General features: G+C 38.0%; 8 protein-coding genes across 14 annotated transcripts in view; 3 read left to right on the forward strand and 5 right to left on the reverse strand.

Moving 5' to 3' along the window:
* The first annotated feature begins 1,740 nt into the window (after positions 1-1,740).
* Positions 1,741-56,337, forward strand: LOC115437662 (myomegalin-like). 6 transcript variants are annotated; one of them, XM_030160967.1, is made up of 49 exons: positions 1,741-1,903; positions 5,352-5,398; positions 5,514-5,581; positions 11,528-11,638; positions 17,363-17,439; positions 21,751-21,874; positions 21,958-22,115; positions 22,209-22,365; positions 24,225-24,278; positions 32,109-32,246; positions 32,345-32,464; positions 32,547-32,639; positions 32,757-32,981; positions 33,065-33,223; positions 33,319-33,420; positions 33,673-33,810; positions 34,015-34,194; positions 34,369-34,563; positions 34,659-34,841; positions 34,922-35,038; positions 35,124-35,189; positions 35,296-35,402; positions 35,491-35,633; positions 38,112-38,233; positions 38,346-38,533; positions 38,642-38,978; positions 39,987-40,188; positions 40,292-40,408; positions 40,528-40,793; positions 40,887-41,101; positions 41,227-41,344; positions 42,003-42,120; positions 42,233-42,287; positions 43,803-44,050; positions 44,712-44,801; positions 44,912-45,073; positions 45,209-45,466; positions 46,189-46,320; positions 46,409-46,525; positions 46,623-46,812; positions 46,927-47,048; positions 47,936-48,166; positions 48,312-48,413; positions 48,642-48,859; positions 48,940-49,083; positions 49,182-49,320; positions 50,078-50,124; positions 50,398-50,452; positions 53,259-56,337. In XM_030160967.1, exons 1-49 carry the CDS (start codon positions 1,824-1,826, stop codon positions 53,396-53,398), a joined length of 6,975 nt encoding a protein of 2,324 aa, XP_030016827.1. In that variant the 5' UTR covers positions 1,741-1,823; the 3' UTR covers positions 53,399-56,337. The 6 variants fall into 6 exon arrangements, with proteins under 6 accessions (XP_030016827.1, XP_030016824.1, XP_030016822.1 ...); XM_030160962.1 differs by lacking the exons at positions 1,741-1,903; positions 5,352-5,398; positions 5,514-5,581; ... (4 more) ...; positions 22,209-22,365; positions 24,225-24,278 and adding an exon at positions 28,859-30,997; XM_030160963.1 differs by lacking the exons at positions 1,741-1,903; positions 5,352-5,398; positions 5,514-5,581; ... (4 more) ...; positions 22,209-22,365; positions 24,225-24,278 and adding an exon at positions 28,859-30,997 and having other exon boundaries at positions 35,494-35,633.
* Positions 56,338-56,577: 240 nt separating this feature from the next.
* Positions 56,578-64,256, reverse strand: prkab2 (protein kinase, AMP-activated, beta 2 non-catalytic subunit). 2 transcript variants are annotated; one of them, XM_030160969.1, is made up of 8 exons: positions 64,147-64,256; positions 61,556-61,738; positions 61,305-61,462; positions 61,085-61,178; positions 60,010-60,124; positions 59,636-59,769; positions 59,452-59,520; positions 56,578-58,278 (listed from the first exon to the last, which is right to left on the reverse strand). In XM_030160969.1, exons 2-8 carry the CDS (start codon positions 61,712-61,714, stop codon positions 58,201-58,203), a joined length of 807 nt encoding a protein of 268 aa, XP_030016829.1. In that variant the 5' UTR covers positions 61,715-61,738; positions 64,147-64,256; the 3' UTR covers positions 56,578-58,200. The 2 variants fall into 2 exon arrangements, with proteins under 2 accessions (XP_030016829.1, XP_030016828.1); XM_030160968.1 differs by having other exon boundaries at positions 56,578-58,307; positions 59,404-59,520.
* Positions 64,257-67,268: 3,012 nt separating this feature from the next.
* On the reverse strand, positions 67,269-74,846 carry LOC115437917 (calcium-binding mitochondrial carrier protein SCaMC-1-like). The gene is made up of 10 exons (XM_030161306.1): positions 74,413-74,846; positions 74,121-74,247; positions 73,862-73,949; positions 73,632-73,743; positions 71,892-72,050; positions 71,638-71,790; positions 71,416-71,523; positions 71,120-71,287; positions 70,701-70,851; positions 67,269-67,851 (listed from the first exon to the last, which is right to left on the reverse strand). Exons 1-10 carry the CDS (start codon positions 74,590-74,592, stop codon positions 67,670-67,672), a joined length of 1,428 nt encoding a protein of 475 aa, XP_030017166.1. The 5' UTR covers positions 74,593-74,846; the 3' UTR covers positions 67,269-67,669.
* A 6,565-nt stretch (positions 74,847-81,411) lies between these two features.
* On the forward strand, positions 81,412-88,289 carry LOC115437115 (protein FAM102B-like). The gene is made up of 11 exons (XM_030160236.1): positions 81,412-81,704; positions 83,001-83,121; positions 83,357-83,386; positions 83,858-83,974; positions 84,402-84,448; positions 85,374-85,477; positions 85,660-85,755; positions 85,925-86,132; positions 86,387-86,523; positions 87,065-87,128; positions 87,365-88,289. Exons 1-11 carry the CDS (start codon positions 81,559-81,561, stop codon positions 87,405-87,407), a joined length of 1,113 nt encoding a protein of 370 aa, XP_030016096.1. The 5' UTR covers positions 81,412-81,558; the 3' UTR covers positions 87,408-88,289.
* A 305-nt stretch (positions 88,290-88,594) lies between these two features.
* prpf38b (pre-mRNA processing factor 38B) lies at positions 88,595-94,570 on the forward strand. Its single transcript, XM_030160235.1, has 6 exons — positions 88,595-89,017; positions 89,468-89,536; positions 89,776-89,927; positions 90,527-90,587; positions 91,813-92,048; positions 93,190-94,570. Exons 1-6 carry the CDS (start codon positions 88,808-88,810, stop codon positions 93,863-93,865), a joined length of 1,404 nt encoding a protein of 467 aa, XP_030016095.1. The 5' UTR covers positions 88,595-88,807; the 3' UTR covers positions 93,866-94,570.
* Positions 94,571-94,963: 393 nt separating this feature from the next.
* On the reverse strand, positions 94,964-119,725 carry LOC115437357 (uncharacterized). The gene is made up of 34 exons (XM_030160585.1): positions 119,668-119,725; positions 118,978-119,244; positions 118,585-118,842; positions 118,239-118,502; positions 117,888-118,148; positions 116,587-116,844; positions 116,235-116,498; positions 115,403-115,666; positions 115,026-115,295; positions 114,053-114,310; positions 113,675-113,932; positions 113,312-113,569; positions 112,814-113,074; positions 111,707-111,964; positions 110,717-110,977; positions 108,458-108,736; positions 107,188-107,445; positions 106,837-107,103; positions 106,289-106,552; positions 105,944-106,207; positions 105,259-105,516; positions 104,906-105,166; positions 104,524-104,781; positions 104,135-104,395; positions 102,818-103,075; positions 102,437-102,700; positions 102,092-102,355; positions 101,325-101,594; positions 100,368-100,628; positions 99,830-100,090; positions 99,415-99,705; positions 97,537-97,776; positions 97,401-97,451; positions 94,964-95,771 (listed from the first exon to the last, which is right to left on the reverse strand). The coding sequence occupies exons 1-34, from the start codon at positions 119,723-119,725 to the stop codon at positions 95,473-95,475; spliced, it is 8,547 nt and encodes a 2,848-aa protein (XP_030016445.1). The 3' UTR covers positions 94,964-95,472.
* A 1,717-nt stretch (positions 119,726-121,442) lies between these two features.
* Positions 121,443-127,961, reverse strand: LOC115437358 (fibronectin type III domain-containing protein 7-like). Its single transcript, XM_030160586.1, has 9 exons — positions 127,832-127,961; positions 127,474-127,740; positions 124,740-125,000; positions 124,401-124,503; positions 123,945-124,141; positions 123,297-123,557; positions 122,921-123,181; positions 122,522-122,782; positions 121,443-121,759 (listed from the first exon to the last, which is right to left on the reverse strand). Exons 1-9 carry the CDS (start codon positions 127,959-127,961, stop codon positions 121,443-121,445), a joined length of 2,058 nt encoding a protein of 685 aa, XP_030016446.1.
* Positions 127,962-138,149: 10,188 nt separating this feature from the next.
* LOC115437605 (fibronectin type III domain-containing protein 7-like) overlaps positions 138,150-144,179 on the reverse strand; it is a 9,179-nt gene continuing 3,149 nt past the window's right edge. Inside the window, exons 8-14 of the mRNA XM_030160892.1 lie at positions 142,757-143,014; positions 141,434-141,691; positions 140,556-140,810; positions 139,715-139,978; positions 139,593-139,622; positions 139,464-139,492; positions 138,150-138,946 (exon numbers count right to left, since the gene is read on the reverse strand). Of these exons, the coding sequence (XP_030016752.1) occupies positions 138,944-138,946; positions 139,464-139,492; positions 139,593-139,622; positions 139,715-139,978; positions 140,556-140,810; positions 141,434-141,691; positions 142,757-143,014 (1,097 nt within the window). The 3' untranslated portion in view covers positions 138,150-138,943. The remainder of the gene's footprint in view (positions 138,947-139,463; positions 139,493-139,592; positions 139,623-139,714; positions 139,979-140,555; positions 140,811-141,433; positions 141,692-142,756; positions 143,015-144,179) is intronic.

Here is a 144,179-nt window from a genome sequence, read left to right on the forward strand (position 1 = left end):
GCTACAACTACTACTACCAGTACTACTACTACCACTACTACTACCACTACTACTACTACTACTACTACCACTACTACTACTACAACTACTACTACCAGTACTACTACTACCACTACCACTACTACTACTACTACTACTACTACTACTACTACTACTACCACCACTACTACTACTACTACTACTACTACTACCAGTACTACTACTACCACTACTACTACTACTACTACTACCAGTACTACTACTACCACTACTACTACTACTACTACTACTACCACTACTACTACTACTACCACTACTACTACCACTACTACTACTACTACTACTACCAGTACTACTACTACTACTACTACTACTACTACTACTACCACTACTACTACTACTACCACTACTACTACTACTACTACTACTACCACTACTACTCCTACTCCTACTATTACTACTACCACTACTACTACTACAACTACTACTACCAGTACTACTACTACTACTACTACTACCACTACTACTACTACTACTACTACTACCAGTACTACTACCACTACAACTACTACTACCACTACTACTCCTACTCCTACTATTACTACTACCACTACTACTACTACAACTACTACTACCAGTACTACTACTACCAGTACTACTACTACTACTACCACTACTACTACTACTACTACTACTACTACCACCACCACCACTACTACTACTACTACTACTACCACTACTACTACTACTATGACTACCACTACTACTACCACTACAACTACTACTACTACCACAACAACTACTACTACTACTACTACCACAACAACTACTACTACTACAACTACTACTACTACTACTACTACTACTACTACTATTACTACCACTACTACTACTACTACTATGACTACCACTACTACTACCACTACAACTACTACTACTACCAATACTACTACTACTACTACTACCACCACTACAACTACTACTACTACTACCACCACCACAACAATAACAACCACTACTACTACTACTACTACTACTACTACTACTACTATTACTACTACAGCTACTATTAATAATAGTACTACTACTACTACTACTACTACTACTACTACTACTACTACTACTACTAGTAGTAGTAGTAATAGTAGTAGTAGTAGTAGTAGTAGCAGCAGCCTTTAGAGATGCCTAAAGATGCCTTTTGGCCACTCAAGGACACCGTACATTGCCAATGAAAGCAATATCAATAAAACGAAAAAAACAACAACAAAAACAACAACAAAAAAACAGTGTATACATAAACTATAAAATATAGCAAAATTTATACACTTGTACACTACAATACAATCAACAAAAGTGATGTTAAAATGATTAAGTGGAAAAAAGCTTTGTTAAATTGGTTATCAAACGTCTAAATATTCATTGCAATTCGAAGATCAAGAAGTCAGTTACCTAAATACGGTAGAATTCGTGCTACATGAGGACTAATATATTCTGTCAGAGTAAGAACCAGAACAGTAGTTACATTATACTTCGCAGTGTGTTTATTTTATCCTTATTGAAGAACTTTCTCTTTTCATTTAAATCAGTGTGTGCCCAGAGTTATTTCATGTTATTTCCTATCCATCCTTTGTGCTCATGTCTTGTGGTGGGCTCTGCTCTATGGGATGGGGCCTCTTTCTTTCTTTTTTTTTTTTTGTCCTGCACGCGCAGCCTCACACGCCCCCTCCACAGCCGAACGGTGTGCGGTGCGTCAGCCGCGCGCAGAACGTATTCGTGTGCGTTTGTGACGGGACTGAAAATGCATAATGGACGGGTGATCTGAAAGCAGCGGCTCAACGGCATGGATGCCCGCTGACGGACGGAACAGCCATATGGATTGGAGCTCATCGACGCCGCCGGAGCAAATATGGGGAGAGTGTGAGAGGTGAGGCTGCGTTTATCCATCTGTAGTGTGTGTGTGTGTGTGTGTGTGTGTGTGTGTGAGGGGACACCGCAGAGGAACACTGGCGCTCATTGGACACTACAACAATACACATCTTTAGCATCTTTACCGTGGTTGGAGCTAATCAAAGCATCCCTCTCGGTTTTACTGCCTTTGTTTACCTGCGAGCTCTTATTTCTAGTCTCTATAATAAAACTGTGGCACATCCTTAGATCAAACCAAGGCCTTTTTGCTCACACAGGACGTGGCAGCATCACTGTATCGTTACATTTATTACGGATGGATCAAGCTATTGAGGCCACAGGCGGTAGATTTGGACTTGAAGATCACCATAGCATCAACATGTCTGTCTTTTCTACCTTTAGTACCTTTGTAACACTATTTTTGATTACCTACATGAATGCAGATTGTCTTTATGAGGCTATTTTTGCCTACAGAGTAAAAAAAAAAAAAAAAACTGCAATACATTATCAAATATTTAAAGGGTCCTCTGGTGGGTTTGGGAGACACTCAGCACTCCCAGAAATAATGAATTGTGATCATGATGGACACCTTATAATGTCTATAAATGAAGCTGTAGTGACACTTTTAGTAAATCTGAGTAATATCTGCCTCCACAAGAATCAATGTCTCCTCCATGCTGTGTGTCATACTGAATGTAGGTTACTGCAACACAGAAACCCTCCCACTGGAAAATCGTACCTAGAAAAGGGTTACAACTGATAGGAAAAGAGTGGGGAAATGGGTAATGTTTGATAGTCTTTTGTCCACAGACATGCAGTATGTACACTATTTTATCCACCTGGCGAACCTTTAAACCTCTGGCATGCGGCAACTGTTCCACATTTTCCAATCCAGCAGCTGTCAGAGGAATTCACCATGTGGAGACTGGGAATGGGAGCAGTAGCAGCTACTATGAAGTATGTTAGTGTAGGGATGTAACCATATGAAAATTTCATATCACGGTTATTGTGACCAAAATTATCACGGTTATCATTATTATCATGGCATTATTGAAATTGTGCTCAAAATGTTCAAAAAGTACTAATGCACACACTGAAATAATTTAACCAAGTTGTATTTAAAAAACAAAACAAATAAAACAATTGGCACAATGTACTTTCTGTTGGCAGAAACATTCAAATATTAACCCTTAGTGGTCTGAGCCTATTTTGGCCATTTTTCAGTACTTTTGATTTTGCCTTTTTATACTATATAAACAAATGTTTACTATACCCATGTTTGGTATCTTTTTTTTCAGCACAACTTCCTCTATATCATCTGTCTATAATTTTTTTTCACTTTAACCTACTATAAAAACATAAAAGGACAAAACACATAAAAAATATATATATAAAATCCGATTTGAAAAATGTATATAATTTATTGCATAAACAACTCACAGATGCTTAACAAACCTTTTCAAAGACTTTAAAAGTGAGTATTGGTTCCATATATTAGGTATATAAAATCAAAATTGTAATAAATTAAAACTATACTCAAATATTTGACATAAAATCATAGCTTTACATAGGGTTTTTTCCCCTAAAAGTGCGGTAATCAAACACGGTTATCTTGATAATTAGAACTTAAATGGTAATACTAACCGTCTGCAATTTTACCGTAGTTTATCATTATACTGGTAATTGTTACATCCCGATGTTAGTGGTGTTTTTAGTAGCCAATCTAGTCACTTTTTCGACACCAATTCAGACGTATATAATTGAAGTATTAAGCCTGACAGTCAAAGACAAAGCAGGCAGATATTTAGCCATGTGAACTCTGACCTCTGGGTACTCCTCCCATCCTTCCAAATCTCCTGTTCCCTGCTGGGACTCCCAGATGACCCCCCTAGTCCCCTACAGAGGTGCAAATTAGATCACACTGTCAGAGTCAAAAGCTTTTAGTGGGGTTTTCATTTCTTAGAGAGCCTTTTTGTGTTTCAGGATTACAAAGACACTTATGTGATATATAGGTGATGGAAGCACTGGATTTCTTTCTGTTTCACACTTTTCCTGTTTGTGGGTTGTTGTTTAAGTGCATAAGGCCATTTATTTTGAACATTACAGAGACAAGAAATATTCAGTTTAGCAAATTAATCGGTAGAGATAGGATGGTATGTATCCTGTGTTCTGATAGTGGCTGATGGTTCACATTACACTACATGTTCCACAACATATTTGATCAAAATATTAAAAATTGTACTTATAATTACCTACTTTTTTAACCCGTAAAGACCCAAACAGCCATTGTCGACCAAAACCATCTACTGATCTAAAGTGTTTAATATTTGTAGATCCACTAATTCTATCAATCCATGTAAGTAATTGGTGTAAAATACAGTTTATCATCTTTTCATGATCATCAGATATGACCCATTTGCATGTTCAGGGGCTCTATAGTGAACATGGAAACACTGTCATATTCAACAACAGTGATTCACCAGTAAAACTCATGAAGTTGAATCAATGTCAGTGGATGAAGATGTTGTATTTATGTACAGTTGATATAATTTGTTGAAAAAGTCCCTTTTCTTAGTTTTTCTCTGTTTGACCCAATAATGTATGCATTATCATGAGTGTCTAAATTAAGTATAGGAAATTAAATATAGGAAAATACATGATTTACAGTGAAAAAGGAAAAATATATAGGATAATATTATAATAAATGTTGATAGATCACTTAAGAAAGGTTAAATAGAGATACTGGGTCTTTATGTGTTAATGTTTAGTTCCAGATTAGTTTACATGGTCGGTTCATTCAGTTTCATATTTATTACTATGACTTAGATGTACAGTATCTCACTCTCTAATTAAGTCAATAATAGTACATTTACATTAGTGTTGATGTTTAATTTGCTATCAGCTTTTTTCTAGTAAAAACTATTGCAATTATATTGGCCTTTAAAAATCCTCCATTTGTTTACCTCTAAAAGAGAAGTAAATTTGTTTACCCTGTCATTAATGGATATATAATGTAAATAAATACATTTGAGGTGTAAGGCTTGTTTTAGGGATAGGTATGTTGTAATTAAGGGTAAAAAAATAGACTCCAGGAATTGATTCTATTTTACTTACAGCTGTCCAGGTTTTAGCTGAATAATTTACCTAACAGCTTCATTTATTCTTAATTGTTTATTGTTTTATTGTTTTTTTATTGCCTGCTGTTGTCTTCATGGCCAGTGTGTTACCTATCCTTCTTTGTTGAGATTAATTAGGTCTTTAGATTTTATTGTTTACTGAATTCCCTTTTTGTTGTTTCTTTTCACTATTGTTTCTTATTGTTTTCAGTTTTCTTGTAAATGAGTCCCCAGTATAATAAGGGATTAAATAAAGTTTGAAATAAAATGAAGGCAGTGTCTGATAAATACAGTACAATGTGTGTGTGTGTTGTAAGTGCTGACAGTGTGTTTTTCTGTTTCTCTACGCAGTGCTGTGGAAGAGACATCTTCATCTAAGATCACAGGTCACATGACAGGTGAATACAGTCATTATATAGACTACTACTGTTTAATTACTGAATTCAGTTAATGCAGAAATTAGACAAAAAATGTAATCTAAATCTTTACGTTTTCTTGTTCTCTTGCGGTTAGATTTGTGTAGTGATGAATCAGACAACTCTCTCCCTCTCCAGCTTCACACACTCAAGCAGTTTGAGCAGGTAAGAGCTTTTATTGACTTCACTGACAAACTGTCCTTCACTGTGATGAAATCCTACTCTGCAGTGCCGTCCCGTGGCTTCACATCTTACTACATGATGTAATGAGCTGCTCTGATTTCATCTGGGCTCTGTGGGATCAGATCACAGAATGGGTGTTAAATGTTATAAATGTATTGTGAGATCAGCGGTCATTACTTTTTTACAGTACATGTTTTTAGAATAGAACAGAACACCTGCAGCTGAGGATGTCTGATGGAAAACACCTCCATCTCTCCTGGTGTCTAAACGCTGCCTGCAGCTACAGCGTGGCCTAGTTTAGGTCACATGAGTCCCTGCTGCTCTATTATTTGGCTTCAGAGCAGTCTGGTTTTACAAGAGGGCTCACTGTTGTGTACAGAAGGACTCACTGGACCAAAATCTATTAAATTAACTTGAATGTCCTTGGCCAGAACAGTTAAGATTTTTTATTTTTTTTTTTTTTTTTGAGGTTAATCATTGCATTGACAGCATCTAGAAGCATTAGAATACTAAACTGGGGTAAGGAGGTGACAAATTATAATATTGTGTATTATTATTATTATTATTATTATTATTATTATTATTATTATTATTATTATTATTATTATTATTATTATTATTATTATATTCTGATCAAGAAATACAGATACAGATCTCTCACATTGTTATGTGAATTGAATTTCCCTCAGGATTAATAAAGTATCTATCTATCTATCTATCTATCTATCTATCTATCTATCTATCTATCTATCTATCTATCTATCTATCTATCTATCTATCTATCTATCTATCTATCTATCTATCTATCTATCTATCTATCTATCTATCTATCTACACCTAAAGCTTTAATTAATGGCTGTATCTCATTTGTTAACAGAAGTCCACAATCTCAGTGTTAAATACAGTTGTCTTACTGGTGTGATGTTTGCCATGTTTAACTTGTAGGCATAAGCAAACAAGACACACCAGTAAGTTTTAATGTCATTAGCTGTGTGTGCAGTTTTGTAGGCGCCATTCTGTTAAATTCTTAACATTTCTGGGTATGTATAAAGCTGCCAGTCACGATCATCACTGGATTACTTCCCAGTTGGAAGTCTTTGTCATATTCCCCTAAAATGATCATTTGTGGTTCTACATGTAGTTGCATTATGCAGCTATTGAGGTAAAACAGCTGATTTTATGCAGCATTCCCATTGGTTAAATAGCCCACTAAGGCTACATTCAGACTGCAGGCAAATGTGTCCCAAATCCAATTTTTTTTGCCCATATATGACCTGTATCCAATCTGTTAAAGACGGTTTGAACAGCCTAAATCCAATTATTTCAAATCCAACCCGGGCCACTTCTATATGTGGTCCTAAATCCGATATGTATCTGATATTTTGCATTGCGACTTCAGTCTGAACATCCAGGTCACATTTATTCAACCTTTACGTCATTGAAATGCAACAAATGTCACAATTCTGCGTCCCAGAAGGAGGAGCAGCAGGAAAAACATATTTACTTCTGTGTACACAGTGCATGCCTACGTCAGGACCTCTTTTGTGCATGTGGGTCACTTCAGGGTTGCATTCAGTTCATACTCAGAACTGATAGAAGTTGCATTTAATGTGTGATATGAACGAGCACACAAAAAGTCGGGTTTCACCAAAAAGTCCGAATTGCGCATTAAGACCTGCTGTCTAAACGTAGCCTAACAGTGAAGACAAGACTCAAATCAGTGCAAGAAACATTAACAGTATGAAGCTCAGGGGTGTCAAACTCATTTTAGTTCAGGGGCCACATGCAGCTTAATATGATCTAAAGCAGGCCGGACCAGTAAAATAATATAAATAATAGCATAAGAACTGATAAATAATGTCAACTCCAAAGTTTTTTCTATGTTTTTGAGTGAAAAAAGTCAAAATCTGTCAGGAATATGTTTACATCTATGAACTGTACTTGAACATAACATGAACAAATATGAGCAACCTGAAAATTCTGAAGAAAAATAAGTGCAATTTTAACAATATTACGCCTTAGTTTATCATTTATACATGTGCGTCACAACTTACAGATCACAGTGGATCTACAAATACACAAAACTTTTAGTAACAGGCAAAATATTGGTAAAATTCCACATACTTTTATTTAGACATTTCAGGTAGTTCGTATGTGTTCAGGTTTTTCACATTTTTTGTAAAAGGCTAGTCTGTAAATGTCAACATTTTTGTGTAATTTAACTTTTTTTTTTTTTTTTACAATAAAACCAAGAAAAAAGTTTGTGGTTTTCATTATTTATAGTTTATTCTGATAGTATTTTACTGGTCTGACCCACTTTAGATTAAATCGACCTAAAATGATTTGAACATCCTTGATTCTTAATATCTTCAGTGTAATTTTTGCATTTCACAAATTCATCCCACGGGCCGGATTGGACCCTTTGGCGGGCTGGTTTTGGCCTCCTGGCCGCATGTTTGACACCTGTCATGTAGCTGTTTAATGTGACTCTGACACTGCCAGTGTTTAACATCCTTTATGTCTGTTCTGTCTTTTCAGTCCATTGTCTATTTATTAACTAGCCTCATCCAATGTTTTTTCTCTTCGTTAAATGCCACTGATGATCACCCTGTGAAATACACAAAGCATAGAATATCAGTGCAATGACACACATCTGCTGCACTATTTTTGACACATCTCACACCTGCTCACCTCAGTGTGGTTTTATGTGACATTAGATCAGACTTAAACACAAGTCACGCACTAAAACTGTCATTACAAACCAACCACCAGTGAAGGTGGTTATTCTGGTGTTGCTGCTGCAACGTGTTAAAATGGAAGGTGTCGCTAAGTTCCTAATAGCAGCCAAATCAGGGATGTGTCACTTTTACGCCCAACAATAAACATACCCCAGCTCACGCGAATAGACTACTAATGCACGCATATGAACTCAGATTCACTGACTTGTTTGTCCGACTTTGATCTGAAATTAGGTTTGTGTGAGAACGTGGCTTAGTTGTGCATTGCATCATACGTGGGTTTGTTTAAAAACACACACCATGTACATGATGTCATCCCTAATGTTACATGGAGACTCGGCTTGGCGCCTCGCCTATCTTTACACTGAATTATTTAGCAACAGCATGTAACACAACACTTTAATGGCCACGCTCACTGAATGCATCGACTGAAGATGATGTAACTGCATGTGTTTATAACAGTCACTTCATTATGGAAGTCGTTTGATTTCAGCCACTGTTGTTTATTATGAGATTGAAAAAGACAAGACTTTACATCCTCTCTGTTGGTCTTCACTTCGTTCTTTTTACTCTTCTCTCTGAGGGACATTCAGGGATTCACCGCTCTGTCAGATTCAGGACACCTCTCTATTAATAGCGCTGTGGCTCAGAGATCCCAGGTCTCCAGTTTCATCCAACTTCTTTCCCCTCACCTGTCCGTCCCACTCCCAGCAGCCTTGCAGACTCTGTTTTTCACGTTGGTCAGACTTTGCTGAAGGAGATAGTAATTGTAGGGATAAATCTATGACTATAATTTGACTGGGACAGAGAATTGTGGGTATTTTATATCAGAGCTAGACAGTGGCTTGTTGCAGGATGGGACTTCTGTCGAGGGCCACAAAAATGTATTTACACACGCACATTTTGACACATTTCATGTTTAGCAAAAACCTGCAACTCTCAAGATGTGGATATTGTACTTTGGTAAACTGTGGTTTTGATAAGATTTTGATGAATTATTTGTCTTCAGTAAATATTTTGATTGTGAAGAAAGAAAGTAAGAACAAACTAAAGTAAAAGAAAGAAAGTTTATTAGTGAATCTTTCCATTTTGACTACTTTGGAACACAAAATGTTCTGCACAAATGATCTGTGACAGTTGCTAGCAACAGCCTACATGCACATCGAACAGGCAAAAAAAATAAATTAGCATTTAATTGGAGGTGGGGTTTTTTTTTTTTTTCATTTCCACTGTCATTAAAGCTCATTTTTGGTTTTTATCAGCTTTTTTAGCTCCAAAATGTTGCAGGTTAGTGGTTGCTTGTCTGTTATTTGATACTAACTAGTAATACTTTATCAGAAACAATGGGCTTCATGAACAGCCTCACTACTTCCTGAACTTCAGGAATTACTGCAGTAATGAATAACTTCATTACTGGACACGCTGATTAATCCAGGTGTGCCTGACTACAGTAGTCACAACAAGAAGTTGTAGACACACCTGGATTAATCAGTGTGTTCAATAATGAAAAACAGAAAATAAAGGAGCTGCCTGAAGTTCAGGAAGTAGTGGGGCTGTGTATATAGCCCAATAACATTTTATTTATTTATTTTTTTATATAACCTTTACTTAACCAAGAAAAAAGATCCCACTGAAATTAAGAACCTCTTTTCCAAGGGAGTCCTGGCCAAGAGGCAGCATGAAATAAAACATACAGTTACAACATACACTAATTTACAGGACAAGTCAAACTATGAAAAACAAGTGCAAGTCATTGAGTTAGTCTCTAGCACTTTGAGTTTGGATTTAAAAGCATTCAAGGAGATCAATTCAGTCAGTTTCCAGTCTTTTAGCAACATATTCCATGTGCAAGGAGCAGAGAAGACAAATGCCCTTTTACCCAGCTCTGTACGGGTGAATGGCACAAAAAGGAACCAATGCTCATTTGATAAAAGACAATTTTCTGCTACAATACGGACATTTATAGAACAGAGGTATGATTGATGTGCTGTTGCATAGAATCAACGTATGAATGAAAATGATGAGTATAGCAATGCCAAGTGCCTACTTTTAACTCAGCCTTTGATTCAATGTGGTAGAAATACAGCACATATGTACTGATGTCTGTCTTGGACTGATGTCAAGTATGGTGGTTTTTGAAACCCTTTTATTTACAATGTTATCATGATAATGCTAGTTACGTGTGGTTTTTAACAGAATGACTATTCATAAATGCCATAAGTTGGCATGAGAGGAGCACTTAGCAAAATTTAAAAAGTTAGCTTTAAAATAAACTAAATATTATATGAAATGTGCAAAACTGTGCAACTGTGCATAAAAATTATAGATAACTTAGATGCAGTACAGATTAAAGGCTAATGAATCATGATTATAAAAGCTAAGAGGTTGAGCACACAGTTTCAGCTGTTCTCTCTTTAGGGATGAAACTCCACACTCAAAATATAGTCTATTATAAATAAATGACTATACTGGCCAAGTGAAGTTTAATTTAACACAGAAATAAAGTAGACAAAATGAAAAAGTATGGAGGACTGTGTATCTGACCCCTGTCCTTTCTCTTTTGTGTTCTTGTTTGTTCCTTTCGGTGCTCCTGTTTTGCAGAGGGGTGAGATTCCCCTTCATATCACAAGTGCTTGCTAGCCTGATGCCCTCCCCCCTCCTTCCTCCCTTCTCCCCTCGTCTCCTCTTCCACCCATCTCCCCTGGCAGTCTGGGATTCCAGGGATGTCTCTTCCCGTAAAATAAGCTCCTGTCCGTCCCCTTTGCAGACCAGAACACACCATGGAGCTGACATGGCTGCATCTCTGACTGCCCGGGCTGCAGAGTATCCCTCTGCACTGCAAACGCCCCAATAGACTCTAGTGTGTGTGTGTTTGTGTGAATGTGTTAGTTGTAGTGTGTGTGTGCGTGTGTGTGGTTTTGTAGATCACCCTTTAGAAGGTGCGATGCCACTTTGTATATAATTGTTTTCTGTTGCCACATTATGCTTTACTGGAGAAGGAGGTAGCATGTCTAATGGTTACCGAACTCTGACAGAGGGACATGCATTGATGGGTGCTGTCCTTTCAAATGGACTCCGTATCTCCACATGATACGGACCGGACTCTTCATATCTGACCTAAAACGGACATGTCAAGCTGTGTCGGTGGTCTTTGACGGTCATGTCTAACGGTTACCGTACTTTATCACAGCACCTGAATGACCTGAAAAAGGAGAACTTCAGCCTCAAGCTCCGCATCTACTTCCTGGAGGAGAGGATACAGCAGAAGTATGAGGAGAGCAGTGAAGATGTCTACCGCACGGTGAGTAATGCAGCTCTAATCTCATATCCGGATATGAATGGGAGCATGATGGATGGGTGATGAATGAGCTGATGAATGGCTGAGTGGTGTGATGAGGTACTCTGCAGAGGCCAAGGGTTAGTTTACCAAAGAAATACACAAAAAACATTAAAACAAATTGATTTTTACTGGAGAGGAGATGATGGAATGAGGTATTTTTTTGTCTTTATCTGATATCAGCTGACTGTTCTCACCACAGTTTATGTTAGACTGAAGAGATGCTTTACTGAGCTACTTCCACTGTTTGTTGACCCAGCTGTCGCACTGATCTGGATGAGGTGGTGTGACCTGCTATGTATTTGTTTTACCAAGTGCTTGTGTTTAGATGTGGCGGCCAAGTGGAGAGCTGCGCATTAACTGGCTCTTATCGTCTTATGCTGTAATTCAGAGATTCAAAGAGATGTCATAGGTGTCCTGTATGGAGCTGCGTACCCCATCAGTGTCACAGGATCACACAAGACTTATGCATTTCTAGTAATAATATGTGTGTTGAAAAATTGTTTTGAGTGGTTAAATGCCAGGATGCTGAAGCATAAAGCTAAAACAGTCACCTTAGGTTGTGTGTAGAAAGGCTAAGGGCCTGACATATAAGAATAAAGATGTACAATCGTGGATAAAGTTATTAGACCACCCTTGTTTTCTTCAATTTCTTGTTCATTTTAATGCCTGGTACAACTAAAGGTACATTTGTTGAACAAATATAATGATAAGAACAATAATAGCTCATAACAGTTTAATTTCAGAGCTGATATCTATCTATTTTCCATGTTTTCTTGATAATAACCAAAATCCTTTCAGTTCGTACATCAATATCTATGGCATTGTACTGACAAAAACAGTGCTTTTAGGCATTCCATGTTTTCTTTTCTGTCTGTTTTAGTCACATGATACATACAGGAGTTAGTACTTGATTGAATAACCATTGTTTTTGATGACTTTTGATGGTCTAATAATTTTTTCCGTGACTGTATATACAATAATATCTATGTTTGTTTGATTTTCCATTTATTAAAATGTAAATTGGAAAAACTGGCTGAAAGTATTGGAAGTATTGCTTAAGTTTAGAACCACTATGGGTGTTGTTCATCATATCAAAAATCTTTGAACGAGCCCTAGTCTTGAAATATTCTTGAGGAAAACAGAATCATCAGTTTGGTGATGATAGAACATTTTCCAAACTGCTGGCGTCTGCAAAAGCTAAGAGATAATAATCACTACATCTACATTTTTTGTTAGAGGTTCAGTTCAAAATGTATTAATTACTTATAGTTTGATGGTCAGTGATTCATTTATTGATTCAAGTATTTGTGAGTTTGACTCAGATGTTCCATTTCATACTTAATCTGGTTTGTTTTAAAGTGTGAGGGGTTAGAATCATATGTGAATAATGTGATTTTAATGTGAAAATTTGGAGTTGGAAGTACAGGGATGACATTGACCAGTTAATTCCTTCTTCAAACTTAATTTGCCACAGTCAGCCCCTACATTGTACTAGTATTAGTTTAGATCTTAGAGCTTTAGACTTAGATTAAGCACATTTACTGTCACCCAACAAGTGCACTCATTACTGTCAACACTTTCTTGATGATTTATTGTAATTCTTAGAGCAAAAATGCTCCAAATAGCCAGATCCAGCTTATTCAAGTTTAGGATTTTTTTCTTTTTTGTCTTTTAATAAATATTTTGCTAAGCTATTTTTTAGGACATGACCCTCTATGGGAACATTTAATGGGCTTTTCTAAACTTTCTCCGAAGCAACAAACTCTAAAAAATACACTTGTCTGTATGAATATGTCATTTTGCACTCTGTCTCCTGTCTGGGAAGTTTGCGTTTGTACCAAAAGGTGACCTGGATCAGCTGTTGTCTGTTTGCATAAGCCAGCTGCTGTTCCAACTCAGCTTGTTCTTCCTGCCTTCATCCAAATCCCAGCTGATCATCATCAGCTCTTTGATATTAGAAAACCCAATGTATATTTGATCCAGCTGGACCAGACCTGACAGTCCTGACACTTATCCTCCACAATTACTGCATACCAGCAGTGATTGAGTAAAGTGACCCTATGTCATATAAACCTCCAACTACATGCAAATCCTGTGTGTCTAAACGTACAGCTCACCTCCAGAGATGTTTAAGAGAAAACACTTTGGTGTGAGCAGACTTTAATCAGTCTAATCTCTTTTTCATTGCAGACTAAAGCTTAATTCTGTAGTTGTTATCTCATCTCAGTTGAGATTCACTAGTATTAGCGTGCTGTCTCCTGAAGTATTTCAGTGTAATACAGTACAGAGTAGGTGTGTTTCTCCTGAGTACATAGCGATCACAGTGTGTGTGCCAGAGCCCGAGAGCATCTATTTTTAGTGCAGGTTTGAGTGCAATGATTTATTTATCACATGTATTTGTATGAGTGGCCATATGACTCACATCACGTTTCTTTACATGTTTTTGCATGTGTTTCTTCTCTGTATGGTTTCTAAAATTACTTTCTGCTAATTTCAAACATGCAATAATTTCAGTATTACACTTGTAATAATATTTATTTGGGATTAATTTATTATCTTTGCCTTTTGGTAATGAAATTCTATAATGTTGCTGATGTATCATCACCACTATCATCACATTTTAAGACTTATCTGTTTTAGAAAGACAGCTCCTTTTACATTTTTTGTGTTCTTTCATTCATTTCATTTATTGAGTTACACCGTTTACACTTTGCTTGCACTACTATAGAGTTTATTATTAGCGTCTATTAAATATAAATATAAAATAATGTAATAGAGTATGACTCTATTTCATTTTGGTCTTATCCATTGTTTTTACATTTATCCGTAGTACTTTTTGTGATTTTTAATCTTTTTTAAGTTCTGTACCTCTTTGGGTTTTACATAAATAATTATTTACTTTGTTGTTTTCTTTTATATGGTTGTTGTAAAGCACCTTGTAAAGCTGGTTTTGATAAGTACCATACAAATAGTCTATTACTATGTACTAAGTCCTAAGACATTATGGGTCCTGCTAGAATAAAATGTTTAGTATGCTTGAGAGAATAGTCATTCATCTGAGTATAAATGTTAAACGATGTGTGTCTGAACTTTACAGGTGTGTTAATTTAACATGCTATTGTTGTGTGAGTGTTTGAGATGTAGCCGCCGTCCTACGCCTGGTTATAAGCGTCTCTGTTGCTGTGGGTTTACAGGCTAGAATAGCAGGTGCACTGCGATGGGTGTCTATATTTAGAGCTGTTTTCGAGATAGGAAGATGTCTCTCTTACTGTAAACCAAGTTGTTGACACACACAGTATTTCACGATCCCTTAACATGTGATACATTATTCATTATTTGACCATTTAGACATGACGGAACACATGTCTGGATGGATGGATGGATGGATTAGATAGATAGATAGATAGATAGATAGATAGATAGATAGATAGATAGATAGATAGATAGATAGATAGATAGATAGATAGATAGATAGATAGATAGATAGATAGATAGATAGATAGATAGATAGATAGATAGATAGATAGATAGATAGATAGATAGATAGATAGATAAAGCTCTCTGATTGGCTAAACTATGATAATAGACAGGAGAAAGTGAATAATCTGTGAAGATGAACATGAGCCTGCGTGTAGTCATGAAGGTGATAAAACCAACACACAGACTACAGATAAACTGTCCTCTCCCATCTGTCATAGCTCAGAATGGAAAGAATGAGGCCTCTGATTCCCACTGTTTAAAGACTCTGTCCCCCCACCCTCTTTAAAAGCCCTGTTTGGCCCTAAAATGTTCCCTGTGGTCCTCTGCAGGTAAACAAACGTGGAGTTTAGCCTTTGGCCCCTGGGGTACGTTCCTGAGCTGCCCTGAATTCTCCCGGTCTAAATATACCCACCATGACAGCACTATCAGATGTTCTGCACCGAAGATACACAACACCTCAACAGATTCACACAGCAGAGACAGAGATTAGAGCGTGGTGGAGAGATTTAATGACAGAGATAACAGGGCAGAGAATCCACAAAATGGGTGCAGGACATTTGAGGGAGAGGAGGAGGACACTGAGCACATATACAGATAACCTAGTCCACATGTAGGATGGCACAGTTAGCACAGCTTAGATGTTTTGTAAACTGTCTTTATCAGCAGAACTAGGTTGATAGTTGGCTTCTTAACTGAACCTGATTAATTGCTTTGACATTACACACATAATACACACAATCCACATAATATTCAGTTCAGCAGTTATCCAGGTTCTAATTAAGTCACAGGCCTCATTCTGGAAATATCAAAATCTATGTCTTTGTCCTGTTATTATTATATCAGCTTTTATTAATCCACCATGGGTGTTAAAAAAACATCTTGCTACTGCTATCTCCTGTTTGTCACATTTTAATCTGATTTTGTGAACACATTTTGTGCCAACTGTGCACTTTAACAACAAACTCATATAATTAGTTGCCAACACTGGTCTTAGTTTTTGATATTTTTGCAGAAGACTCATGGAGTTCCTTTTAATGTGATCTAAAACTGAATCATCTTATGACAGGAATACATTTAATAAATGTCTGATTCTGGTCTGTAATTGTTTTAACTCCTTCTGTTGTTAATTAGGGATGTACCATTAAATCGACCAGACATTGGTATTGGCTGATATTTTTGATATCGGTCAATATCAGTACCAGCATATAAGATATTTTTTCACTGATTGCAGTGGACGATATTCATCTGTCTGAATCTATGTTCAAAAATACAGTCATGAAAGGCTGAAACACTTTAAAATAGTAACTATTTTATTTATTGTTTTATATTTCATAAAGAAACAGAAAGTAACATTGGTATTGACATCAGCTATCAGTCAAACTATCATTTTAAGTCTTAGTATCAGTATGGACCAATAGTTTTACTATCAGTGTTTGCCATCTCTGTTATTGAGCCCTATGTTTGTAAGTTTATCTGAAATGTGAGTTTAGTTATAATGTTTGCATCTATTTATTTATTTATTTATTTATTTATTTATTTATTTATTTGATTGTCGGTTTGGTCAGAATTTCTCTAGCACATCAGGATTTTGCACAAATCAGTATGTAGCAATTAGCAGCATATTAGTTTTATACATTGTGAATGATCAAGATTCAGATGACTCTCAATACCTGAAAATAGACTGGTGCAAAAGTGATGAAAAACTGAAACCTGTCATTTCCATTGGACCACAGACCACATTCATTGGTGATTGCATATTCCCCTCAAAGGTCAGCTCTCTATAATTAGTAGTTTAGGACTCATTTGTTGTGGTGCAGGGTTTTCTGGGTAACCACAGAGCCACAAATTCTGACCAACTAGTTGACATGGTAAAAGCATATGGATGGATGGGTTCAGGATGCTGCTCAACATTTATTTCTTCAATTTGTACCTTGATTTTTTTTTCCCACCCAATTTAATTTTTCCAGGTAACCTCAAAGGTTTATAAATTAGAATGTTTTTTTTTAATTTATTTGAGAAGTTAACAGCTTTAGTATGTAGTAGATTCCTGCTCTGTGTAAAAGAAGTGTAAGAAAACAGTATCTTGTACATTTGAAGGTCTGCTTCAAAATAGTACCGATACTGTAGTTACAGTGTGTGGTGCGGAGTGACTGATTAAATGATTACCTCTGTGACTGATTCTCTGCCACTTCTAATCTGTTTCAGAACATCGAGCTGAAGGTGGAAGTAGAGAGCTTGAAGCAGGAGCTCCAGGAGAAACAACAGCTTCTGGACAAAGCGCTGTAAGTTCACTGTTGTTTACAGTTCAATCCCTGAGCTTAAAATGAATAAATAATTACTATTTCCTCCCACTTTTAAGCTTAATAGTGTTGTCACAGCAGTTTGTTTTCCTATTCAGGTAGGTAAATGATGCCAAAGACAGCCATGGTGAATGTTTCCTACTGAGTTTCTGCAGTATGTAGAGTTTTTATTGGCACCCACAGCGGTTATTCCAGTGTATTTATCAGAGCTCCAATTCAGGGACACTTGTTTTAACTCCTTTCATTTTATCTGTTGTGCGTATTAGGATCTTATGCAACTTCTGTATGTATTTGTGCACGTCCACCTACTTCTCCTGTAGGCGAGTATGTGTGTCCATCCTAGAGATTAGCTATAATTTTCTACACAGCTCCATCTTAACTGTGGTAACACCTCATATCTCCAACAGCTCATATGTCACACAGCAGCTGGTAGAGATAACACACACATGCTGTCACACACGTACAGTGGGGAAACACAAACCTTCGTACAATAAGTGAACGCTCACTACTTAAAACTGTAATTTTGTACAGTGTTTGTTTAGGATTAATGCAGATGTAATGGTTAATTTCAGTACTTCAGTTCAACGGCATCCAAGATATGCAATAAGAGACTTCTTATATATAGTAAAAAAAATGAACCCAAGATAAAACATGATTAGAAATAAATACACCATAGATGCATAATATAAACAACCAACAAATATTAAAAAAACAAAACAGCACTTTTGAAAAAAAAAGTTATAAATATGAGGAAGTAAACAGCCAATTTTGATTCACAATGTGTGCATTTTTCACATTGATATAATACAAAAACCTGATTAATTTAATTCAGTCTGTATATCGTTCTGATGTTGAGCTAAAACAACATCAGCATAACAGAAAACAGGCTGCTCTTTATTAGCACTAGCATGAAATACATTAAAACCTCCTGCTACTTTTTCTTATTCTTCATGAAAATATACATTTAAAGCAAATGCTGGTTAAAGGTACATCTAAAAAATAGCCACCGTGGCTTTGAGAGGACCAGACATTTACTGAACTCTCCGTTAACTCAAATATTCAGTATTATCATCTGTTATTGTCCAACTGACTCTTTCTGATCATCATTAAATCAACATGGAGGATTGTAGTTGTACCTGATTTTGATATTTGCCTGATTTCCACCACCATCACTTCCATGCTTTAGATGAAGAACAAAACATTAAAGACAGAAATATTAAAAACTGATAATCAGTACATTTATATAGCGCAAACAAAAACACTGGGTTTGTGGTTTTCACACTTAAGTGAACACCATGATTTCTTTTTATATTGCTTTAAATAATTCCTGTTATTGATAAATGAAGATGAATGGGGTGAGTAGGTTTTCTTCCTTGTGACTTGTTGCAGTAAGGGTGGTCCTTCAGCCATCCTCATCCCGTCCTCTTTACATAAAGGACATTTGTCCAAGAGACAGACATTTGCATTACTCAGACTGGTTCAAAATATCTCAGTTATTTGAGCTGTTGCATGTGGTGGACTAAGTTAAAAACGTATGTAGAGAAGGGTCCAGAACAGAACTCATGGCGACAGAGTGGCGTGTGCCATTCTGGGAGCAGGAATTCTGGGATACCACTGTTGACTGACTAAGTGATAAAGACAGATGCCTGCACAGTTGAGTCTGATGGAGAGGAACACGTACAAATGAATGTAGAGCAACAATTCAGACACAAAGAATTTCACATATGAGATATTTGGCCTACATTGTGCTCTCCTTAACCACAAACATCTACTAGTTAAAGGAGTGATATTTTGCTTTTTTAAATGGAATTATGCATTTTAAAACATTTCCCTGTGGTCTACATAAACTGTAAATGCTATGCCTGGGTCTGAATTCTTCATTAATTCAACTCCACAGGTCCATCTTCAACTCCATTTCTGACTAATGACTCCAGAAACGTCGTTTTGAGCGCTGGCCCTTTAAATCCAAATGAGCCACTTCATGCTCCATCCCCTCCAGGTTGTTGGCTGTGCTCTCTGTTCTGTTCAGCCACTTGTGTTCATTAATACAACCAACAACTGAACATTTTAAGTAACTGGCTCAAAGTTTGGACATATTTTCAGTATGGACTACAACCGCTACTGCTGATAAACAATTATGTTGTACTCAGAGAAATGTTTGTTGGAAGTCTTGACCTTATATGTGCGAATGTCGTGACATAACTAGTTATAAAACATAACAAATTAAGAAGAAATTGAAACGGGTTGTAGAAATCCATTCTTTTTTTTGCCAGAATGAATATAAAGATGCCTTTGCTGCACTTGGAGGGTTCAAATTCAAACTTTTTGAAATATTAAAGTCCCCAAATATACAAATAAATGTACCAAAGACAAATAAAAGTGGGTTCAGCAAAATATGACCCCTTTAACATCCACATCAGGACAAACAGACCTCTGTCACAGCCATTCTCAGACTTTGTGAATAGGGTTTTAATGGAGTATGTAGTAACTCTAAGCATGACAGTAAAAGCCTACACCTGTGTGACCACTTATTTAATCAGTGCTATAAGTAGGTGGGTGTCAGTTATCCTATGAGTAGAAAGGTGATGATATCATACTGTTTCCTGGCTCTCCATCATGTCCTAAAGATGACCCACTGACTACATATATATGTGCCAGACGGATTTATTTAGTCTGTGCTCACTTGCTTAGACACTTGCTTAGTCCTAAACTGACCCTCATGTGTACAAGAACAATACCAAAGATGTCACACGTAGCACATAGTTGTATGGAAATAAACATGGAGACTGCCTAAGTCAGTGTTTCCAGTTGATGCCGATGTACAGTGGAGGAAAACAAATTTGTCATGTACCCCTTTTCCACCAAAATGAACCTGGTGCTAGTTTGGTGCTGGTGCTAGAGCCAGTGCTTAACTGGTTCCAACCTGGTGCCTTCAAAGAACTGGTCTGGTCTTCCATAGGCCAAGAGCCAAGCAGAGCCACGTCATTATGTCAGCGTAAAACATGACACTCAGACACTCAGAAGCAAGCGCTGGTCTTATCTTTACAAGCCTATAATGCAATGCAGAGATGAAAAACACAAATATTCCCTGTGTGGCATTTGTGATAAACATAAATATCTGGGTTTCTATAGCACATATGTACAAACATAATGCAGGGATAGTCTGTAAACAGATAATTAGTGAGGCCAGCAAAGCAGTATTGTTATCCAAGTTTATGTGAGGCATAGGAGAACACGGACAAAATAAACTTTATGCATTTCAAATGGCAAGTAAAAAGTAAAAAAAAATGGCTCAAGTAAAAAAAAAAATGCCTTAAAAACTTTACAAAAGGGAAGAAAAATCCAGGTGCTGTTACTGTGAATCTGCCTCCTCGTCCATGGGCAACAACTGTAAAGAACAAAACAAAGAAACCATGCTTTAATTGGACATGTTCTCCCCAATATGGACAATAACCCTGTCTACTGGAACATGGTAGCGTGGAACAGCGAAGAAGATGACTGCTAGATTGCTGACAGATCACTTATGATCCTTGACGTTTGCTTTAAAGTGTCGTTACGAATATTTGGATGATAGACATTCAACAGAAACCCTATTCCTCCATCATTGGGTCTTTCATGTTTGTATTTCAGGGTTTGTACAGGTGCTTGAAATCTTTGAAAATGCTTGAATTTTAATGTTGTGCTTTCAAGGTCTGAAAAGTGCTTGAAAAGTATAAGTGCTTGCAATTATAACTCAAAAAAGAAAATTAACAGGTGTTCTCAGGTCTGTTCCAGGTACATTTTTATCTTAATCTTTGGCTCAGTGCAAGTGTGCCTGAAGAACACCAAGTGGCTTCCCTTTTTTTTAGATAAAACTTTGTGTTCTCCTTTAATTTCTAAATTTATTGCTACCATGAAACATAATTTTAGAACTTTTTAGCATAATACAATGTACATCATTGTGATAAAAAGTGAAAAAAAAAAAAAAATCATGAGTATATGTACTCTTGTAGATATGTTTTTTACCCCAGCGATAAGGTGCTGTGGGGGAAACATTTGAAAATGAGCCTTATAAAAGCTTGAAAAGTGGTTGAATTTGACCTTGAAAAATATGTAGGAAGCCTGATGATTTTGATATGACAGACTTGTACCTGATTTATTACCATATGTGGAAGAGAAAGCAGAAATTAAAAGATTAAACTTCCTGCAATTTGTGTTGTTCACAAAGGAGCAGAAAACATCCGATTTTCAGCTGTAGTCTGAATTTCTAATTTTCTGATTTTCCTATTACTCTGACTTTTCGCTCTTTGACAGCACAACTGCAGAGAGCTTGACCAATCACAATGAAGCAGAGCTGCAGAGACGATGTCAGGAGAGACAGCAGGAAATCGACCAGATGGAGCAAGTGCTTGAAACCAAAATTCAGCTCCTGCAGGAGGTTGGTGCTTTCCTGTACCCAGTCAGAGACACTCAGGTACTTGAACTTTCCAGATATTAACTGTTTCCATATGTGTCCCACAGGAAGCCCAGCTAGCACGCAGTGAAGCTGAACGAATGGCTTCCCTGGCTGGATCACACTCCCACGCCTCCCTCCTCTCCCTAGACACTCCAATGGAGGACATCCCAGAGGACGAGAGGCCTCCGAGCATACTGCCTCCATCCAACACCAACAAGGACAGGTGCAGAGAGGACCTGTACTACTGCAAAACACCACAAAATAACATCTCAACCATCAAACAAATCAACCAAATCCTGCTTCTATCTGTCTTTAGGATCATAGAGGAATTGACTAAAGAACTTTGTTCCAAGGAGGCCCTGATCACAGAGTTAACCGGAGAGAAAACCAGTCTCACGCTCAGAGTGGGAGAGCTGGAGGGGCAGGTCCAGGAGCTGTCTTCCTCCCTGCTGCAGAAGGACAAGGATGTCGAGGTACATAGCCCACATATAGTATTTTTTTTCTTCAGATAACTTACAAAAAATAATCAAAAGTGACAGGAAATGTTGCTGAGGGAGTTGGATAATGATGAATTCCTTGTAAAAATACTTTCACAGTATTACAAGTAAAGGGATTATAGTATGGTATGATTAACTGTAATTGAATTGTACAGTTAGTTTGTGATGTTATTCTTGATTTGACAGTAGACACATTTGCAGGCTACTGTTTATGTTACTGTATAATAATATAAGCAACAAGAGAAAATTGATTCAGGTTATAAACTGATCATAATAGTAGACATCACTTGCTCATTAATATAGTGAGCAAGCATATAAAGGGTAATTTCATATTACCAATTTTTTTTTTTGTTTGTTTGTTTTTACTTGTCTTGTCCAGCATCATAACAGCAGAATTGTGGTCTGGCTGCCTTGTTGAGCTGAACAAATTTTCTTTGCCAAGGGGAACTTCAGAAAGTATATGAGGCTCTGTTTGATATTCCACTGTCTTTATTTTGGGTTTTGTTGAACCACACTTTGATGCCGGGCCTGACAGGAAGGAACAGGAACAGGGGAAGGAGAAGAAAGGGGGAAGAGAGAAGGAGAGAGCGAAGGGGGGAGAAAAAAAAAAGGAAAAGAAGGTGGCAAAGACCCTCACAAGAAAATAAGAACAATAGTAACAATAACAACCATGGTGATAATTATAAGGATAACAATAGCTAGAACAAGAAGTGAGTAAACTGAGCAAAAATAAATAAATAAAACATATTAAATTAAAAATTAAAAAAACATGAAAAAAATATCATAAATAACACCAGTAGCAAATCCACACAACAGCATATTACCAAACTCAGTACATTCATCCTATAACCCATAAGGACCCAGTGTGACATTTGTGTCAGTTCCCAACTTATTTTTTCTCTATATTTAACCTTTCTTAAGTGATTTATCACCAATTATTGTAATATTATCTTCTTTAGTTTTAGTTTTTTTCAGTGTAAATCATGTATTTTCCTATATTTAATTCACTGATCATATGGATGTCAATTAAAGCTCAGGGTAAATTCAAAGGTTATTTTATCAAAAACAGAGAAAACTGAAGAAATAGTGACTTTTTCAGTAAAATCTATCATTAACTGATCATAAACCAAGTGTCTCCATCCACTGTCATTGTTCGAACACCATGGGATTTACTGGTAAATCAATGTTGTAGAGGATGATGGTGTTTCCACGGTAACTACGGAGCCAAATAGGTCATATCTGATGACCATGAAAAGATGACAAACTGTATTTTACACCAATTATTTACATGTATTAGTGGATCAACAGGGACTAAACAGTTTCAGTAGATGATTTTGGTAGATGGTGGATGTTTGGGTCTTTATCGGTTAAATAAGACATACACATTAGCTTATGGTGTGATCCCCATCTGTCATAACCTCTACATCATCACTGGAAATGTCCCAGGCAAACAATCTCTATAAAAGAGTGGAGGGTATATCGGTCAAGCCCTGTTCAGTTTATACCAGCCTTCTAATATTACTACATTCCTCTGGACCACTATGTGTCCCCTGGCCAGACCTCTATTCCAGAAAGAGGCTCCTGAAACAGCATATGTGACATTCCTCAACCTTTTTTTAACAGCTTTTCATGTAGGTCAAATGAACTGCTGCATACAAACCAACACTGAAACAACGACACGTGTGAATGTATTTAACACGTTGACCTGCATGACCAGAAGAAAACCATTTAAGGATGCTTCTGAGTGGATTCACCTGTTCACCTAAAATCTTAGACTGTATTGTTATTCTTTTTTTTCTACTGAAGGTTGATTGTCTGTTTTCTCTATTACACAGTTCTATCAGGAGGAACTCGGTCAAGAACGGCTACGCATCGAACAAGAGATGCAGGTATGTGGTTCATAAAGTTTTTTTATGAAGGCTTAAATTTGGGAATGTCTTTAAGAGAAGCTTCCATGCTGATAAAACAGACTATAATAGATTTCACCACTAAGTGTCAGAGCAGCATCACTGTACTCATTGTCTACATCCAGCTCTTTGTCAGGAAGATTCTGCCTCCTTATGGAGAAGAGTCTCATTACATTTTCACACAAGAACAAGTCACATGTTTGAAACCTTAAAATTATAGATGAAAACACTTAAGCTATAAACCAAGGAGACTGTAAAATAATGAACTGTGCTACAGAAAAAACAGGTTAATGAAAGTGTCACCTAAAGGCATAGTGTTTTTTACAGGATCATATCACATTCAATACAAATACTTCATGTAATACAAGAACAGGACACCGTTTACTTTCTTTAAACGTGGGGTAAGAGATGTTTTCCTGGACCATTTTTTACTATATTTCGTAAAATCCCCTTCACACCTCGATTACAACCAATTAATTAAATGCTCTAACACAAAAATTAAAAAAATTTAGTCACCTGTGGAACAGACAGGACTGAAAAAACACCATCCAATCATTTTAAGCGCCCACTTGAAATGATTGAACAGTGATATGTTTATCAAACTCAAATGCCTTTTGTTCCTCCCCCCTCCCCCTTCTTTGCGTACCCCTCTTTGTGCATGAATCGTGCATTCTCAGAGGTTTGGAGCACTTGTACAGGAAGCGAAGCCAGAGCCAGAGCTTGGCTATATTAGCTATATTAGGATGGAAAGTTCACCGGCAAACTGTTTTGGCACTGACATTAAATCACTAGGGAATGTAACATTAGTCAGATAGGTATGAACTGGGGCTGTTCTGTAAGAGTGGGGGTGATGGAGGAGACTGAATGAGGTATGCATGGATCGGGGCCGGAGCCAGGGCCGGAGCCAGGGCCGGAGCCGGTGAATTGTTGCTGTGCAGCGCTCGTGAACCCTCGGGAACAAGCATTGCGCATGCCAGTACTCTGGAGGCGTGGCTTCAGGGGGATGTCTGAAGAAAGGGGTTTGGACTTCTGAATTGAGTATTTTCAAAATATAGCTTGCTCGAACCATTTTTCTAAGATCTCCAACCCCACCTTTAATAGCTAAGAAATCTATAAACTGTCTAATAGGTAAGTCAATATCTAGTGAAGCATCCTAAAGTGCACCACTGGAGTTCGAGTTGGAAAGAATGATTATAGATATTGCTATTTCTCCCATGTTATTAAATGTAGAAGCGGTGCATCATATAAAACATATTCCAGTAAACCTGCAGTGGATGAGGTATTACAGTATATAAGGTGAAAGTACCGTCTTTTATCTTTAATCTCATCACACTGAGTGCCAGAGGCTCAGTCCATTTACAGGATTTAGCTGCACTAACATCCCCTAGGACACATTTCTCTACTGATGAGAAACTACAAATGGAGAGGGCCCATTATCTTGACACCAGCTCACTCCACTCAGAATAAATGCCACTCATGTTATTAATCTTAGATTTATTCCATAAGTGTGGGTTTCATTACATTTTTTCTTGTTGGTGTTGTGAAATGTTTTTCTTGGGCGAGTCTTCTCACAAGAAGCTTTTTAAACAGAAGTTACGTCTGTTGATGTTTTAACTTGTAAATCAGTTTCGAGTGAAGGATGCAAATGTACTCGCCTCTGTTCAGATTTCGCATTGGATGTACTGTATGTGTGTAGAATTGTTCATATGATGGTTTGTGCTTTGTGTTCAGAGACTGTAAAAGCAAAACATTTCCTCAAGAAGGAAAGTACCGTTTAGGAAGTGCCATTAGTGACATTTTACATTTTATTACTACTGTTACTATGTTGAAATACAGGTTCATGGTTCAGTGTGGAGGACATTTGACTCAGCAAATTCTAAAGGGAAATGATGGTTGATTGTGCTGGTGTGTGTGCAGAGCTAAAAGAAAATAGAACAGATGCAACAAACTGATTTTAGGAGAGACTTTGAAGATTTTTACATTGTCAGCATTGTAAAATTAGACCTGTATTTTCATTACCTTAGCTAGGGAAGTAAAGGAAAGGCCTATGTTTGCTGGTTTGTTTGTGTATCAGCAGGACTTCACAAAAACTACTGCACTCACTGTCATGAAACTTTTTGTCAGCTTAGGACATGGGTCAACAACTAACCCATACAAGTTATTGAATATCCCTGGGGGGCTCAATAGAGTTTGTCTCATTTCATCTCATTATAATTGCCTTGTCATTAAATTCTTTAGCAAATCCATAATAGGGGACAGAAAAATATAATCAGTTTTTGACCCATGTTCATCCCAGGCACAAGTTTTCATGAAAATCGATGCCTCTCTTTCTGTTAATCTTGCAGGTATAGATAGAAAGAAATGAAAAAACAACAAAACATTTGAGAATTGTAGGGTCTTGGTGGAGGCAGGGGCTCTACTACTTAAAATCTAATTGCACATAAAAATATTTGGATGGAAATTTGGTGAATTGTTCTTGGATGTAGTCAGCAATTCAGAGAAACATCAGGGTAAATGGGTTTCAACTGTGCGTGTTTGTATGAGCACATTCCCCTGAGGTGCCTCCTTTCACATGTGCGTGTGTGCATGCAGGCATCCTGCTAGTTAGCAGTTTAGCAGGTCTGGTTTCAGCTGGGTTGTCGATAGGTCAAGATGACCTCTGGGTGCTCTGGGACCACTTCACTGAGATCAAATTGTGTTGTTTCAGACAGACAACCGCCATTAGAGCTCTTATTAAGTTCCCCAGACTACACAGCCATTTAGATCCAATCTGTGTCTGGAGAGAGGTGGCATGACAGGAATGATCATCTGAAACTGTTTAATTATTTACAGCGATTCTTTTCATAAATAATTTGCACTAATTGGCATAATGCAAACAGGAAAAACATTTATTCAGTTTTATTTTTGCACAACACAAGAGCAAAAATAAAATCCCATATATCCAGATTACTCTGCTACATTCTTCCCACATGTTTTCTGGCTCAAGGCAAATTCTAACAAACATCTGATTTAGAGAAAATGACTCATTTCCAGTTTTTATCTACAGTCCACATACTCTATCAGTGACCTTTAAGCAGATGCTACGTCCTGCGACTCAAGGTCTGTCCCGAAGCTACAGAAATGCTTCCTTGATGAAACTATCCAGACAGACAACTATAGGAATATCTGTGTGAAAGTCATAACATGACAGTGTGACCATCTGTTTACAGCCTCAGGAGCAGAAACACTGAGGTCGCTACAGGCATACACAGTCAAATGCATGAGAAAGCACCTTTTGTTTGGCAGTTTCAGTCAAATCAGTGTCATGGCAACAGGAAATACTAATAATAGTCATGATGGAACAACAACATATTTTGCTACTCAGTTGAGTTGTTCCGACACAAAACACTGAAAACAGCACATTTAAAACATTAATTTCAACCAGTGTGCTTAGAAATTGTGCAGCGAGAGTTTTAGTGGTTTTAGTTCACACAATAAAAAAAAATACAAAATGACCAGAATTCATACAGTTGTTCTGTTTCTTAGGATATAGACAAAAAATGTATGAAACTGAATCTAAAATTATAAACTCATATCAAAGATAACCTTCATATGCAGTGTGGTGTCAGCTAAGATGCACACTACCACACAAAAGACATCTTTAACCTGTATATACTGTACGTGTTGCCTTGGTAACTGGTTTCATTGTTCGCTTATCATTACACTACACTATGGGTGGTATGACCTTGACTGTGTTTAAAATAGAATACAAACTAAAAATAAAAATCCTATTTTACATTAAATTCTCCTGGTCCGTCAATCAAGCGTGTGAGATGATTCAATCAGTTCTGTTTGATGCATGTCAGTTATAAAAGACTGTCTAACTGAAAACATTGACTTGTTTAGTGATATACACAATTGTGAAGGAAATTACAAAAAGAGTTAAGGCAGATAGGTTTGTTATTTTTAGGGCATTAAGGCAACTTCTGTAAGTAGCAGTCCATCCAACTAATGCCAGTACACACTGTCCTGTAACTAAATAAATAAATACAAATACAAATGTGCTAAAAAAAAAAAAAAAAAAAAGAAAGAAAGAATATATTAAATATCATGTATAGGCTAAAGTTTGGTTTGTGTAATTCATGTAAGCAATTTCCTCATTATATTGCATTTTTCCTTGTGCATTTTGCTATGGTAGGCATAAACCTATTAACTAAGGAAGCATGCGGGTTAGATAAACAATAGATGATGTCTCTATTCAGACTAATGTAATTTTACAGAGCGTCACTAATGTTACATGGAACTGAGCATTTCACCTGTTCAGTCAGGCGGACAGAGCTCAGTAAACCGGGCAGGAGAAAGAAACAGACTCTCAGGGGAGCAACAGTGTTAGCTCCCTTTACATTACGCACGAAATGAAGCTGAAATATGCGTGTCTGCGTTTAATTCTGTATTAAATTAAAACGTGTCATTGTGAATAGCATAAGTAGCGGATGTGGACCCGTGACAGAACCGCTGTGACTGCGCCGGTCTTCTCCACCCCCCTGACTTCCCAGAGTGGTTTGTTCCGTCGCTGCAGGTCTGGTTCAGGCAGACACATCCTTATCTGGCCGGAGGATCTCCGACCGCACCGCAAACCGGGACCCGTGTGCGTGGATGTGGTCCTCCGGCTGCTGTTGAAGCTCTTGAAATGAATGAACGGTCCTTTCCACGGACTCGGACACCGACGGACCATTCAGAGGACTGTCCCGGGACGCGTGTTACCGCTGCGTGTCCGTGTACAGAGCAGCGGATTATTCTCATGATGGAACGGCGGGGCTCCGTGCGGCGCGTGTGTCCGTGACAACCGAGGGATGGTGCAGAGGCGCGTGCAGTGGGGAGTTGAAAAGCGAGGCATGTTGACAGTGGGAGGACAATATATAGATAAATACTGCTACAACTCATTCGGGAGGCGTTGACATGACATTGCTGTGCGTCTTTTGGGGAGTGCGCCATATTCCCGATGCACCTGCACGAGCAAGTGATCAGAGCCCAGACTGATGGATGTGTGTTCATGACACGCAGAATATCTACTAATCCTATTTACCTTTTTGCAAAGTATTACATCTCCAACTAATTCTGTACAAGCGAGGCGTTTACTTCCTGTCGTCTACCTCATCTCATTTATTTTTAAGCCACTGAATCTAATGCCATTGGAGGGACTGATGTACCTGAGAACCTTTATTCACCCAGAAGAAAAAGGAACTGAATGATTTCTACAAGGGTTTTTCACCTCTGATGCAGCCTGCTCTTTGATCGGTACATTTGATTGGTTTCCTCATAATCATACAAGTGTCCCCACCTTGGAGGAAATAACAGAGGCCTTACTGGCATATAACTAATAATAACCCTGTGGAATGCTTGATCTCAAGATGAAGGAAACGTGTCGCATCTGTGGACGGGAGCTCTGCGGTAACCAGAGGCGGTGGATCTTCCATCCCACTGCCAAGCTCAACTTGCAGGTTCTACTGTCTCACGCCTTGGGGCAAGAACTGACCCGGGATGGTAGAGGAGAGTTTGCCTGCTCAAAATGCACCTTCATGCTGGATCGCATGTACCGCTTTGACACTGTCATTGCCCGTGTGGAGGCTCTGTCCATTGAGAGGTTGCAGCGGCTCCTGCAAGAGAAACACCGGCTGAGGCAGTGCATTGGTGGACTCTACCGAAAAACTAATTTGGAAGAGAGAGCAGTAACAACAACTGGAGATAATCAGGGACTAGGAGATGGGATGGTGGACATTTCAGGTCTCACCCATGCTAAGTACTGTGCCCTTCTCCAGGAGGACCTGGTCTATTCTTTGTACGAGTCCTGGGCTGAAGATGGTCTGGACTGTCCTCATCACCACCCCCCACAATGTCAGACTAGTCCAGGGTCAGAGGTTACAGCTGCAAGTTCACACCGCTGTGTTCCCAGTACTCCCAGGAGGTGTCGGGGATGTTCTTACTGGCGGGTGGCGGATTCTGACTATGAAGCGGTCTGTAAGGTGCCTAGAAAACTAGCAAGGAGTATTTCATGTGGACCATCAACTAGATATTCAGCCAGTGTTATTGGAGGAAGTGTGACAGGAGGAGGAGGTGGGGAAGAAGAAAGAAAAAACATGGAAGAAGCAGAGGAACCCCCATCCTCTCTAACCCTGGTCCCTGGCTCTCAAGACCCCTCCAGGACCTCAGACAGTGATCGGACTCTGGCTGGAGGAGTCAGTTCCAGTCCCTCTGTAGCTTCATTAGAGACAGCTGAAGAATACACTCAGCCTGGGGCCATAACAGATGGGTCTCTGCGCTCCCAAAGGGATCCCATAGATGACCAGATATCTGACTCTCTCTCTGAGGAACACATGGAGGCCACACATGGCCAGGGCTCACCTGGACCCAGCTTCTCTCTGGCTCTTTGTATGCTGCAGAGCTATGCAGTCCACCGACCAGTCCAGACCTCCAAGGGAAGCAAACTACCGGTCCTGACCAAACGCAGCCCCAGTGATAAAGGCACAAGACTGACTTTCCCTGATCCGGTGGTGGGAATGTATTACGGAAGCCCACTTGGAGAAAATGACAACCACATTACAATACCAGACCCCCCTTTAATCAGGCTGCATATTGGGGTCGATCAGGGCCTAAATCTGGCTGATATGGAGGAATCCTTGGAAGATTTGTACAAAGAGTATCCTCCCCCTCCTCCCCACCAGGTATAAAACCTCAAGTAGGAGGAAGATGCTTAGTAGAGGCATTTTGCAAGTGCAGGATGATGACAAATTTTGCTTATGCACAGCAAACCTGCAGTATCTGCTGGATCCCACTGAAGTGAACATACAAATACTGTTTCACGCCTTTTTAGATTAATTAGCCACATAATCCCGTTGTCAGTCACTTAAATCCTACCCACAGCCTCTCAGCAGCCTTTCCCAGAGGCTGTGAGCTTCAGTGGTGTGTGCATTTGTGTTGTCAATTGTGAGAGTTCATTATATGAGCAATCAGGTGTAGTAAGCAGTGACACATAACATGACCTAATTTTAGATAGTGTGTTTGTAAAGAGGTCATTGGTCCTGTAAATAAAGTGAGTTGCACTTGGTGAAAGCTCTTCCAACACTGAAAACCTTTATGCAATAATTCATATGGTTTCATAGGTTTAAAACAAGTATGTTAGGATAAGTGTACAGTATTTAAGCTTCTAACCTTATGTGGTAGATTTTATGACTGAATTTTAAAAGATGGGTATGATCATCCAGCCATGGCTACAGACTGAATTAGGTTAGATGTGGGGAGACATTAAGACAAAGTGGCTCCACTACTGGCCTATTTTCACTCGGAGCCCTTGAGGCAAAGAGATCCACGCAATGTCGGACCACCCTGTCATCTGTGCTCTGGTTGGCTACTACAGTCAGACTTTTATGTATGCCACCATCATAATATCTTACTTTAAATAAAAATGAAAATGACAGAAATCAACAATATCATAAGTCTAATCTAGTTTGTAGATGTTCTGATGGTTTCTGCATAGGTTATGTAATGGCTGTAGTACCACAAAGCACTTTGGGAGCACTCAGCTAACTCATGCATGCAAAAGCTCTCTCAGTGCTCCAGCGGTTGTCTTACCATCATAACTTTTTGACACACATGAATAAGCAGAGTTTCTAAATTGTACATATTACACAATCCGTGGTGAATGTTATGCAAGCTGCAGCCTCATTAGTTTTTCATGAGATAAATATCTTGGTTTCACCTTTTGCAGCGTCTGGATATAAGTGAAAACATAAATAACTCAATTTAATCTTTGACTTGGTATTCTCTTTATTTCAGAACCTGGTCGAGGAGCAGCAGAGTCAACTAAACCAGTATGAGTGTGCAGCTGGGCAATGTGTCAGTGAGCTCCAGAAGGCCCAGCTCCAGGTCCAGTCCCTTCAGGCCAAGATCCACGAGAGTGAGGCCAACAACATGGTACGACTCCTAAAAATATCAAAATACATATTTTTATGCATTATCTCCCCTGGTGATGGATGACAGTATTAGATAACTCCCTCTGTCTGTGTATGCAGAAGTTGCAGGAGAAGCTGAATGAGATGGAGTGTGAGCTACGTTCACTTCGTCAGGCAACTCAGAGCCAGGAAAGAACCATTCAGGGCCTCAATGAGTCCATCAGCACCAAAGACAGTGAGGTATGTCTTTGGCTTTGTTGTTAAATATGTAAATTTGTGTTTAGGAATGTCCTATAACCCCTATTATTTGTGTTTCGCATAGGCTCAGGAGCTGTACCAGCTGATTGAAGGGCAGAACAGCACACTGTGCAAGCTGCGAGAGATGGTACAACGAAACCAGCTGGCTCAATGCAAGGTGAGATCTGATGCATCTGTTGAGAGTTGGCGCACAAGTACTTCCTTGTCTTAAGGAAGAAGTCTTGCCTTGAGGCTGATCAAATAAAGTCGGTCTGTTACTTCATTTCTTCCGCAGACTCCAGATGGGGCAAGCGAATCCCTGACAATTGCTCAACTGCAGAGTGAGCTGGTGGGAGTTCAGAGCTCCCTGTTCTCTCTAGGTTTAGAGCTGGAGGCCAGTCAGAGGAGCCTGCGTCAGAGCCAGAGGCAAGGAGAGGACCTGGTCAGATTCAAGGACAGGCTGAATGCTGATCTACAGGAGGCACTGCAGCACAGGGAGGTCACTGAAAAACATAACCAGGTTAGTATGACTGTGAGTTTGTCTGTGTGTAAATTAGAGTCAGTAATACAAACAATCTAACATGTGTGTGTCTTCTACTGCAGAACCTGCGCTGTGCCCTCCAGAAAACCTGCACTGAGCTTCAGGCCAAAGAAGCAGCACTGAAGGAGAACGAGGCAGAGAAACACAGTGTGGTTCAGGAGAAAGACAGGAGCATTGCACAGCTGAAACACTCTTTGCAGGACAAGGAGAGACAGTTGCAGGTAACATATACAACACATAGTCAATCCTCACTCATACATGTTTCTGCACCTGTTATATTCACTTATTTTTTTTAATTTTTTTTTTATATCTGTAGGAGTATTCAGAGATGTTGGAGTCATCAGAAAGTTCCAAACCGAGAGATGCTCTGCTAGAGAAACTAAGAGAGCGAATTAAAGACAGAGACAAAGCTCTGGAGGTGAAATACAATTACAGACACACAAAAGCCATACGTTAACAGCAGTACAAGTTTTGTAGCACAAGTTTACTTTCAATAAGCTACTGTGAAAAGTATCAAAATGTGTCTGGAATTATTTTCCTAAAAATAACAGCTTTGGACAGATCTGCTTACTCTCACTTTTGCAATTAACTGCAAAATTCAACACTCTATTATCACAACTTGAGAGCCCAGAATAGCAGCAGTGTTCATTTCTCCCTCTGTCGCCTGCAGCGCTCCATCGACGACAAGTTTCATTGTCTGGAAGAGCATGAGGGCCAGGTGAGGAGGCTGCAGCTGGCTCTGAGGGAGAAGGAACGAGACCTGGAGAGACTCCGCTGTATCCTGTCCAACAATGAGGAGACCATCACAGTACATACATTTAACATGCTCACTTCTTGTTCTAAGATTAAAAGCTATTTTTATCTCTGACACATCAGGTCATTATTTGTAATGTGACAAAAAGCTATAAACCCTTTTTAAGAAAATGCAAAATAGTTTCCATATCCTCATTTAACACGAAACACAGCCTGCAGTTAAGTTTTTATGTGAAATCCTGTGCTGTGTGTTCATCAGAGTCTGGATGCTTTGGTGCGAAGTAAAGAGTTGGAGCTGGAGCAGGCAGCCGAGGCCTACAGGAACATCCAGTGGCTGAAACAGCAGAGTGAGGAGAAGGAGAGAAACACTCTGAGAGAGAAGGATGCCATCATCAGCCAGCTGCAGGCAGCTCTGCAGGCCCACAGCCAGGAGACACAGGTAACGAACCTCTGTATTATAAAAGCTTAAAATTGTTTGCTGATGGGTAATTATCTGAGCTGTAGAAAGCCAGTCCACAGAGACACACCTGTGTGTGCATTTCTCAAATACAGCAGGTGTTCTGACTCAGCATTGTCTGGGTATGTGCTTTTTTGTGTGGTTGTGTGTGTACAGGATTTGACCGCTGCCCTTGTTTCTCGGGTTCAAACCGGACCTAGTGAAGTTGTGGAGGAGTTGAAAGCTCGGCTGGCTCTCAAAGAGAAGCTCTTCCAGGAGCTGTTATCAGACCGCAGCCGCCAATCGAATGAACACCAAGCACAGGTTCAAGACCTGCTCAGCACTCTGAGCTCCAAAGACCAGTATCTGCAGGTAAGACGTGTTTGTGCTGAAGTGGAGTAGAAGTCACTGCATGTTCTCAAAATGAGCCTAAGTTTCTAATAATGGATGATTTTTTGGTGTTTTAGGATTATGCCTACAGGCTGTCCCAGGTGATTTCTGAGCGAACAGGCCAGCTGCAGGAGCTCCGCAAACAGCTGTCATTAAGGGAGCAGGAGCTGTGCAGGCTGAGGCAGGACAGTGAGAAGGAAATGGGAGGAGAGACGGAACATCTGCGGAGTCTGCTCAAGGAGAAGGAAGCTTTCATCAAGGTTCATACAATCCCATTAGCTTCAACCCAATCCTCTGTGTCCTGTATTTCCTGATCCTGACAATGTACTTTCCTCACCAGGAGCTGATGCAGGGCCAAGAGGAGGCAATGTCACCATCATCTAAAGAGAGCGAGGCAGAACTTAAGGCTCTCCAGGAGGAGCTGCAGCTGATGGTGAAGAAGGAACGGGAGGCTCAGGTATCTGTTTAGAACCCTGGAGATACCCCACACATAGGAATCTCACACCTTTTTCTGTACTTAACTTCATGTCCTCTCACTGCAGAAGGAACTCTCTGCTCAGCGTCTGTCTTTGGTTCACCAGCAGGCAAAGGGAGACCAGGATTACCAAGTATGATTTTGCTCACTTGTCAGATAATGAAGGTTTGGGCTTTTCTACTCATTATTACATTGTTTTTTTCTCAATATCCCTCTCCTTCTACTTTCCACCTCTGTAGTGTGTAATAGAGCAACTTGTGTCAGAATACAACAAGCTAAATGATGCCCTGAGGGCCGAGAAGAGATTATATCAGAATCTGACCCACATTCACACCAAGAGTGACAGGTGAGAAACAGTTCAGTAATCTGTGGTAATGGTATTTCACATTTTTTTCTCCTCATACTCTAACCTATCCTCTTCCTTCATGTCACAGCAGCTCAGAGAAAGTCCAGGCCATGCACACTGAACTAGACTCGGTTCAGGCGCTCCGTGGGCAGCTGGAGGAGGTCCTGGCAAGGACCCGTAACATGGCCTTGGTGTTGGAAAGGGCAGCTAACAGGCAGCCTGACTTTGGAGGTGGGGATGAGCAGGGTCCAGCCTCCATGTCTAAAGGGGGCGCTGTCACTAACAGTCTGTGATGCTCTATCTGAACACAGCACTTCTGAGTGAGACTGACACTCTATGTGAGATGGAGCTGTCTGCAGGCAATGACAGTTTTAAAGAAATATGTGATAACTAATTAAATATAGTAACAACGAGTCTCCTCATTCGTAATCTGACTGTCAAGCTTCAGGCAGCTTCATCCAAATAGCACAAGCACTACTCACAGTCGCAGAAGCCTGTTTAAGATTAACCTCTTGTTATGAAGTGGCAACGTGCAACTCAGAGTTTTATTTATTAATATATTTTTTAAGTGTGGTGTGAATATGTTTTTATATTGTTTTGGAAAACTGCGTGCGTATGGCTTTGCAGTGTTCTGTATTTGCCATTTTTGTGTACTGTGTCTCACCGGTGTCACTCTTCCAGCCTTACTGTCACAGTGAAGTCTTGTGGAGAAAGTCAAGCTCATGCCTTACAGTGAAATGTCTCACCATTCATCATTTGTTCTACACCATCTCTTTGTATGCAGGCGGTGCACATTCAGCAAGGCCCATGATACAAAGACAAAAAAAGATGGCCAATTAGTTACCTTAATTACCTTAGTCTTAAGCTTTGATACTGTTTTATAATATTGCCCTGCTCTGCTCTTGCTACAGTTTAGTCTGAATTATTAAATGCTCGCTAACTATTTCTGAGTAGCTGTATGCTAATTTTTTTTTTTACAGAATAGGAGTCCTCTCTAGTTAATCTGCTTGTTAAAGTTCAGTTTGCACCAATGCAGCAGAAAATAACTGCAAGTCGCTTAATAATCTGCACTATGCTCTTTATAACTCACATGAGTTGTGAATGCCAGAAATAATTCTTGCCCATTAAATATTTACTATAGGTAGAGTTCATTTTCTTGGGATTTGTGTCCTGATCTGTCACTGAGCCTCAAAGATGGAACCCTTGTCGACTCTTCTTTTTTTTGTACTTTATATGCAAGAATAATAAACATGCTTGCTTTTTGTTAAAAGTATTTCTGTTATGAATTTCTCTTTATTGTGTATAATTAGGATTTTTGTCTCAAGAATATCCTAAACCCAAAATCCCCAACTTGATCCTTTATGAACCCTCTCCCCACTCACCGCAGTATGTTTTATCCTTAGCAGTTTGTCAGAGCAAGAAAACATTTACATTTTATTGTCATCCTCCAATGTTTGTCCCCAAGTTCCCAATAAAAGCTCTTGCATAATTAAAGATGTACACATTAAAAATATTACCACATGCTTATACTATTAAAATAAGTGAGAATCTTTGATGTATGAACACATCAGTGAAGCTACAATGCTTATTACAGGACATTTCTAATCTAAATGGGTGTTTCTTCGTATCTTTAGTCCTTCATGCATGAGATTGTGGCATGATTTTCATGTTTGCATGGCTCTCTTGCTGTAATGTCCTGTTAGTGATTCACAACACAAAAAAGCACAAATAAGAGACACTTATGTGAACTTCTCACCTAATATCCCTGATATTTTAACGTAACATGAAACCATCTTAACACACATACACCAAAAAACATACACACTTTCAAGAAGTTCTTCCAATACACGTTCCCAGTATGAGACTGGTCATTATGCAGTGTCACTGTGTGTTAACAGGGCCCCACATCCAGTCAGTTTAACTTACAGTGCACATTGTTCTGTGAATAATAACCCAGCAGTTTCTGTCCATGAATTTCTTTTCACTCAAAGCACAAAGACATTTGGTGCGTTCATACTTGGAGGGTGGAGACGTTCATAGCAATGAAATATCTTTGAACTTCCCAGTGAAGTACCACAATAAATCCCCAACAATGCACTGAGCCGCTGCCGATACACGCCCATACACATGATTCATATTTCATAGTGTGTTAATATGTATCTGTTGGGTAACCTTTAGACCTACAATGTAATACCAGTTTTCCGTTGAGATTCCTGAAAGTCACTTTCCACTGAGCCTCTGCTTCCTGGCAGTAAACCAACATCCATTTATGTGTTCCTAGTTGTCTCTCTGTGTCTATACACCCATTTTTCAAATATACAGTACTGCAGCAGCGAAATACTGCTGCATATACACTTATATTTTTGTACATGTTTGCAAATTTGTTAAGAGTTAATACACAATAAAACAAAATCCATTTTATGTATCTCAGCTCTCTGTATAAAGTTCCAAAGCGCACACACACACACACACTCATACCGTGCTGCCTTGAGTGTGTTTGGCTGACTGGTAATGTGTGACATAACATTTCCCCTCAGTCACATGACCTCCAGAGTAAAGTGACATATTTATGGAAAGAATGAGGTAGAGAACTGACACTAGAGAGAGACACATGCAGAAAATGCAAGAATAAGACGAGAAATAACAGGATTAAATAATAAGGATCAAAAACAAGTGGACTCTGTCCTTATATGGTTGTTGTACTTCCAGAGCTCAGCACAGAGGAGGAGGAGGAAGAGGGAGATGATGAAGATGGCAGCAGTGATGAGTTCACTGACAGCATTGAGGAGGACGATGATAAAGTGACAGCCAGACATTTGGCCTCCGTCCAGGTAAAATACCAACATATGACTTGTTTATATCTTCTTGAAGTCTTTTCCTCTGTTCAGTCTTAGCCTTTTTCAATGTATTTGGATTTTGCTAAATGAAAAATGTTTCTCTTAGACTTCTGAAAGAGCCTGTAAGACAAAGGGTGTGTCTGGAGGGGTTGTGAGGGGTGCGCTGGCCAAAAAGGCTGAAGTAGATCAGGACATACGGCAGCTTGAGGAAGCAAAGACGACACTTGAAGTCCAGCTTGAGGAAATACGATCACAACTGGAGAGCGATGGATACAGCTCCATGGCTCATATGAGGTGCATATTTTACCAGTGTTTTTCTAGAATCAGCTGCAGGATAAATGTGATGCGCATGTGATGATGAAGTGATCCTCACATCTATGTGGGTTGGCCTGTTTTTGTTAGGACGGCACTGCAGAGGCTTCAACAAGAGAACCAGGCTCTGAAAGACAACCAGAGACAAACCAGAGTCCTGGGACTGAGGACAGACAGGAATCAGAGGAGACAGGAGGAAGAAGAAGAGGAGGAGGAGGAGGAAGAGGATATTGAAGAGGAGGAGGAGGAAGAAGAGGATATTGAGGATATTGAGGAGGAGGAGGAGGATGAAGAGCAGGAAACATCGAATGTGCCTGTGGGCAAACGTGGTCTTCCATGTGTTAGTCTGAGTGTTGAACATGGGAAGAGACACTGCATGCGGCCCCACTCTCTGGACCTGGGCACGCTCACATCCCATCATCCCACGGTAAGACATGTCACAATTAGATGTTAACCCTTTCATGCATGAATTATGAGAACCTTAATGGGTCAAAACACAGTAATGTCCAGTCAGAGAGCCAACTTTAATTGATTGCCATTCCAACATTTATTTCAATATAAAGTAGCTCCTTGTTTTGGATAATCCCTTATGGTCCAACTAAAGCAAAAATGAACTTAAAAGTAAAAATGTGGGTCAAATTGTCTCTAAAATGTCCCGTCAGAGAGATTTTGAATACCGTGTTTTGACCCTAATCAAGATATTGATTGTTTTTATTCCTCTTTAGGCATGAAAAAAACAATGTGATTGAAAATTGTTTTATGAACCTATTTTTCATGGAGCTGCAAAAATATTCACTCAGCTTGACATTATGCATTTAATTTTTGAAGCAAAGAAACATGTATTTACTGATATACTGAGTGAAAACTGAAATAAATTTTTTTAAATGCTGGTAATCTGGTTTTTTGTCTCATTTTAACATACTCTAATATTAGTTATTACTCACTTTATGGAGATAATGTGCAAAAAAAACCTTTTTGTTTAAGATAAATGGTTAATTACAGTCTATTAACAATAACAAGCAATTGATTTACACTCAAACATGTTACTGTAGATCAGGTTTATCTAGAACAGCAAAGTTACAGTAATGGTATGAATTGCAATGTATGGGATGATGCATAAGTGTCCACTGTGTTGGCTGGTATGGAACTAAAACAATAAAATCCATGAATATACAAGAGAACAGCTGTAGAATAACTGTCTACTGTAGTGACCACTATGCATGAAAGGGTTAATGAACTTGGACCTACTTCCAACAAAACAGTTTTTTTATCTTGTCTAGGTTTTCTTCTGAAATATTTCAACATTTAAGTTTGGGAAATATATGTAGAATAATGAACATATTATTTGAAACCTATGCTATCATATTTTATATTTAATATCATGTATGTTTGATACTTCCTGTGTCACTGAGGCTTAAACACTTTGCTGTTCCAGAGGGCGGAGCCTGTTAACAGCAGTGCGGTTGGAGTGCATTGGGGAGACATAGAGGAGGGTCTGAGAGAGCAGACGGCTCGCCTGCGCTCTGATCTGGCTCTGAGCCACCAGGAGAACAGAGAGCTGCAGGAGAGGCTGATGGTGTCTGAAGCTACAGTTCAGGCTCAGGCCGAACAGCTGAAAGACTACAGAGATCTGCTTAGTGAGTAACCACAAAGGAATGTAGACACATGACTAATAATAACATTAAACAAGCAGGTTCTTCTACATCAAACTCAATAAATGTCTTCCTTGTGTTTCTGCAGCTGAAACGTCAGTCCAGCAGGCCAGTAAACAGGTACAGGTGGATCTCCAGGACCTGGGTTATGAGACATGTGGTCGCAGTGAGAACGAAGCTGAGAGAGAAGACGCTAGTAGCCCAGGTGAATAACAGACACGCATATTTATTACAGACAAAGCAAAGCAACAATAGTTTAAGACCTACTGTGTAAAATACACCCAGAAAGAATGATCATTTCATCATTTCTTCTCCCTCCTCCAGAGTTTGATGACCTGGAGATGTGCACGTCACTGTCCCATCATCAGGACTATGAGGGTGTAAGCAGTGGCTGGTACGCTGGCAACTGCAGCAGTAATAGAGGAGCCTATGAAATAGGGGATGAATCTGCCTCTCTACACCATCTGGTCCAGGATCTCCGCTCTCAGTTAACACGCTGCCATAAGGTGATCCGTGGGCTGCAGATGCGAGTCCGCTCACTCTCTGCCACCAGCGACTACGCTTCCAGCCTGGAGCGCACCCCACGCAAGGTACTGACCCACTGGTCTACATCACCTACCTGCCTCATAGGTTCATTTCATGTTATGGATGAAGTCATTTGTCATATCATTCTTTTCTTGTAGGTCAACTGGGCTTTCGAGACGTCACCAGCCCCGAGCGGTGTTGAAGAGGATGAAGGCTGGATGTCTGATACGCAGGGGATTCGCTCAGGGTCCAAACCCAACAGAGAGCTGCAAGAACTGATGGAGCGCGTTGCATCGCTGGAGGCTCAACTGAAGACCTCCAGGAAGGAAGGCAAAGGCCAAGTGGAGGAGGGGAAGTGTGCCACCTGGCCAGGGTAAGTAAACAGAGATGAGAGGGGAATTATCTAAGCTTCCCCAAAGGCATCTTTACTTATCTTCTCAGCCTCAGCCTTGTGATTCAGTCACATATTAATGTTGTGCTGTTTCTTCTTTTTTTCAGGAAGTACAATTCTCTGATTCAGGCACAAGCACGTGAGCTGTCGCACCTGAGGCAGAGGATCAGAGAGGGGCAAGGAGTCTGCCATATCCTCACCCAACATCTGGGTGACACCACAAAGGTTCTACTAGTTTTTCTATGTTAACCCATAAAGACTCAGTGCTGCTTTTGTGGCTGATCACAAATACCCCCCCTTTTTTAACCTTTCTTACGTGATTTATTACCATTTATTATCATATTACCCTCTGTATTTTGTGCTTTTCAGTGAAAATCAGGTATTTTCCTCCATTTAATTTACAGATCATGTAGATGTTCATAAAAGCTCAGATTAAAGTTGAGGGATATTGTATCAAAAACAGAGAAAACTGAAGAAAAAGTGGCTTTATCAACAAAATATACCATTAACTGAACATAAAATAAGTATCTTCATACACTGTCATTGATTTAACTCCATGGGTTTTACTGGTCCAATCCATGTTGTAGAAGATGACTGTGTTTCCCTGGTAACTACAGACCCTCTGAACATCCATATGGGTCATATCTGATGACCATGAAAAGATGACACTTTGCATTTTACTCCAATTATTTACATGTATTGATAGGATTAGTGAATCAGAAGATATTAAACATTTTATATGATTAGTATTTGGCCGATGGTAGCTGTTTGGGTCTTTATGGGTTAAATATGCTTTTTAATACCCATTTTATTTCGTCTTTGCATAACATTAACCCTGAAAGTTTTGTCCTCATTATGTTTAAACTGCTGAATTTCTTCCCAGGCCTTCGAGGAGCTGCTGCGGGCCAATGATATTGATTACTACATGGGTCAGAGCTTTAGAGAACAGCTGGCTCAAAGCACTGCTCTGGCACAAAGAGTGATCACCAAGATCAGTGGGCGTAAGAAACACCCTCCTCATTTTAAGTTTTATGGTTTCATAGTTTTATGCCCAATTTGTCCTTTAATAATAGTTTCTCTGTTTCACTTGCCTTTCTTATTTTTTTGTCTTAGGAGACCGCACAGAAAGCCATGATGACAAGATGGGCCATGAGTTGCTTGCCTTAAGGTCAGTCCTGCTAACATTATAAAACATTGTATTTCTTGAGGTTTCTGGGGTTTAGGTGCTTATTTGACTGAGAAATGTGCATATCCACTAGAATCTGAGCATGATTAAAGTATAAAAAATACAAGCTGCAGACTTTCACATCACTTTCAGACATTAGAAGAAAAAATTGCAACAAATGTTCTCATTGATGGCATAAGTACAGTATTCTTCAGCAATTTGTAATGTTTTATGTGCCATATAAAAACACTAATCACAACAATAGCTGGTCCAACACAGTGATGAGATCTGTGACTTAGTGTGATCATAAATCACAGCAAAATTTGTTTCAGAACTCTTGGCATAGATTTTTTTTATTTTTTATTTTAGCTCTGGTGTTTTGCATAGGTGGTTATAATGGTAGGGAAAACCTTTCTAACCTAACCTAAATGCTCATGTGTGTACCTTCAACATGCATCTTAATCTGTCAGTAATTTAAAAGACTGAAATAATGTTTACATGATTATAATAATAATATAATAAACCATACTATACCTGCACATCTAGTTTTGTTGTATTTGCAGATATATGTATACTGGAAGCTATTCTCTGCTTAGATACAAGAATACCGATTTAAATGTGAATCTTAAAACTCTGTGATTCACCCCCAATACCCAAAAGTTGAAACTGGACCTCGCGGCCTTTGTTGACATATAGTACTTTCACCTGCAGTCCTCAGCTTACCCCAAGCAGCACATCTCTTCGCAGTACACTCTGTCCCAGTAATTACTTTTTGTCATGTGACCTGCTGGAGCATGCCAGGAGCTATACACTTGTCTTCTTATGCTGCACAGGAGGGTTACCGATAATCCACACACAGGCCAGAGCTTGAATCCTTTACTGTTAAAGTACTTTAGGTGAATAGCCGACTGGCAGGCATCCCCCTATCGGGCTTAAGAGGCTCAGTGTGGCCGTGTGCAACTGTCTTTTACTGCTTCTTTAAGTCACATGCTGCTTAACGGAGAACTGAATTTCGCTCATAAGAGGACACCTACTCATGGATTTGTCATTTTGGACATCTGTTTTCACCTATTCTGGTTTCTGTGGAGTGTTCGTCTTAGTATATAAATTGTGAGCCAGTATTTTTTGCTCATCCAGCTCTGTCTGTAGTGCATCATAGACTACTTTTTGCAGGTTGGACTGAGTGTCAGATGGCTCCTCTCTGGAAAGCTATGATTTCTAAGAACAGTCCCATATACAGGGACTCTTTGTGGTCTTTTTCAATGAGTGCGAGTCAAGGCCAAGCAAGACAGACAGCACTTCTCAGAATTCTTTTGGAAAAAGACCGAGACTTTTTGCTTCAAAAGCTGAAACAGTAAGATATTTACACATAGAATTATTTAGACAAGCTAAGTTGATGATGATGATTTATGTTATAATTCTATTGTGGATCATGTTATTTGCAATTATCAGCTGTCTGTAATGATCATGTCTTCTGTTCATGTAATGGCTGTTTGTATTTCCTCTGTTCATGTGTAGGTTGAGTAAGGAGCTTCAACAGAAGGATAAAATCATCGAGTCACTCCACACTAAGCTGCAGCAGCGTCCAGAAACCCCCTCCAGCTGTCATGCGCTCTCTGAGACGACTGACCAGTCAGACAGAACTTCTCTGGTGTCTGATGAGTATCGAACCAACGAAGACGTGGAACTGTGCTCTGACTTAGACACCAGAGAATACCAGGAGGAGCACCGGCTGCGGCAGCCAGGACATGGATCAGAACAAGATGGTATAATTTATATTTTCATTTACCTCTCCTCTCTGTGAAATCCATTGGTGGAAGAAGTATTCAGATCCTTTGCTTTAGTAGAAGTAATAGCACAATCTGAAAATACTCCCCTGGAAGTAAAAGTTCTGCATTCAAAAAGTATTAAAAGAGCAAAAATATTGTTCATGTATCAAAAGTTAAAGAAGTTTTTGTATATTAAAATAGTCCCTGTTAGTATTTCACATTTCACATCAGTATATGATGTTTTTACATTAATTTTCCTGCTGCATTAGTTTGTATGTTTAATGTTATTGTTGTAGATGTTCAAAGTTGAGCTCATTTTGGCTATTTGGATACTGTCAGCTCATTTAATCTACAGCAATTCATCATATTCTATAATATGATCATCTGTTAATGGTGTGTATATCTGGTAGGAGCCACATATCTCAAAAAGTCAATCATTTAATCCTTCAGTTTATCACAATCAGAGTCATCACATTTGGAGATACAATGGTTTCCAAGATGTAGTGGAGTCTAAATATGAAGTTGCATATAATGGAAATACTCAAGTACAGTGCATAAGCTGTAATTAAGTACAATACTGGAGTAAAAGTAGTTAATTACATTCCACCATTGGTCAAATGCCTCCTCCTGTCCTTCACCTTCCATTCCCCTCCTTTAGTCCATCCATCTATCCCTCCTCATCGCCTCCTCAAGTCCTCCAGCAGCTGTCCCAACATGCTTTGCTCAGCCCCTGTGGGTTTCTTTGGAGGTATGGGCCACACAGATGGCTATGACTTGCAAAGTACCAAAAAAATTTGCGCATTTTTTCCTCCTCTCCTTTATGTACTGTACCTGTCACTTCCTGTCATTCTCCTCTAGCTCTTGTCAGTGAGCGTGTTCCCTCCTCCCCCTCTGCCCCCTCTGGCCCTGACGTCTGGGGTATGGAGGTCTCTTCTGACCCCCGGCCCAGGGCCCTGTCTGTCATCGCTGTTCGGCCTGAGTTGGACTTGCTGTACAAACAGATGAATGAACAGAGCAGGGGTGAGGGGTCATGGAGAGTGTGTCATGTGTGAAACTAAATATGAAACATTCTCTTCATGATCTTTGCAATGATCTCCATCAGGTGTCATAAATCTTCTTGTACCTCTCTGTTTTTTTCTTTTGTTGTATTTCTAGGCTTTGCAGTCCCCCCTGACAAGGCTTTGTTCAGCCTCTCACCTGGTGCCCTCAACCAGCACGACCTCTCCAACTACAGCCAGCTATCCCATCATGCCTTTCAACAGTACCAGCTGGGTGGCATTCCTGAAGGCCACTCACTGAAGTCTGACTCAGGTCTAGTGACAGGAGGAACTCTGTGGGAGATGGAGAACATGGTCCATCCTGTCGGAGGTTTTTCTGGGTCATCTGGGCACCAGGCAGGCCACAGCCAAGCAGGTATGACTTTATAAGCTCCTGTTCAAAGATGGAGTAATGAAACAATGTGTATGGTAATATGGTAATGCAACATAATTTCTCTGCTCTCATATCCTCCTGAGACCCAGGAAAATGACATTTTTAGCTTTTTTTTTTTTTTTTTTACATTAAACAATTGTCTTGATTGGAAACTGCATAATACAACAGTTTTTTCAGACACATTTAAAAAATTATTTTCAATTATTTATTTTTTAGTGGAATGTTCTTTGGAATGGACAGCCTTTTTTAAGTAAAACTGTCAAACTTTTGTCCCCTACAGAGGACAAAAATGCATTGCTAGGTCTCAGGAGGATATTTCTCTCACTTCTCATATGAAAACATCTGAAGGCAGTTGTTGTCATCTTCTTTGTCAAGTAAATGTCATGCAATGTGATATTTTTTACTAGGCTCTACTTCTTTTTGAGATGTTAAATTTTGCTCCTGTGAACCATAAACTAAATATTTACATTATTTTCATACAAATTCCTATTTTTTCATTTGGCTAATTATTTTAACCCTTACTGTTTATGTTATGCTATGCTTCCTAAAACACTTCTACATCATACAATCTGGTGCAAAAGTCTTAGACCAATGAGACCAATGAGTATGATGAGTATTTTCTTCAAATATGTGAGAAGAGGCATGTGCTAAAGTATAATGTGAACTTATGACATATTTAACACTGTCCTGTTTATTGTGTGTAGGGGTAAACTTAATTGAGGAGCACCTGCGGGAGGTGAGATGTCTCCGTCAGCGCCTTGAAGAGTCTATTAGGACAAATGAGAGACTCCGGCAGCAGCTGGAGGAAAGACTGGCCAACACAGGGCGTGACGGAGGTACGCACCGGCACCTTTTGGAAGAACACCATCCCTGGTTTCTGATGGAAATTGCATTAAGATCTGTTTCTTTTTTTGTTTTATTTAGGAGCACCAACTAACATCTACATTCAGGGGCTGGACACAGTCACTCAGCTGTCCAATGAGATCCGAGTCCTGAAGGAGGAGAACCTTGGTCTACAGTCCCGTTTGCAGGCTAGCACAGGTACTTCAATTACAAACAAAAAAAAAACTTTTAAAACACTATCTGTGCTGGTCTATGTGCTGCATGTTAACCCTGTGGACCTCCTCTTTCTCCTCAGACACTTGTGAGGAGGTGGTGCAGTTGCGGGAGGCAGTTTTCACAGCTCGTGCCCGTCTGAAACAAGCAGAACTGGAGGCAGAGCAGTGGAAAGAAGAGCTACGACGCCTTCAGGCTCACAGTCAGGAGCAGGGTCAACAGATTCACACCTTAAGGCAGGAACGACAGTCAAGTCAGGAGAAAACCAACAGGTTGGTGTTCCCAAATATGAAATCAAATATTAGCTGACACACAGAGACAGAGATAGTGCCTGTCTTCTTGTTTACTTGCCTGTTCTCTGACTGTAATTATCTGTTTGTCCTCAGACTCCAGCATGAAGTGTCTCTACTGCAGCAGCAGCTATGTGAGAGCAGGGAGCTCATCCACTCCCTGCAGAGTGAACTGCAGATTTATGATCGAGTGTGTTCCAAGACAAGGGCTAGCAAAGGTCAGACATGTAATGAAATGCACATGTGATATGATCTTTTTATTGGCAGCATAGTTCTATCTCAAACCAAAATGTGTTTGTGATTAAAAAAAACACATAAAACAAAACAAAAAAAAGTCTTTACTTTGGCGCCATCTGGTGATGTTTTTTAAGAATGACAAAGTGACCATAGACCCTGAGGGACAACTAGATGTTTTTGTTTTTTTTTATGACCAGGTTTTTTTCTTACTTGAAACTTTTATCTTAATATGGACAGGCATGTAAACAAATTGCATCTAAGTTTTATTGTTTTGTTGTGCTCTCTTGAAATGTGTATTCTTCTACAAGCCAAAGACCTCTAGAACAGACTTATAATTGCTAAGGAAAATGAACACTGAAAAAAGAAGAAAAAAATAATTACAATAACTGAAATAAAAAATAAAAACACCACAAAAACTAAATCAAAATTAAAAATTCAATATAAAGACCTGCAGGTAAAATCAGCTTTTGTTTTGTTTTCCCCATTGTTAGTGGCTCATGAGACTAAAGTAGCTTTTGTAAAATAAGATATTTAATAAATATTGACAAATAGATATGTAATAAGTAAATATGATTGAATGTGTTTTGTTATCTGTTCCTTTTCAGCTTTATACATCAATATTTCCCTGTTAAAAACCTAAAAAAAAATAAAAATAAAATGAGCACTAAAACTAAATAAAAACCAACTTACAACTAGAAAATTCCTCAAAATACAAATAAAATTATCTGGGGGGCCTAACTGAATAAAGCTAAACGAAAAGGGAAAAAAATATGAAAGCAGAAATAAAAAAAAATTAAATTAAATTTCAACATTGCTGTATGAGAAACACGTGATCTGAAGCTCCTGTCACTCTGTTTTGTGGTTCCAGGATACCTGTGTGAGCTCCCAGTGCTACCAGTGGAGTTGGGGGAGCTGCTGGGGGAGGTGAGGAGTCTGCGGGCTCAGCTGCAGACCAGTGTTCAGGAGAACAGCGCCCTTAAACAACTGGAGCTTCACAAACAGCTGGAGCAGAAGCTGGGATCTCCTCGCACTCCCTCTCTGTCTGCCCTCACTGCCAGCCCGCAGAGAGACAGCTTCTACAGACGACAGCTGCTGCACGGTGAGATGCAAACACCTGCCTGTACACATGCAGCCAAATGACCCAAACAACACAATACAAGACCTAACATTTGTAGGGCTTCAGTGTGCCGTGGTGTGGTTTGCTGTGTGTCCAAGCCTGGTTTGTGTATCTGTGTGCTCCACAGACCCAGCTCCGTCTCCACCAGTCAGGGACATTGGTCTGTTTAACTGTGGATCTCCCGGTCCTCCGTACTCAGATCTGGACGACAGCCATAGCACTGCCAATGGTGTGACTTAAACTGCACTGCATGCCTGCAGCTTAGCTCTGTCTCTTTACTGACTGTAAAGAGATTGTTTTGCTCTGTAACCTGTATAACAGTTGCTTTTGAGCATATTTAATACTTAAAGTATTAAATTTTTTTCACTTCTCAGTCTAACTACTTACAATCATTTCATTCAAAGTCCTGCCCAGATCTGCTTCAGCTTCTACTTCTCTTAACCTCTCCTACCAACAGACCCACTTGACCCTCACTCTGAGCTGGAAGGAGAGGCCCCTGATGGATCGTTTGCAAACCGCAATGGCCGTCACGCCATTGGTCATGTTGATGACTTCAGCGCTTTGCAACAGCAAATCCTTGAAGGTCGGAGTCTCGTCCAGCGCATGGAGGCCACCCTGCAGGCATGCCTTGGCCCTCCACTGATGGAGGAGCACCAGAAACAGAGCAGTGAACTGGTGAGAAAGGTCAAATCCCACTGCCATAGAAATATTTTTCTAAGATTGTTTATCAGTGTCTAAATGAGGATTTCATGCAGGTTCTGGACTATGGATGTGTGAAGAATCTTTTGTCCAACACAAAGACTCTGAGACAGATCTTGGAGGAAGCCATGTCTCTGCTGAAGATGTTCTGGAGGGCAGCTTTGCCCAGCACAGATCCCTCCATCCAGAACCTTAAGAAGGTCTGAACACAGTAGAACATTTCTTTTCTGATCTGGTTCCACAGTCAAACAGTGACACATGAAGGAAAAGTTAACCTGTGTTTGGTGTGTGTGTTTAGGAGCAGTGTATGCAGGAGGAGATCCTGTCACTGAAACTGCGTATGTCAGAGCAGGACGAGGTTCTTAAAGGGACAATTCAAAGACTGAGGAGCACCAACCGCACCAAGGAGAGCATGGAGCACTTCATAGTCAGTCAGCGTAAGTGTTACTTATTTAGTAACACGTAATATGCAGTTACTGCTGCTCTGGTTTTCGTCATCAAAACCTTAACAAAGTTTGTATTTGATTATGTCATAAAGTAGTGTGGGGTTATTGTTTTCATTACATTTGCTGATAAAATTGTACCTGATGTGACTCAGGCAGAAATCTCAGGTGAGATCACTGATTAAAACACTTTATAATAATAATAATACATTAGTTAACATTAGCTATTGCAACAATAAGCATCAAATAACCTTTCATTAATAGCTAACTAATGTGTCTACTATTAAATAATGTTATGTAGCATCCTGAGTAATGTGTAAATCAGTACCTTAATTAACACAAACACAATTTGTAAATCACTTCTGGTATGTTGTTAGTATATGTTTATTACTGAATTAAGTAATGTTAATTAATATAACCATATTGTTAAGCGTTACTGTAAATGTTTTGATCTCATTAGATTTATTTATGTATAATAAATTGATATCATTTTATTCTAATAATCCCACAGATTCCACTGACAGGTGAACAAATCAAATGGACCATTACATTGACTGAAATTATGAATTTCACTTAACATTTGATATAATGTAATTTCAGAAGTCAGTAAAATCATAATACAGACCACATTTTTCAGTGGGGAAATGGTATTATACCTTGGTGTGAAGCATAACAATGCTGATATCTGTGTATGGCCATGTTGTACTTGTAGTCGGGTAATATTAGAAGTTTGTTTTTATTGTTGTTATAGTGTCAAGGACTCGAGATGTGCTGAAGAAAGCAAGAACAAATTTAGAGGTAAGCAAAAAGCTTTACATGCACCCCTGGTTATCCACTGTAACATGTACACAGTGTAGACTATGTCAGGGCTGGATTGTACATACTGTACATTCTCCATAAGTCACAGTATTATGTGTATCAGTAGTCTGTGTTGTGACGTCCTCGCTGTCATAATCTTACCTGGAGTTAATTAAGTATGTAGATTCATCTCTTTGAGCTTTTCTATTTCACTTGTTTCTTTGTCTGGCATTTGTGTCTCCTCTCCCCTCCTCTCCTCCTTGAAAACCCCAGAAGAATGAGCTGAGACTCTCCTCTCTCAGCTCCTCCTCTTCCTCTCCTTATACTGGTAATTGTCTGACACCTTGTTGCCGTGCAGATGGGTAGACGTTGTCCCAGACACTGCCTGCAGAAGCTTCTAACTCAGAACTATAATATGCACTATGTTATGGCTGTATTGTCTGGGACAGCTTTTACCTCAGTGTGGATTTGCTCTTTCTAATCATGCTGACATCATGGCTTTACCATCCTGTCCAACAGCGACTCTCACCCTTGTTTTTTTTTTTTTTAATGAAATTTTCTGCCTTTTAGAACATATATAGGAGAGTGAACTGAGAAACACACCCTTGATAATCAGTTTGACATTCCAACATTCTTCCTTAGTGGAAAACAAGTTGATCACATGCGGCCTCATACAATAATATGATTAAATTGTTGTTGTTTAAAGACCCTGTGTGACTGCATTTTAATAACAGGGTGTGAGGTCAGCTTGTTTTTTAGGGAAGGTCAATTGCATCTACTCATCTGTAAACAATTCCCTGATTAAAAAGGTTTAAAAATAAAAAGGCCTGGAGCTGCTCCTGAACCCACAGCAATGACACCTACATGTATAGACCAATCTGCAAAGCCAGTCACTGCCAAAGTATTGTTTACATGTCCCGCGTACAAAAGCCGAGTCTATTTGTAACCTCAGACCCTCCACAGTGACACCCATATTAGCAGCACGTTGCATAGTTTCCACTTGTACAGTATGTTCTCAGACTATCAACTAAGGATAAACACACAAATACACGTGCGGCATCTTTCAAACCATTTTCACTACTGCCCATCAATTTGAGGATTATGTGGTGTCATCATCACCTCCGTACATTTACCTCCACTGGAAACACATGCAAAAACCTCAAATGTGACTGTGTGTGTGTTGTGTGTTGTGTGTTGTGTGTTTGAAGGTCAGGTTTGGGTAATGGCATTGCTTTATCCTCTAATGGCCCATCTTCAGCTCTTCATCTGCAAGCAGTTCTATTTTGGGGATCTTATTACAACTAACACTACACATGACAAATGTGTTTTCTTTGCTGTGGTGTCATTTTGTTTCAGTGGTGGAAAAAATATTCACATCCTTTAAGTTAAAGTATTTTAAAATACTCCACTAAGTAAAAGTTCACCATTGAAAACCTCACATACCCAAATTCTGTAAAAACATGAAATATAGATATCATTGTCCAGTTAAATGGTCTCAGTCAGTGTTTTCCTATTAGATATGATGTTTTTGATGTATATTACTGCTACATTAATATGTGTTACATTTGTTTTTTTCTAATGTCATTGTCTTGTCAGAACCATGTGTCTCAAAAATCAGCTTTTTATGAGTTCACAAAAACAGGCCTGTTTTTAACAGCTTTTAACACTTAAAGACATAGAACAATTTTATGGCGACTTCAAATGAATTTTTCTCAACATTTAACCATTTATTATCATTTTATCCACTTTATTCTGCAGGCATTTTCCTATATCTAATATATTGATCATATAGATGGTCATAAAAGCTGAGTGTGAATTCAAAGGTTATTATATCAAAACAGAGAGAACATAAGAAAAATTGAATTTTCAGCAAAATATATCAATAAGTGAATGTAAAAACAAGCATAAACCAACCACTGCCATTTGTCTACTACATCATGGGTTTTATCGGTGAATTAATGCTGCAGAAAATGACTACAGAGCCTCTGAACATCCTAATGGCTTAAATCTGATGCCAGTTAAAAGCTCTAAACTCAACTCTAAAAATGTGCAGCCTACATAAAAACATTTTCTTTCAACACAATCTCAGTTTTATTTTTTCAGTTATTCTGTTGCTAAGTAAGACTGCATATTCTAATATATGCTAAAAAAAAATAAATAAAAAGTCTCAACAGATTTCTACATTGTAATAATAACTGAACCAGATATTGGATTGCTGTAATGAAATGTAAGGTTAAAATACCAAATAGTCATAAATACAACAGTACAGATTAGCCACATGAAGAGGTTAACTATTTTTTCACAGCTCAAGACAATTTTTTTTGTAATGGATCCAAAATGGTGCTGTAGATTATAACATTGCTGGTCTATGATACATAGTGGAGTAGAAATATAATGTTGCACCAAATGGAGATAAGTAAAAGTATCTCAACTGGTGCTTCAGTACATTATTTGAGTTAAAGTACTTAATTGTATTCCACCACTGTTTTTTGGTGGAGCTCATCATATATAAAAAATATATGATGAGTTGAGAGAGACGATCATAATACATTATTATTATTATTATTAGTAGTAGTAGTAGTAGTAGTAGTAGTAGTAGTAGTAGTAGTATCATTATTATTATTATTATTATTATTATTATTATTATTATTATTACCTTTATTTAACCAGAAAAAAAGCTCACTGAGATTAAAAATCTTTCTCAAGAGTGTCCTTGCCAAGACAGCAGCAGAAGTTACACAAAATGGAAATCACAGCCATACATCCTCACTAATATACATAAACACAATGAAAGTCAGTACTAAAAAGAAACTTAAAACTGATAGGAACATACATATAAAACATCACCATTAACTATTTTTTCACAGCTCAAGACCATTTTTTTTTCTCTAATGGGTCCAAAATGGTGCTGTAGATTGTTAACATTGCTGGTCTATGAAACATAGTGGAGTAGAAATATGATGTTGCACCAAATGGAGATAAGTAAAAGTATCTCAACTGGTGCTTCAGTACATTATTTGAGTTAAAGTACTTACTTACATTCCACCACTGTTTTTTTTTTTTTTATGTCACTCCTCCAGCACTTTTCTGAAACTCCTGAGTGACTTTCCTGTATTTTTTGCCCCCTCCCTCAGCTGAGGACCCAGGAGGGGCTGCCAGAGAGTGGTCTACTGATGGCAGTGTCGTGAAGACCAGCAGTGCATCCGGAGTCGCCGGGCCTGCAGCCAATCAGCGCATCGCAACGAGGAAGCGCACCAGCCAATGCCTGCTTTAGACTTTTAAGAACCAGCCTCAACGCTACCACCTCTGACCTCTATGCTGAAACAGCCAAGACCCCTCCCCCTCCCCTTTTTTCCTCCCTTTTAAGCCCTCCACACCAGCCTGCCATCTCCCATCCGATCTCCTTTACCTTTACCTTTGCCTTTACCTGCGTCCTGCCATGAGAGTGCTTCCATCTCCCCCTCCTTTCAGGCAATATGTGCACAGTATAATCTGCACCTTGAGCCTTACCACACTCCCCTCACCCCCTCCCCAGTTTTAGACACTCTCACATCAACCACATTGTCTTTGAGTGATACAGGCAGTAGTTTGCCTTATCATGTGTGTGACAGAAGAAAGTGCTTGAAATGTGCCTGTGATGGTTTCAGTGATGTGCGTCCTACTGAAGGAGCTGGTTGAAGTTGCTCTGAGACACTAATTTCAGATCAGATGTATCTTCTTAAACATAATCTGGATTTTAACAGGTATAATACAGAATAACATACACAGGATACAAGCAAACAAACAATTAAGAACAAAAATATTAGCAAAAGATAAGGAATTGACTTATTGTACTATACAACAGAACAGTACATTTACAGTTAAATTGTTCATTTAATTGTCAGAATGTGAAACTTTAATTTATTTAAATGTATCTCAGTTCGAACAACACATACCAAAAAATGTAAAATACACCATCTGATTGTTCTCTAAGAGCACCCAGGGCCAGACAGCCTGTGGACGGAGTAGATGTTCGTGCATGTAAGAATAGAGGCTTGTGAGAGGAATTCTGCTCACAAACATACACATACAGTATGTGTGATGTGAACGCAGCTCACTCAAAGACAACAAATCCACAACACTGACTGCCACAGAAATGCAAGTTTACTTCTCGTGGCACTTATATCAACAAGGACACCTTTTTTGCAAATGCAATGCAAAGAACAATGACACCCATAATGTATCACTAGACACAGTGGAGGAATGTAGGTAGGTGAACACTGCAAAGTAGGTGTGTACTTGCTGTACTCGTGTACTGTATGTATTTCTGGGGGAAGTTTATTAAAGGTATGTGAGCCATCAGGAAAGGGTTATGAATAGCTGAACAAAAAGCCAGAGAAAGGTTCCATTTTAGTTGCAGACCTCTTCTTTTAGGTCCTCAAGGTGCCTTTTGGCATCTGCTTACTGAATGTGAAGCTCTACATATGTCAAAAACAACTGTGGTTGGTCAAATGAAAGCTCAACCTCTTTAATAAATCTGGTCAGTTATGTTTTTTAACAGCGTGTAAGCTCAGACATGTCAAAAAGAGGGTATAGTGCTCAAATGGAACCAGGCTAAACACGCGTATTCAAGCTCCTCTGTAGGAGTTCTCATACGAGCATGTGCAATAATGATGTTGTTTCTTGAATGATCATGCTGCACCGGTTTCTTCTTCTTATTATTTTTTTGCCTTTGCCTGACACTGGATTATTAGTCACTGTCATAACATTAGGGATTCATCAGTGTTAAGATTGTACTTTTTTATCAAGTGTTGATGCATGACAGAGATTGTAAAAGGTCAAATCAAAGTTATGGAACAGGGGACTACCAATAGTTGCCAAAGTTTGAGCTTTGAACTCACTTTGACTTGCCTTATCCATGTGAATGAGCGAACCCATGGGCGACCACAGGGATATCGAGGTGTCTTTATTTTCAGAAGGCCTCTAGAACCACAGAGACGGTAACCGTTAGACAGATGACTCAGTTTATTTCAATTGTGAGTTGGATTTGATCTCCTTTTTTGGACCAAAACTCAACAAAGTGAATTTTTCCCACGTGGCTATGTGCTAATGTCTTTATGTTCTTTCTCTTGGTTCAGGCTTAGCGTTCCCATGGCAATGGCAACATAGATAGTTCTCATAGGTGACACAAACTTTGGCAGCCTACTGGTGGGATCATTGTTCTGTAATTCACTTATAGCAGTTTAGCTTCACATTTGGTTTCATGTGTTTTTTTGAAGTTTTTTTTTTTTTTTTGCTGTACATTTGCCTTTTTTTTGCTGTAAATAACTGCTTTTTCTTTATTTTTATTTCTGTGAGTGTGCATTTGTATGTACTCATTTGTGTGTGTCTGTGTGTGAGATTAAACACATCCAACATTTGCTTTTCGCAAAGTTGAATAACTGGGTAGCTGTGCAATAGCTTTATATATTTTATTTTGATGTTAAACATCATTGTATTACGATTGTGTTTGCAACATTCTTATGATTTATATGCAGTGTATGCTAGAGAATTGCCACTTTGGATTAGTCACAGGCTATGTCTGTTAAGCAGTTACAAACTATGCCTTCATGATATTTGCATCACTAAACACAATATTATCCACCCATAACAAAGCTCTGATTAATGTTGCTTCGCTTGCCTTTAAATTTAGCTTGAGAGCTTCTTCACTCTGCTCTCAGTGGTGAAATGGCCTTGAACTAGCGCTAGTCTACCTGAGATTTGCTAAATTAGGTTTTGTTTGCGCTCACGTCCACAGAACAGGACAAAAGTTGCCAAGTATTTTACAGATGCATCGTTGGATGTTTTGTTTGGAAATCCGAAATGTTATAGAGAAAAGTTTTGAATAATTGTCTGAAGCCAGTGACCGGAGAGTTTGTGAAATGAATGATTCTTACAGCACCTTGTTAGAGCGTAAACAAAGCCTTTTTACTGTTTAATAAAAAGGGAATCAAACAGTGGTTTAGAACAATGTATTGTTGGTCTTGAGTTGCGTATGTATATAGTGCTACTTGACTGATGCAGCTTTTGTGGTTGGAAAGCAGCTTTGTTTATGAGTTTGTGCATAATGAACTAGGAAGCCGATGCAGGACCCATATAGATCCTGTCTCTGATGACAGTTAAGTGTGTTGTGTAGGTAAAAGTATTAACACTGAAAGATTTTGGGAGAGAACAAATAAAACATTTAAAAAGTTTGTCTTGTTTTCCATTTTTTGTATGCTACTTATCTCTGTGTATGTTATTACAACCAATTCCAAGACAATATGGTTGAAATGTGATATTTTAGCACCAGGATGTGAAAACAAATACCTAATTATCTTAGCAGAGTTCAGTGAACCACGGTTAAAACCTTAAAGCTATGAAAATTGTCAAACTAGAATACCAAATTCTGGCGTCATAGGCTAAAGAGGAAAAGATGACGCTTCAGTCAGGATGTAGGAACAGTGTGTCCTCCCTTTATTTGCAAACAAGTAAAACCTTGTACAGTAGCTCTTCACACTGGTTCTGCAAAGCTTTTTTAAACATTCATGTAACATTTGTAAAATTCAAGTTTTGGTTTTAACCTAAGAACACCATGACCGTGGTGTCTGTCCTTTCTCCCTTATCATGTCTTCAGTCTTACAAACTCCGGACAAAACGTTATGGCTAGGCTTGACATTCACAAAATACTTTGAAAGCATCTGGTTTGACACAAATGGCATTTATGAAAGCCCCTTTAAGAATTACACTGTAAGTGCAGACAATTAAACAGCAAGTTATAAAACACATACAGGTGACAAATATAAGTTTAACATCTGCCAAAGCCATTGTTCATTACCTGTAATGTAAAAAACATCTTATAGCCCTGTCGAATAAAACACTTCCGATCACATTCTTAGGTGTGTGTTCGTACACACTTCTCTGTGTGACAACACATAAACAGTACATTCCTATTTCATAAATAGAACTCAATACAATTCACACACATACAAAGCACTGCAAATCCAGAATATCTGAAAATAAAAAGCAGACTACATTTTATAGTCCAAAAGAGGCTACAGTACAAGAGTTGTCGACTGCATAGTTCAAAGCTTATATCAACACTCCTGCTTGCAGGATGGTAAAGTGCTCACTAAATTAGGTCAAGAGAAAGGCAACAGCAGAACTACACATCAGCCTGCAGCCTTAAACCTCCGCTCCTTATCTAGAGGCCTGATGATGACGGAAACTCACTCTATTCAAATGCAGATCATCAGCCATTCCATGTTAAGCCGCTAAAACTGTTACCTTTTTGGTTGTTTTGGAAAAATCCACTGAATATCTGCAAATTAAGTGAAACATTTAATGTAATATGCAGCAACATCAGCTGTTATTGATTGCTGCCTTTGTTATTTCATAGCAGGTTATTGCATATCATGCAAAGCAATGCTATGTTGGCTGCTCTCTTCAATGCTTAGACCTAACAGAGGTCTGGATTAAGTCATTCTGCTTTTTTTGCATGCACAATCCAAGAGCCGCATCAGTTAAAAACATACTCAATCCAATTAATTGCGAAGGATACGACAACACTTCAGTCAAACTGTGCACCACCACAAAAATCAAAACCCCTCTGTTAATGCGACAACCTGCACAACAACCATGAATGAGAAGAGCCCTCACTGCACAGCAATGCAACTGTCAAGATGGCATAAGACAACTCGCTCCATATATTTAAACAAATGTCTTTTTACACACGAACATGCAAAGTAATCACAGGATGCACCAAACAGTCAAATACACAGTGATTTTGTCAATCTCTCGTTTGTAAATGTCACAGGTTAAAAAGCCACAGTATGGTTTCCATCTCTCTCTGTAAAGACACTTCTCTACTTTTGTTCAGAGCCCTATGTAGACAGAAGTGCAACCTTTAAAAGAACAAAAAATCCAAGCCACAGTCACAGCCGCTGGCCTTTGTTTCCCCTGTAAACTTGTTTCAGTGCAAGATTTGGCTAAATGTGATGATTTAAAAAAAAAAAACAAAAACAGCAGGATACAAACGTGCTGCTCTCTAAAAGCACTGTGGAGCACCTACGATGAGGTTTAGATAGGTTTGTAAAGCAGAGAGGTGACGTATTTCTTCTTGTATCTGTGTGTCGCACTCAGCACCATTACTCCATCCTGCACAGAAGGAAATAAAACAAAATAAAGATGGAGTCAGCCATTACAGGGGTCCGAACACATCCAGCAAATAAACAGGGAAGCTTTGGTTAATTAAAATGGTAACTGGTCTGTAGCCTTATTGATTCTCGGGATTCTTCAAGGAAACAAATATGAAATGCACTGTATAATTTTTTTTAGGAATTTCAATCAAAACAATAACATAAGTTGCAGTAGTAGATGATGTTAAAGGCACCAAGGGATCGTGGGAGTTATTTTTACCACCACTACTCATGAAAATTTGACCTGACTCAAAAATTCTGTTTATGGATGAGGTAACATTAAAGTTTTAACCATGTGCCATTTCATTCTAATGGAAGAGCCCCGGGTAACATATTTTTATAAAAGATTAAGAACCATGGATCTGTCTGAAGTTGGACATTGTCAGAAACAAATGATCAAATGAACAAAAGCCATCAAATATATGACACAGAAATATATGTATTATAACGTTACATTTATATATATATTTTGAAATATAAGTATATATTGCATATTTTTATGGACTAAGTTCTATGTTTTAAACAGTTTAATTAGCAGAAAAGTACAAAACCATGATCTAGATATATGAAATTTCATGTTTTGGAAACGTTCTATAAAGCTATATTATTACCCCGCCCCCAAAAGGGGAGGCAAGGGGTATTGTTATTGGTTTGGTTTGGTTGTTTGTTAATACTCTAGCAGCAAAACTATTGGTTGAATTCATACCAAATTTGGTTTATAGATTGCCAGTGACCCAGAATAGATCTCATTACATTTTGGGAACAGTAGGTCAAAATTAAAAATTTTTATGAATTTTTTAAATCTTTTTTTCTCCCATTTACTTATAATGGGTGAAATTTCACATCTGTAGCAGCAAAACTATTGGTTGAATTCATACCAAATTGACAACTGATATGCTGACATCACCACATGCATAGACATGATAACATCAGCTGGACTGATGCCAAAAAAAGCTACAATATGTGTGAGGGGCGGGGTTTGTTGTGCCTGGTACCACTTGTTTACTTTATGTTTGGCTCTATCCATAAGGAAACTGCAACCTCTGAGCCAAATTTACATGATATAATGGTCCGTTGGTTATGTTTCATGTGGGAGCAGTTCTGTTAAGAAAACAGCCTCTACTGAACCTACCTTTATCGACAGCGCATAAAGGTGGTTTAGCATGACGTGATTGGGCTCAGGCAGCAGGGCAGGGTCACACTACAAAGGAAATGGAAAAGGAAAAACATTCAAACTATTAATAAACTTGAAAAGTTGATGATAACATCAGGACTGTGAATGGATAAATCTGGAAGTGGGAATGACAGAAACGCACAGAAACATTAGTATCCTTGTTAAGGATAACTTGAAGGAGATGTGGGGGGAGTATAGGCGGGGCTTTGAAATGCTCCTCAGGTCTGAAGATGTACTGCTCCTGCCCGTATGGTCCAGGGGGAGAGCTGGACAGATCTGTAACAACAGCAGAGTCTCAGTTAAACCTCAGGATTTCAGTGCATCCTACAATGTGTGGCTGACACTGTACACTTAAAATGAGTTGACAGCAAATCTGTGGCTATAATCACACTTTAATAACAAGACAGCAGGATGGTACAGACCAGTACAACCAAAAATTAAGCTTCTGTTGTCTCTTTAAAATAACTTTCTTTGTACCTCTACAGACAGTCTGTGAACATTTTGGCTTAAACAGACCTGACGTGTCGGAGCACTCCAGAGAGTCGACCTGCAGGGCATCAAACACCTCAAAGTCCGACTTTTTCACCTGGATCAAGTTGTTGATGGTGCCAAGCTGGCTAGTTACTACAGGCTGAAAAAAGAAAAGTTCCCAAACAGAATAATTAAGGACTTGTTAAAATTATTATTTATAACAAGCTGTACTCATTTTCCTGTGCTTTACAGAGGCTTAGTTGAGCTTAACATAATTATTGGGAGGAGAGTTGAAAAGTTGAAGGAAACAATATAATTAAGGGGGAGGGGGTTCTTTAAGTATCTTTGTTTACCACCAGGAACATTGACAAAATGTATGTCAAACCATTACTGTCAATTTCTCAAGGCAAGTAACACAATACAAACATTAAAAATATTATGATAATCTAATTTGATAAATTTTCATGACTAAAAATTTAAATGATGTCTCAGATTTAAAAAAAAAAAAAAAGACAGACAACCATAGGACAATGACAAGGGGCATAACCCAGCAGAACCGTATAATTTCAATGTGTAGGACAACATTTGGAAAGTCATCCCTCTCAGTGCAAGGAGCACACTTCTGGAACTCTCTGCTGGCAGAAATCAAATCTCAAACTGAACTAAAGGTGTTTAGTGTCAAAGTTAAGCACTGGCTTAAGCAACAGCAGAGATGTCAACACTGCTGATTAAAGCTCATTATCAAAATACACACCATTTTACCATGTTAAAGTCTAATTTATTTAGTGTTTTCATCTTTACATTGTGTTCAGTTGTCTAATATGAGCCACTGTATTTATTAATTTATGGCATTTATTCATTGCATACATTGTATTTTTATTGTATTTTATTGTATTAAGTATATTATTTTATAGTGTTCAGTATATTATTTTATAGTATTCAAAAGCCTGATCAGGGACAAAGACTTCAAATTAGCTGAAGATCTATGCATCACATTTTCCCTCTGGTGGCAATGCTGTATGTATCGTCCCTGATAAATAAACATTAAAAAACAAAAATAATAAAAAACATCAATACGCCTTGTAACACAGAAAAACAAAATGACTCAGCACGGATTTACCTCTGAGGGATCATGGACCCACTGCCCATCGACAAAAAACTTATACTGGTGTTCTCCCTCCGGCAAATCCAGGATTGCTACGAAGTCATTATGGCTTTGGAGGAGAAATACAGTATATTAGTGCAACACTAGGCTTTTGTTTCAGTAAAATACTGGCACTTATGGTAACTTTGTACAATGGAGATACATTGCATAAATGCACTGATGCTCCACACATTACCTCTTATTTAGTGGTATCTTCGTACTCCAGTTATTGAAGGAACCAGCTATGCAAACCTCCTTCCCTCCACCGGCCCAACGGATCACAGTGGGTCGTGCCTGAGGAACAGTCTTTACCATGTCCTCCAGATCTGGTGTGAATTCTTTCTCCCCTAAAGCCTGAAAGCAATAAATTTCAAGTCTAAGATGTTTGAACAAAAAAATTAAGAAATGGCTTTTTACAGATGAATCTGTGTTAGTATTTTTCAATGCCTTGGACTCTGGCCCGTGGGTGTTGAAGATGTTGGGGTCATCTGTGCTGTCCACCATCTTGCTGCTGGGTTCTTGGTCTTTGTGACTGCCGCTGCTGTCTGAGCGGTGAGCCTTGGCTCCATGGCGATCTGCCGACACCCTGTCACTCGTGTTGCCCATAATGCCCACCTATTTATAGAACAACTGGAAAGAAACGACAACGTGCTTGGACAAAAACCATGAGCAAAATGACTTAAATTTTGCTGTAATCTAGTCATTAAATGCTCTCAAAGTGAAACAGTCTCTGAGATTTGATGTATTTGTTTTATTATTTAGCTTAATTCAATTATACTGAGAAAGTTTTATGTGCCATCTTATTTTATTATGCATACTATGTTTCCTACTTTCATTCTGATCTTATTTTTTAAAAAAGGTTTTATATGGATTACATAATTTATGGCATTTTATCCATGTTTTTAATGTTCATTCTATGAGAAGCATGTTGTATATGTTATGTGTTTCGGAAAATCAAAGCTGCATAAAATGGTGCAACACAGTTAAATTCTGTTATTATCATTATATAATAACTTGCAAAAGGATTAGACACATAATTCAAAGTGATCCATGGATGACTGTGGAAATAAATCTTTTTTTTTAACTGAGTCTTCCTTCCCTAACTTGTGCTAAAACGATTCTTAATTTTTTATGGTTAATTTTGTTATAATTTGCGATGTTTATATTAGTTATGTTGATTACATTATGTCTTATGTTGACCTTGTCACATTGCACAATTAAGACAATTAGATGCATATCGTAAGTTCTGCTTCTTGAGTTATACAAAGCGGATAAAAGTTACTTAGGGGGTCAGATGAGTGGCCATTTTTGTCAAAAAAAAAAAAAAAAGTTGTAAGAAATGCATAGAACTGTGTTGAAATAATGCTAATACATTTGTGCACAGTCTACTGATATTATTTGACAGTGGAAGCTATATTTTCAGAAATATTGGATTTGGAATAGCACGTGTATGTGAAAACTTTTGCTGGTGGACGGACGTGACATTACCCATGATGATCTGGTCAGTACCAGTACTTTATTAGTAATAAACTTATATACTTACTATTGCTAATTATCCTCTTATTCATAAATGTTAGTATTGTGGAACTAAAACAATAACAGCCGAACAAAAACACAAAATGTGGCAGTGGACGGATGTGACATGGTTGTTACGGATCCAATCATACTGATGCTCGGCAGCCACGTCACCGTTTCCAGAAATGATCCCTGTGCAAAAACTACTATCATAATTATTTATTGTATAGTTTATCATCATACTAAAGAGTAAATAACAATATAGAATTTTTATTTCTTTATAAAAATGCTTATTATTAGAAAACTGTTGATTTAAAAAGTGACGTGTGACATTCTTAATGTATGTATTTGCATAACATAAGCAGGATGGATCAGCACCATACTCCATATTGCAACCTGTAAAAATAAAACATGTGATATGTAGTATATAATCTTGTAAGAAAAACTGGGGAATCTAAAAGAATAGAATATTTGTTTTTCGGGTAAATTCAGTTAAAATATAACTTGGCCATTTGTGACATGAAAATATAGCATTAATTGTGATGAAATTGGACATTTTTGACCTGAAAACATAGTTCATATGACCATCAGCATGTTGCAACACAACTGAAATCCTGTAGATTTGCATAACTTGCATTTACCAACACAAAGTTCCTTTAGGGATTCCCTTATATTGATTTGTGCTGATTGATTTGATTTGATTTATGCACAAAGACATAAATAAGACCTCTGAGCAAATTTTAGCCGAAAGATGAAATGACAACTTAATAACATTGTTGTATGATGTATTTTGTATTGATTTCACTATTAGACCAATGCTGTGAAGGAATTTGAGATAAATAATAGCTATTGTTTGACCCTAATCTTTATTTCATGTATTGCAATAACAATGCAGTTCATAAACTGTTTCAGTACCTGCAGATGACTGGATAACTTACATCAACACTAATAACATCATCACGTAGAAGTGGTAATGCATTTTGGATGCGTTATACACACCGCACTATGAGCAGCAGTACGCCTCTTCTAAAGGCTGAATGTTATCCAGACAGGCTAAAAGGTTTACTGAGGGCTGCCTCAGGTCCACGGCTGTCACTGTCTTCTGTCTAAGTGTGAATCTGGACTTGCCAGACCAGATCAGACCGCATCACCCGCTTAACGGTAATGCCATCCTGCTGGCACAGACTGAGCACCGGCCGTTGACGCCCACTAACGATATATCTACTAAAGAAGCAACAAGTTTGAACTTATAAACTCACACAACCGACCTGTTATGTCACTTAGTAGAAAGATTGTACAGCTTTCGAGGTAACGTTACAACCTCCCCAAGTCTCTCCTCTGGTCAGTTCAGCAGATCTCTTCTGACGTGAGAATATTTTTAGCTGGTTGTTAGTTAGCTAGCTCTTTACTGCCACTTTCCAAAATGAGCAACATAACAGTCTCACACTCGACCTCGTTTTAATCTAACGCGACGAATATACGATCTATTCACCGTGCAGCTGCGACAAAGCGAACAAACTCACCGATTCCAGCTGGTGTTACCTACTTTGTTGTTATCTGAGGGCCAACCTCTTCTTCAACAACTGCAGCGATGTGGTGGTGCCCCCGCTACGGTGTCCGCTGAGGACAAACTTAGTCTGCGCGTCTATCCGTACTGTGAAGGACTAAGGCTGGGTCACGCGCACTGGACCATACTGGTACTGAACCAGAAATTATGATGGAAAACCACATCCTACTAGAAGAACTTTGTTTCTAACCCATTTTAAATTATTGTTGCGAATTGGCCTCAAAATTCCACTGTTTTTGTAAAGAGGTGCTACTCACCACATTTAATTTTACGACATTTCTACTAATTTTTGGATAATGTTTGTTTTACGTGGATTATTGTTTAAAGGGACTGATCAGCAGCAGCACCAATAAAATAACAGAACATACCTGAGTTTGGACAACTTTCATTACTGTTGGGCCAGTCATGCCTTATGTCAGTAATTAGCGTCATATTGTTTGTGCTATATCCAAATTATTTTCACTTAATTTAGCATCTGCCTGACAGCAAAAACACAAATGACTGCCAACATTGATTTAAAATCTCTCTCTCTCTCTCTCTCTCTCTCTCTCTCTCTCTCTCTCTCTCTCTCTCTCTATCTATCTATCTATCTATCTAGATATAAATGTTGGCAGTAAAGACTATTCCAGTGTTTTCATATCTTTAATATGTCTATTTTTATGAAATTTAGGGTTATGTGAACGAAAAAAAGGGTTAATCGGATGATATTTGGCTCCTCCAGTCAACAACATGTGGTTTATTACCACAGGGAATAAAGACCAGAGACCTGTCTGTAGACTATATGTCCACAAATACATACAATAAATGAAGGAAATCACTATCATGAACATATAATACAGTGTGGAAACTGAAGAGATAAATAATTAAAAACATAGACAAGATCTATGTATATAATGTTTTTATTTAAAAGAATAAGGATAATATACAAGTAGCATGGAGACTCTTATGTTCTCAGAAACACAAGTTGTTTGACTGTTCAGTTCCCACTCTAGAGTCTCCAGTCCATAACTGACATCATGTGTCACCAGCACTACAGTGGAAATTACAAACAATATCTATTGTAATCAGGTTGCAACAGAAATCATCACTTCTACTGTAAAAAAAAAAAATAAAAAAAAAAAACAGGTTGGAAATGATAAGTTTAATAAAAATATCTGAATTACTAGCAAGTTGACCTGTGGGGAACCATGGGTTCTAGATCCTCTGATACAGTTCATTCCTTTACTTTCAATGGCATTTTCAGTTGAATAACCTTTCAGCAGGCATGTCTGTTTCTGCACATGAAATTTGACACCATGGCAACATGGCCCTGTTGCTAGGTAACCCACTTCAATGATGATTCTATGATTCTGGGTATAGTGACATGATTGTAAGGCTATTATATTCCAAAATTACTAATATCTCCAAAAATATAGGTCCTATCAACTTGCTGTTTTCGCTAGTCTCTTCCTTGACCAATAATACATAAGTATGCCAAACTGCAGCAGTCAGATCTTTCCGGATTTGTGTGATGCCCAAGATACACACACAGACAATCCACGTCCCTTTTATGATAAGATTAAGCTAAGATATATTTCTCTTCTGTACATTTACACATGACTGATGAATGCCACTTTGTGGGAATTTTCTTGGTTGATTTTTTTAATTAAAGGAACAAAAACAGAAATGTTTTATATTTTTAATGATCACTGTGTCTAAGGCTATGATTGGGTGTTAGGATCAGAGCTATTACTGCCTTCAAATTTTTATCAGTATTACCAGAATCACATGTAGTCGACACTTTTTCCCATTAATTGTCATGATATTTTGGTTTGTGTAGATATAATCCAAATCAGCCTTTTTTGCAGCAATAATAATGGATTAGATTTTCTATTTTAGCCCTTACAATGGATCCATTATTCATTCACTCTCACATTCACACACTGGTGGTATGAATGGCACTGTGGAATCCACAGTGGATTGCATGGCTGCCAACAGCCCCTCCGAATCCTAGGAGCGAGATATTTATACGGTCACCCATTCCATAAAATACACATATTAAAGGTATGGATGTGCAGGTAGGAGTGATAACTAGATACAGCATCATGCTCCTAAATGATCATACCATGTTTGAAGTTGTGGTAATGTTATAAATTGTTATAAAATGAAAGAGTACATATTTTTCCATCTTACTATATCACTAATGTGCTCATCCTCTTAGAGAAGTTTCAAAACAAGTGTAATAAATATACCAAGAAAATCACATTTCAGTTCTGTATGGCAATGAATGCATGTTTTATTGGCCAGTAGATGGAGCTGTTGCCACACTCAGTCATCTTAAAAAGCAGTCAATTGTTCTTCAAACAAGCCTCACAGTTAAGACCATGTCAGATTCCTGTGTTTAGTTGCTACATACAGAGGTAACATAAGACTTGATTATCATTATGCATCTTAGAAGCCAATATAATTGACCTGATGAAAAAAAAACCAAAACCTGAAGCCATCTTCATTGGTAGATAAAAGTAAAAACTTGCCAACCCTGGGCAGGATGTAACAGTATCCTCCTGTGTCAAACTGTGTGTCTAGGATTGAGGGATGTTAAAATTAGAACAGAGAAAAGACAAAACAAACTCCTTACAAGCTTTCCAGTCTTAAGACCAGCTGTTGCTGTTTTCTTAAATAACTTATATAATTACACAAGGTTAACTATTGTTCTACATGTTACCTCTTTAAAACTAAACGCAGTATGTATTTGTCACTGAGTGGCTATGAGGAAGTTATAAATAAGGCACATTCAAAGGATTTTCGCGTAACTAAAAAGATGTGTTGTATTTTTTTTCACATTGCACAATAAAGTGTCTCTTCATGCAGACAACATTCCAGTGTTTGCAAATATTGATTTTTCAGTGTCACTTATTTTTAGTTAATAGCTGGTGACTGCAGTGCCCTTCGTCCAACTATAGAGCTGATGTCATTGTACGGCAGAAGTTTACACCTTCTAAAAGTGTAAAATTACTTGTGGTGTGTGTGAACTTCAACGTGGCATAACCCCAGTAGTGTTCCTTTTTCCTCATTCAGAGGGAAAGATAAACCATTGTATTTGCTATGTATCATCACAGCCAAGTCTTTCCTACAAAGTGTCTTGTTTTGGTCACAGTTTAAAGATTAAAAACTTAAATTATAAACCCGTTATACAGTCTCATGGTTATGATTTTTCCATTTAGCACTAACTGTGTGTCAAGCATCATTTTGGATGAACATATAGTGAAATGAAGAAGTGTGGCAGTATAAAAATTAAAGCATGCTTAACAAACATTTAATGCTTTAGCTACAGATAGAGCCCCCGTAGGGAGCTGCATACAACGTCCATCCGCTGAACCTTTGTTCCGGCTGGCAGAAGACATGCTCTGTATGTTTGATGTCCTTTTGGTATCATCTCAGTCAACAACTTTTAGTTCAGACAAAGCAAACAAGCTTTTCTTTTCTGTTTGTTTGCTGTGTCATTTGGAGATCCCCAAGCCATTCTTCATGTACTCATAAACCACATAACTAATGCTAACAGCAGGGATGACTTTCATGAAGTTTGGCAAGATGCCTCGATAGAGTCCAAAAAAACCATCTTTGGCTAGAATCTTCTTCATCAGAGTGCTCATGGAAGGCTGGTCAGATGCATCCAGAGTTGCTAGAGCAAAAAAAAAATAAAATACAAAAATAAATTATACATGGGTCCAATCAAGTGAAAGTTAACATCAACGTGACAAAGTAAATTTGCATCCATCATTTATCAAGTGGGCTATTTTTTTAGCTAAAGATCTGTATTTTACGGAACTGTTATCCTTTTTAAAATACCACTTGTAGAAAAAAAGTTACAACCAATTTTATCGATTGTACTTTTTACACCATAGCCATAGCTCGAATTTCACACTAAAAACTATATCTAAAAAAATTTCAAAATTTATTCAATCTGTCACATTTCAAAAGACTATCTGTGAACTGTTACAGAGAAATTACTCCTTATTTGCAATTTACCTATATCAGTACGGACCACCAGAAGTTGTAAATAACACTGTGTTAGTATTAAATACATTAAATAAAGCACTGTGATTATATCTGGCTTGTTTTAAAAAAAAAAAAGTCAACATTTTGGTAATGCATACAATGGTAGAATCGTCCACGTGTTACTATGGCAGCCTGTCCACATGTTACCACATTCTCATGTCAATAAAAGAGACTTTTCAATATTTTACTCCAAAATTCATTTTCAGTATAGTTGAACATAATATCTAGAAGGTTTTGTCCTACTTGATATCAATTTCTGTCAAGAACCACGTGTTTTGAATGTTTATGCAAAGCTTAAAAAATTGATGTCCATTTCAAGTCCACATGTTACAGAGCAGTAATTTGACATTTTTCACCTAAAAATTTTATACATAGTGTTAAAGAGCTTATAAATACCTACTCAAATATGTATAATACATGCATATAAGTTACTCTGCTTACATGACAGAGACTGTTGAACACAAAATGTGTTCACGTGTTACCGCTTGATTGGACACATATGTATATTTTTTTTGTTGACAAAAGCTATGCTGAGAAAGTCTCATTGGCTCAAAACACCCTATATTCACATCGACTAGTGACTGTAACTGTAACATGTAGCTCAAGGAAATATTGGTTTTATGTGGGTTATTATTACTGACTAATAATAATAATAAAGAAAACATTTTCACCATCATTGCAGCATAAACATGAGTACTAAACATACTGCAAAAAAGTGCCTGAAAAACAATAAATAAAAAACTTCAACACGTGCCACAATGGTTGTTTACCAGATATTTTCTATTTCAGGAGAGGTTTTGCTGAGCTTAAAGGAGAACATTTTAAAAGGTAAAAAGGGAAATTACTGCATATCTTATTTGACTTAACTCTTTCAGTGCCATGGGCCGATTAAATCGGCTTTACGAATACAACCTTCAGATCGGCTTTGGAGAACACGCCATATTTGTGTACAAACAAACCATCCACCCCCATTTCTTTCTCACATTTCGATGACGTTCTTTCTGTGTCCCCCTTTTGAGACCAATCAGACGGAAATTTGAGGTCACGCGACCGAATAATATTTTTATATCTTTTTAATGTTTCTTATTCTCCGGTGTTTCATCAGAGGGAGCCCTCCATGCCGGGGGGCGGCTGTGGACTCCGGGGGCTGTGGCGCCTTCTCTCACTGGGGTCCGCTCCTTTCTGGTGGGTGGGGGTCCCAGTTGGCCCTCTCCCACTAGTTGGGATGCGGGGCTGTGTTGCTGGTGCCTGGTCGCCGGGGTCGGCGGCTGCCTCCTGGTGCGGATGGCTCCCTGAGACAGCGCCTCCTAAATTGATGTTTTACTTTTACTTGTACATTTTTGTTCTGGTCTACCCGTGCTCAGTCAGTCTTCTTAAGTATGTGTGAGCTTGTGGGTTTGAATGTATATGTGTGTGTGTGTGTGTGTGTGTGTGTGTGTGTGTGTGCGGGTGAGTGGGTGGGTGTAGGTGGGGGGCGGTACTGATTTTTAAACTGATATGTAAAGCACTTTGTGCTACAGTTTTTAATGTATGAAAAGTGCTATATAAATAAAGATTATTATTATTATTATTATTATTATTATTATTATTATTATTATAAATTATGCAAATTACGATCAATAATGAATCGGCTGCGTCCGGTGCATTTTGAATCTAATCAGCAATCGGTCGGATGTTACCAAGCGGTTTCCTGCAGGATTCTTCAAATATTATAAAAACGATGCGAAATACTGAAAAACGGCCAAATTCTGTGGCACTTTTAAGGCTTATTAGCCCCTTAACTGTCTGGCACCGAAAGAGTTAATGTTTTGTTGAATTGGTTGGGTGTTGCATGTATAATCTGCTCAATAAAAGCACTTTTTTCAGGAAAAGCCACTCAGTATTGTGGGTTCTGTGTTAGCAGTGGCCCTGCAGCTAACATACACACTAGTATTTGCTTATTTATTCCACACTTTGCTCTGGAGATAGACTGTAATTAACTGGTTTGGCCAATAAGTCTGCACCAATAGGACATTTTACATTTTAAGTCTATGATGGGGGATATTAAAAAGAGTAAACTGGAATAACATCCATGGAAAATAATTGTTCAAAAGGTAAAATCACTCACCTATATTTTTTGATTAATTACTTTGAATCTGATATTCAGTTCTTCAGATTAATAAAGCAATAAAGTGAAAGTTACATGTGTAATGTGCTTTTAGTGTGGGGATTTTTGGGGGAAAGGGTGGAGACAAGGTCAGCCAATTTAGCAGCTATCTGCTTTCTCCTGCAGGACACTATGATTATTATATCAGCTGACCTCTACTTTACATCCATAAAGAGGCTAACTCAGGGTTTCATTTAACAAATCAATGGATACTTCTCTCTATTTTAACATAAAATATCAGGTACTGTTTGAGAATTTTGTCACACCTAAACAAAATACTACACACAGTGGAATAATATGCCGTGTACTTTTTGGGCTGAATTTACCTTGTGCCTGCATCCGTGTGCGTACAAGTGCAAGTGGATAACTGGCCAGTTGTCCACAGGTACTAGAGATTGTCCCACAGCCTAGCAACACCAGGACTCCAGGGTTAGCAGAGTCTTTTGGGTGGTATGACAACCACGTGGTCTTCAGAGTCTGGGAGAGAAGTAAATGGAGACAGTGATGGAACTGTTTATCCACATAACACACAAATCATCCAATAAATATAACACAGATAAATGAGTTAATGATAAATGAACAGATAAGTGAGATTGTTATCATGAAAAGTGCAGAGTCAGACTAAAATGCTCTGCACTCTATGATGAAGTGGTTTATTGTGCATGCAAATTAAGTAATTTGTCAAATTGCACTGTGAAGTAAAATATTACTTTAAAGCGACACCCAAAGCACTACTTCTTCATACCTCATAAACTGCGAGGTCTATCCCAGCATAAGGAATGATGCCCAGTAAGTTTGGAACATAGCCCTTGTAGAAAGCCTTGACCCCCTCATTCTTCAGGATCTTCTTGGCACAGTCAAACATTCCTGAATACTGGCCGGTTTTCCTCAGCGTCAGTCTAGTTTTCAAAACCTTCATAAGAAAAATGAAGGGAAAAAAACAAAACAAATGTTGAACTCCAATGTTGAAAGAATGTTGAATGGAGGCCAGCAATTTTTGTTTAATTCAAACATGATGGTGCAGTGCAATGGCTGACTTACCTCCATAGGGTAGATCGCTGTCTGAGCTGTAGCACCAGCCAAAGAGCCCGCCATGAACCTCTGGTATGTCTCTATTTTTTTACCATCTGATGATAACAGCTTTTTATACTGTCACAAAAGACATACAAGAGGAATAAGGGAAATCCCAAGCATTACAACTGTTTGCACTATTATGTAACTGTGATAAGTACCATCGAGCTGGCTTTCAAGACAGTCTCTTACTTGTTCATAGGCCATGAATTTGATGGCTGTCTCAGGTGCGATCTTTAAAACATTGGTGCCATTGCCTCTCCATAGTGACGTTAAACCTCCTTCTGCTATCATTTGCCTGAAACCACCCACCAAGCTTATGTTGTTGGATTTGGAGGCGTGGACCTGTGATAAAAATATATAAAATTACACAACTTACAGGGCAAGCTGCTTCTATTATTATCCTACAAAGGAAGCAAGGATACATTTGGCTGTTTTCTCCTCACCTGCATGAAGACTTTCATTCTGTCCAGAGGGGCAGTGCCGGTACGGGACACAGCACCTGCTACTGCACCTGCGACGAGCTGCTTCCACCAGCCGCCTGTGCTTTTTTCCTCCTCTGTGAATTCATCAGGGATGGCGAGACTGTCACCGATGTCCAGAATCTACATGTATGCAAAACATATTTACTGACATCATCAAAATGCATGCAAATCATTGCTTTTCAATTCACTGTTGTTATAGCAAGAAGTAGTACACCTGCTCATTTCCATGAGCCAAGGGTTAATGAGTTCACTTTGATGTCTTACACGTGGGCGCTTCTATGAAACTGGTACCTAAGAACAGGACATGGAGGCTAAAAATTCAAACAAGATGTAGACTAATGTTATGAAGCAAGTTTGGAAGCACTTGGGGTCTATTTTAAAAATAAATATTTACTGAGAAGAAGAGAAACAATTTTTTGAGATAAAACAAATTTTTATATTATTTTACATTATTTTTAATAAATTACACACTACTTTTCGTTCTCTCACAGGTACATTTTAGGAATTGAACTAATTATGCAAGGCAGAGTGTTTCACAAAAATGACCACTGTTGCAAAATCATTCACGATTTATGTGTTTAAATGGGCAGGTTCTGCATGTAACTCCAGTGGACACAATGGGTTACACACAAAACCTGGAATGAGACTGCCAATTCATTAAAAACCCACATGTATGGATTAGAAAAACCACTAGGATCATCAAATTTAACACAGTGTCTTTATTCATAGTGGTATATAAGACCATTTCAAGCCACATTTTCAAGATAAAATGACATCTAGGTAGCTTTTCCTGTCCCAGTTTTGGTCCTACTTTTGGCCCCAATATTTGATTAAAAATTCATTAATTTTGGGATGGCTCAGAGCAGGAGTGCTTTTTTTTTTTGCATTTATCTGAGGTCATCATTAGGTACATCCTGGGGGGAAATATGTCTAAATTTTTCTTTTATTATTCAGTCTAAAAAGCTGGCAAAGTGCCAGATACCAAACTGTACCCAGTTTTACAGAAGCATCCACATAGGTCTTATACACCATACACAGTCTGGTGTGTGGTTGGTAACATGACACTAAACTTTACGAGAATATTTTGCACTTCTCCTTTTGTGGTCTGTTTGCAGAGTAGCTCAGCAACAGTCCTCTTGCCAAATAATGCACACCAGAGGGCAACATATTAGACACTAACTATAAGGTTTCAGAATTTCAGAAAACACTTATATAATTTTTACTGTATGGGCAGGGTAAGACCTCCTTATCGCTGAGACAAACCTCCTTGTTGGGCAATCATAATCCCTGAGCTGACTGAAGCCTTGTCTTGTAAGCCTTAGCTGTTTCAGATAAACATACCCAATGTTTTTCCAAAAGCACAATAGTATCTAGTAATGACAGTGTTTTGCAGTTACTTACACTGCAGGGGAATGCAGTGGTCAGTAGATATAACTTAAATTTCTTGTGAAGGCTATCTATGACAAAATATGTTGTGCAACACAACAAACAAACCAGTCAGTGTCATTTGCACAAGCGGTGAAGGAGAAAGCTGAAGCAAATGCAGGGTGGCTTCATGACCTAATTATCTTGGACAGACTAGCATTTGAGACCAGCAGCCAAAAGTGACTGCAGAAAAAATCCATAATATCTAACACAAGAGGACTAGACGACATGTGATTTATTCTACTGCAGTTGCCCCAGTATGGTGCACATACATACCGAGGAGTGTTTCCAGTGGCGTATGATCTCTTCCAGGTTGTGTTCAGGGTATAGTAGGAAGTGTTCCCTCCACTCGTTCCAGTCCACCATCATGCTTCCATCTATGTCCATACTAAGGGAACACACATAAAGCCTTCTAACTGTGATCTGATAAATGATTCCATGACTTTCCATAGTTAGGTCATAGGTAGGTACTAGTTATAAAGACATTTTAGAAATGGAGACCAGACCTCTGCAAGATTTTTTGGGCATCTTCTCTGCTGATATTGATGCCCAACTCTGCAAGGGACTGCTGAACCTCTGAGGCATCAATGCGCCCTGATATAACATAAAAAAACACTACATGAAACAAACAGTACCAGTGGAGTTTTGTAAACATTCCTGGCTTGTTTTATTATGCATTGACACTCATGCCAAGTTTTTTTTTTTTTTTTTTTATCTATTTATTTTTACAATAAGACAGCCAGAGAAACATGCTTGACTGCTTACCATCATTGTTTCTGTCCAGGCTTTTGAATGTCAGTCTCAGTTTCTTCTCATGCTCTTTCAGATATTTGGTGAATTCGTTGAAGTCCAGACTCCCATCCTTGTTTTGGTCACCGGATGACACAATTTTCTGCAGAGTGGAGATAAGATCTTAAGGTTTGTATGCCTTCTCAGAATGCAACATGAGAGTCACACACTCAACCAGTCACATAGTTACACTTTTAAGGAAATGCATGCAAAACGAACAGGCCAGGACCTGAAACTCCAGTCCCTGCAGACCCTGTGGCAGTTTTACCTGTGCAGCACCCTGGCGGAATATGCCCATTGCTTTGAGTCCCGCGCGTAATTCGGCGACATCCACTTTTCCATCTTTATTGGTATCAAGCTTCTCAAACAGGTCCTGGTATGACCTCTGACTGTCGGCATCCCAACACCGGGCTTTTGATAGTAAAAACGTCCGTAGCGTCTGAAACATTGTAGCTCTGTGGACGCAGCGTCCAGATGGTCGTCTTCTACTCAGGATCTGATCTGTTTATACATTAATCCGGAAGCATCCATGAACTCTGTTAAATCAACATGTGCACCAGACATTCGAAACCAAAAAAATGTCTTGAATTGACTTTATTTGTAGAGCCTGTCCCGTGCAAAGGCGTTTTCTGAGCTCTGACAGGGAACTGCAGTAAATGTGGGCGGAGCGAACGGCGCTACGTTGAGCGGGATGTTTTCTACGGAAAAGCAGGAAAGATGACAAGATTCCAAAAGCGCTCTAATAAGTAGGATATCCCTTTAGAAATGCACACGTTAAATGTAAACCTTCCTTATCATCTGTAATTTCTGTCTTGTTGTGTGTGATATGTGGAGAATAGAGGGAATTTAATCTCGTCATCAAAGAGGATGTGACAGTAGTGAAACCTACAGTGTAGTATTTTGGACATCCCAGTACCACCACCGGCCACTAGAGGGAGACAGTCCAACACACAAGAGCAAATCTACACCAAAGGTTTAGAGCAGGGGTGTCAAACTCATTTTACTTCAGGGGCCACATTCAGCTAAATTTCATCTGAAGTGGGCTGAACCAGTAAAATTATAACACTGGTCAACAACAAATTTATTGTTTAAGTTTTTTGAGCTGATTTGGAATAATTTTGGTGTGCTGAATCCAAAAATCACATTAATTTTGCTCAATCAGGTCAACTTTCTGAACTATGCTACATATTGGCTTTTTAACATTTTTGCTTACGTTTATGGGCATTTTCACATCATATGATACAAAATTCTTTCATATTTCTTGCAATAAACGAGTTCTGAAGATTTCACTTTTGCCAATTTATGTTTAATGATTTTTTTAATATTACAGGTGAATGAAATGGCATCAACTAGAAGATCTTGCAAAAATAAGCCTGATGTATTCTGCTACATCTGCGGTGAATACACCATTGTACCTAACAGGAACGAAGTCGCAAGTTTCATAAAGTGTGCTTGTCAATCTTATTTTGGTATTAAACTTGGTGACCAAGATAAAGTTTGGGCGCAGATTGTGAGAAGATCAAATTTTTCAAAATCAAATTAGCAAAAAAACCTGACCTGATTGAGAAAAACAGATGTCATTTTTGGATTTAGCGGTGCAAAATGGTCCTAATTCAGTTGAAAAAACCTAGACAACTTGCAAAAAACATTTTTTTTGTAACCCAGTGTAATATAATATGTAAATAATGTCAACTCCAAACTTTCCTCTATATTTTATAGTGAAAAAAGTAAAATTACATTATGAAAATGCTTGCATTTACAAACTATCCTTTCAAACAATGTGAATAATATGAACAAACTGAAAAAATGTGTAATTTTAATAATATTATGCTTAAGTTTATCATTTACACATGTACATTATAACTTACAGATCACAGTGGACCTACAAATACACAAAACATTTAGTAACAGGTGGAATATTATTAACCCTTTCATGCATAGTGGTCACTACAGTGGACAGCTATTCTACAGCTGTTCTCTTATATAGTCATGGATTTTGTTATTTTAATTCCATATCAGCCAACACATTGGACACTCATGCATCATCCCATACACTGCAATTGACAACATTATTGTAACTATGCTGTTCTTGATAAACCTGATCTAACATGTTTGAGTGTAAATCAATTGCTTAATTATTGTTACTAGACTGTAATTAACAACAAAAATGTGTTGTTGTTTTTTTGCATATTATATCCATGAAGTGAGTAATGACTAGTATTAGAGTATGTTAAAATGTGGCAAAACATCCGATTAGCAGCATTAAAATGTTTTTATTTCATAGTTTTCACACAGTAGGTCTGTAAATACATGTTTCTTTGCTTCAAAATTTAAATGCATGGTGTCAAGCTTTTTTTTTTTTTTCTTAATTTTTGCATTATTTTTTCATTTTTGCAACTCCATGAAAAATAGCTTTATAAAAAAAAAATTCAATCCCATTTTTTTAAAGCCTAAAGAGGAATAAAATCACTCAAGAAAAAAATCTTGATTAAGGTTCTAATAATTCATGCATGAAAGGGTTAAAATTGCATTTACTTCTCTTAAGACATTTCAGGTTGTTCATATTTGTTCAGGTTATTCAGATATTTTTGCAATATTGTACTTTGTTTCAGTGTAAATATATGAAAACATTTATATTTACAAAGAGAAAAAATTGGAGTTGTGAGTATTTATAGGTTGACCCACCTGAGATTGAATTGGTCTGAATGTGGAACCTGAACTAAAATGATTGTTGACATCTTAGTATAATTTTTGCATTTCACAAATTCATCCCAACGGCTGGATTGGACCCTTTGGCAGGCCAATTTTGGCCCCTGGGCCACATGTTTGACACCTGTGGATTAGAGTGTACCCCCATGACAGATTAAAGGGGTTATTTGGAAAATTTTATATACATAAAAATAAATATACTAAAACATACCTAATTTTTAAAATCTTCCTATTGGAATTTGAAAATTATATTAAATCTTTAGAATTTATCTATAATAAAAAAAAAGCTCTAACACCCTGGCTATTTATAAACAATTCTTTAATATTGACTGAACTGTGTTGCATTTATTTATTTATATTTGTTGTTGTTATTTTTATTTATTTATTTACTTTTTTATACTATTATTTGTATTTTATGCTTTGTATCTTTAAATCTATGCATTAATTTCTTAAACTTATATGTTCAAATGCTTTTTCCTTTTCGACATCTTATTGTTTGTTCAAATTTTTGTACTGTATACTTAAATGTTTTCAATAAAGTTGGAAGGAAGAAAAAAAATCAGATTAAAGGGGTATTTACCCGGATCAGTACCTAGCTGAAGTACACACTTCAGGTGAAAAAATTTCTCTCCAAATGTTACTCAGCCTTTTTTTTTTTTTTTTACCTCCAAGCTATCTGCTCAACATTGAGCCTTAGCAGGACTAGTGCACCTTATCCACATCTGCAATACTGTGAATTATTTGTATATAGTAAAGCTACTTCTTCCTTCTACATACATTTGTATTTATGTATTTGCCCTTTTATCTTGTGTGCTGCATATATTTTTTGTATTTTAGTATTTTTTCCATAGCCTACAATATTTCATAGTTTAAAATATGTTATCTTATCTTAGCCTGAAAGTACATAAATCTATCCAACAAAATGGGCATTACAATATGAAATGGCTAAAGGATACTTTATTATTCTGTTTTTACCGATAATAAATACTTCTTTGAGTATGTTATTGTTGTCGATAGTCTGTCTGTTCCCACCTATTGACACTTCACTGAAGCTTGGTAAATAAATGTGATTTAAAGGTTGACTGAAAACATGATTTGGTCCAAAAGCTGCATTGGAAGAAGTATTCCTTTAGGAACAAAGATATGCCGAGGATTACCAGTTTGTTAAAGTTATGAGAGAACTATAGAACTCTTAGAACAATATATATAAGATATATATAAAGACAGATAGGAACGGTTTTATATCCTCCAGAGATCCAGCAACACATTTTTGTCCTCTGTAGTGGACAAGAGTTTCACAGCTTTAAAAAAAAAAAGTCCACTGAAAAGGACAGTATTTTTTTTTTTTTTTTTTAATTTTGAAATAAAAAATGTCTCTGAAAAAAACTGTTGCATCATGCTGTTTCCAATCAAGGCAATTATTTAATGTAAAATGGCAAAAATGTTTACTTACTGGGTCTCAGGAGGATATATACCATTCTATATCACTCATAATATATTCAAAAGGTTTGAGAAGTCAGAATGTATTTTAGTGGGTTAAGTTCAAGTTTGAATGACTTCAGCTGAACACTGTGATCCACGATCCCTCAGATGACACTGCTTCAAGAACCATCATTTGTCTATAACTGATAGGACCACATGGGCCCAGGATTACTGTTTGTCTATACTGCAATACAGAGTTACAGCCACCAATACCTGTCTTAACTATGTTATATGTATCATAACTGTGTCCAAATGCACTGACTTCACTAGGTTCAGAGGCATCTGGAATGGACCTCAGTGGAAATGTGGAGTGAGCTCAGTCCAATCAGTATTCCAGGTCTTTTTTTGGAAGAAACAAACACTGTGTTCAGGACTGTAGATGAAAACTCCTTTGAGCTGGCACTTGTAACTGTAGCTATAGATAAATGATAGTTTTCAAAGCTGTGTTTTCTGGCTGATCAGAGCTCACTGTGTTTTGGTTGAGGCTCCAGCCCTTGTTGTTTATGCACTGAAATACATCCAGGCTCATTGAACTGAAGCTCCTCTGCCTGTTTTTACTCCAAAATGACTATATCTTTAATTCCTAGATGCCCCCTCGGTTTACATCACGTGTTTTAAATTCTGTCATTTCATCATTTTAACATATTATTAGCCCTAAATTGTCTCTGGATCAACATTTTCTTGAATTTCATGCAGCTGGAACATCAGGGATAGGAGTCAAAGTAAACTCTAATTTTTGTTTTGCATTTTACATACAATATAATGACATTCTACCTCTGTCTGTTGGTGAAAATCGACATTTATTTGAGCATGACAAAACCAAGCTACATTTACCTAGTTATGAAAAAACTCTTATCTTTTAAGTATTAGTTAATGGTAGTTTCAGATAAGACTAAATTATGTATGTATATCATGTTTATTATAACCATTTATTTGCACTATTATCTTATCTGCTGCTTTTGTCACTGCACTGTTGTCCATATACCCGATACACCAGGGGTCTCAAACATGCGGCCCTGGGGCCAAATGCGGCCCGCCAAAGGTTCCAATGTGGCCCATGGGATGAAATTGTAAAGTCCAAAAATTCCACAGTCAAGGCTGTCGAACTCATTTTAGTTCAGGTTCCACAAACAGACCAATATGATCTACAGTCAAATAACAACAGCAGAATAACCTATAAAAACCCACATATTTTCTTCTTGGTTTGATGTGAAAAAAAATATTACACTATGCCTATAAATAATGACAACTTCAAATTTTTGTCTTTGTTTTAGTACAAAACATAACATTAAATTATGAAAATATTTACATTTACAAACTATCCTGTAACAATAAAATGTGAATATCCTGAACAAATATGAACAGCTTGAAATGTCTAAAGAAAATTAAGCACAATTTTAACAATTTTCTGCCTGTTACTAAGTGTTTAGTGTCTTTGTAGATCTGATCCATAATGCACATGTAGAAATGATAAGTTGAGGCATAATATTGTTAAAATTGCACTTATTTTTCTTAAGAAATTTCAGTTTTTTCAGGTTATTCACATCTTTTTATTTGGATACTTTAGAAAAGTAAGTATTTTCATAATTTAATGGGGTTTTTTTTGCAATAAAACACAGACAAAAATTTGGAGTTGTCCATATTTATAGGTTATTATGTTATTATTTTACTGGTCCAGCCCACTGGAGATCAAATTGGGCTGAATGTGGCCCCTGAAGGAAAATGAGTTTGAGATCCCTGCCATACACTTTTCCATATTGCACCTCCTCAACTTCCATCACCGTTACTGTATTGGAACTCCTGCCACTATTGTAAATAGGTTTGTTTTATATCTTTGGCAGATCTATTTTAATTAATCTGTTATAATACTTTATTTATTCTATACTTTTTATTGTTATTTTCTTTTATTTAAGTAGCATGGCATATTGTATCAAGTTGAGAGAGAAACAGCATTTCCATTCTCTGTAGGCTATGTCCTGCACTCTAGAGCAGGGGTGTCAAACATGCGGCCCGGGGGCCAAACCGGCCCACCGGTGGGTCCAGTCTGGCCCGCAGGATGAATTAGTGAAACACAAAAATTACACTGAAGATATTAACAATCAAGGATGTCAAAATAATTTTAGGTCAATTCCATCTAAAGTGGGTCAGACCAGTAAAATGCTATCATAATAACCTATAAATGATGAAACCACAAACTTTTCTCTTTGTTTTAGTGTAACAAAACAAAACAAAAAAAAAGTAAAATTACACAAAAATGTTAACATTTACAAATTAGCCTTTTACAAAAAACGTGAAAAACCTGAACAAATATGAACAACCTGTGATGTCTTAAGAGAATTAAGAGTGATTGTACCAATATTCTGTCTGTTATTAAATGTTTTGTGTATTTGTAGATCCACTGTGATCTGTAAGTTGTAATGAACATGTGAAAATGAGAAGCTGAGGCCAAATAATGGCATAAATTGTTAAAATTGCAGTTTTTTTTTTTTTTTTTTTTTAAATAAATTTCATTTTGGTCATGGCTGTTCATGTTTTTCCACATTTTTTTAAAGGATGTAAAAATTTTGATAATATAATTTTACTTTTTTCACTCTAAAACATAGAAATTAGACATATACATTTTGGAATTGATATTATTTTTGTACTATTGTGTTATTATTTTAATCATCCGGCTCACTGCAGGTCATATTGGATTGTATGTGGCCCCTGAACTAACATGAGTTTGATACCCCTGCTCTAGAGAATTGAAAATAAAAAACATCTTTCTATATTGATGGTTTCAGTGATGTAGTAGAAGAAGCACTTTCCTCTTGTTTACAGATGCTTTTTAAATGTTGTTCTTTTCCCTACTTCTCCTTGCTTAATTTCTGGTCACAGGGTTGTTAGTAATAGTTTGGAAGTAGTTCAATGAGAGACACTGCCTACAACATGACCTCGGAATTTCTCTGTTTTTCCTGCAGCCAATCACATGTTGGACTTTCCCTTACGTCATGAAATGCATTAGTGTGGGAGTGGAGAACAGATTTGAACTGTGGGTTGGATCTGCAGATTTAGAGAGTGGAGTAGGCAGAAGTAGAAGTAACAGCTGAGTGATCTGGGCAGTGACAGCTCTGAGCAGGGAAAGTGTACAGCTGTCTGTCTGTCTGTCTGTCTGTCTGTGTGTGTCTAACTCCACTCCAGTCCGGACTTGTTGTGTCTCAGTCACGTACACTCAGGAAACACAATGTCGTTTATTCTTATGAAGAAAAAAAGGTTTAAATTCAAGGTAGACTTTGACTTGGAGGAACTGTCATCGGTGCCGTTCGTAAATGGAGTAATATTCTGTAAAGTTCGACTCTTGGATGGTGGCTTTGCCGAGGAGTCTTCACGGTAAGACATTTGACTATTTTTAGCAGCAGCTGTGTTCGGTTATTCGAAACAGCTTTCTAAGATAAGTTAAAATGATGTAATGTTTCTAATAATTTTGTTAGATTCCTTGTTTTGGATTTGTCTATATCTTACTGTTTGACTCGAATAGACATTAACATGCTCTCCCACATTTAGGTTTGCGCAAGTTTTTAGTTAGGTAGTTAACATTTACGCCACAGAACTTGGCAAACTATTAACTAACTAGCTCCATTTTCTTCCACTACCAGCTAAGACTGCAAATATTCTGCATTAACTTACCTAACAAAAGTTTTCTTCTCTGTTAGAAAGAGGCACTAAGCCATAACCAACTGTGATTTAACTTGATTTAAGAACCAAGACCGACAATAAGTTAAATTAAGTAAGATCGTTATACCGTAATGCAAAAGCATACGGATAAAACCATTTTTCCGTTTACCAGTTCAGTGTGTATTGAAGCTGTTGCTAGGCAACAACTGGAGCAGATGTGAAATAAGTTTAAATATTACTACTACTATTACTAGTGGTTCTATTACTACTGCTACTAATATTAGTAATGATAACTAATAATAAATTAAAAATATAATAAAATATTAATATCAGGGTAAAGTGATTCAATTCCATTACAGGGACTACCTCCTTCTCTGTTTTTGATTTGCCTGTTATTATCTATTCAGTAAGTAAATGTTTATTTCTATTCATGTGTTTAAATACTGGTTACAAAAGACAAGAAAACTCTCTGAAAAGGTTAATTCCCTGCAGACTTTAATTATAAACGTAACACTTTAATGAGTCACTCTGGAAAACAGGCAGTCACACAGCACGTCAACCTCTGGTTCTCTTTACTTTGCCATGGTAACTGTCTGTAAACACTGTGTTCATGGTCTTATCCTGCTCCAACCGCACCTTGTTCACTTTCAAAAATAAATGATAATTACAAGCCTCCTTATAATGTTTTTCAATGTTTATGTGGCAATTCCCAAGATATTTAAGATATTTTCTTTCCCTCTGACAGCTAAGTAAGTGAATCTGTCATGTATGAGTATACTTAAGAAAATAGCACAAAGCAAAAAGGCACATCACTAAAGATAATTTCACTGACCAATGGAAACGAACTAACATTGGTTTTCAAAATGTTTTACACTCTGGGACACACCAGCCTAACATACTATTGGCAATTAAAGCAAAGATCTGGGAATTTTGTGATTAATATTTGTTGCTTTTGTCTGTATGTTTTGTTTCCTGTATGTAGTGCTATTTCCAAATATGCTTCTCTCACAGGGAGCCTGTCCAAGCCAACTGTGTACACTGGAAGAGGAGATTCTCTTTTGTCTGCAAGATGAGTGCAAATGCTGGAACAGGTGTACTAGACCCCTGTGTGTGTCGGGTGTCGGTGCGCAAGGTACAGGACATTCTTATGGTCAAGATCTGTCGATACTGCTAAAACACATGATGGTTATTTTATACACGCACCAAATTTAGTGGAGCTTGAATGTGCTGGAAAAGAATTACTGTTAACTTGCTACCACATCAAATCAGTTTGTATTGACAATAGTCCTGCCAGGAGTCACTAACATTTTGGTGGGAACAGTAGTTGCAATGAAACACTAATTAGTTTGTATATTCTGTCATTGCAGGAAATGAAGGGTGGAAAAACATTTGCAAAGGTAGTATTCTCTCTCTCATTTGTAATAATGGCATCTGACATTTGTATCTCATTTGTAAATTAGATTTTGATGTAAACATAGCAGCTTTAGAGGTTAAGAGGTTTATTATTAGTCTTATCATAAACCTGTTATCTTAACCACTGGCCTCCAAGTGCCCTTTGAGAACTTTTCTGTTAGGTGAGTCTGTTTACTGAGAAAGTGTTTCATTCCTAGCTTCCGGCTTCTGTTACTGATTAAAAATGAGCAAATCAAACCCTTTGCTGTGTTAAACAATAACTTCAGTGAAAAGTTGAAGAATATACTTGGACAGGGTTTGCTCTGGTTTAAGTTCATATAACACCCTATTATAATATGTTATAATTGTTGTTGTTATCATTATTATTGTTTTTCTTATTCTTGTTCTTATTATTATAGTGATTTGGTGATTTGAGGAGGCTTCATTATTATTTTGTCTCTTACAATCCTGTGCAGCTGGGCTTTGCCGACTTGAACCTGTCTGAGTTTGCTGGGTCTGGGAGCACTACACGACGGTGTCTCCTAGAGGGTTACGACACTAAGAACACCAGACAGGACAATTCAATCCTCAAGGTATGATGGCGAAGCAAAGCACAGTAACAGAATGTTATCCTGTGACATACATGTATGGTATGAAACTTCTTGGTTTAAAGATCTCTACCATACAGAGAATTTGTTGGCTCACTCTGATATTTACTCTTGGATAGCTTTGCAAAAGTAATATTTTTCATATAGCACATGGTGTTAAGACAACCTGTTTGTCTATTGAGCAAGTCACCAGCACTTTCACCATCAATATTTGACACTGTGTTTAAGAAAGCAGTATGTATGGTGCTGATGAAGATCCTGTCTGTTCAGTCTATATAAGACATGTCTAAACTTGTGTTCTCTGTCTGAACTTGGAAATGAATGTGACAAATGCACATTCTTCAGGTATATTCTAGAGTTATTTTATATCTTATCCTTAACCTTAGCATAAGCTTTTCTGTCTGTGTTACAGGTTGTCATCACTACACAGCTCATGTCTGGAGACCCCTGTTTTAAAACGTAAGAACCCATTATAAGTTTACTCATCTTCATTTCATTTTATTTTATTTTGCTCATTACCAAATACATGGTATGGAGCACAAACACCATTTCATAGCAGAAAAAAACAATGATATACATTCAACAATAACAAAATTTATTCATTCATTCAACCATCTCCAAACTCGTCAAAGAATATGTCTTTTAGTTAATTAATGTTACTTCTGCGGTTACTAAGGAAGTATGGTTTTCACTTGAAAATGTCTGCATCTTACTAGTCACAACCACAAAGGAAGATGTCTTCTTCACATCCTGTCTGTGACTAAAGTGAAAGCACATTCTTGTCTGATTTTACTGATGTCCACAGAGTATAAGTTTGAAAAGAACGATTTTGTTGCTTAAGTCTTATCACAGCTTTATCTGAACTAATGATGCCTCACCCTGACATTTATCATATTAGATCATCTCAACCTGAGGTTGTGTTTTCAGGAAAATCAGGATCTATGAGTACATCAGTTTGTCTCAGAGGACATGAAGTAACGTTCCTGGCAAACCTGTAGCATATGCAAACAACTAGGTTTCTTTAATATAGAACAGTAATTTACATCTTTCTCTGTTTTCTTCACATTCCATCTCACATTTAGTGTAATAATACACTCTGTCGCTACCTAGGAAATGTGTTACATGTAAACTCAAGGACAGCCTTGTCATTCTTACCACACAGTGTTACTCATTGTGTGTGGAGCGTTTACAACCCTGCTAACCGGTTGTATGTCACTCTTTGTTTGCCTCTCCACCTTTGAGAAAAAGTTCTATGGACTAATGATGTAACCACATCATTTAACCACTGTTGGTTGAACATTTAGATGAGTCAGTTTCTACAGCTCTGAGCAATACCTTAGCTACTCCCATTCAGTAATATTACTTCTTCCTGTGTTCACTGCAGACCCCCATCTACAGCTATGACACTGGGTATTCCGCAGGCTGAAGCTGAGTCTCTCCTTGAAGATAGAAAAGGCGGGGACCTGCATATTTCCCATACAGTCACAGGTACATGCTGACTCTGGTGCTGCTCAGTTCTGTTCCATGTTAGAGTTAGTGATATAATTAAGCTTACATATAACCAGCACTAACAGTGTGAGGATAGTATATTTGTTCACTTTAACAACAATCACAGTAGTTTTTACAGATTTTACTTGGCCTGGAAAAAGTTTGCAGTTTGTATCTTTTAGAAACTCCAGGGAAGTCAGTATCTGTCCCAGAGGAGTTGGTGGCCTATGGACACTCCAGAACATCAAGCTATGCAAGTCAGCATTCAAAAATCTCAGGTATGAAGCACAGAGATACATATTCATTAACAACATTATCGTATTTGTTTGACACATTGTAAAGCTGGAGTAACATTTCTACATTAACATATCTAAATACATACATATTTTATGACATGTACTTACAATATATGAAATGTTTCACACTTTATATTTTCCTTTCCTGCAGGTTACAGTTCAAATCACTCCAGTTTAACAGAACTGAGTCATCGAAGGAGCCCATCAGGAGGTTCTGCCTCCACAGGCATTGGTAGCATCCTGGAACCCAGTGAGCAGCATTCAGAGAGAGGAGAAAGGGAGAACAGGTCCACCCCCCCAGTTTCTGCAACCGGCCCTCATGCCCCTGAAAACCCTTCCACTCCCATTAAGGTTATCAGGTAATACACAGTTATTCAGGTCCACAGGTTGAAAAATAATGTAGGAAAGATACAAAATGCAATTTTAGCAGACAAAGTTAAAACTGCATTTTGCATCTCTCCATCAAAATGTTTTTGAGGAAGAGATGACTTGGAAAAAATTTTGATTAAATATCTTAATAACAGAGGTTTCAAATCTCAACCACAAATGGATTGTGCATTCATGTGCCCTTTTGTAATACAATTTTTCACGCTTTCTTATGCTTCTCCATCAGACATCCAATAAAACAGAATTCAATGGAGAATCAGCTGAAGCGGGTTGATGCCACAAGAGTGGACGCCGATGATATAATAGAGAAAATCCTGCAGAGCCAGGATTTCAGCCATGGCTTCTTGGACTCCAGCGCAGAGGGTATGTACAGTTAATCCATAACTTAGTGGATTTATTAGTGCTGGCTGGGAATATTGCCTAGAGAGCCAATTTGAGGTGTTGCAATGCAACAATGCAATGTCTGTAATACTCCCAAGTAAAGATAATGTTGTAAATAAGATACATGTTTGAGTTAAACTTTAACTTTAATCAAAAAGTCAATTTGATAAGGGATTAAAGAGGCTGAATTGCATTTAGCACACAGTGTCACTGCCATATCTCCTTTTTCTTGGAAAATAACAGATGCCTCTTTCCTCACTGTGATCAGTGTTGGACACTTTTTTGTAAGGGATGCATTATTTTCCACTATTCTTTAGTAGCCTACTTCCCCTATGCTTGTCCAATCACAATGTATCATTCATAGTTGTGTATGCCTACCTGTCAGTTGTATTATCAGCTTGTGTACAAATACCAGACTAGCAATTTATTTTTAGCATTCTTAGAAATTGACGTATTTCCACCTGTGCAGTTTAAATGGTAGTATCTTAGTGTCTAATTTGTGTTTGTGTATGTGTTGCTATAGAGGAGGGGCTCAGCTTGTTTGTTGGTCCTGGTGGGAGTACAGCCTTGGGAAGCCAACACACAAGGTGGGTGTGTCTTATGTAACTGCGGGCTGTGGGTGTCACACATAAGGCATTCACAACAATTGGGGAAACTATTACAACTACGCTAAAAATTAGATTCACAGCTTCATATTAAACATATAAGTTGTTTTTTGTCATGTCAAATTTAATGTTTGGGGACTTTCACTTTGACACAATTCACTCATATCATAGCCACCTTCATTTCCTGCCGTGTAAGACATTGTGGCATTCTGTTTCAGGGTCGCAGCTGGGGCCTTTGAGCAGGTGGTGATCAAGCGCTAGGCTTTAGAAGGCATGTGGGTGCTGTATTACACCCATTGAGGTGACACAAGACAGAGCAATGGAGCTGATGTTGGAAATTGCTCTTCACTCAATCCAGGAGATTTCCTTACTCTTATGCAACCCCACTGTATCTGACCTATAGCGTCTTTTTATCCAGGAGAGCCCTCTAGTGCCCAAGCTTTGGTGTTGAAGAAAACATTACTGTGGGACATTTTGGTGATATCTGACATATTGACATAGTATCTGTTGATCACTTTGCTCAATGAAAATTTAAGTGGATAAGTACTGTATTTCCTCGTTCATATTGAGTTAACTCTGTTCACCCCTCTAAAATGACCTTTAACTCCATTATTTAAGAAAAAAAGGATTTTAGAACAATATTCTATTTTGTGTCACTCTATCACTGGTACCAAAGTGTATTTTTTAATATTTTATTTGTAAAATAACTGGGTGATTGAGTTAAAATAACTGACAAAGGGATGAGTTGTTTCTCTTAAACCACTTATACTGAGCGCATAAAGGTTATTTCACAAATTGTTGCAGTTTTGTTGCCTTAAATGCTGACTAATATGATGTAACTTATTTATATGTAAGTAGCAGGAATGTATCAAGTTTGTATATTTTTTGTTATATACAATAGTTACATCATCATTGTGCATCAGATCAGTATCTTAAGCCCACTGGATACTCTCATTTACCTAACTGAGAGCTTTATGGCTACTTAACAGTTTTTTCTCTTTATTTATCTGTATTTTGTATTTTTAGGACTGTTTTCTGCAAAGTGAAACATAAATTATTTTGTACATATGACAGTTGTTGGATGATCTATATGCCACATGTAAACAGTTCATGTATTCAAACAATAAATTTTTTTTACCTTCATGGAAGTTGTTTGTTAAAATGTTTATATCAATTAAAATGAAATGAAACTAACTGGTCATTCAAATCAGAGATGATGACTTCCGCAAATATGACTTTCAAATTAAACGCCTTTGAGGATGATCTTTAATGCAAATAAAGAACATGGAAGTGTTTAAACGCACCAAAATAACAAGATAGGCATATACTTACAAATATGTATCTTTTTCGTGTATGAAAGTAGTTTAAATGATAGAATCTATGAATAGATGCTTTTATTTTGTTAACGGAACTTGACCGTTTTGACGTACGCAGCATAGTTACTGCACCACGGAGCACGGACGACTCCAGTTCCGGTACCTCAAGAAGCACCGTAGTTACAACGACGGCGGGAAGTTCTACGGATCAACTTAACCAAAAATAAGCTTAACTTATCAGGCGTTTTTTCGAAGGGTCGGGAATTCACCATTAAATACCAATGGAGCTGTAATTGGGAACACGCTAACTACAACCTAAGTTCAACGGCGCGGGACTCTGCTATAATGGCTAACGTCGGCAACCAGCTACCAACACAGGCCGTTAGCAAGCCTGCGCCAGGGAAACATGGAAATGTATTGCCCCTGTGGGGTAACGAAAAGACTATGAACCTAAACCCAATGATTCTTACCAATGTACTATCCTCACCATATTTCAAAGTTCAGCTTTATGAACTAAAGACCTACCACGAAGTTGTGGATGAAATCTATTTCAAGGTAATATTAGCAGATGCTAACCCGCATGCTAGTTAGATAACCATTGCTAGCTAGCGCTGTCGTCACTGTATTGAAATAGCAGCGTGTTTCAGTCGCCAAATATTGTAGATTGGAAACGGGTATCGCCCATTATTTCCAGATAAATTTGTAACTTACGTGACTTAAAATTTAGTAATTCATCATCTGTTTGTGTACATATGTAAGTGTGTATCGCTGAAAATATGAGTGTTCGTGTTACAGATCGTACGTTTGCTAGCCATTGAGCTAGCTAAAACAATGAAAGAGGCGGTATTTGAAAGTCGTTATAGATGAGAAAACTTATTTGTCATTTCTCAAAGTAAGTTAAATGTTAGATACATTAAGAGACGCGTGGTGTGCACACTGGCAGTATTACTTTGGTCTGTTGAATGACTGTTTACCCATTTAACGGGTTTCTCTGTGTGCAAACAGGTGACTCACGTTGAGCCTTGGGAAAAGGGAAGCAGAAAGACCGCAGGCCAGACTGGAATGTGCGGAGGGGTAAGTGAGAAGTACGTGCCTTTTGTATTCCCCATCTTTTCCCTTATTTTTCTCATCACTCCTAATCATTTTCCCCAACATTGTGTACAACTCATTGTTCATAAATAAGGGCAGTGTAAGTTGTTTGATGGGATCTGGCTTAATGTACTTGTGACATGTCACAGAAAACCAGATGTTGTGTACAGACTCGGCTTAATATCACAAAATGAGCTTTGCAAATATGTCTTTGTTCTTTCTAGGTGCGTGGAGTTGGGACTGGTGGTATTGTGTCAACTGCTTTCTGTCTTCTATACAAACTGTTTACTCTGAAGCTGACTCGCAAACAGCTGATGGGTCTCATCACTCACACAGACTCTCCATACATCAGAGCACTTGGCTTCATGTATATAAGGTAAGATTCTTTTGTAAATAAAATTGTGGATACTTTGTGGGTGTTAGTTAAGTGGTATCATTTTGGCTTAAATTGTGCTAATGTTTCAGAGAAATAATTTGTTGTAAAAGCTGAATTCAGGTAAAATGTTACCATGGTTTAGGTAGGCTGTGTATTACATAAATTACACAGCATTATATCAGTTATACTAGATAAGCACTTGGAGAGTTCAGACCTCCACCAAAGCAGATCAGTGCCCCGATCACCACCAAAATTTAATCATTTGTTCCTTGTGGCTGTATCAACATTTGAAATCTGAAATTTTCATCCAAATCTGTCCATAACTTTTTGAGTTATCTTGCACATGGACGGACAGACAGACAAATCACCGCCGGCAAAATCATAACCTCCTTGGCGGTGGTAACTAGATAACACTAATTATTAATACAAATCGGAAATGACACGTAATTGCAGTGGCTCGCATAAATCTTATATAATGTGTGTAAAGTTCCCGAAAATGACTACCATATTATTACATACTTAAACTTTGTGAATATTAGAATAAGAATCTTTGAATACAATGTTTATGTTGTGCTCTCTTTCTTTTTTTTTCTGTTCAGATACACGCAGCCCCCAACAGATTTGATAGAATGGTATGATGGTTTCCTGGATGATGAGGAGGTATGTCACCTCGGGTAATAATTTAATGTTTTTATTTTCTCTTCATTAAATGATTAGATCTGCAACACACAGTTAAGCTATTAGTTTCCCCCACTTGTGATGCTCATAGCTGATTTTTCACCTTTGCCTTCATTTGGCTTAATTGTTCCCAGTATTGTCCTTTAAGCCTGAATAGCTAGGTTACTTTCTCACTGCTGTGCTGCTGATATTTATCAGGGTAAGTACCATATATGATGCTGAGTCAATTTGATAGTGCACTGTGATATCAAGGCATGCCTTCTGTTTTTTATTTATATTTTTCTTTTTACAAGATTTATCAGGACTTGTTGCACAAAACTAAATTATCTATCTGGCCATTGGAGCAGTCACATTTACATGTACAGTTACATATTGTATATGATTATAATGAGTTTTTTATTCTATTGCGTGTTCTGCATTAGTAACTAAAGTATAATTTGGTCACAAGATGTGCAACCAGGCCTCCTTTCATGTTATGTTGCATTTTATTTGAACTGATCATATGAAGTCCTTCCCACTGGTTAATTCCCATGTTTTTTTCTTTAGATGCCCAATGTGCAGCAGGTGAATTGGATATTGTATCTCAGCACTGTTGGTTTGTGTGTGTGAGTGCAAAGCAGCTGTTCTCTATCATAAAATTACTAATTATTCAACTGGTGTGCACCTAAGTACCTGCTCCATTCTGTGCTTACACTGTGGGCATTTTTCCCTGATAACCACATAAATATTCATTTTGCTGAAGGGTGGCTTTGCTTTCTTTGTTCCTTAGGCATAATGAAGATATAGTATTCTTAGAAACTGCTTTCCTTCCCTTCATTTCTGGCCTATAAAAAGTGTTTTAAGGTGCTGTTTTAAACGGATAATTGAAACAAAAGTGTCGAATACATTTTCCCATCTCTTTGATTATTCAAGCTCACTTTGTAAACACAGACTCCAGGAATTGCAAGGTACAGTAGATAAGGCCAACTTTTTGTGAGATGCATACTTTTGTTTCCTCTATTTAGAATTAACAGATGTAAAGCCAGGTACATATAACTGATGAGAGATTAAGCTAGATGAACAGAGGTGAAGGTTCAGTACTTGGTCATCACAAATTGCTTTATAATTTGAGGAAACATTGAAAAAGTTATAATTTTGAAATATGTGTTGACTGTGTGTACTGATTGAGCTTTTATGTTGTCTTTTTTTTTTCAAAATTTGATTTTAGGAGCTTGATGTGAAGGCAGGAGGTGGCTGTGTCATGACCATTGGAGAGATGCTGCGCTCCTTCCTGACCAAACTAGAGTGGTTCTCCACTCTTTTTCCCCGTATCCCAGTGCCTGTGCAGAAGATTATTGACCAGCAGATAAAGGCTAGACCTCGTAAGATAGCTCAGAAGGAGACACAAGATGAAGAAGCTACATTCACAGAGTCAGGGAGGCAAGGGGAACGTCGTCGCTCCAGGTAAGTCTTTCAACTAATTCCTTTCTTTCCTTCTTTAGAGAGCATCTCTCACTCAATTTACAAAGAGATCCATTTCCAACTCTGATCATGATTATCTTGCTGTCACTGTTTTCAACTCATGCACCCGGAGATATTTTGTCAGTTGTTTGGACTGATTGCATCATTTCGTAGAACTGTTTACCTGTACTACTATTGATCAAAGTTTTCATGAGCTGTCAGGAACTGACAACACCTTTTATCATATTCTTACATTTTTGAATCAGGAAGAGCATCCATATAGGTGAACTGTGGTTGATACAATTACAGCGAAAGCTAAATGTAAATATCATTTTTGTGCTATTTTATATAAGCAGCTACAGTGGTAACAGTATTTGTTGGGATTTTTTTTTACCTAAGACAGGTGTTTCATGTATTTTCAAATCATTTTCTTTTAATGGAAAATGACAAAATGAATGCACACTTGTGGTGTGAAGTCTGCCCTCATTGCGTGGTACAAACATGAACAGCCACACAATGGCCCGGTGCAAAGGGGAATAACAGAAGTCAGCAATAAGCCTTGGAGGCGACAGTTTCCATAGTGTTTTTTATGTTTTAGAAACTGTACGATAAGGCTGTTGAAATAAACTGTCAACTACTACTGTGCTCAAGTTATGAGCAGATGTATGAGAATTATTGCCTCTTGTAAATGTGAGTCATGATATTGCACGTCTTTAAATAACAATAACATTCATAATGCAACAGGTCACAAAATCTCAGCTCAAAAAAATGCACCATATGCATCTTTCTTTCCTGTTATTGACTGCTTAAGGTAGACAAACCCCTGTAGTACTGATGTTAGACAAATTAGAAGTTCAAATATAGTGTTAATTAAAGTGATCAATGTGACCCAGACAGACATGATTGTTTCAAATAGTTGTCACTGTGTTGGTATTACTTTCTTACTTAATAAAAGAAGTGAATTTAAGTGCTGCCGCCCCCTTGTCTGAAGTCCCTTCTCTGGTCTCACGCATTGCCCACCCCCAGTACTTTGTGAAAAAACTAGGTGTATGTACAGTAGACTGTAAGATGAATTGGCCATATGCTACAGATATATTGAAAACATTTGCACTTACCTGAAGCTGAATGTACTGTGTCTTGTCAGGAGCCCACGACGAACACCGAGCCCCCGAAGGTCTCCTAAGCGTTCAAGGAGCAGGAGCCACCATCGCGAGAAAGAACGCCACGGCCCGAGCTTTGATCGCGAGTTGGAGAGAGAACGTGACCGGCAGAGGAAGGAGAGGGAGGGCAGGGAAAGAGACAGGGACAGAGGAGAACGGGGAGAAAGGGAGAGGCGACGATCTCGCAGCACCGACAGGAACCAAGACCGGCGCGAACGCAGAAGGAGTCGTAGCGGCAGCCGGGACCGAAGGAACGAACGAAGAGACAAAGAGAGGGACGGAGGGGACGACAGGAGCCGGAGGAAGGACAGGGATCACCACAAAGACAGGGGGACAGAGAGAGAGCGGTCCAGGGATAAAAAGAGCAGGGGAGAGACTGACGACCGGAGGCATAAAGACGACAGGGAGAGGCACAGAGAGGAGAGGAAGGCCAAGCGGTCCAGCCGGAGTCGAAGCAGGGAGAAGAGGCACAAAAGTGGAGGGGAAGAGAAAAGCAGGAAACGGGAGAGAAGCCACAGCAGAGAAAGGGACAGGGATAGAGATGGAGAACAGCGATCTCACAGACGTAGTCGTAGCAAAGAGAGGAGCCACCATCAGCGGGAGTCCAGTAATGACCATAGTAAACATAGTGAACGCAGACGGAGTCAGAGCACTGAGTAATTGTCGCTTTTGAGCAACATTACTTCTACCCCTGTTTATCTCCCTGTTTTCTACCCAGTTGTTTCTCCTGTCGCCTGTGCTAAAGGGTATGTTAGCACAGCAGACATCTGGAATTGTTGTCTTTGGCCAATGTAACGTTGCTTTTCATTGTTTTTTCTGCCTTTGTCACTCCCCATTAGACCATTGTTAGTTTTCACTTGAAATTTGAAAAGTGGAAAAAATGGCATTTTAATTTTCTATGGTTCTTTTTGCCCCAGGAAGACATGGGTTTGTACATAATGTTCCTAAGGTTGTCTACACACAAGTGGTCTGAGTGGAATTCTCTGCTGGACTGGTTGAAGTCTGTGCTGAAAACACGTAAACATCCACACATAATGTATGTAATTTACAAAGAAACTGTACATCAGACAGTGTAAAAATTACTACATGCTTACTGAAATATGACCAGTGTTTCCAAATGTAATCATCTTGGTGAGCTGTATTCATACAACAGTTTGGAATATGTGGAATTTGAGCACAGCAAGTTAAGATGAAGCAGAGCCACTCAATCCACAAATGTGCGTCGACAGCCTAAGAATGTTTTAATCATCTAAAGGGCGGTTTGCAAAGGGTAATTTATACCACACACACTGAGACCTGCTTGTGCTGTGTTTGGGTTATTGCTCTGTTGCATTTTGTTTTCTAATAAAATACTTTTATGATCAACAAGTTCATTATTCTCATTTAAAGAATGAAGAGCATGCAAATGTCACTACACAATACATTGGTACAGCTTATGGAAATGAAATAAAACAAGAGTATGCTGCGGCTTAGTTGCGTGAACAAAATGTGGAACGCTGAGTGTATTCCACCAATCAGTGTCCTCCAGCACAACCACACCCCTCAAGAATTGTGGGTAATCTGAAAAGTACTACCTCCCTACCAGGAATGTGTTTGGGGAGGGAGAGAAAGATTTTTACCTGGGTAATTTAGATGGAAATGCACTGAGGTTTTTCAAAGTTCCTGCACTGGAAAAGGGCCTTTGATATGTTAATGAGTGAAACAAAGACATGAACATTTTTTTTATACTTTTATTAAAAGGATTGAAAATATTTTCCATATTAAATATAAACAGAAGCTGCAAAAAGCACACTTTGGACATGTAACACATTCACTGATATATTACCTTTTAAGATGACTACATTTAATTTACAAAAGTTAAAATATAAAAAGTCAGAACAAAACCCCAGATATAAAATATATTGCATCAACCAACGGTAGACAAATTGTACCTGAATGCTTTGAACCCAAGCGTAAAACATCTTCAGAACTCCATATGACCTGAGCAGACTTCTATCAGAGCGTTATTGAATAAATGGATGCTCTTTCATTTCCTCAGACTAGACTGTTATATGAGCAACATGCAATGCAACAAATGCGTTGTTTATATTCATCTAATAGAAATGTAAATGTTAGAGGAGCTCACGCTAATTCCCAAGTTCTTCCGGACCTGAAATTATTGCAGAATGAGCATGGAAACTATTTGTCACTGGTCAAGAAACACTGACAAAAAAGATCACATTTTATTCAGGAAACGTGGACCTCTAAATTACAGAGGTGTTCGTCTTCTATAATGTGTTTTCCTCTGATGGTGTTATTTTGGCACACACAGGTGATGACTCTGGACCTGGATCACTAGTCTCTGAGGCACTGGCGGACACAGTTATACAGTAGTTGATGTTTAGCTGAAGGTCCTCTTCATTGAGAATCATCTGTTCTCCGTTCACAGTTAGCACTTCAGGCTCAGAGATGCTGTCCTGCTTCTTAACCACCAGGTTGTAAAAGGAAGCACCATTTACTTTAGACCACTCAAGAAACAAAACTGTCCCATATGGTGTGACCTTCAGTATGGGAGCTGAGAGGCCTTCTGTTGGAGAAAAGGCAGATACAGTTGTGAATTAGATCCTGGTGTGTCCAGTGTACATACTGTAGATGGAACAGGACAAACATGAGCAGAAAATGCAATGGAATGAGTCTGATGACACTTTAATCCAGGGGTGTCCAACATTCTGCCCACGGGCAAAAACCGGCCTGCCAAAGGTTCTAATCTGGCCCGTTGGATAAATTTGTGAAGTACAAAAATTACACGGAAGATATTGACAGTCAAGGGTGTCACTCATTTTAGGTCCAACCTCCAAAATTTGAACAATATCATGCCTATTACTGAGCATTTTGGGCCTTTATAGATCCACTGTGATTTGTAAAGCACAAGTAGAAACGATAAGTTGAGGATATTGTTAAAATTCCGCTTAATTTTCTTATGAAATTTCAGGTTATTCACTTTTTTTTTGTGAAAAGATAGTTTGTCAATGTAAACATTTTCATAATTTAAATTTTCTTTTTGTACTAAAACAAAGAGCAAACTTTTAGAGGTTATTCTGCTATTCTTTTACTAGTCCGACCCACTTGAGATCACATTGTTACCTCCGCCAAGGGGGTTATGTTTTTGCCAGGGTTTGTTTGTTTGTCTGTTTGTTTGTTTGTCTGTCCGTCTGTCCATTAGTGTGCAACATAACTCAAAAAGTTATGGACAGATTTGGATGAAATTTTCAGGGTTTGTTGGAAATGGGATAAGGAAGAAATGATTAAATTTTGGTGGTGATCGGGGGTGGGGGGGCCCACTGATCAGCCTTGTCGGAGGTCTGCGCTCTCCGAGTGCTTCTTGTTCTCTATGTGGCCTGTTAACCCCACAAACGTAATAAACCGCAAACGTTATAAAAATTTGCAGCTTTGGACGTAATAATCCCACAAATGTAATAACTTTCCCACAAACATAATAACGATTGCCTACCACAAATATAATACCTCATTTCCCACAAACGTAATAATTATGACTTTTGTGGGGATTTATTTGTATTTATTTGTGGCACAGTAAAAATCTTCAGTTTCTAAATTTGAAATAACTTCCCACAAATGTAATAAATTAGTACATCACATACATTTAAGTAATGCATGCATGAATATTCATTCATCTTTCTTTTTCTTCCTATTTATTCTTGTCCTTTGAATACTTGCCTTTTTAGAATGATCAAATGTTGCAGTTACACCACATGGTACGAATTCCAGATTAATCTGTGTTTAATTACAAATACAAGTGGAGGAACAAAACAGAATGGGCTAAAGTGTTGGAAAGCTTTTATTATAAAAGCTTCAGTATGAACTGCATATTATTTATTCTCATTAAGTATAATAGAAGACTATGTTTGAACCATGTAAATAAAATGTCTGGATATGATCATGGTAACAATGGAGAAGGTAGAAGCACAAAGTGGGAAAATGAGGCATTATGTTTGTGGTAGGTGACTGTTATTACATTTGTGGGATTATTACGTTAAAAGCTGCAAATTTTTACGTTTACAGTTTATGTTTGTAGGAGTTATTACGCTTGAAGGGTTAACACGGCCCCTGAACTAAAGTGAGTTTCACACCTCCGGTTTAATCAGCGCAACATCTCATTCAACAATTTCACATTTCACGACTTAGAAGTGAAACTTACCACTGCCCTCTTGTTCACTGACATCTCTCCTCCTACGTGCCAATGGAACCACTGAAGAGGAGGAAATTGTATAAGTTTCTTGGCTCAAATCAAACATTCATCATATCTTGCACACAAATATCTCTACATTTCCTACCATTTGTGACACCCATGGCTCTACTTTCTCCTGCTGCGTTGCGGGCTGTAACCACCACATTAGCAGGCGTTGTGCTTTGATGCACAGAGCAGGTCAACTGGGATGTGTGGCATAACTGTGTTCTCGGTGAACTGCTGTTGTCATACACAGTGTATGAGGTGGCAAACACCACGTCGTTCCAAGAAATTCTAGTAAAGGAGCTGTTCCCACTGTACGTCACTGTTGATGGTGGGCAGGGAACTGGGAGAAGAGATAGATTTTATTAATGCAACTTAAAACTTTAAAAAGCTGTTGTGTCGCCTTAAGCTATTTACAGCCACTCATCAAAGTTCAGCATATGCATATTTGATTTATTCATCTGATTATGATTCAAGTAAAACATGTTTTTCTCAAGTTATGTTGTCATTTTATCTTAGTTTGACCATACTTCATTGTTGTGTAGGCCACTATGATGCATTCAGTCTTGTTTACCTTAAGGAGCGAACATGCAGATTCTATAGTATCACACAACACATATACAAATTACACATATACAAATTTAGACCGGTATGAAATGAAATGCAAAATTATTAGTATGTTAACCCATAAAGACTCAGTGCTACTTATGTGGCAGTTCCAAAATAGTTTTTTCCCTATATTTACCTTTTCTTAAGTGATTTTTCACCATTTATTATAATTTTATCCTCTGTATTTTACAGTAAAAATCCGGTATTTTCCTATATTTAATTCACTGATCATGTAGATGTTCATTAAAGCTCAGATTAAAGTTGAGGGTTATTACAGACACTAGAGATATAGACAGAGAAAACTGAAGAAAAAGTGTCTTTTTCAACAAAATATATCACTAACTTAACATAAACCAAGTGTCTCCATCCACTGTCATTTATCCAACTCCATGGGTTTTACTGGTGAATTAATGTTGTAGAAAATGACAGTGTTTCCACAGTAACTATGGAGCCTCTGAACGTCCAAATGGGTCATATCTGATGACCATGAAAAGACGACAAACTGTATTTTACATCAATGATTTACATGGATTGATAGGATTAGTGGATCAACAGGTATTAAACGGTTTAGATCAGTAGACAGTTTTGGTCGTCGGCAGCTGTTTTGGTCTTTATGGGTTAAACACAAAAAATAAATTTCACACAGATAGTCACTAATAAATTAATTAAAATCTCAGCTATTAATGGTTACATCTGTCCAAACAAATGCCCAACTGTTGTAATAAATACTGAAGACAAATTCATTCATTTAACTACGTTCCAGCATCGTTATTTATGGAGCGAAGCTAGGTAAGATTCAGAAGCAGATGTTTTTGTCGTGTGGTTCCATCTTGATTCTACTGTATAGGAAACACCATGCAATGCTCTCAGCTAAAAAATTTTGTCCTGTTGTAGAAACATTTTAGTCTACAGCTGGGTTTGGGTTTAGTAACTAAATGTGAGTTTATGTGGACAGACACACTGCAGACTTGGCCTGTGACACACAGCTTTTCCACTATAAACAACTAAACACTTAAATATAGCAGGCATTTTACATTACACTCTGGTGATAACATAGTCACATAAAGGTTTGTTGGATAGTTAAGAGGCATTAACTGAGTAATAGCCATAATAATAACAAGATAATAGCTTGGTATTAGCAAAGAGTATATTGAAATATGTTTATCAGTGCAAAAACAATGGGCACCTCTACAGAACACTAAAAAAACAAAACCATTTGTTTGCCCTTTATGACTGCTCTCTTCTCATCAACTGAACTTTTTTACTTACACTATCATCAATTCATGTTACACCAAATGAATAATCACTGTTAGCCATAGGTCTGAAATATATAAAATGTCAAATTGTGTTTGAGCAGTAGGTCATAGTTTACCTGTTGTTCCATTAAGTGGGACTGAGGGGCCACTGGTGCCGGCGTTGTTTCTGCTTTCGACTGTAGCTTCATAATATGAACCGCAGGGGAGGGGAAATTCAAAGAATGTCATGCTTGTCCAGTATGATGAGAGATCAAACTGGGCCTGATTGTCTCCCAGTAGGTTTCCTGTTAACATCAGCATGTACTCTGTGTTGTTGCAGGAGCTCTCTGTCCAGGTTACATGTACAATATGGACGTCCTCTTCCAGTGGAAACAGCGTTACCTCAACACCATCAGGAGAACAGGGAACTGGAAGAACAACAGGACAGGGTTTCGTAAAGGTAGATAGCAGAACCTTCCAGATTTACTTCAAACATTAGTGTAGGTAAATGGTTTTATTTATCATTCATTATGTGCACACAAGCACCAGTACCTGCACCACTCTCCTCTGGGTCACTGAAGGAGCTGTTGCATGACCCATCTGAGGCCTGGACAGAGAAATTGTACACAGTTCCACACTCAAGACCCTGGATGGTACAGGCTGCAGTTGTGCTGTGACAGTACAACATGTTGCCATTTCCATCCTGGGCGCATCCATAGTAGTCGACAGCATTATCACTGGGAGTCCATGAAAGCATTGCAGATTGATTGTTGCATTGATACTCTACTGAGAGCCCCTCTGGTTGGCAGGGGCCTGAGGAGATGGAAAAATTAAACATTATAACTTAGTATTCTTTTTCTTCTCAAATGTTTTTATCAGAGCACATTATCATACAGTTACATGTTTACTGCACACACATTGCGTACGGGATTTTTACATCCATACAGACAAATGTGCAGTTAGGTCATAATGCACTCTTATTGTAACTTGGTTTTCTTTTTCAAGTACATAAATTAAATTATTCAGTTATGTTTGGCCTCTGGAAAATTCATATATAACTATTAACTGTATTAACTGTAAATTAACTTACCTGTGAGTAGTGTGAATGTCTCACTGGGCTGACTGGAGCAGTTCTCATGGCTTGCAGTCACAAATACTGAATAATGCATGTCACAGTGGAGCTGTGATAAACTGCAGTTACTGAAGGACGTGTCGCAAGTGTGGTTATGTCCATCTGCACCCCTAGCAACAAGATGGTAGGTTTCAGCAACAGGAGAAGGGCTCCAGGACGCCACTGTAGTGTGGTCATCACAGGAGTAATTAACCATTAGGTTGGTGGGTTGGCAGGGCTCTGTGAAGACAAAGAAAGAAGACGGTCATGGCATTTTATTATCATCTATGTGTGTAAGCAGATTTTGCCATCTTCATGGTGGCATCTGTTTCAAGACTTATGCTACGGTAACCTGATTGGCTACTACTCTAACCCTCAAGACTGCAAAAGAGCCTTCACAAAGCTGCAAAGTGCAAAAAAAAAAATGTAATAGTTAACGTAAAAAAAAACTTCCTTGGAAATGAGTTCTTTTGAGCTTTGTATAGTGTGAAAAGAAAAGTAATAGAAACACTTTCTAGCTTTGTCTTAATCACATATTTCAAAATTATCATTATAATCATTAACCAGATTTCACCAGTAACAAAGTAAAACATTGGTTTGTATGATATCACAGCAGAAGATGCAAAACTTCTGCAAAACTGCACAACTCACTCTATGAAAGTCTATTTGAGTGACTGGTTTGGTTGCTCACCTGATTTTTTTGTGTTATTTTTGCATTGTTTCGGTTAACTGTTTCAGTTTATTCTAGTGTTAAGACATCTAGCCATATTTAATTTAATTTAATTTTATTTCATTTACTTAATATGAGACAATTCATTTATATTCTGTTCTCTTTGATAGGGATGCTTTAGCAGTGTGTAGACTGTATAGTTCTTACACATTTAACATTTTGAAAGACATTAAATCAAGAAAGGCAGTGATCAAAAGTTTATGTACCCATGCTAATGCGGTGAGGTGGGCTTCTCAAGTCACTGCACACATCTGAATTTGCAGCTACAATCACGGTGTAATGGAGGCCACATTGTGCTCCGTGGAGGTAACAGCTGGTGCCAGTGCTGTTGCAGGACAGGATGGTGCGGTCGCTACCCTCAGCTGTAGCAGTGTACATAACATCTGCACTGCCAGCATCCATTAGGTGCCAGACGACAAGGATAGAGGCGTTGTGGCACTGAGGGGAGGCGGTGATACGAGACAGGGTGCAGGGAGCTGGGAAAGAGACAATTTCATTAACTGAAAGTGCAATATGATTTACTTATTCATTCATTCATTCAATATTTCAGGGTTCCCCCTATTATTACAAGGACAACATAACAGAACATTTAACAGGATATATATTACATTAACATTTGATAACATCTGGGAAAAGTAATACAGTTTTGTACTTTAGTTTTGATATCCTCCTCATTTATTTTCTTACATTAATTCATCTTAGTTTTCAATGGAAATAGTACATTTTCTTGCAGGAGGATATCCACAACCCAGCCTGTGTATGGAACTACCCCACAAACATAAGGAAAATGCAGACTATGAATATAAACAAACATACTGTATGACTTTAGGCACAACAAGTGTTTCCATGTTTCTTTAATAAATATGCTAAGGATAGAGTTTAAAAACCCAGACAGAACCTAAGCCTTGTGAAAACTCTGTATTCATTCATTCATTCATGTTGTATCATCGACATGAGAATTGAAATCTGTTACCGGTCTCCAGTTCAATGGTGGCACTGGGCTGACTGTCACACTGGCTGTTTGTAGCCGTGACCGTGAAATTATAACGTATTCCACACTCCAGATCTTCAACCTCACAGGTGATGTTGGTGGAAGTGGTACAGTTGGCCATGTAGTCCCCTTCACCTACTGCCAACACAGTGTAGCTGTCTGCCCCAGCAGCAGCGTCCCAGGATATCCATGCAGAATTTGTCACACAGTCAATGCTGCCTTCAACTCCTTGGGGTTGGCATGGGGCTATAAAAGAAGACATGACGTATTAAATCGATGACTGGATGGACAGACAGACAGCTTCTAAGACTTCAGAGGTTTCCAGACCTGACAGGACGTGGACAGGTGGACAGTGCTGGCTGTGGCAGGAGCCTCTGACAGAGGTGACGTGGACAGTGTATGTGTTTCCGCATGCCAAGTTACTGAAGGAACATTCAGTGTTTGTGGTGTTGCATGGCATGACGCTCCCTCCATTGTCAGGTGTCACTGAGACCAAGTAGTGGTCAGCTTCTCCAGTGGGATCCCAGGAGACCGTCATGTCACTTGAAGAACAGCTGAGTTGGGCCGTCACATTCTCAGGTGGGCAGGGAGCTGTAAGGATACAGTAAGGAGAAATTTATGATGACTAATTTAGGGATGAAAATGTTTGATGTTTGCAGAACATGAATGCAGCACAAGTCTCTGTTAAGAGTGTGTTGCACGTCTCACCTGAGTTAAGTTCCACAGCCTGGCTTGGGGTACTAGAACATGTGTCATCCATAGCTACCACCTGGACAGTGTAGCTGTGGCCACATGTGAGGTTTCTGAGGTAACAGCTGAGGTCAGAGGTCTGGCAGGTGACGTTGCCATGACTACTGTGGGCAATCACTTCATATTGTACAGCCCCTCTACTGGCAGCCCAGGACACAGCTGCACTGTTGTTGGCACAGTCCATCATCACTGAGACGTCAGTGGGAACACACGGGGCTGCAGACAGGAAACAGACGAGAGGAAAAGTTATCTTGCACTTTGGGAAGAGCATGATGGGTACCACGCATCATCAGGAGCAAGAACTCTTGTGACTAAAGGTACGACAGTAGTGAAGTGATTTACACAGTAATAAATCAAGTGTAGTAAAGAAACAGTCAAAAATAACCAAAGAAAAACAAAACAAAAATCAGAAACATGGGTTCAAATACATTACTTTCAACATTTTAACATAAATATCTGTACATTTTTAAAACAGATTCTGTTCTTCAGTTTCAATGCCTTTAAGGGTGAATTATATATATATGTTTTTTATCATTCCCAGCATCAAGACTATCTATGGAAATGAACAATAACATCACATTTGTCGGTGCAGGTTCCACATGATAAACATAACAAAAAAACTGATAAAAAATGAAGGCTGAACCACAGAGAAAACACATCATAAAGTATCAAGTTTTGAGTGAAAACTGATTAATATTCATTATCTTCACTGTACAGTTTATATTTTCAGGTCTTTCAAAGGGCTACTTTTTACTGCTTTTATTTTTTTGAGTGCATTTCAGAGCTTGTACTTTTTCACTTTTTAATGAAGTAAAGAACCTGAATCAGTGCTTCTACTTTTGCCTGTCTAGTTCTATTAAACAAGTGTAATGTGTGTTTTTTTCCACCTCTGCCTATTTATGGCATTATTTGATGGTTTTGAATTCTTATAATTGTTTTTGATTATTTTCCTATCACACTGTTTGTTCCTATTTCATGTTCTCACTTTTCCCTTATAAAAGAAATTGTAATATCAACGTTGACATAAAAATTATGTAAAATGTTACTATGTGACTATTTAACAGTGAGCAATTCAATCCCCTTTACCTAAACATTTGGAAGAGTTATTTTCACCACAATGTTCTGATGCCGTAAGTACGTAAATAGTAAGAAAATTGTAAAAAACAAAAAAAAAAGACAGTAAAAAAATTACTCACCCTGTATTTTCTAAAACACCAAAAGTGCTTTGACTCATGTAATGTAAAGGCTGTACTGTATCTTCCTCTTAAATCTTACCTGATTGCAGACTTGTTGCTTCATTGGTGGTGACGTTGCACTGCTGGTTGGAGGCTGTTACAGACACAGAAAAGTTGTACCCACAGGCCAGACCTGAGACACTGCATGTAGTAGATTCAGACATGCACATTTCAGAAATGCCGTTGTCAGTCTGCAGGGTGGCTTTGTAGGACTCTGCACCATTGCTGGACTGCCAGGTGACTGTGGTGGTGTCAGAGAGGCAGTCCAGCATGGCAGAAACGCCTGTAAGTGGACATGGCCCTAGAAGAAAAAGTAAAAGGTGGTTATCATTCACAAAGTTCTGCTGCCTGTGTTTTTATTCAGGCGTTCCATTAAATAAACTCATGTAGGACTTGTGTTTCAGATGTAAACAGAGCTGTAACACCTACATGTTTGTATGGAAGTTGTTGCATTGGCGCTGCGAGGGCAGTGCTGGTTTTCTGGTGTGACAGTGAGGCTGTAGTTTCGTCCACAAGCAAAGTCAGAAAAGGAAATGTCTGTGTTGTTAGTAGTGACCTCATTTGTCCCGTCGCTTGTCTGAACTGTTATTATGTATTCCTCTGTATATTCAGTTGCGTCCCAGCTCAGAGAAATAAGTCTGTTATCACAGTCCACAGAGGCGACCAAATTCTGGGGCACACATGAAGCTGGAAAAAAAGTTAGAAAATGTTTTTAAGTGTGACACAGGTTTCAAGCAAAACAGAACAACCCAGCTGTTGTCTGTGCAGCTCCTTTAAACAGCGCTTGTTAAACAGAGGTGAAATGACACACCCATATGGATGACAGAGCTGTTACTGGGCAGGCTCATGCAGTCGCCGTCCTTCGCTTTCACTGTGACATCGTAACACTCCCCACAGTGCAAGTCGTCCCAAGTGCAGGAAGTGGTGTTGGTGACACAAGTATGATTGTGTCCGTCATGGCCAGTGGCTATCGCTATGTATGTTTTAGCGCCATCACTGGCTCCCCAGCGGACAGAGCCCGTGTTAACCTCACACTGAGGATAAACCACCACATCCTGAGGGATACACGGGGCTGCAAATCAAAGTCAGATGTAAATGCCAAAATATGCATTTGAAGTGCAAGATGATTGAGAGTGATGAACTGGAAATAGTACAAAATCTTACTGGTTTTGAAGGAAGTAGGGCTGCTGGGGATGCTGTCACACCGGTTGCCTCGTCCTTGTATTGTGACTGTGTAGTTTTGTCCACATGGTAGTGCAGCTGATAGAACGGTCTGAGTTACGTTGAAGTTTTCCACATATCCAAGGTTCCCTGAGGCTGTGACTAAGTAATTCTCCACACCTGATGCTTGTTGCCAAGTGATCTCTACAGTTTCACTCTGACAAGGTGCCTGAACTGATATATTCATAGGCTGACAAGGCTCTGAAAGATGAAGAAATAGGATAAAACAGGGTGAGTGTTAGCAAACATTCATATCCAAAGAGTCCAAAAGAAAAAAAAATATAATTAAGATTTTTTTCTAAGTTCATACTACAGTATTTCCAACAAAGTACAAAAGCGATTGTGTAATGGACAAAAAACTTAGGAGTAACTATAGCTATGAGAGACTGCAGAGACATAGAGCCATTAGTGTGTTTGTGCAAATTAATTAATGGCTCAAATATATGTGATGCCCAATTGGAATTTAATTGGAAAAAAAAATGACTATACAATTTTATGATCAATTATTATTTTTATAATCATCATTATTATTATTAGTAGTAGTAGTTAGCATAATAGTAGCAGTAGCAGTATTGGTAGTAATAGTATGATAAAAACTTTTGCAGTAAAACAAATATAGGAAAAATACCTGTTTGGATGGACACAGTGCTACTGCTTCGGCTACAGCAGCCCTGGCTGTGCGCTTCAACGGTGAAGTTGTATGTCTCTCCACAGTCCAGATCAGGGAAGTCAGCGGTGGAGGATGTGGAGTTAATCCTCATCACCTCTCCTCCTGACTGCTTGACAGCACTCGCTTTGTACAGTTCAACATCAGACCTCTCCTCCCAGCTCAGGACTGCCATCCGGACTCCACATTCCAGGTCAACACTGACATGCTCAGGAGGACAAGGACCTGAGGAGACGGATGTAAGTCAGAATTTAGAAGCTGTCCAACATTTTCCGGTTTGATGATATAGGGATAATCTGAACCTACGTGTAGTAAGGTTGGCGTGCATCGGTGCTGCGAGGCTGCATTGTGTATTGGAGGCAGTGAGGCTAAGATTGTAGGTTTCCCCACAATTTAGTCCATTCACACTACAGTTATTTTGCCGAGTCGTGCAAAGAGTCTGAAGACTTCCACTGACAATGGCGGTGATGGCAAATTTTTCGTTGCTTTCAGTTGCACTCCAGGAGATCAGAGCAGCACCATCAAATGCACAGTCCACCTCTACATCTATCTCTGTGGGTAGGCATGGAGCTGGGGAAACGGCATTGGACAAAATTAATAAAAGCCTCTAAAGGAACTGCCAAAAGCTAAACCTACCACTTAAATACTTATTTAATTTTTACATCTAAACACTTTAAAGAATTCACAAAAATACAAATCCTTTCAAATGAGGCAGTAAAATCATCAAAACCGCAAAAACCTGAGATGAGAATACTTCCTGTATTACAGGTGACAGTAGCATAGCATATTTACATCCACTTTTTTTTTCTCTCATATTATGTTTTTGTTTTCAAACACCATCTTATCTGCTTTACCTGATGTAAAAGAGATCACCTCGCTGTCAGAGCTGTTGTGCGGAGCTCCAGTAGCTTTGACCCAGGCGTTATACTCCGTACCACAAACCAGCCCTGAGACATCACAGTAGGTTTCTGTTTGTGCTGCTACACAGAAAGCAGAGTGGCCATTTTGATTGTTGATGTAAGCAACATAACCGATGGCATTGTCACTCTGCTCCCAGGAAACAGTCACAGTAAGTTGTTCACATTCCACATTGGCCTGGATGTTGGTAGGTGGGCAGGGCTCTGAATGAAATGAAAACGCATTCAACAGTGTTGTGGAACGAAATATTCAAAAGTCACAGTTTTTTTCCTGATGAAATGACAAACCTGTCATGAGGAGATACATTTCAGAGGGCTCAGAGTGGTTGCAGGCTGAATTGTGTGCCATCACGGTGACGTTGTAGGTCTGACTACACAGTAAACCATTCAGGTAGCAGAGGGTGTAGGTGCTGTTACAGGAGGCTCTCAGACCCTCATCAGTCACAGCCTGAACCAAGTAAGAGGTGGCACCGTTTGCTGCATCCCATGTCACCCGGGCATCGCTCACATTATATTGGACAGCGAGATTCATGGGAACACAGGGCTCTAAAGGGAACAAAGTAGTGACATTCAGAAATGTGGAAATGCACACAGCTGTTTGGCAGACCATATGCTCAGTCACTGTTGCTTATTTTCCTTCATCTGACTGAGCCATCTCTACCATTTTGGTTGAGGTTAAATGTATGTCACACTGAAAAAAATCCCCTGGATAGTGCTAGTTTGCCTTTGCAGTTCACCTCCTTGTGGAAAGTTAGCAAAAATAGTCACTTCAGACATATAGATTCTGGCCAAAGATCAGCATATTGGTATGATAATGGTATTACAGTTTCAAATGTAAGTGAACAAAGTTATTTAACTTGATAAAACAGTCTAACAATCATGAATTAGCTTTTTATTTTAAGATAGCATAATTAAATACTTAAAACAGACTATTTGCATTAACTAAAAAAAAACAAACAACAAAAAAACTTTCTGGTAATTTAGTGATACATTTACTGTCTATATTTAGATTTCTGACATGCTCTACTATGTGGTTAAACTGGCCTTTTACAGTGAAATTAGTGAAGACAATAAATCAATAATTTATATTGGTATTAATAAACTTTCACTGCAACACTCACTGTTGTTATTATCATACTATTATTGTTTTCCTATTCTATAGTTGAAAAAAGAATTACATTAGTATGATTTTTGCCATTTCTGAAGTAAATGAATGTACTATGATTTTGTAATAATGTCATTAAACTATTGTTACTGCCATGAATTCACATACATTGTCATTCAAACCATTTTACAGCATGAGGTTTTAATTTTTTGGAATTTATCTTGATTGCTTTCCATTTCAGAGACTGTATATGGAAAATAAAATCTCATCAGTGATTTATGAATCAACCTTTAACCTTTTAAAAAGGGCTTTTTTTCCCCAGTGTAAAGAGTTAGTGACATAAATAAGACGTGACTAACTGATGGCATGTGGTTGGAAATGACCCCTAAACACACCCTGCACAGACACAGTGGCTGCTATGATGCTAACACATACTAGTGAAACACAGCTTACCTGTAGTGAGGTATCCTGACATTTGAGCAGTGGCATTGCAGCTCAGTGGTTGATAGGCAAGTGGAGCAACAGCTGTTACAGTAACATTGTACTGCTGTCCACACTGCAGCTGGTCTGACTGGCAGTTAGTGTGGTTGGTGGTACAGCTGGTGGTGTGGCCTGATGAGGCAGTAAGTTCAGCGGTGTATGACCCAGCACCATCACTTGGTTGCCAGGAGACTATAGCAGTGTCAGACTCACAATCCATTATTGCATCAATGGAAGTTGGGTGGCAAGGACCTGTAGTAAAATAGAACACAATATTTATATATATATATATATATATAGAAGCTCCAGAACACTTCTGTCCTCGGGGGGGTTTTATGTTTTTATGTTTAATGTGTTAAGTAGAACACACGCTTTGTCTTTTAATTCTACTTTCTTTGTAATCAAACTTATTTTTAGCTATTTACACTCTGTAATTATTTATTTATTGTTGATGTGGTATGACTGTTTCCGTGGAGCGATGACTGTATTTTGAATTTCCCCTTAAGGATTAATAAAGTAAATCTATCTATCTATCTATCTATCTATCTATCTATCTATCTATCTATCTACAGGGGTTGGACAAAATAATGGAAACACCTTAAAACATCAACAAAATATAATTTAATATGGTGTAGGTCCGCCTTTTGCGGCAATTACAGCCTCAATTCTCCGAGGTATTGATTCATACAACTTGTGAATTGTTTCCAAAGGAATTTTAAGCCATTCTTCAGTTAGAATACCCTCCAACTCTTTTAGAGACGATGGCGGTGGAAATCGACGTCTTACTTGAATCTCTAAAACTGACCATAAATGCTCAATAATGTTGAGGTCTGGGGACTGTGCCGGCCACACGAGATGCTCAACTTCATTAGAATGTTCCTCATGCCATTCTTTAACAATTCTAGCTGTATGGATTAGGGCATTATCATCTTGAGGTGAAGGTGTTTCCATTATTTTGTCCAACCCCTGTAGATGCCCTGGTGGCGTTACCAGGTTCACTGTCTTATCTTTAGTGGCATCTTGTGGTGAATAAAGATATTGCAACCAATTATAAACCCCTTCCTTCATACAGCGGCCACCAAAAATGCAAACATCCTCTTTGTTTGCTTCGGCTGGGGCGGTAGTTATGTGTGTTTTCTGGGATTTTTAGGTAAAGGGTTATTAAAGCTGCATAATCTGTAACTACCTTCCAGCATGTTGTAAATCAGGTAGTGTTAGAGGACAGGACACTTCTGCATCTACTTCTTCCCTGTGTTTTTAGGCTTTAGAAAATCTATCCTGTATCTTCATCAAATCACAGGTGTTTTCAGACAGACAGTGATGTTAAACGAAAAATAGGAAAACTATGTGAAACAATACATGCCAAATGTTACCTTGGTGACATAAAAGGAGACTATCCAGTTTAATATGTCCTTTTTTACTTTTTATTTTTGTTCTGTATTATTATTGCTCGCGATCTTTCTTTTTTAGTGAATGTTTTACAAAGCTAGATATGTCCATGCTGTTCTCTCTCTGGATGTTTGAAGAAAAAAAAAGAAAAAGAGAATCAGAAAAAATGTGTTTGACAGATGTGATTACAAATTGCTGATTCTATTCCACCTGATGCTATTCCATGTCTTTTTTTTTTTTTTTTTCCTTTGTTTATGCTATTCCATGTCTTGACACGGAAGCTTTAGAACAGTCATCAGGTCATGTATATGTCCCTTTTTGATTTGGTCTAAGAGAAGAGAGCAGAAGACAGTGGACAAGTGTGTGTTTTCAGATTCTGCCATTTTCTCCCTCTGATTTCTCAAGTGCAGTGCATGATCACACATAGTAAACAATGCAGCCTTACATTTGATGGTATCAGCTATAAACAGAAAAAACCCATTTTGAACTACTGCAGAAAAATGGTAGAGTAACACGGCAGACAATTATAAACAACCCACACAGCAATTCTTGAATATGCAATACAGAAAACAAAATTCTGAATAGTATACAGAGAAGACCTCTTAATCATACACACTGGACCTGTAGAAATCATTCAGTGACTATACATGATGATCAGACAATCATCAGCCCTCATGTAGTCCCATTTACCAAATCATTGGATTTTTAGCCTTCAGCATATATTACATTTTTGACTTTTGTTTTTTGTTTTTTTTCAAATAAGATGCACTGGAAAGTCTTTAAACTGTAAATTAAGTGTTATCTGTGCTTGTCTTTTGACACTGACTTGACATTTGATCTCACCTGGTGAAAGAGTGATGGCAGTGGAGTTCTCGCTGTGGTAATGAACTCCGAAGGCTTGGCCCCAGACGTTGTACTCTGTGCCACACACCAGCGCTTCGACGACACAAGAGGTACTTGTGGTATCACAGGAGGTGTAGTGGCCATTTTGGTTATCGACGTAGGCTACATAATTCACAGCATTGACACTCGGGTCCCAGGAAACAGTCGCAGTATATTGTTCACATGTCATAGTGGCCTGAACATTTGTTGGTGGACAGGGTTCTGAAAGAAGTTGAAGGCACAATTCAGTGGAAGAATACAACAAAAGAAAGTTTACAATTTTGTCTAATAGAGTTTTATATCTAAAATGAAAAATAATCTTGTAAAGGATGTTTACACAATCTTATTTCGTGTAAATATATATAATTTTACCTTAATACTCCAGTTAACCCTTTACTTTAGGTGCCAGAGTTTGTTTGTTTTTTTTATGAAATTTTCTGTTTTGATATCAAATTGCTGTCTGTTTCATTCAATTATGTTGCTTGTCGTAATATTTATGCCAATATTTACCTACATTTACCCATTTAGGAGTACTAATTGTAATTGTGATTGTAAAACATTCAAGATGTACAACAGTGAGACCACTTACATAATTACTTTTTTTTTTTTTTCTCAGTAGATACACTATTTTTTTAAGAAATCTAGCCAATCATTGCATTTTATTTCGGTTATATTTATACGTATTTGCCATCTCTCTTCACTGTTGTCTATTAAGTTGTAATAAAATATTTTCACCTCTTCTCATGAAATGACAGTGACAATGTGATTTATTCTCGATAGATAAAGTGTAACTGGGACTCAGTATGTAATCATTGCACCTGGTCAAAAGTGATCACTGATGTGTATAAATAGGAATAAAGAGAGGAATGTGTCTGAAAACACAGTTATTCCAACTTCATGGCCATCATGTATAGTTCTTTCTCCTTCCCATTTCCTGATTATATGACTAACCTGTCATGAGCTGGTAGGCTTCAGAGGTCACACCCTGACTGCAGGCTGAGTTGTGTGCCGTCACTGTGATGTTGTAGGTCTTACTACACTGCAGACCTGTCAGGGGGCAGGAGGTGGTGGTGCTGTTACAGGACACTGTTGGGCCCTGGTCAGTCACAGCCTGGATGGAGTAAGAGCTGTCACTGCTTGCTGGGTCCCACTGCACCATGGCATGGCTCATACTGTAGTTGACAGAGAGGTTCATGGGAACGCACGGCTCTGAGGAAATAAAAGGGTGTTGTGTGTTTAGTTTGGCTCAAATCAAATACTTCACTAACAGTAGAATTTGTCATTTGTGATGGAAAAACTTGAAAGAATGCATGTACTAAGGAACAAATAGTAGTGAAAATACAATTTATATTAAGATGCATGAACAAATATGTATATGGGAAAAATACTTTCATTTCATTCCACTGACGTCCTATTGTTACAATGTCACCATTTCTATTATTATAAATATACTATTATTGCAAATATAGGCTATTTCAGCAATACTTACTATATATTTTCTATTTAAAAAAATCTAATGATGGCCTGATGGAGACACTCCAGAGTCCAAACACACTGGTGAGTGTACAACTTTGGGATATCTGCTATCAGTCACTGGGACAAGTTTTCAGTTTTTTTAAGTTCCATTCAATCTAGCAGTGTCCTAGATGAGCACCTGAGTCTTTTTTTTTTTTTTTTACATGTGCACATATTTTCTTTGTGTGTTTTTCAAACTATGTTTTTTCCATGATAAATCTTTACAGATATATTGAAAGCAAGGCCGGGCAAAGAAAATATATATTTTTAAGTACAACTTAGATGGTTTCTGAAAGTGCTTTGTGGAGTATGAAGACAAAAGCACATGACAAAAACAATAAATGAAACAAAAAAATATGATAGAAAACCATAAAAACAGCAAGAAACATAAAGTAATAACAAGATCAAAATTTTGCTCAGCCCACTGTGGCACATGGATCTCAACACATAGATCTGTACATGGCAGATGATTACCAGGTTATGTGATTCTCACAGATTTGGAGCTTTGTAAATAAAGTATTGAATGTTTAGGTAGGACCTCACCTGTGAGAAGCATCACTGTGGGACTGACAGGACCAGAACAGCCAGTATGCATTGGTTCCACGACTACCGAGTATTCCTGTCCACAGACCAGGTCTTCAAGGTTACAGGAAGTTCCCATTGAACTACAGGAGGAGTTGTGTCCATTCACAGACATTGCCTGGACGCTGTAGGCCACACTTGCAGCAGCAGGACTCCAACTGACCACACCATCATGTGTAACACAGTTGAGCTCAGCTGAAACATTGGAGGGAGGACATGGGGCTGGAGAAGGAGAAGGAGACATCTGTTATACTATTGGCTCACCAGTAAAAATCAGTTTTCTGTTGTAGTGAATTGGTCCACCCTAGCTTAAAAAGTCATAATTCAAGGAACTACTTGACACAAACTGAACATCTCTGTCTATACTCAGACACGTAGCTGAAGTGTGAAACTTTGTTCAGTCAATCTTTGTAAAACCAACCTCTGAATTAGACACTACACTACATGATAGAAATGTACCTGTGTATTTCTCCATAGTGGTGCTCTCACTCATGCAGACATTAGTGTGTCCAGTCACGGTGAAAGTGTAGTGTTGACCACAGCTCAGGTCCAGGAAGGAGCAGCTGCTGTTGGTGGTGTCACAGGTGGCGTTAACCCCTGAAGCAGAGGATGCGCTGACAGTGTACTGCTGACCACTGCTGCTGTGGTCCCACTGTACTGTGATAGCATTAGTGCTGCAGTTCTGCTCCACAGTGGTGTTCTCTGGTGCACACGGTACTAGATTTGGTTGAAACAGAAGTCACACATCAAAATCAATTGGTTCTTTATCATGTGTATTTTTGTTTTATATTAATATTTTGTACATTAAACAGCAGCACCCACCAGACTGGATCAGGTAGTCAGAGCCAGCAATAACTTCACAGTGAATGGTAGAGGCTGTGACAACCACATCATAGACCTGACCACACTGCAGGTCATGGATGGAGCAGAAGTTGGATGTTGAGTTACAGGAGGCGTTATGTCCTTCGCTGATGGCCCAGGCAGTGTAGTCATCTGAGACTGGGAGCTCACTCCAAGAAACACTCATCACATTGGTGGAACAGTTCACCTCCGCTACAACATTTTCTGGGAGACATGGGGCTGCAAAAGATAGTTGGACTTTATGGCAGCACTATATACATGTAAATGTGTTATCCACTATCCACTTTTGATAAGACCTCCTTCATGTATTTTATCAAAAAATCTATTTTAATGTCTTACCTGATTCAAAGTGAATGTCAGCATGTTTAGTGCTATTACAACTCTCTGTGGAAGCTACTAATGAAGCTGAGTAACTCCGACCACAGCGGAGTTTTACAACACAGGAGGTGTCATTGGAAGAGCAGGAGGCTACATGACCATGTTCTCCTGTCACCTCCACAGTGTAGAAAGTGGCCCCACTGCTCTCGTTCCAGGAGAAATTCCCATTGTTTGCTCCACAGTTGACCCGCACATTGAAGTTGGTGGGCTGACAGGGAGCTGAAAGACAAGATTTCAATGTTATATACGTATGTATAATAATTATAAAAATATATCATTATTATTATTCGTTCATTCATCTTCTGAACCCGCTTTATCCTCACTAGGGTTGCAGGGGGTGTTGGAGCCTATCCCAGCTACTTATGGGCGAAGGCGGGGTACACCCTGGATGAGTTGCCAGTTCATCACAGGGGTGACATATAACAACCAATCACTCTCACATTCACACCTATGGGTAATTTAGATTAACCAATTAACCTATCAGTGCATGTCTTTGGATTGTGGGAGGAAGCCGGAGTACCCAGAGAGAACTTATGCAAACACAGGGAGAACATGCAAACTTCACACAGAAAGGTCCCTGGTTGGAATTATTATTATTGTTGTTGTTGTTGTTGTTGTTATTATTATTTAACATGCAATTCAAATTTGCAACAAAATGTGAACAGAGCAGCAGTGGTTGAGCAAGTTAGAAACTGAATCAAAAGAAGAAGAACAGAGTCACAAAAAAGCGAATTAACATTATTTTGTGATTGTTTCTTTAGTGGTTATGTTCTAATGGACAAATATGATCACACAACCCTCACCACACCCTTCTCCTGGGGCTTACAGAGGCAGAAAGACATTTTATGGGTCGATACATCATTTCATTTCATTCCAACCTGATGATTTCTTCCTTTAGACTGTCATAACAGGTCTTCTCTTCCACACATCATACCTGTACACATTTCATAAGACGGACTGTATTGGCTGAGACAGTCTCCGTTTTGTGCTGCAACACGGAAGGCATATCTCTCTCCACACTGCAGGCTGCTCAGTGTGTGTGAGGTATTAGACGTTGAGTACTCCAAAGGAGCAGCTATGCTCCCTATTCTCTCAGCTTTTATGACGTAGGAGGTTCCAGGTACTGAAATCTGGTCCCATGTGAGGGTCAGCATGTTGGTGTCACATCTGATATCACCAGTCAAATTAGTTGGAGGACACTGAGCTGGAATGATACACAAACAAACCAGAGAAGAGAATTACAGCATTCGTGTAAACACAAAAACATTCCATCTAAGTCCTCAAAAACTGCTCATTGGAGTCTTCTCTTACCTGTTGTCACCTCCACAGCAGAGCTCGGCCTACTACTGCAGCCCCACCGTCGATCCACAGTCACAACAGTTACAGAATAGATTTCTCCACAGTGGAGGTCAGTGAAATTGCATGAGGTAGAATAGTTTGATTGGCAAGTGTGATTGTGTCCATCTTCAGCCGTTGCTGTTGCTATGAACATCTCAGCGCCTTCCACTGCAGACCAAGACACAGTGTTGTTTTCACAATCTGTAGACACTGACACTGAAGCAGGAGGGCACAGACCTGAAGGTGAGAAGAAAGAAAAGCATTTTAACCCTCAAAACCCATGTAGTTTGACAAGTGACTGGTTGTAGATGCTTATTTTAATGTTCAGTTAATGATATACCTTGCTCAAAAAGTGACTAATCTTCAGATTTCTTTGTTCTGTTGTAATACCCTCTGAATTCACTCAGAGCTTTTATGAACATCATAAATAGTAAATTAAATTAATTTAATTATTAGTTTGTAAAAAGGGGGTGGGAGTTTATAAGTTATACTTCTTCCCACTCCTTTTCGAGCGTGGAAAATTTTTGTTTGTCCATGTAGTATGGTTCTTTGTTATCTGATGATTCTATGCGCTCAAAATAAAACTAAACAAACCAACTAAAAATATCTAATTTTTAAGCAAAAACAGAAAATGCGGAGGATAATATAATAACTGGTGATAATTCACTTGGGAAAGTTTAAATGTAGAGAAAAAATAATTTGGAAGTTGCCACAAAAATAGCTCTAGGTCCTTAAGGGTTAAATGGTCATTCTTCTAAAGTCTAAACATTTTGCAGCATTTAGAATACATGTAAAGGTCAAGTACCTCCTGTAAAGTTGTAAATGGCACTTGGGATTCCCTTGCATGTCTCGGAGCATGGTGTGACCATGACAGCGTAGACCTCACCACAGTGGATGTCATCTAGCTCACAGCTGGTAGTGTTGGTGTGGCAGTAATGTATGTGTCCATCTTCATAACTTCTGAAGGTCACATTGTAGCCTACTGCACTAGGGCTTCCCAGCCATGTTACCATGGCAGAGTGACTAGAACACGCAAAAATGATGTCAACATCCTCCGGGGCACATGGGACTGTGGAGAATGAGAAGAAAAAAACAGAAAATGTATGAAAACTCAATATTTACATTTTGTGAAGTACTGCAGTCTTTAAGAAGATTACCTGATTCAAGGGTTTCACTGACGGTTAAGGTGCTGTTGCACTCCGAGCCCTTAGCCTGAACTGTTAGGTTGAATTCCAGGCCACAGGGAATGTTGTGCATCATGCAGCTAGTATCGACACTATGACAGCTATCTGTATATCCCTCTCCTACTACCTCAGCTAGGAAGCCGACGCTTCCCACAGTTGCAGTCCAGCTCAACTCCACCGAGCTGTTACTGCAGATGTACTGGCTAGATGTGATGACAGGAGGACAGGGAGCTGGAGAGAAAGTGAACACAAATGTAGGATTACTTAATGGAGAAAGCAAAATACTATAAACAAGCTTGACCAATCATTGGATCCAATATTCACTTTTTTTTTTTTTTTCACAGTTATCAGTTTTGTTTTGTTTTTTTCATTAGATAAATACATTTGATTGATCTCTTTGGTCTCATGTAATGTCACAGTTCATACTTCAATCCAACAGATTACAAACCACAAGTACCAGCATATTAACAAAGAGTGACAAAAGAGCTTGTATTTTTTATTTACATGTACTTTATCATTTATAATGTTTCCGGTTCAATGTGGAAACTAACCTTACATTTTGTTCAAACATTACTGAATTAAGCTGCTTATGTGAGTTCAAGATGAGTTTAAAGGTATTTCAGTTTAGTTTTGGGAGGGGGTTATTCTTGAGTACAAGATATGATAAATAAGATAAAATAATCCTTTATCTGTGCCGCTCTGCAGACATTTCTAGTGTTATGGTGTGTAAGGGATTGTAAGGATAAAAGTATAGATTAAAGTAAAAAAAAAAATATTTATAAAAAGTATAAAAATATACAAAGTAGCACTCAATAAAACTGCAATAATAAAGAACTATAGAAAGACATGTAAAAGAGCAAAGCATGAACAGTATGTACAGTAAGTCTTTCACATTTCTAAGGTGAAGATCATTTACTCTATAATTTCAGATTGTAAATCAGAGATTTTGTATTGTAGAGTCTGACAGCAGCAGGAAGGAAGGACCAGGGTGGCCGTGTTGTTGAAGATAACACCTTTTAGTACTGACAACTGAGCAATATTTTCCTCCTGAAATAAGAAAAGAGCTTGAATGTTGCTCTTCAGTGTTATTATAAATGTATGTTTTCAGAGTTTTTTTTGGTTTTATTGCCCAATTTAACATAGTTGTTTGAAAAGTCAACAAGAATTAGTTAATTTTGTCATTATTTGTTACACTTTCAATGAGGTAATGAGTGGTCTGAATTATTTTCCATTTTTAAAGTACCCGTCTCTTCACTGTGCATGTATACACTCACCTGTAATAATGTTGAAGCTGGGGCCAGGTGCACTGTCACACTGGTCTCCCTGTGCCGTGACTGTGGCCATGTAGGTTTCACTGCAGAGCAGATCGGTTAAAGTACATGCAGCTGTGGAAGAACTGCATGAAACTATGTCCCCACTCTGCGTTGTAGCATTTACTAAGTAACCTGTGGCATGCGCCACTGACATCCATGACAGGTCAGAGGAACTGGTGCCACATACCAGGGTGTTGTTCTGGATAGATGGAGAGCAAGGAGCTGAAATGGAGATAAGACAGATGGAAGTTTAGTAGTTAAGTTTAGAGTTGTAGAAATATGTGTCAGGTGTTTTCTAATTCTCTCTCCTACCTGTCTGCAGGGTTGTGCTCATACTTTGAGTGCTGTTACAGGTGTCACCCTCGGCCAGAGCATTGACAGTGTACATTTTTCCACAGTTCAATGCGGTCAGTACACAGGATATTGTGTCGGTTGTACAGAATGTTTGATACACAGATCCCTGCTCATTGGCATAAACAGTATAAGCCACAGCCCCAGCTGAAGCTTCCCAGGACACAGTGGCTGTGTCTGAGCCACACTGGAGGACAGCGGTCACATTAACAGGCTCACAAGGTCCTGCAGGGAAGAAGGATGTGTCACATGATGCACTCCTAGATGTAGAGTACTAAAAAGTTGTCTAAAAAAACAAAAAAACAACCTGTTGTAATGACTGTTTGACTCGGGGAACTTGAACAGGAGTTGTCCTCTGATGTTACACTGATGTTATACTGAGTGGCACACTGAAGGCTAGAGAAAGCACATGCGGGGTCTGAGGAGGAGCAGTTCATGGTAACACCATCAGGGTCTGTCACCATAGCTGTGTAAGAAGTAGCGCTGAGGGAAGTGTTCCACGAGACCTGAAGAAAGTTTGAGCCACACTCTATCACTGCTGTTAAACCCTGAGGGGAGCAGGGCGCTGGAAAAAATAATCACACTAAATTAAATAAAGCCTTCCTCAAAGAACCATATATGTGAACATTATTATCATATTAAATTTGTTGATGGAACAGAAGTTACAAAGTGTACCTGTTACCACCAACATCTTTAATACCTGTTTTGACAGTTTGTGGGACACTGTATGGGCCACAGCAGCTGCCAGATGACGCTTTGACTGAGACATTATAGAACTGTCCACACTGAAGCCCAGTCAGAGTACAGCTGCTGCTGTCACTGTTGCACTGGACAGGACTGGCAGATCCACTGAGCAGTGTGGCAGTGACGCTGTAGTTCAAAGGCACGGCGGCAGTGTCCCAGCTGACTGCTATGTCATTGTTTCCGCAGGAGTGGGATGTGGTCACATTCATTGGTGCACAGGGTACTAACAGACACAGAAAAGAATGACAATAGTGATGAGGATGAGACAACTTCAACTAAACAGAACAAGCAAAACCCATCATTTAACAGTTCATTTCACCAAATATAACATATCTTATTCTCTCCTACACTTGTATTACTGTTTCTTTTGTTTTTTACTTGTGATTATTTTGTTAACCATATCTGAATATCAGTGACTAAACATTGGTTAAATAATCACTTGTTTTGCCACTTTATGCCATATTAGGTTTTGATGTTATACTTGTATAGTAAATTCTTATTTCATCTTCTTTTTCCTCTTTCTTCTTTTCACGTGACAGTTTTTCCCATGTTTTCCATGTGAGTGTGTGAGTTGTCTGTAAACTACTGATAAATAATAATAAAGCATAGGTCAAATCAAATGCTGTAAAAACTTCTCTTTTATTACCTGGGTCTTGTGAGAAGGGGACACTGGCGCTGGTTTCACATGTGCCATCAGTGGCCATCACAACCACCTCATAGGTTTGGCCACAGACCAGGTTCTCCAAGGTGCAGTTGGAGCTGCTGCTGCTGCTACAGCTCAGAGTCTGTCCAGAACTGGTGGCTTCCACAGAATAGCTTACAGCATTTGGACTTGGCAACCATGACACATGTGCAGTCCTATCAGTGCAGTCCACCACACTGACCACATCTGTAGGAATACATGGCTCTGGAGGAAGAAAGACAAAAAATAACACTTAACTGCACTGCAATAATTTCATATGAATTAAATACTAGAAATCATCATATTACTTATTGTTATTGTCACTTATTGTTTAAATTCTGTATTGTGGTTTCTACAGTGGTACGCTGCAACTATGGACAGTACTTGAAGAAATGTAATGTATTTGTGCTTGACTTTCCATTAGAACATTTAAAGACTTAGGACTATATTTGTGGCAACATCCAAATGAATTTTTCTGTCCATTTAACCATTCCTGAGTGATTTGTCATCATTTATTATGAGTTTGTATTTTTCAGTAACAAAAACTCCAAACAGGTATCTTCCTCCAAGTATTTTAGTGACCATAAAAGCTCAGAGTAAATACATATTACAACAGAGAAAACTGCTGAAAAAGTGGCTTTTTTTGGGAAAATATATCATTGACTGAAAATAAAACCAAGTGTCTGTTTGTCAAACCACATGAGTTTTATTGGTGAGTAAGTGTTGCAAGACATGACAGTGTTTCCACGTTCACTGTAGGGTCTATGAACGTCCAAACAAGACACATCTGATGCACTAAATTATTTAAACATAAAGAGAGGATTAGTGATTCAAAAGTTATTAAATATTTTAGATCAGTACATACTTTTAGGTCTCCTTTTTAGATCTGTAGAGGGTTAAACAACCTTATACATCTGCTCCACTACATGTCAGAAGCAAATACTTTCCATTTGTCTGACAGTTTTAGATCCTTGTAATATTACAATTCTTCACTTCCTCTCAATGAAAACTGTGTATCTCACCATGTTAATTTTGAAAGTCTCTGATAAACTGCCTTTGTGGGTTGAGAAAATCAGCCTCTTTCTTTAAACTCAATAAAAACCTATTTTAGAACATGATGCATTCCATGTAGAAAAGCAATACATACTCATTAACACAGCAGTAATTTGAATCCAGAGATAATGATAATAAGAGACACATGGACCACTGCACAATGGCCACTTTAGCTTTACATATTTTATGCATTTTGTTGATAATACTAATATATTTTACTGTAATGTATGAATGCATAATTTTCACTTGCAGTGTAGTATTTTAACATTATGGAATTAGCACTTACTTTTTATAGGAACAGTTCTTCCAGCACTTATCAAACACAAAAAGACACACACAAACACACAGTAGATTTTCTTTATAGAAGTCACCTATTCTAGTTACCTGTGTAAAGCATGGCAATAATGCTCTGTTGAACCAAACAGTTGTCATCACCTCCCGATACACTGATGTTATAAACCTGCCCACACTGAAGGCTGGGGAAGCTGCAGGATGTTTCATTGGTTGTACACTCTGCCTCGTGACCTTGCCCATTCACAGCTACAGCAGTGTAGTATGTGGCACCAGAGCCGGCCATCCATGACACAGGAACAGGGTTTGGAGAACATGTGTGTGTGACTGTGACGTTGGTGGGGGGACATGGCACTAAAAGAAGAGAAACAGAATGGATGAGTTTAAGGCTGCATTTAATAACCTATTTGTCTTCCTAAGGTCTTAACTGTGACTATTTTGCACTTCTCACATGTGTTCACAGTGACCTCTGAACTCGGCATGCTGCCACATGATCCAGTGACAGCAGAAACGATCACTGAGTAGGTGCTTCCACATGGCAGCCCTCCCAGGGTGCACTGGGTCTCTGTAGAGTTACACTGAATAGAAGGACCCGTTCCTCCAGAGATGGTGGTGGTGTAGTTTGGTGTAGGGACAGAGATGTTCCATGTGACCGTCAGCTCTCCATTATCACAGGATACAGCGGCCACCACATCCTCAGCACCACATGGCACTGGGAAAGAAAGGAACAAAATAAACACACACCATCAGTTATTCATAATTGATAAACTGGTGTTCATGAGCAGAGTTGATAAGTAAACAACATCATAACCGTTTTTCTGACACTTAAAACAGCAGTGGGATGTGTCTAAGTGTTCGCACTCAGTTTGAGTACACATTTGAGCTACTTGTACTTTGAGTATTTCTATTTTACATTTTTTATTCCTTTCTTGTCCAGACAAAACTACGCATCTCAAAATATGATGATTTTGAACATCTGTTATAAACTAAAGAATAGTTTTCCTTCATGGCCTGAAAAATTTCTCCTTCTTTGTAAGATAAAAAATGTTGTCTTTTGAATTAGCACAAAAATGCATTGAGATTTTAAGTTTTTGCATTTAATTTACAGCTATTCAAAGCGTACCTCCACCTAACAAGACTTTTCCTTCAAAATTTGTCATATGACTTCATTTCAGTACGGTTCAAATCATCAAAAATAATAATAATTGAGAAAAAAAAAAACAAATAGAAGAGTAAAAACTTTTCTTCTATCCTCCCCATTATTCATGCAATGAGCCCTGAGATCCACCAAGTGTAAAAGTTGATATAAAGTCTATCAAACCTCCTGCAGTAACTAGAACAGTCATCTGCTAGAACAACACTGATGCTGAGGCAGAACTTTCACGTGTATTGATATTTTTAACTGAGTGATATGAATAATACCTCTTCAGTCACTATTCTTGATAGAAATGGATTATGCCTGCCAATCTCCTACCTGAGTCCAGACTAATGGGTGCCGATGAAGTCGAACAGTATCCATCATTGTAGGAGACAGTGACATTAAATCTTTTTCCACACGGCAGAGATGAGATTGTACAGGTGTTGGTTGTGTTACTGGTGCAGCTGAGCTGAGCTCCGGTCTCATCCTCAATCGTTGCTGTGTAAAGTCCCGTGAGCTGATTGTTCTGCCAGATTATCACAGCGTGGTTAGCATCACAATCTCTGTATGCCTCAATGTTGGTTGGAGGACAGGGTGCTGGAGGAGAGGGATTATTGGTTTGAATGCACATATAAGTGTCTGGTAAATCATCATTTCACCATACTTTTTCCTGGGGTTGGTGATGTACATTATATTACCAACCCAGTTTTAATGTATTCTGTCCCTTGGACCTACCTGTCCTAAAGGTGATCTGCTCACTGGCAGAGCTGTTACAATTAATGTTAGTGCCGATAACACTAGCAGTGTAATCCTGTCCACATGGCAGTTGTTCGAGCAGGCAGTTTGTGCTCATTGAATTGCAATTATATGAGTTTCCATCACTATCCTGAGCAATGACAATGTAGAAAATAGAACCAATGCTTGACGTCCAGTTAATTCTTGCAGAATCTGGGCTGCAGTCGACTGCTGCTGACACATTGGTAGGAGAACAGGGAACTGGAGAAAGACAAGAGAAGGTACGTGTCTCAGATAGGCCTTTGATTAAACATGAACGATTTTATATCTCATACAAATAATATCAGTTATCTATCCCAGAGCTCCCAGTACACACCAGCCTGAGCTATTGCTCCTAACACTCTGGGGGTGGAGCAGTTGTCATTGGAGGCTGTGATCCACACACTGAAGTGCTCGCCACACGGCACGCCCTCCACTGAACAGCTATTGGTGCTGGAGGTACAGTTGTATTGATCTAGAGTGTTTCCCTCTACTTCCACCTGATAGGAAAGAGCTCCTTCTGCAGCGTCCCAGGTCGTGAGCAACGTTTCAGAGTGACATTCAGATCCTGTTCTTATGTTTGTTGGCAGACATGGAGCTGAGGGAAAAGAAAGACAAAAGAAGTTAAGGAACTGAATCCATGTCTCTTTACTTATGTTTCCTATATATATTTAAAATGATCTTCATGCAACTTCAACCACAATTGTCTTACATTATTATTACTCTATAGTTCCCTGTAGTTAATAAATCCTTTATGTTGTAACCTACCGTGACTGTGGGTTTAAGCTCATCCATTGCTACTAATAGCGTGTCTTCAAAATTGGCTCACAAATAAAGACTTTCATCTGGAATATTCTAAAAATTAAAATGCAATCTTATCTCCTAAGTATAAATTCCAAATAACTCTACTTCAGTGGGAACGTAAAGAAAACAGAACCATATTTTGTCCTTGTACTGTAAACCATTGCAGTCAAATGGTACTCACCAGTGCGAATAAACTGAGGTTCACTGACTTCACTGTTACATTCACTGCTGACAGCGTGCACCTTGTATGTGTAGTACTGTCCACAGCCTGCATCTGTGAAGTAACATGTGTTTTGTAGCGTCCTGCATTCAGTGACTTGTCCATTCTTATCCACTGCTTGAGCCACATAGTAGAGGGTGTTGTTTGTCGTCTCCCAGCTAAAAACAATCACATTACTGTCGCAACTGTGAATGGCTGTAGGATTCGCAGGAGCACATGGGACTGGAAAAAAAAAAAAACAAAAATGAAGAAGAAAATTAGAGGAAGGAGTGTGAATTTTGACATTTACATTCGGTTGGAGTATGTTGGCATGTCAGCTTGGGGTGTGTATGCGATACTTGATAAGTTCCATGGGTGGACTGTATATACATATGTCTCCCTCATCTTTTCACTTTCCAGACAGATACTGTAGCTGACCTTTGAGACAAGTCTCTGACTTCAATAGTCAATGTAAAGCGCTTTAGATGGATTGGTGTTGGATGGCAGTCCTTGGCTGCTAATGAGCGGGTGTATTTCACCTCTGAGCATGAGAAAAAGCATCATACACAATGGGAAGACCCTAACCACTCCCATGGGACAGACTTACGATAAGTTTGTGATACTGAGCTGAAGAAATATTTAGCGGTGTATATGACAATGACAGACACCTGAGGTAAAATGAGAAGGTGTGTGCTGTGCATGTGTGAAACATGTACAGTCGTGATTACAGAAAACAGGCAATAACAACTGGGCAACATAAGCATGTGCTTTACTCACCTGTGTCGAACCGTTGGGAGGCGGTGGACGTGCTCTCACAGTCATCAGAAATAGCTGTGACACGGACATCGTACTTCTCACCACATTTGAGCATGATGATCTCGCAGCTGGTGGAGGTTGATGTACAATTAAGGGTTGCACCAGTGCCATCAATAGCTGTGGCCCTGTACGAATTGGCCCCAAACACTGTATCCCAAGTCACAGTCACCAAACCAGCAGAGCAGCTGTAGTTCACTTTGATTGTCGTCACTGGATTTATAGCTGAAGAAAAAAAACAGCAGATGAAAAAAATCTACAGTTCAAAGATGGCATCTACTAGTGATTACAAATTACAACCAACTGAACACCACCACTACAGTCAAAATGTCCATCAGGCAACCATGGAGTGCTATTTTGCTTCTGCAAATTTATCTGCATTGTATAAAAACCTGACTGTACAGAGGCTGCTGTGTCTGCTCCACCTGCAGAGCAGCAGCTTATGAAAACCCAGTGGTACCCCAAAACCAGATAGCTCAGAAACTTGTGCTAGTGGGAAAAAATTTCCATTAATTTTAAACTAATGTAAAAAAAAAAAAAAAAAAAAAAAAAAAACTGGACAGAGCCACCATGAGGGATTCGGACCAGTTTTGAAACCAGGAGTAGGGGTTTTGTTTGTTACCGGAAGTGATCACATGGTAAAAAATGGCAGAGCTACATGTTGATGGGTGAGCTAATGCTAAATGATAGCTTACTGAAAATATAAAGCAATAAACTTGGCATTTCACACACATTTAAAGATTTTGTTAGCATAACTTCATTCACCACAATTACAGTGAAGCCGACGCTGTTTCTTAGGGGAAAAAAATAACAGAATTAACAGAACCGATAAGGCACGTGAGCGTGTTTGTTACCGGAAGTGATCACATTGGTAAAAAAAAAAAAAAAAAAATGGCAGAGCTACATGTTGATGGGTAAATGATAGCTTACTGAAAATATAAAGCAATAAACTTGGCATTTCACAGACAATTAAAGATTTTTGTTAGCGCTACTTCATTCACTACAATTACAGTGAAGCTGAAGCTGTTTGTTAGGGGAAAAAAATAACAGAATTAAAAGAATCGACAAGGCACGTGAGCTTGTTTGTTACCGGAAGTGATCACATTGGTAGAAAATGGCAGAGCTACACGTTGAGGGGTGAGCTAACGCTAAATTATAGCTTACTGAAAATATAAAGCAATAAACTTGGCATTTCACAGACATTTAAAGATTTAGTTAGCGGAAATTCATTCACCACAACTACAGTGAAGCTGTCTCTTAGGGAAAAAAAAAAAAAAAAAAAAAATCAATTAACAGAACCGATAAGGCAGGTCAGTTAGCTGTCAATCAGAGCCACACAGCAGATATCAACATTTTCTATGCAACATAACATCTTGTGAAAGGAATTATAATTTTAAAGTTAGATCACCAGTGGACTTCTTAGAGGGTCCCCTAAAACGAATGAGAGCAGAATGACTCCTGGATCAACTCTAGAGACAAGTACGTCAAAGGAAGCAGTGCCTTTTTGGAGCCAGCCTCTAGTGGCCATCGGTGGTATTACACTTTAAAATACCTCACATGACACTTTGAAGCCATAACCCTTAGTGTTGGACTATGAGCTAGTTCTGTCAAGCCAGGGGAGAGGGACATAAAAATTAAAGTAAGAAATGCTGAATATACTTTTTTTTAGTAAATATGTTGCACAAGACATATCAAAATACCAGGGACATCAAGGGGATAATAACTCTGGTCCACTGTCCAACATAGTAGGTGATGGTAATGTACTTTAAAACCATAAAACTTTAAACATATAACAGAGAGGAAATCCCCTCTTGGTCATTATACGGCTGCAGAAAAAATTATTAGACCACCCTTGTTTTCTTCAATTTCTTGTTCATTTTAGTACCTGGTACAACACAAAGTACATTTGTTTGGACAAATATAATGATAACAACAAAAATAGTTCATAAGATTTTAACTTAAGAGCTGATATTTAGCCATTTTCCATGTTTTCTTGATAATTCCCAAAATCACTCAAGTTCTTACATCAGTATCTATGGCATTGTAGTGCCAAAAACAGTGCTTTTAGGCATTCCGTGTTTTCTTTTCTGTCTGTTTTAGTCACATGATACACACAGGAGTTAGTACTTGATTGCATTACCATTGTTTCTGATGACTTTTGATGGTCTGATAATTTTTTCCGCGACTGTATAAATATGGCAAGGTTGCAAAATCACAGCAATTCTTATTTTCAGGTGATTATACATTCATCCAAACTCAATTACAGATATAACATTCACATTCTACATTTAGAGTGTATTCAGACAAATAAAAATATTGGTTCCATACTTACTGGCAGTTCTGTATGAAAGATTAGTTGGCTCTCCAGGCTCCGAGAAGACATTGGCTGATGATACACCCACTGTGTAATTGGAGCAAGGTTCCAGATTTTCGATACCTATTTCTAAACCAGAGGTGGTGTAAACAACTGGGCTGTTGTCAGAGTTGTCGTTGTCTGTCACAGTCACTTGATATTGCAGGACTCCAGACACACTAGACCAGGTCACTCTGGCTGTGGTCCTTCCCGTTGTTGAAATATTCACAGTAGATGGTGGCTGGACCACTTCCGGGAGAAAATACAGATGTTATTCTCATGCATTCACAAACTGCACTTTACGAAGGATTTTCATACTTTGCAGTTGATCACATGTGGACTTACAGGTCAGGATGGTCTTTTGGGCACTATCTACGCTCCGTCCAGCACTGTTGGATGAGTAAACTTTACAGCTGTAAGTTGTAGAAGGGCTCAGGTTGTCTATTTGTCCAGTCAGTGTGGTAAAGACCTGCACAAAGCTTACTAAGGGATCACTTAAAAATTCTTCTACAGTCAAAGTGTAGTTGTCTGCCCCTGTCACACTGGACCACTCAAATTGTATAGATGTACTAGAAATAGCTTTGGCAAAGGTGATCTGAGATTTGGCAGGCACTGTGGGAATGTAAGACACAACATCATTAATTAAAAGGCTACTTTAGATTTATGAACAGTATTTGATCATTTGTAAAAATGTTGTCTTTACCTGTCTTGGTGAAGTACTTTGCTGTGCATACTGGTTGAAATAACGTAACCAAGACTTTCAGGGTAATTTCATAGTCATGTCCTGGTCTCAACCCCTGAACCAATCTCTGCGTTGTGGGATGACTCTGCATCACCACCACTGGGGCAATATTAGTGGAGTTCACAACTTTAAAGACCAGTTGATAAGATGCGGCACCACTGTAGCTGGCCCATACCACATTTAATGTGGATGCTGAAGGAGATGTCACTGACAAAATACTACAATCTGAAAAGGACAGACAAGGAAATCCATTTGTGACTGGGTACATGAACAGGGGTTAAGATGTAAAATGTAGAAATAAGGAAAAGAGCAACAGGTTTATGAAACAGATTAAAAGACAAGAAAGAACCAAAGTACTAGAGTAAAAACATGTACTTCCTTATTAAGACTAACCAATATTCTGATAATCTATAGCATGTTTAATGAAAACCATACTATTTTTCACAGTTTTGTACTCTCCAAAAACAGCTGTCTCTGCTTTCTTTTGATATCAGCTGTCTTATTAATTTAAATAATAATGATACAAGCAATATTTGTTTAGTCTTTATGAAAAAGACATCATTTTTCATGCTAATAGATTGCAAAAACTGCATTAATTGACCCACTCCATCATCTGTAAGGTATGTGCTTTCTAATGGTAGAAACCTGCCCACCAGCTTCTGCTAAGTGTCTTAACAAGTTTTTTTTTCTAAATAGATATAGTCTGCTTAAAGACTTTTAGAGAGCTACAGTAGGTAATACTGTGTGTGTTATTTGATCTGCTATATTATGTAGGTGACTGTGCTGAAGACATTTGTATTTAATTTTTATATTTATTCTTAATTTTTTTCATCCATTGCCCTTTTGAGCATTAAACTACAAGGAAATGATTTCACTTTGCTTCCCTTACTTAATTTGATTGTGGTTTATTAATTAATTTTGCAAAGATAATATTTTAATAGGTTGTAAATTTAAATAAAACAATTTAAACAGTTTTCATCTTAAACAGTTGACATAAAGATCTAAAGATGATCTATATAATGGTCTCTTAATATTAAACTGTAAAATATCACCTGCAGCTATGAATATTAACCATTAAGTGTGTCATATTTATGAACAAAAATGTTCACTCCTTAAATAACACTCACCTGTAGCAGCAACTGTACCATGCTGTATCTAAACAAAAAAAAAAAAAAGAAAGAAAATGTAAGAATACAAAACAAATGCCTCACACAAACAAAACAAAAAGAGAATGAAATAAAGAAAAAATAGCATAGTTACCTGTATGACTGACAATAAGGTGATGGTTAAATAAAACATCCACATCTTTGTAGTGAAAAGGTTCAGCAGGTTACATCCATACGTCAGTTGCGCACACATCTGCTCATATGAGATCCTCACAGACTGCGTGCTGTAAATCAACTTCATGGGAACCAATCAGGATGTCTTAAATGAGGACAGGTAGATGCCTGTGGGCCCCCTGTCATCAAGAGAAGGAAACAAATCTGTGGTTTGTTGGGCGGAGGCGGGGGCGCTCATAACCCCCCCTTCCTTAACACGCATACTGTAGTTCTTCTATTTTCTCCAAATATGTAATTTCCATAACTTTGTATTTGTTCAATGATTTGAACAAATGCAGAGTTATGGAAACCAACCTAACTATGAAGCTGAAACTATTATCTTTCATCATATGAATGTATTTATATTTTAGAATTTGTGAATTTTGAGTGAGGTTGTTAGAAACCGAAGTGACCTCATTTAATGTAATACAATCTCTTTTGTGTGACATACCCAATACTGAAGTCTTCCTTCTACATCCTTCCTGGATTGATGTCATTTTTCTTGGAAATGATTTGTCATTAGGTAGTATGATATTTGGGTTTTTGAAAACACAGGTATTAAAAAAGACTCAGATAAAGTTGATATTTTCAAGCTATATGTTAAAGAATGAAAAGATAATTAAAAAAAACTCTATTCACAGGTAATTAAACCATTTTGACAATACCACACCTTTTCACTGATATTATGTAAAAAGATCAGTTTTTTAAAGGAATCTGTGAAAAAAACGTGTTGGAAACCACCACTTTAGATAATAAGAACAATGTCTAATGTCTTATGATCTATTTGGTGTTTTGGGGAAAGTAGAAGCGATAACTTTACACATGTCAGTCTGACTGATTGATATTTTCACCATCTCATCTTAATGCTGCACTGAACTAAAGCCACGATTGCTGCAATTTATCAAAAACTCACATATATCAACAAATAATAAGCTGAGCCTCAAACTGCAAAAATCCAAATCTTACCAAATGTATTTTTCTCATTTGTAGTCAAAATATCTCATGACACTTAAAGTAAGACATAATCACCTAAAGAGTAACTTTTCAGTGAGATATAAGAACTTATTTTTAGACAATAGATCTTGAAAATCGTATTTCAAGAAATCTTACCAAGATAATTTTCACTTGTTCCATTGGCAGATTTTTTGGCTTAATTCAAGATTTTTTTGCTAAATTCAAGGAAAAAAAAGTCTGAGCAAAAAATTCAAGCAAAAAAAAGAGAAAAATACACTTGTTAAGATTTTGATTTTTTCCAGTAGTTTCACCAATTGTCCATAAACATCCATACTGGTGTTTATTGCTCCTTATTTCAATTAATCTGAATTCATGAGCTCCTATTTTAATTTTTTTTTCTGCTTCAATTCCATTCAATTTGGAATCAATTTGTTCAGGGATATTTGAGTTCCAATGCAGTTTTAATTGTATATAAAAGAGGTTCTCCAAGAAATGTTGCTCTACATTTTACATAATCTGACTAAAAAAAGGCCCACTCTGATATTTTGTGCGATCACTGTTAGCTTTGATTATGGAGTTAAAGCAATGCTTATATCTGCACTGCTCATGAAGTGTCACATTAATTTTTGCCCAGAGCTGCATTAATTTTTAGCCAAATTCTTGTGTTGATGATGAGAGAGTCGGGCTGCTGTGCAAAGTCATCTTCAGCACATGCCAAAAATTCTCAATAGTGGCCAATCCATGTGTGAAAATGATTAAATAAACTAATATTTTACAATTTTATCCCAATGAATCCTGGTCTCGTCATCTTGGAATATGCCTATGTCGTCAGAGAAGAAACAAATCCACTCACGTCCAAACCTGCTCATTCAGGTGGTCACTGACCTCATTTTATGGACACATAATTACTTATCCTGGACCTGACCAACTGAACCAACCCCACTGGGCATGATGGGTAAACACTTCACCCATCACTCTGGAACAGGGTCAATCTGGACTCATCAGACCACATCACCTTTTTCCACTGAAACACAGTCCAATCGTTAAAGTTCCTTCAAAACTGACGCCTTTGTCTTTGATTAAACTCACTGATTTTTTTTTCATTGGAGTGATTTTCTTAAACAGCTGTTTAGTCCCAATTCTGTGAGTCGTCTTACATTATGCATGTGGAGGTGTCCTTTCTTTCACTATTACACATAGCTTATTGTTGTTTTTATGATTTGATTTTTTTCTGACCGCATTTGTTCTGCAAACATGATGATTCACCACTATCCTAGCATATTTTAATGATAAGTTTGACCATTTTAAACTCAATAGTTTTGGCATCTCTTTAGATATTTTCTTTGCTTAATGGAAATAATTTAACTCCTCTGAAACAAATCATCAGACATTTCATCTGCAACTATAGAATAGGATATGTCCTCTTAAAGAAGAACCTACTAGTCTGCATTTGTCAGAAAAAAATATATTTACTTTCATTTAGAAGTGACCCCAAAGCAATAACATTAATGAAAATTAACTAAAAATGATAGTCTAGTTCAGTGCCAGGAGATTAATGGGGCTACATATAGTTATAAAATCAGTCTTGGAATGTAATGTACTAATGAGATAATTACAAAAAAATAAAAAATCATAATCAGAAATGTGACTTTTTAATGAAAGCCTCCTCTGCTACACATATACCTGAAAAGGCCTGATACATGTAATATAAACCTATATTTTAAAATTCTAACATCATTTTAGCAAATACACTAAGAATTGGCTCATGATCATCACATATTGTCTTGTTTTGATGACACTTTTCACATTATCCTTTTGTCAGACATGATTTTAATATTAAAGAGCATATCCTTTGGGCTGTTCATTTTAGTTAAGTCAATTAATGTAATAAAAAACAAAACAAAACATAAATATTCTTATAACTAGGGATGTATTGATATATCATCCAGACATTATTAATGATTGATATTTTCTGATAGTATCCAACATTGGTGTGAATTTATGTGTTTTTGCTCTTTTGGAATCATTTTTCAGTTGACTACGTGCTAAAATATATGGCTTCTAGGTATAAATATTTGGACTGTTCCCTTGAGAGTGTTACATAAATGAATGTGATAGTTGCGTTGTGTAAAGGGTGTGACAAATGGAAACAATAGGTCCACACCTTTTCCTCCAATCTGAGCTCTATCCGAGTGCGTGAGGATTTCTTCAGTGCTATCGTCTATTGTGAAATGCCTTTGCATCACCGGACTTACCGTCACACTGAGAAGTATCAGTCTCACTGTTCAGTAGCTTATGTCTGCCACATGTAAGAAATAAACACCCATGAATACATGCACATTTAGTCAATCCAGCATGATATTGTTTCTGGGAGTCAGCCTATTAGAATTACAGCTTCTGGTAACATCCTGAACCACTAACACCTAAAAATTAGATTAATTTTATTCGTTTCAAAGGGAAATTAAACTGTTCTCTAGCTCAAAGAAAAAAAGGAAGTCAAGCTAAAGCATCTGCCATCGACTAAGATGTTGTACAGTCGAAAGTTGAAACTCTAAGACTGAACGAATGAATATTCCATCTTAAAATCAGATTGAGGACTGCACAGTAACTGTTGCTTTTTCAGCCTTTTATCAAACTCAACCATCAAAAAACACAAAATGTCATTACATTTAATTTGTAATGTATTATTCATTTTGATGAATAGTTTTAGTTTAGTTTTATATTTTGCCAGTATAAGTTGTTGACAGGAGAGTTTTGTTTTTTTATATATATTTTATTCCTATAATCGATAAGATAAGATAAGATAAGATAAGATAAGATAAGATAAGATAAGATAAGACTTTATTGATCCCACCATGGGGAAATTTCACAGCTGACAGCAGCAACATACAACACACCAGTGCAAGAGAAAGACAGGTAGAAAAAACCCTACAAGTGAGAGGGAAAAATATAAAGCAAAATAAGACATTTAGTATTTATAGAAATATTTATATAAATAGAGAATTAGAATTAAACTTTTTTTTTTTTTTTATTTAAATGGTATTTACATATTTACATTATTTACATTCTTAGTGTATTTGCTAAAATGATGTTAGAATTTTAAAGGTTTGGAGATGTTTTCTGCACGGAATTGGAGGAAACAATATGACAATGTGATTTATTCCTGATATATGAAGTGTAACTGACTGGACTCAGTATATTTTTTTTAAAATATTGCACCAGGTTTAAGGTGATTATAGAAGTGTATTTAATAAAAAGGGGGATGTCTGTGAAATAGAGTGTGGGACTTTTGATGACCAGACTGTTTATAATTTATAGCAATATATCTTGGAAAATCTCTTTCATATCCAAGCAAACCTGCATTGGAGCTCAAATATCCCTTAAATTTATACTGCATTGAATGGAATTGAAGCAGAAATCAAATAAAAGTGGGAGCGTATGAATTTGGATAATTTTTTGAAATAAGAGATAATAAACACCAAACTTACAGATGTTTATGGACAACTGGTGAAACTGATGCTCAGTTAGTTATCTGTTGACATATATGAGCTTTGATACATTACAGATGCATTGGCTTTAGTTCAGAACAACATTAACATGAGATGGTGAAACTGTAAACCAGACTGAATGGGAGGTAATGGATCACACTGATGCCATAAAGTCTGAATTAAACCATTTTGTACCTCTTCTCATAAAATGATTGTGACAATGTGATTCATTCTTGATAGATAAAGTGTAACTGGCACTCAGTATGCAAGTATTGCATCTGGTCAAATTAGTGATAACTGATATGTATAAATAGAAATAAAAAGTGGAATGAGTCTGAAAACAAAATTACTCCTGGAAAAAACAATCGTCATTGTTAAGTCAGTAACAACAGTACAGTTACAGTCTTAAAATCAATACAGAACATAATTCACAGTGATTAAGTTGTATTTTTTACTTGTAAGCTTCAAAGGCATCACTCATTTCCAACAATCCTCTATTTCAAAGGTGTCAAGCATGCGGCCCGGGGGCCAAATCCGGCCCGCCAAAGGGTCCAATCCAGCCCATAGGATGAATTTGTGAAATGCAAAAATTATACTGAAGATATTAACAATCAAGGATGTAAAAATGATTTTAATTCAGATTCAAAATACAGACCAATTAGATTTCAAGTGGGTCAGGCCAGTAAAATACTATCATATTAAACCTATAAATAATGAAAACAGCTAATTTTCTCTTTGTTTTAGCATAAAAAAGTAAAATTACATGAAAATGTTTATATCAACCAAATATTCTTTTACAAAAAATGTGAATAACCTAAAATGTCTTATGATAAGTACATGTAGTTTTATCAGTATTCTGCCTTTTATTAAATGTTTTGTGCATTTGTATTTGTAATGTAAGTTGTAATGCACATGATGATGCAAATGATAAATTAATAATCTGAGGCAGAAAATTGTTAAAATTACAGATGTTTCTTAAGATGCTTCCAGTTCTTCGTGTTATTCAGATTTTTGTATTTGTAAACATTGTTATAATTTAATTTTAGTTTTTTCACTGTTATTCTTTTACTGGTCCAGCCCACTTGAAACCATACTGGGCTGAATGTGGCCCCTGAACTAAAATGAGTTTGACACCCCTGCTCTAGTTTTAAACAATTCTACATCATAGTAAACTTTGCCCAGACCCAGCATTGTCTACCTGTTCACATACAACACAGTGGACGGGGTTATAATGGACAACAAGCTGCAGGTTCATTCAACTGTAAACTTATTATTCTTATTCATGATCTTTGTCACCCATTTTGGGAAAATAGAGAAAGGAAAACCTGACTTCTTGGTGTCATTTGTGTTTTAAGGGGGTTAATTACAAAACGACAAAATACACTCCAAACTAAAAACTTCAGATTCACATGTTATTTTAATATTTGTTTTCTGGTTTTCACTCCTACTTAATGATCACTGGGGAAAAAAAGCTCTCTATCATTTTTTTAGACAAAATATCCCACCACCTATGCGTTTCTATGTAGCTTTAGCTTAACCCATAAAGACCCAGTGCTACTTTTGTGGCAGTTTCCAAATGAATTTTGTCACTATTTGACCTTCCTTGAGTGATTTATCACCATTTAATATAATATTATTCTCTGTATTTTGCATTTTTCAGTGTAAATCAGGTATTTTTCAGTATATTTAATTTACTGATCATGTAGATGTTCATGGAAACTCAGAGTAAATTCAAAGTTATTATCTTACAACAGAAAAAAATGAACAAAAGGTGACTTTTTTCAGCAAGGATATCTGTGACCAAACATAAAAACAAGCATTTACAACTTCTGTCATTTGTCAAACTCCATGGGTTTTACTGGTGAATCAATTTTATACAAGATGACAGTGTCTCCACGTTCACTACAGAGCCTCTGAACGTCCAAATGGGTCATATCTGATGACCATGAAAAGACGACAAACAACATTTTACACCATCTATTTACATATATTAATAGGATTAGAGGATCAACAGGTATTAAATATTTTATATCAGTCGATGATTTTGGTCGCTGGTGGCTGTTTGGATCTTTTTGGGTTAAATCTCTGCAGATGCATTTCCCAGATTTAGGATCAGTCACAGACAGAAGAAGAAAGACTCTCAGATGACAAGGAAGAGTCAGTGAAAACACTTAGATATGATAATTACATGTAACAGTGTAACACAATGTTGATATAATCTCAAGTATTTACTTCACTTATGTAACAGAATATGTTAGAAATGACATTTAAGGAACTCTTTTTGGAAAAACATTACATAATGATCCCTCCCTACACTGTTAGTTACATAATATATAGCTTTTTTGAAACGGTTTTGTTTCATTTTATTTATAAATGGTAACCCTACTCTGAAAATCCACTCATTAAATGTTTGATAGAATACCTGGGTCACTTATACAACTTTTTAGGTCAGTGAAAGTCACCTCGGCAGTGTGTCATAACAGAGCTGCTGCATGACCTACTACTATTGTATGTTTCTCTGATGAGCTATGTCAGGGGGGTCAAACTCATTTTAGTTCAGGGGCCACATACAGCTCATGTAAAAACCTAGAAATAATGTCAACTCCAAAATGTTCTCTGTTTTGGAGTGAAAATGTTTACATATACAAACTATCCTTTAAAAAAAATGCGAATAACATGAACAACCATTAACAACTTAAAATTTCTCATGAAAAATATATGCAATTTTAGCAATATTATGCCTCAGCTTATCATTTACTCATGTGCATTAGAACTAACAGTGGATCTACAAAGGCACAAAACATTTAGAAACAAGCAGAATACTGTTGAAATTCAATTTACTTCTCTTAACCCTTTCATGCATGAATTATGAGAACCTTAATCAAGATTTTTTTCCTGAGTGTTTTTATTCCTCTTTAGGCATAAAAAAAAACAATGTGATAGATTTTTTATTTTTTTTTATTTTTTTTTTTTTTATGAACGTATTTTTCATGGCACTACAAAAATGTCCACTCAGCTGAACAACATGCGTTTAATTTTTGAAGTAAAGAAACATGCATTTACTGACATACTGTGTGAAAACTATGAAATAAAAACATTTTTATCCTCTTGAGACCCAGCAATGCATTTTTGTCCTCTGTAGGGGACAAAAGTGTGACAGTTTCACTTAAAAAATGCTGTCCATGGCAAAGGACATTCCATAAATAAATAAATAAATAAATAAATGTATTTGGGAAAAAAAACTGTTGCATTATGCAGTTTCCAATCAAGACAATTATTTAATGGAAAAAAGCTAAAGATTTTCCCTTTCCTAGGTCTCAGGAGGTTAATGCTGCTAATCTGATGTTTTCTCACATTTGAACATACTATAATGCTAGTTAATACTCACTCAGATAATATGCAAAAAAAAAAAAAAAAACCTCTGTAAATTACAGTCTAATAACAATTAGCATTTGATTTAGATAAAAGACCAGGAAAGTTACAGTAATGGTATGAATGTCAGTGTCTGGGATGATGCATAAGAGTCCGGTGTGTTGGCTGATATGGAACTAAAACAACAAAACCCGTGAATATACAAGAGAACAGCTGGAGAATAACTGTCCACTGGAGTGACCACTACGCATGAAAGGGTTAAGGTATTTCAGGTTGTTCAGACTTGTTCAGATTACTCACATTTTTTATGAAAGTATAGTTTGTAAATGTAAATATTTTCATGTGGTTTAACTTTTTTACACTAAAACAAGAGAAAAATTATTATGATAGTATTTTACTGATCCGACTCACTTGAGATTATATTGGGCTGCATGTGGACCCTGAACTAGAATTATTTTGATGCTGTTAATTGTTAATATCTTCAGTGTAATTTTTGCATTTCACAAATTCATCTTATGGGCTGGATCGGACCCTTGGCGGGCCAGCTCTGGTCCATGGGTCATATGTTTTAGTTTAGTTTATTTCAGACACAAACATAATACAAAACATAGAGAAAAAAAACAAAACAAAAAAGCAGAAAATGGAACTGTTGTGCCTGAAAGGGAGAACAAATAAGCCACTGCTTATCTAGTCTTACCCCCCTTTTCCAGTCCTCAGACTGTTAGTGCCTAATCACATAATATACAATATAAGATTGTGATTACCTATAAACATATATACACCCCTACATACCTGCATACTTATACACATTCAGCCACATACAAACACACATACATACCAAATTATGTATACATCTGTACACCAACCCACACCTGCACATCTATGTATATACATACATGCATACTTCCACACATAATACAATATAACAACTGACAATCCAATCCAAGTAACCATCACACCCTTCCTTGAGCAATATATTGTGACATAACCATTTCTTCGTACATTGTTTTGAATTTTTGAATGTTTCCTCCTGGTCTATGTTCTGAAATCTGAAAATAACACGTATGTCCAACTGCAAAACCTCCCAACACCATGAAAGACGGACAATGATCGACACGACACTGTTGAAATGCAGGAATGATTAGCTTTATTTTTTGTCGTCAGTCAACTGGAAGAAAACAAATCCAATGAAAGCAGAGGCAACACTGAATGTGTTTCTAGCAATTTGATCAGACACTTCATCCACAAGACTACCACTCATAACTCCAGGCAAATGAGATGGATACCCGCTGTCCCACTTTAACAGCAACTGACCTTTTTTTGGTCACCAACCGGTCTTACAACCTGGAGAAATGACCTACGGCAGCCTTATGGAGGTTTTCTACTTGGGGAGATCCTATGACAGCCAGATTTTTTTCATCATTTGGACTTCAGATGATCATATCCATAATAGATTTATCCTGGGTTTTATGTAAAGTTCCGACTTTTTTTTAATTAATTGATTTGAATTATCAGACAGAGAGACATGCAAATTCCAACATATAACATATTAAAATGTAAACATTATTTTCCATATTTTAACCAGAAACCAATATCATTCAATACTGGGGATATATCAAATCTTTAAAGGGCTGTAACTGTAAATGATACATATATGTAAAAAAGTAACCTGTGCCAATACGTGTAAACAACAATAAAATGTAAAATATTTCATCATCAGTCAGCCCACAGTATCATTTCATTTTCTTCTCATGTAATCTTTAGCTTTTCTCATGTTTTTTTTCCACAGAAACCAACTCATCAGACTTAATGTAAAAAAAAAAACCTTCCCCATTTAGTTTAAAGAGAGTGATATTTCATCTGGGTATATTAGATCTTCACAGCTGTTGATGGAAATACAGTCTTCTGTCCGGGCTGGTACGGCTTGTAATGGGGGATGTTTACTGTAAGGCAAGACAGACGACAGACACAGCTTCATAAGCTTGTACATAGCTTTGTTTGACTGAGTCCATTAAGTCTATCATCTTACAGGTCTGCAGTTTAAGCACAGTCATTCATTATGAGTACAGTAGGATGATGTGTCACACTCCCACAGTGGTCGTCCATCCTGTTTTATCTGAGTCACGTTCCTGTAACTCATTTTCAATGTTTTATGAACATATGGATTCCCAGAGGTATAGACATGGTGATCAGCCTCACCTGTACGTCTTTCTCTCTTATTCCCTCTTGTTCAACTCAACCCTATTGTCAGCAGCGAACTATAGACACAGTCCATTTGTGAATGATTCTGTCACAGGATACCATGCCAGCTCATGTCACAATGAATGCATCTCATAAAAATGAAGCGTTTCTGTCACATGTTATCAAGACAATGTGCCAGGTTGTTACATAACAGATTTAATAGATTCTATAGGGAGACAGTATGTACTTTTCTGGAGGCAGCTGGACACCAAAACTTACCCCTTCTGTGCGGTTTCCATGAATAACCACTATAAACAGAGAAGGAGACGAGATATCAATGCATTAGCTCATAAATAAAGTCAAGTCAAATTACTGAAATGCAAATTAGAGGGGAAGAATTATACTTACAGATATTGACATTGTTTCCTATGCAGGGAACTGAGAATATGACAAAAAAGAAAGAGTTTTATGCAGCTGTTACCACAAATATTTAACTTTAACCTTCAACACTCTGACCTTACATGACTCACCTGAGTACATTTTGGCTTGACAGAAGCTGACTTTGACGCCGTCGTTCCCCACCGGCGCCACCTGCACTGTGTAGACGTCCCCGCAGGTGTTCTCTGTAACGTTACAGAATCTGGTGCCAGCAGGTGCAGTACAGGTGAGGTTTCCCCCTGTCCCATAGAGTTCAACAACATGGCTGTTGTTCGAGGAGCCCAGAGTTCGCCACATGACCTTGATAGATGTGTCTTTCTGACGTTGGAGCTTAATGTTTGTTGGACAGCAGGCGCCTACACAAAAGTGGGCAAAAGTTATTTTTTAGGTAATTTTAAGGTACTTCTAGTATCAAATATGTACACGTTTCTATTTATCCACTTAATAAATACAGTTTAACCTCTAAAGACTATTTTTGTGAGGACTCCCACATGAATTTTTCTCGACACCTAACCTTTCTTAAGTGATTTAGCATGATTTATCATTTTATACTCACTTTATCTGCATGTTTTAGTGAAATTCAGGTACTTTTTTATATTCAATTTAGCGATTGTATAGAAGTTCATGGTAATCAGAGTTAATCCAAAGGTTAACATATCAAAACAGAGAAAATTGACACAAAATATATCATTAACTGAACGTCTACAACCACTAACACTTGTCAAACTACATGGATTTTACTGGAGAACTGAAGTTGAAGAAGATGATGGTATTTCCATGTTCACTATGAAGCCTCTAAATGTCCAAATGGATCATATATGATGCCAGTGAAAAGCTGCAAATCTGCATTTTACCTGACTTATTTAAATTTGTTGATATAATTATGGCTTAAAACATATTAAACACTTTATATTTATTTTTATTTGGTCTCACTTGTTGAGAATCCAGAGTACTGGCACTCTGACTGGTGTCCCGTGCTGCTGATGGCTTCCATGTGGACACTGTACTTTGTGCCACATGTAACACATCCCACCAGGCAGTGGGTGTCCTGAGTGTGGCAACTGGCATGCCCACGGGGAGCTTCCAGGCTGGCTATGAAGGTGCGAGCTCCTTTTCCAGGTGTCCAGGACATGTTAGACATGGCCTGAGTAACCTGTGTCACATTCACAGACAAAGGACAACAGGGACCTTAAAGGGAGGAAGAAAACAGCATCATTACTCACAGTGTTGGAGAGAAAGAAATATTTATAATAGAATGTATGATACAAAATATGAGCAACAGTGTGTAGCTACAGTTTAAACAGGTGGTTGATGAAAATTGAGTATTCTTTGTGGTAATCACGATGTACTGACTTTGTTAAACTTAATAGATTGTACTGGGATCATTACTGATGTGTATAAATAGGAATAATAAGAGCGTTTCTGAAAACGAAATTATTCTAGGTTTATTGGCAACAGTGTAAATAAATACACCCTTGAAAAATATTTTATTGCACTGGAAATGTAATGTATCTGTCACTGACACTGTTGTCTTGATATAAAATGCAGAAACTGTAAAAATACAGTTGCGTTCAATCTTGACACTACAACAAACTGCAACCGATGCTTACATTTTTTCTGTTTGACCACATTTACATTATTCTGAAAAGAAACTATATATTGGTATTGTCTATTTTATTTTGCCCCTTTTCCATACTTTCTATTACAAATTATAATAATTTTAATAGTTATTTCTGTTGTTCCTTGTACGCCCCTTCAGCACAAATTGCTTGTGTTAAATGGTTGTGTTTGTCACTTGTTGTATGTCATACCTGTTTCCAAAGGCATGTTGTATCCGGGGAGACTTTGTCCAATAGACGAGGATGCCACCCCCATCACCTCGTAGCTTGAACCACATGGCAGCTGTGTGAGTTCACAGGGACTGTCTGTTCCACGGCAGGTGTGTGTGTCTTGGCTTCCACGGGCAGTGATGATATAATCTGTGTTGCCTCTGTTGGGGGTAGTGAACTGGACTTTGTATGTGGTGCTGTTGAACTGTGTAATACTGAGGATTTCTGGGGCACACGGAGCTGCGAAGAAACAAACGAGAAACAAACTTTTCATTCCAAAGATAAGTAAATGTGAGAAAATGCATAAAGGCAGTGGAGTATATCTGACCTGATCAAAGTCTAACTCAAAGAATTTCCTTCTCTGTTGTGTATATTTGGGGTCAACTTTCTGTCAACCTAAGGGATCTACATCTTTTTATTAATCCGATACATTAAATAAATTCTAAAATGCAACGGTTTGATGCCATTGTCATCAGTACAGGCGTATTCACAGATGAAGCATAAGCATTGCTGCCATAAGGGACTGGTGTTTTTTTGTTTGTCATAAACTTTGGTATAAAACTGACTCATTGAGATCAGTTGAGAAATGTAAACGCAACAGTGCATTTTTTCTTAAGAAAAATGTATCTTCTCAATTGCTTAGATTAATTATGGTGGATGTAGACATACTGTATATAATACTAATGGGTTTAAGGTTAATTTACATGTATAATACATTACTGTGCACAAGTCTTAGGCCACCTTTAGCTTTGCTGTTTTTGCATATTATTATTTGGGAAATATAAAACTTGAACTAAATGGCTCCCATAGGCTACAGTCAGTATTTAGTGTGAAATCCATTCCTGTGATTTAAAAAAAAAAGCCTAAATTAAAGGAAACATCAAATCTCCTCTTATTTTAACAAAAGTGTTAAAAACATGTTGAAGCAAATAGAAGTCACACGCACAAGTATAAGTGCTTTTCTTGTATATCCTAGAGAGTTGCATATGTGTGGTCATTGTAACTTTACTGACACCACAAATATGATGGTAGCCTAAGACTTTTGAACTGTACTGTATATTTCTTATCAGCATATTATTAATTTGTCCTCAAAGTATTTGGCATGACATTGTAGGAGTCTGGGTTATTCCAAAATACCAAAGTTTTTTTTTTAAATTTTTGCTGCTATTTGCTCTAAATATTTATTGTGTCAGAATCAATGAAAACCTCATTTGAAAAACATTTGTGTCTGGGCATAGATGTGTATTTAGGTAGAAATGTATGTTGTAAGTGGAGATACCGCTTTACATGTAAGATCCTCAATACCTGTGTCCTGGACGTGTGGTTTGCAGGTGGTGTTGCATCCTCGTAGGTCGTTGCAAGGTGTTATTGTAACAGAATAAGATGTGTCGCAGTTCAGATCTGACAGTGCACACACTGACGCTGTATCATTACAGTGGATGACATCACCAGTCTCCGCTGCTGTAGTCTCATAGAGGTCTGCCCCTGTCACTGGGTCCCATGTGATCTCCAGGGTCTCTGTTGAAACCAGCTTAATGGTAATTCCCTGTGGGCAACAAGGGACTGGGAGAAGAGATGGAGGAGAGAAGCAATAATGAGAACTACCACTGGTTTTACCTGTTTTAAAATGATATTGTCACTTTTCAAGCAGTAACTGTTTCCACCTCATGTCAGTACTGTAAAGGAAGGAATGTCAGAAAATACACACATGTGTGAATAATGAGTGAATGTTTCACATGTCATCTACAAAGACCTTTCAGGAAAGCAACAGGGAATTACATAAGAGTTAACACACTTAAATGTAATACAACCTTTATTAATGGTATTAATTACACCTCTGCTATTTCAGTTATGGGGCGGTGAAATATGTCTGACAAAGGCTGCAATTTAATATTACAGATTTCGGGGAAGTTCAGTCATCAAGTATGATGTCAAACCAAACCATGAAGACAATGAAAGCAGGGAGGCGACAGACAAAACAAGGGTGTAGTTCGCCAGTAAAATTGAAAAGCTTCCTTGAATGACAAAAAGAATCGAATTAAGTGAATTTGGACAGTGATCAAATATTTTGCCAAGACAATAATGTGGTGTATGTTTTCTGGGTTATCATATCTGAGAGAGAGAGAGAGAGGAGAGAGAGAGAGAGAGAGAGAGAGAGAGAGAGACAGAGAGAGAGAGAGAGAGAGAGAGAGGGAGGGAGAGTAATTGTAAAATCACTACAGCGATCATTTTACATATAACAATTTAAGACATTAACAAAATGTGCATTTGTGGTAGTAGTACTGTTTGCAGGTTCTTCTGTAAAAAAAAACAAAAAAACATTGACAACCTAGTCTAAAATTCCTGGTTTTAATGCATTTTGAAATATTTAACAAATAATGGCAAAAATGTAAAAATTGTGTTACCACAAAAAGTCTTACCGAATAGTTACATTTGCTTTAAAATTATGAAATTACCATATACCTCATTAACTGATTTGGCATATTCTGACATTGGAACAACAAAAGTTTGAATATTACAATTAGATTGAAAAAGGACCTCTGCAGACCATACAGGCTGCATGTATAATCAGGCATGTTTAGATTTAAATGACAAATGTTTGACCTGACCAGTGCAATTAAATTAATATTATCAATTCAACTGTAAATTCATTCAATATTATTAATTATTAATAATAATAAATTAGCATTTACTTAAAAAAAAAATCACACAAAAAACACATGCTTAT

The sequence above is a fragment of the Sphaeramia orbicularis genome, chromosome 17 (assembly GCF_902148855.1).
Source record: "Sphaeramia orbicularis chromosome 17, fSphaOr1.1, whole genome shotgun sequence".
In the NCBI taxonomy this organism is placed as follows: domain Eukaryota; kingdom Metazoa; phylum Chordata; class Actinopteri; order Kurtiformes; family Apogonidae; genus Sphaeramia; species Sphaeramia orbicularis.

Coding starts and splice junctions, on each gene's coding strand:
- prpf38b (XM_030160235.1), top strand. CDS start 88,808: ATGGCTAACGTCGGCAACCAGCTACCAACACAGGCCGTTAGCAAGCCT. Junction 89,537..89,775: donor AGACTGGAATGTGCGGAGGG/GTAAGTGAGAAG, acceptor TGTTCTTTCTAG/GTGCGTGGAGTTGGGACTGG. Junction 89,928..90,526: donor CTTGGCTTCATGTATATAAG/GTAAGATTCTTT, acceptor TTTTCTGTTCAG/ATACACGCAGCCCCCAACAG.
- LOC115437662 (XM_030160962.1), top strand. CDS start 29,672: ATGCTTGATCTCAAGATGAAGGAAACGTGTCGCATCTGTGGACGGGAG. Junction 48,860..48,939: donor AGAAACAGAGCAGTGAACTG/GTGAGAAAGGTC, acceptor GATTTCATGCAG/GTTCTGGACTATGGATGTGT. Junction 50,453..53,258: donor CTCTTCCTCTCCTTATACTG/GTAATTGTCTGA, acceptor CCCCTCCCTCAG/CTGAGGACCCAGGAGGGGCT.
- LOC115437917 (XM_030161306.1), bottom strand. CDS start 74,592: ATGTTTCAGACGCTACGGACGTTTTTACTATCAAAAGCCCGGTGTTGG. Junction 71,791..71,891: donor GAATGAAAGTCTTCATGCAG/GTGAGGAGAAAA, acceptor TTTTTATCACAG/GTCCACGCCTCCAAATCCAA. Junction 67,852..70,700: donor CACACGGATGCAGGCACAAG/GTAAATTCAGCC, acceptor TTTTTGCTCTAG/CAACTCTGGATGCATCTGAC.
- LOC115437357 (XM_030160585.1), bottom strand. CDS start 119,725: ATGGCCACTGATGGCACATGTGAAACCAGCGCCAGTGTCCCCTTCTCA. Junction 108,737..110,716: donor TGCCATCACTCTTTCACCAG/GTGAGATCAAAT, acceptor ATTTTACTACAG/GTCCTTGCCACCCAACTTCC. Junction 97,452..97,536: donor AGCCATGGGTGTCACAAATG/GTAGGAAATGTA, acceptor CCTCCTCTTCAG/TGGTTCCATTGGCACGTAGG.
- LOC115437358 (XM_030160586.1), bottom strand. CDS start 127,961: ATGCAGAGTCATCCCACAACGCAGAGATTGGTTCAGGGGTTGAGACCA. Junction 124,504..124,739: donor CTCCCAACGGTTCGACACAG/GTGAGTAAAGCA, acceptor TCTCATGCTCAG/AGGTGAAATACACCCGCTCA. Junction 121,760..122,521: donor ACCCATTAGTCTGGACTCAG/GTAGGAGATTGG, acceptor TTTCTTTCCCAG/TGCCATGTGGTGCTGAGGAT.
- LOC115437115 (XM_030160236.1), top strand. CDS start 81,559: ATGTCGTTTATTCTTATGAAGAAAAAAAGGTTTAAATTCAAGGTAGAC. Junction 83,975..84,401: donor AGGACAATTCAATCCTCAAG/GTATGATGGCGA, acceptor TCTGTGTTACAG/GTTGTCATCACTACACAGCT. Junction 84,449..85,373: donor GGAGACCCCTGTTTTAAAAC/GTAAGAACCCAT, acceptor TGTTCACTGCAG/ACCCCCATCTACAGCTATGA.
- prkab2 (XM_030160968.1), bottom strand. CDS start 61,714: ATGGGCAACACGAGTGACAGGGTGTCGGCAGATCGCCATGGAGCCAAG. Junction 61,179..61,304: donor AAGATACCACTAAATAAGAG/GTAATGTGTGGA, acceptor TCTCCTCCAAAG/CCATAATGACTTCGTAGCAA. Junction 59,770..60,009: donor GGAGTGCTCCGACACGTCAG/GTCTGTTTAAGC, acceptor CTGTTGTTACAG/ATCTGTCCAGCTCTCCCCCT.